The sequence below is a fragment of the Lagopus leucura genome, unplaced genomic scaffold (assembly GCF_019238085.1).
Source record: "Lagopus leucura isolate 7727_CA_CO unplaced genomic scaffold, USGS_WTPT01 Super-Scaffold_100034, whole genome shotgun sequence".
NCBI classification, from domain to species: Eukaryota; Metazoa; Chordata; class Aves; order Galliformes; family Phasianidae; genus Lagopus; species Lagopus leucura.
Window position 1 is genome coordinate 4,192,083 of NW_024962283.1, and position 122,202 is coordinate 4,314,284.

The 122,202-nt window shown below is 51.9% G+C and overlaps 10 protein-coding genes across 19 annotated transcripts; 2 read left to right on the forward strand and 8 right to left on the reverse strand.

The window, feature by feature from the left end:
- Nucleotides 1-2,021: 2,021 nt before the first annotated feature.
- Nucleotides 2,022-36,181, reverse strand: CBL (Cbl proto-oncogene). The gene is made up of 16 exons (XM_042882429.1): nucleotides 35,987-36,181; nucleotides 31,156-31,403; nucleotides 19,693-19,839; nucleotides 18,277-18,433; nucleotides 16,736-16,857; nucleotides 15,907-16,044; nucleotides 15,092-15,179; nucleotides 14,584-14,715; nucleotides 13,988-14,191; nucleotides 12,728-12,859; nucleotides 11,362-11,739; nucleotides 10,231-10,325; nucleotides 9,533-9,688; nucleotides 9,239-9,342; nucleotides 8,563-8,745; nucleotides 2,022-6,534 (listed from the first exon to the last, which is right to left on the reverse strand). Exons 1-16 carry the CDS (start codon nucleotides 36,131-36,133, stop codon nucleotides 6,254-6,256), a joined length of 2,712 nt encoding a protein of 903 aa, XP_042738363.1. The 5' UTR covers nucleotides 36,134-36,181; the 3' UTR covers nucleotides 2,022-6,253.
- A 2,531-nt stretch (nucleotides 36,182-38,712) lies between these two features.
- On the forward strand, nucleotides 38,713-41,471 carry CCDC153 (coiled-coil domain containing 153). Its single transcript, XM_042882549.1, has 6 exons — nucleotides 38,713-38,805; nucleotides 39,383-39,451; nucleotides 39,650-39,769; nucleotides 40,309-40,401; nucleotides 40,684-40,814; nucleotides 40,889-41,471. The coding sequence occupies exons 1-6, from the start codon at nucleotides 38,739-38,741 to the stop codon at nucleotides 41,015-41,017; spliced, it is 609 nt and encodes a 202-aa protein (XP_042738483.1). The 5' UTR covers nucleotides 38,713-38,738; the 3' UTR covers nucleotides 41,018-41,471.
- On the reverse strand, nucleotides 41,150-44,796 carry PDZD3 (PDZ domain containing 3). 2 transcript variants are annotated; one of them, XM_042882547.1, is made up of 10 exons: nucleotides 44,716-44,796; nucleotides 43,936-43,963; nucleotides 43,610-43,674; nucleotides 43,243-43,454; nucleotides 42,929-43,115; nucleotides 42,707-42,843; nucleotides 42,421-42,625; nucleotides 42,117-42,313; nucleotides 41,812-41,982; nucleotides 41,150-41,684 (listed from the first exon to the last, which is right to left on the reverse strand). In XM_042882547.1, exons 1-10 carry the CDS (start codon nucleotides 44,756-44,758, stop codon nucleotides 41,643-41,645), a joined length of 1,287 nt encoding a protein of 428 aa, XP_042738481.1. In that variant the 5' UTR covers nucleotides 44,759-44,796; the 3' UTR covers nucleotides 41,150-41,642. The 2 variants fall into 2 exon arrangements, with proteins under 2 accessions (XP_042738481.1, XP_042738482.1); XM_042882548.1 differs by lacking the exon at nucleotides 44,716-44,796 and adding an exon at nucleotides 44,347-44,517.
- On the reverse strand, nucleotides 44,596-50,149 carry NLRX1 (NLR family member X1). 4 transcript variants are annotated; one of them, XM_042882544.1, is made up of 10 exons: nucleotides 50,118-50,149; nucleotides 49,715-49,785; nucleotides 49,461-49,588; nucleotides 49,260-49,320; nucleotides 48,950-49,050; nucleotides 48,175-48,791; nucleotides 46,378-47,792; nucleotides 45,573-45,659; nucleotides 45,247-45,498; nucleotides 44,596-45,124 (listed from the first exon to the last, which is right to left on the reverse strand). In XM_042882544.1, exons 3-10 carry the CDS (start codon nucleotides 49,579-49,581, stop codon nucleotides 44,806-44,808), a joined length of 2,973 nt encoding a protein of 990 aa, XP_042738478.1. In that variant the 5' UTR covers nucleotides 49,582-49,588; nucleotides 49,715-49,785; nucleotides 50,118-50,149; the 3' UTR covers nucleotides 44,596-44,805. The 4 variants fall into 4 exon arrangements, with proteins under 4 accessions (XP_042738478.1, XP_042738477.1, XP_042738480.1 ...); XM_042882543.1 differs by having other exon boundaries at nucleotides 49,715-50,001; nucleotides 50,118-50,135; XM_042882546.1 differs by lacking the exon at nucleotides 50,118-50,149 and having other exon boundaries at nucleotides 48,950-49,047; nucleotides 49,715-50,105.
- Nucleotides 50,150-50,821: 672 nt separating this feature from the next.
- Nucleotides 50,822-59,591, reverse strand: ABCG4 (ATP binding cassette subfamily G member 4). 3 transcript variants are annotated; one of them, XM_042882456.1, is made up of 15 exons: nucleotides 59,428-59,591; nucleotides 58,946-59,183; nucleotides 57,083-57,200; nucleotides 56,884-57,016; nucleotides 56,513-56,563; nucleotides 56,197-56,342; nucleotides 55,829-55,952; nucleotides 55,528-55,642; nucleotides 55,159-55,298; nucleotides 54,978-55,076; nucleotides 54,677-54,845; nucleotides 54,076-54,176; nucleotides 53,772-53,930; nucleotides 53,546-53,664; nucleotides 50,822-53,471 (listed from the first exon to the last, which is right to left on the reverse strand). In XM_042882456.1, exons 2-15 carry the CDS (start codon nucleotides 59,172-59,174, stop codon nucleotides 53,246-53,248), a joined length of 1,929 nt encoding a protein of 642 aa, XP_042738390.1. In that variant the 5' UTR covers nucleotides 59,175-59,183; nucleotides 59,428-59,591; the 3' UTR covers nucleotides 50,822-53,245. The 3 variants fall into 3 exon arrangements, with proteins under 3 accessions (XP_042738390.1, XP_042738391.1, XP_042738389.1); XM_042882457.1 differs by having other exon boundaries at nucleotides 59,424-59,591; XM_042882455.1 differs by lacking the exon at nucleotides 59,428-59,591 and having other exon boundaries at nucleotides 58,946-59,303.
- A 1,158-nt stretch (nucleotides 59,592-60,749) lies between these two features.
- LOC122186153 (complement receptor type 1-like) lies at nucleotides 60,750-64,374 on the reverse strand. 4 transcript variants are annotated; one of them, XM_042882576.1, is made up of 5 exons: nucleotides 63,039-64,374; nucleotides 62,661-62,795; nucleotides 62,385-62,552; nucleotides 62,047-62,279; nucleotides 60,750-61,961 (listed from the first exon to the last, which is right to left on the reverse strand). In XM_042882576.1, the coding sequence occupies exons 1-4, from the start codon at nucleotides 63,100-63,102 to the stop codon at nucleotides 62,062-62,064; spliced, it is 585 nt and encodes a 194-aa protein (XP_042738510.1). In that variant the 5' UTR covers nucleotides 63,103-64,374; the 3' UTR covers nucleotides 60,750-61,961; nucleotides 62,047-62,061. The 4 variants fall into 4 exon arrangements, with proteins under 4 accessions (XP_042738510.1, XP_042738509.1, XP_042738506.1 ...); XM_042882575.1 differs by having other exon boundaries at nucleotides 62,047-62,552; nucleotides 63,704-64,374; XM_042882572.1 differs by having other exon boundaries at nucleotides 62,047-62,552.
- A 76-nt stretch (nucleotides 64,375-64,450) lies between these two features.
- Nucleotides 64,451-68,578, reverse strand: LOC122186152 (histone H4 transcription factor). The gene is made up of 9 exons (XM_042882571.1): nucleotides 68,195-68,578; nucleotides 67,815-68,041; nucleotides 67,557-67,668; nucleotides 67,262-67,414; nucleotides 66,879-66,956; nucleotides 66,668-66,788; nucleotides 66,435-66,573; nucleotides 66,026-66,150; nucleotides 64,451-65,381 (listed from the first exon to the last, which is right to left on the reverse strand). Exons 1-9 carry the CDS (start codon nucleotides 68,355-68,357, stop codon nucleotides 64,871-64,873), a joined length of 1,629 nt encoding a protein of 542 aa, XP_042738505.1. The 5' UTR covers nucleotides 68,358-68,578; the 3' UTR covers nucleotides 64,451-64,870.
- Nucleotides 68,579-77,425: 8,847 nt separating this feature from the next.
- COLCA2 (colorectal cancer associated 2) lies at nucleotides 77,426-80,814 on the forward strand (the record flags this gene model as incomplete). The annotated part of the gene is made up of 4 exons (XM_042882241.1): nucleotides 77,426-77,475; nucleotides 78,133-78,227; nucleotides 79,881-79,938; nucleotides 80,672-80,814. Coding segments are annotated over exons 1-4 (309 nt in total), but the record flags the coding sequence as incomplete, so codon positions are not given.
- A 3,081-nt stretch (nucleotides 80,815-83,895) lies between these two features.
- POU2AF1 (POU class 2 homeobox associating factor 1) lies at nucleotides 83,896-112,336 on the reverse strand. Its single transcript, XM_042882630.1, has 13 exons — nucleotides 112,310-112,336; nucleotides 109,213-109,334; nucleotides 95,922-96,049; nucleotides 95,477-95,519; nucleotides 95,115-95,386; nucleotides 93,694-93,965; nucleotides 90,874-90,979; nucleotides 90,362-90,508; nucleotides 88,893-88,944; nucleotides 88,277-88,443; nucleotides 88,039-88,155; nucleotides 85,891-86,055; nucleotides 83,896-85,203 (listed from the first exon to the last, which is right to left on the reverse strand). Exons 1-13 carry the CDS (start codon nucleotides 112,333-112,335, stop codon nucleotides 85,132-85,134), a joined length of 1,689 nt encoding a protein of 562 aa, XP_042738564.1. The 5' UTR covers nucleotide 112,336; the 3' UTR covers nucleotides 83,896-85,131.
- Nucleotides 112,337-120,945: 8,609 nt separating this feature from the next.
- On the reverse strand, nucleotides 120,946-121,967 carry TTC36 (tetratricopeptide repeat domain 36). The gene is made up of 3 exons (XM_042882507.1): nucleotides 121,813-121,967; nucleotides 121,479-121,670; nucleotides 120,946-121,401 (listed from the first exon to the last, which is right to left on the reverse strand). Exons 1-3 carry the CDS (start codon nucleotides 121,916-121,918, stop codon nucleotides 121,133-121,135), a joined length of 567 nt encoding a protein of 188 aa, XP_042738441.1. The 5' UTR covers nucleotides 121,919-121,967; the 3' UTR covers nucleotides 120,946-121,132.
- Nucleotides 121,968-122,202: the final 235 nt, after the last annotated feature.

The following is a 122,202-nucleotide window of genomic DNA, read 5'->3' on the forward strand; positions in this document are numbered from 1 at the left end:
CTCCCCTTCCCTTTTTCTTCCCCCTATTTCTTTTCTCTTTTTCTCTCCTTTCCTTTCCCTTCCTCCCTTTTCCCCCCTTCCTTCTTCCTCTCCTGCCCTTATTTTTACTCTTTGCCTGTCATCAGCCCCAGGGAAAACTCCTTCATTACTTTCTTCCCCCCTCCTCAGTCCCACAGGAGTGATCAGGACAAGCAAAGCCCCTTTCCAGCCCTTCCTCTGCCCCTCATTGCCCTGCCCAACCCAGCTCCCCTCTGCCCCCCCTGCGCTGCAGCAGGACCTCAGGTCACCAGGAGGAGGGACAGATTCCCCCCACCCACCTCCGGAGCTGTAATCGTGAGCTGCAAAGAGTTGTCCAAACAGAAGCTTTGGTTTATATATATTTTTGTTGGATGGTGTGTACATTTCCAGAAGTTTTTGTCTGATATTTGCGAGGTTTTTTTTATATATGTGAAAATAAAGTACCGAGTTCAAAGCTTGGTTGCTGGCTTTGTTCCTGGGGGTGGTGATGCTCTGCTTCGTTCCGTGGGGTTCCCAGTGCTGGGAATGACTGAGATCCCATTATTTCTGGCCCCTGTAGATACTAATAACTATTACTAATTAATAAGTAACAGTTTTATTAGAGACCAGCAAATTGTAACCTGATTGGCTTCACAGGAGCCCACTGGAACTGTGAGCATCTCCTTGGGCCTGAGTTACACAGTGGGAGCCAAACCCCAGTGTCTGTTAGACCAGAATTAACCCACGTGGACAATTCAAGCCACTTATTTCATGTCCAGTTGACCCTCTGTGTCCTCATTTGCCCTCTGTGACCTCATCTGACCTCTGTGACCTCATTTGACCCCAGTTAACCTCATTTGACCTTTAGGACCACTTACTTTCCTTGAGTTGACCTCGCTTGACCTCTGTGTCCTCATTTGACCTCTGTGACCTCATTTGACCTTTAGGATCACTTATTTTCTGTGATTTCACCTCATCTGACCTCTCTGACCTCTGTGACCTCATTTGACCCCAATTAACCTCATTTGACCCTTAGGCCCACTTATTTTCTGTGATTTGACCTCATTGGACCTCCCATTTTCCTTGAGTTGACCTCACCTGACCTCTGTGACCTCGTTTGACCCCAGTTAACCTCGTTTGACCTTTAGGACCACTTATTTTCCGTGATTTGACCTTGCTTGACCTCTGTGACCTCATCTGACCTCTGTGTCCTCGTTCAACCCCAATTACCCTCTTTTGCCCCTTTCTGCCCACTTATTTCCTGTGACTTGACCCCACGTGAGCTCATCTGAGCCCTGTGTCTTCACCTGACCCCCAATTAACTGGTCACCTTCATTTGGCCACATGGCAAAGGCCCTTTGCCCATCAGTGCATTACAGTGTAGCAGAGATCAGGCAACTCTTCCCAACCCTGCTGGACCCCACAGTCCCTCATGCTTCCATCTAAGCTCACCACACACAATTCAGGGCAGGCAGTGTTTGAGGAGCATCTCTGCCCACCAGTGGCTCACAGGCCCAGCAGGGTTCATTGGGCACAGCCTCACCAAGTGCATTCATTCGGCCTCAGGAGAGCCCTAGATGTGCTGTACTGTGCATGCATACACATCACCTTCAGTTCTTCTCATCCCTCCATCCAATCTTCTGCATTTCCCAGCTGTGTGGGAGACATAAAAACGAGATGTGGTAACTGTAAGAAGAGATCAATGCCTGCTGTGACAGAGCAGTGGAATCTGTGAGAGGCAGACGGGCTCCACAGAGTGGGGCTGATGCTTCAGCATCTCCCAGACTCCAACCAGCACTGCAGAGCCCTTTTGTACTCCTTTAATAGGAACAAACCTGTTGCTGGGCCTCTCAGACTCGCAGCTCCTTATGGATTCTGTAACCTGTTAACTGGGATCAGTACGACATGTGCTCTATTAGCACTTATCAGCATTAACTCCCCAGCCCAGGCTTGGGGCCTCTGATCAGGCAGACTCCAGCTGCATGTTCCCCCCTCACAGAACCAACACAACGCAGCCCATCTGCTACAACAAAGGAAATTTTATTTAAAAATAAAACTTTGTTTCGTTTCCTTTTCTTTTTTTTTTCTTTTTTACTGACACAGGTGAACGAAATCCCAAAGAAGCTCTTAGTGGGCAGCATACGAGAATGGAAACAATTAATAAATAACATTAGTATAACCTCTAAACATTAACAATGCATTTGCAAACAAAATGAGGACTTTAAACCAAGTGAACCTTAAAGCTCAGCTACTCTCTGTAAGAATATTTACCTTCTGTTTTTCCTTATTCTTTACAGATCTGAAAGGATTAAATACTGCTATTATATTTTATATTAATGACACTATTATACTTCTTTTTAAAATATTTTTTTTTTTCGTGAAAATCTCAACATTTTTTAACACTGATATCATACAAATGGGTATTTGCCATTCAAGAGAAACAACAACCGTTCCTCCCCCACCAGGAGTTTCAAAGAAAGAAAACAAGCTTTCTAGGAGGAACTTTAAGGATAAGCTTCCTTATTTCCCCTCTGATTTCCAATGTGGCACCTTGAAAGAAGTGCCCAGGGAGTTGCATTTGTAATTGCTCAACTGGAAAACAAAAAGCCAGGTACAGCAAACGACCCTGCCTCAGGATGAGCTGCAGCAACGCAGGGAGCAGCAGGCTGCTCTCCTGGGGCAGGGCTCAGCAAAGGGCGAGCTCAAAGGCCTTCTGCACAAAGCAGGGCTGCTGGGAGGCTGCGAGCCTAAACCTGCATGTGGTGCAGGGACTTGCAGGGCAGGGCAGTGCAGCAGACACACTCCTGCCAGGATCTGTCTCCCTGCAGAGCCCCGTTCAGCTGTGGTGGCATCCAACTCACCAAGTCTGCAGGGCAGGCGGACGACGCGTGCTGCCTTCCTGCTGCTCCCACACGCTCTGTGCCCCAGCCCTCACTGCACAAAGGGTTTTCTGCTTGCTTTGTGTCCTGCCTTGGCAGGTGGGGTGGGGGGAAAAACAGTATTTGTTATTGTGAGCAGAACTCGTATTTTGTTACAAGCAAAACCAATCTTGTTGCTACAATTCTACCACCTTCACGCTGAGCTCGGAGCAGCACCGAGTCACTGTTAGTAACAGGTAGAGCAGGAAACCTCCACAGCTGAAATGCTACACAACACAGTGTTGGAAGTGACAACTGCCCTCCTTTTCACACCTTTTAAAGTGATCCCAAAGGCAGCATGGGGCTCTTTCTTTCCACAGAGGGATACCCAGCCCAGTGACACAGCATTCCCTTAAGAAAGGCACGAGACATTTGGGTTTCTCTTGCTCAAGTAGCGTCACAAAGTGATAGGATAAAGGATCTCAAGGATAAAGAACAAGGAGGTGAAGGGAAAGAAAGAGAAAATAGCATCAGGCTCACCTTTCTGAAAGAAAAACAGTAAGAAAAATACACTGTACAGTGCCTGGGTGGACTTCACAGAGCACAGCCATAGAACACAGGCAGGACTCTGCTGCACGTCAGTGGTGCCAGCAAACGCTTACACATCTAAGGAAGAAAAGCCAAGGCTTAAGTTTCTTAACTCAGTCGGAGACACAAACAGTGCACAGAAAGGACACATGCAGAAAAATTAGTGATACATGCCACAAAGATTGCTCTCTCTAACCTCTAATACCTGGAACAACATCCGCAGGAACGTCCCCTGGCACACAGCTCCAGAGACAGGCCTGCATAAAGCTCTGCTAGGTGTGGGTTGTTCAGCATCACGGCCAGCCTGGAACCAAGGGCTAGCAGGGGATGGGGCATCACTGCTCCAGTGGCACATGCTGTGCAAGACAAGAGTTAAGGCTTTCCAGCAAGGTTGCACTCAGCTCCTTGCAGCCCTGGCAGCAGCTGCTCTGCCTGCATGCTGCAGCTTCACGCCACACTTGAGCACACTTAGGCTGAGTTTACACAGCAAGGCAGAACTGAAGTGGCTCCAACACCAACACGGAGTGAGTGGCAGCACTGGAGAGGAGGGAAATAAAGAGCAGTGCTCCCTCGCAACACGTTTTTTATGTGGGTCTCCAGGGCAAAGCCAGAAAATAACTCCCAAGCACCAGGGCTGGATGGTCAGGCTCACAACTGCAACGTGCAGATGGGCAGCGAGAGCACGCAGGGCTGCCCAGGTACCTGCTGAGCAGGGCTGGTGCTGGGCTCGCTTCCCAAGAATCTGCTGCAGCCACAAGAACTGCAGGGCATCACTGAGCACGGGGAGAGCAGGGCTGGGTCAGGGCTCTGCTGCCTGCTGCACCTGCGGGCACAGGAGAGGGAACAGCCCTGCTTCCCCGAGCACAGCACGAACAGACATGGCCCCTCTGCCAGGCCAGACCCTGCTCTTGGCTGCCTGACCTCCCTGCAGCACTGCAGAGCTCACTGCTGGCTGACAGCAATCTCAGCAGCATGCTGCATTTGCAATTTCAGCCCCGGCTCCAAAATAGCAACAGCAGTGATGGCATTAAGCGTTGCACTTAAGAGATCTCCTTACAGCTTCAGAGAAATACAGAAAGGAGGGGAGTTAGGAGAGACTGCTCATGCTTTTAAACTGCCTGGACCCCGCATTATCAATTTACAAAGCTGCAGATTTAGAGAAATACCAATACTCCACACAGAACAAACATTTGATGCTTAGTTTCCTATGCTAACATTAGTTAAGTCCCCTCTGCAAACGGCAAGCTGCTTCGCTCAGATCTGCAAGCAGCAACCAGATCCTTCAAAAGCTTCAACTGCATCCAACAGCCACCAGCACTCCAGCAATATTTCACGTTGTAACCCTTTGCCCAGTGACTGCTGCTGCCCTCCCAGTGATGCAAGTAATGCAGGACATGCTGTGCAAGGCAAGCAGCCCCTCGGTGTGCACACAGCAACGTTCACGTGTGACCTGCAGATCCTGCTCCATTTAAATCCCCTCCAGAGGAACTATGCTTCTCACACAGCAGGCATATTATGCACAGAGTTAAGGAGCTGAGTATGCAAGTCAGGTTTTTGCACAGTAACTGCCCGAGTACTGACTTGTAAAGCCCAGTGTGATTGTTTTACAAATGCAGAGGTTTCCCAGATCTGCTTCAACACAAGCTCTGGCAATTCCTTGGAGTAAGGGCAGTGCAAAGAAGAGCCCCTGTGTTGTTCTGATAGCCATGCAGAGAACCGCTGCGTTTACTGTACTGCAAAGCAGGTAAGATACCAACAAATACATCAGCTGCATCTACCAATCCCACAAAACAGCCTGGCACAAAGACAACTGGCTCCCAAGGAAGCTGTCTGAAGGAGACGATGGAATGTGCGTGAAGGCCACTGGTCTGCAACAGCCACCATGCAGTTAAGATAAATAAAACATCATTCCCAGGTGCAACACTCCTAGAGAAAGAGCACCCGGTGGTGCTGCTCGAGCCCAGCAGGGCTGCAATCAAGCTGGAGCACCGAAAGCACAAAAGGCTCAAGGCTACAAAAGGAGCAGCACAGCCAGTTCTCTGCTCTCAGCTCAGCTTCTTCCCACCTCTCCAAAATATGCAGAACTCTCAGCACATCTTGCTCCCTGGAATCTGGTGCTGCCAGCACAGCTGGCATGAGGACACTTACGACAGAAATCCAACTCCAAGATCCAAAATGCCTGGCAGATGCTGGTCAGGCTATCTCCAAGCAGAAAAGGACAACTCAAATCATAAGCAATAAATGCTACTGTTACAGGTAAGAGGGAAACGCCGTGGCAAACAGGAAGCAATCAGGCGATTTCTTCCAAGGTCTCCTATTAATTCCCAGCAGAAAGTGACCTCTCAACTGCTCTAAAAAGCCTGAGCCAGATACACAGCAGCGAACAGGTCCAAACCTAAGTACCATGAACCACAGGACACACCACACCGACCCGGAGACTTTGTTTCTCAGAGCACTCACTTAGAATTCACAGCACAACACACTCCCCCCAGCCTCCAGGGCATCAGCTCCGGGATCCCTCAGTACGAAACCTTCCTCTACTGACACCCTGGAAATAAATCTGTTCTCTCAAACAAGAGGTAGGGGTAAAGGACTCCAAGACACACACTGTATAAAACACCATTCCGCTCCATTCCGTTTCACTGCTTTGAAATCTGGAACCACAAAAACCTGATAACTGATTCTCTTAAGAGGCAGGGCTGACCTCCGCACGAAGTCTCTAAAGGAACCCCCTTCCCCTTTGGTGAGTAGCCGGGCTACGGCTGCCCAGGCAGCTGGTCCACAGAAGCTCTAGGTGTGGAGGTAATGTGCTATGTGGCCACGTGTGCAGGGGAGGAAATGGAAACAAACTCACGGAGAATATTCTTGGCCATTTCAATATTGTTATGTGCAATGACCAGAGCTTTCTGAATGTCCTGATATGAGTAGCCTTGGCTCATGAGGTTCTCAATCTCGCTGGAGAGCTGCAGCGATGCCCCGGTGCTGCTGCTGGCTGCTCCTGGCTGGCAGCTCCCTGCTTTGCGCTCAGAATTGATTCTCCGTGGCAGCGGCTTCGGAGGCCTTTCTGGAACTTGAGAGCCATCCGAAAAACCTGGAAGGGGAAACAAAGGAGTCAGTTTGGGAAAGGGCACGTGATTCTTGCTTGGAACACAGAATGACGTCAGACTGGTAAGTGGCACTTAAACATGGCACTGGTGCTGCTCTCTCCACTCAGCCCATCGACCCACTCAGCGTCACAGATCAGATCAGCTTCCCTCGCTGTACGCAAAGGCAGCCACAGGGATTCATTATTTGGTGGGCACATCAGGCTCATTTATTAAACTAAAACTAAAGAAAAATTTGGCAGGGGGGGGGCATGCATCCATGTAAGCAGAGCTCAGGCATCAGGCTTGGTGTGAGACAGAGTGCTGCTGTGATAAAACAGCACAGGGAATCCACAACAGACTGCACCAAACCTACTTTGCAAATGATGAATACTTGACATCACCTTAAAGAACGCTGTATTTACCTTCCTCAAGGTGCTCAGCATGGAGTTCTCTAACAGCTGAACTTGCACACAGCACACAAACCTGGAAGGCTAAGAACGCTCACACAACCCCTCTTTAGGAGTGGGCAGTGCTGGTTAGGGATGAAGCAGCCATTGTGGAGCTTTTCTAAAAGACTTCTACCAAAAGCACTACGACAGAGGAAACAAATTCACTGAGGCTTCCTCACCAACCACAACGCAGGTCATCCCCTGATCCTCAGAGCACAAGCTTCTTACTCATAAAAAGCTTTTTGTACGTTGGAGAGAAAGGACTACCCTCTCCTCTCCCCCAAACTGTCTTTTGAAATAGCTGTTTCAGCTTGAGCTGGTTCAAATTTCAGACACCACGGGTCAATTTCAAAGGGCGACAACCAGCTCAGCTTTTTTGGTAAATGATTAAGAAACTAAATTGTAGAGCACAAAGCATGAGAACATCCATCTGCCAAAATGTATCCCATAGAAGTCAGGCTTGCTTAGCACCAGGCTTCAGCAGCAGCCAATACCCAATTTTTCAGACAAGGGCAGATGCTTCCCAGAGCACAAACATCAGCGTTTTTCATGCGCAGATCTCCTACCACTACAAAGCAGAACAGCAGCACTATCATTTCAGGGTTGTATAAACAAGGAAGGGTCAATGATTAAGCTCAGTCGTTCATCTGGGAGCAGCATGTGAGCTTCCACTGCACTTCTTCTCCCTGCCAGCCATATTCTACAGACACAGTGACAAAGGCAGGGAGCAGGGAGGAGTGGCAGCAGCTGAACATTTATCTGAACTAATGAACTCTTCTCCGAGCCGAAGAAGAGAAAGCTCCAAAAAAGGGAGCTCGTGAAACAGGTGAATAGAAAACGCACTGGGACAAGCAGCCTTGGGTACGGGAGGCTCAAGGAACAAGAAACTCGTTCCTCTTACTTGGCAGATGGCCAGAGTTCAGACGTGCTGAAGCCCAGAGCACCCAACAGGAAGTTTCAGAGCTTCCTTTTGCGCTGCAGGGCAGTCGTAGGGAAGAAGCCAAGCATTATTCACAAATGCTCTTGGACACACGAGGCTTTGGTTTCCCCTTGGTGGACGTGTCTCATAGCCAGAAGGACAAGATGTCCCCTGCTTTTTCTTTGGGGACAAAAAGCTGACCTTGCTGAGCCACTGCCTGCTCGCTTTAAGACACAGAGAGCATCGAGCAGTACACTTGTGCCATCTGCTGGCAACCACCCCCTTGGAGCCAGGCAGAAGCCAGGCCAGCCATCCAATCTGCTGCCTGAACAGCTAGAAGTAATGCTCTGAAGTTCTGCTTCATGTCCTAGTACGAAATAGATGCCATGTCCTGTAGGACTGAGTGGTTTCAGGATATCCCTCAAGCCGAGAAAAGGTTTTGCTAACTGAGATTTAATCATGATTTGCTAGCTCAGTGATTTAAATGAGTCAGGAAGAGCATTTCGAGTCGTAAACCAAACGGAACAATCAAGGTCCAGTGTAATTCTGCTTCGTAACGCTGATTTTACAGCCTGCACACAAAGCCTTGAGTCAGTGACAGACATTTCAAGCACACCAAGCCACCAGTACCCACAAGAACATCCAGAATACAGCTGTTCTCTAACCTGTCACTGGGTCATTTTCCAAAGACATTCGGCTGAAGGCAGGTGTGGCATTGGAGATATCAGACAGTGTGCGACGAGCAATGGCAACTGGCAGTGGTGGCTTGGGGATATCGTAGCCATCCTCCTCATTTTCTGACTCCTCAGGGCCATTGCTGGCAGTGGCTGCTGCCAGATCCCCTTCATCTGGAACAAGAGAGGCAGTCTGAGCTCTGGGGCCAAGCAGAGCCTCTGGCTCTCAAGGCAGACTCTGTTCCCGTGTCCGCAAACACTGACAGGACACAGAACTCAGGCTCTGCTGCCAAGAACCCATATTCAATGGGAGCTCTTTCCAGAAGGTAATACACGATGAAAAATGTTTACCATACATGTGGGCTGTCAACTGCTGCAGCTGCCTACAGCAACTGAGCCCAGAAAACAAAGTCTTCAAAACAGCAATTCTGTTTAACAACTGCTGGATGTTTTTACAGTACATTCCAGCTATGCTTCTCACTAACATCTCCACACACAATTCGTAGTGCACAGATACAAATGCTTCCAACATCATGGCTATTATAACAGCAAAAGCACGTAACATTTAGCACAAAGAGCTAAATGCTCTTCCAGCTGGTACTGGGGTCAATTCATTGCATCCCAGCAGTTTGGTTTTGATGGGGTTTTTCTTAGCACACCCACTCACCAGAAGTGTTGATGGTCTCAAAAGCAGAGGGCACTGCTTGGGAATGGATGTTGTACATTGCTTCATACATACAGCCATCCGCCTGCCGGTCGCACTCCAGAACTCTGGGGGAGAGAAAACACATTCTGCAAAAGAGCAGCAGCCACATTTCATTTCCAGTTCGCTGTGCTACTCTCGATCTGGTGAATGTCACCAGGGAAAGTCAGCTAACGGAGAAGGCAAAACCTCCACCCTGCTAAACAAATACCCCAGAGCAGCGAGGAGGAAGGACAGCACGTGCAAAAAGAATCTCACCGCAAACTCTGAGTCATTTCCAAAGGCATTTTGATCTCTGGTTTTTGTACAGCAGGACCCGGAGGCACCACCGGCAGAGAGGAGGGTGACATGTATTCAGTGTCTTCATCGCTCTCAGACTGTTCCCCAGGAGGCAGTTTTGGTACAGGCAGTGGTCTGGAGGCAGAATAAACAAGATATCAACACCAGAAAAAAAAACAAACCAACATTTACACTAAACCCAATTAATATCAACGCGTCCTTTCAAGGCCAGAGCTGAAGGAACAAGCAGTCACGTTACATTAAGACTGTCTAGAGAAATAATCTGGCTTTTGGTAATTCTCAGCAGCCCAGCTGCAAAGTCACTCTGACACAAGGTCATTAAGCAAAAAGCAGCTGACAGCACATCGTACATCACCTGCTTTGCAATGTGCATTTAAAAAGGCCAACTCAGAAGGGAATTTATGAGAGAGCTAGTGGCAACCGTAGCCTGTTTCCTACTGCCACAGCCAAAGGCAACCACTCAGCCACAAACCTCTGGATGCTGATTTCATCTCCTTTCTCTAGGTTGTGTGTTTTGAATAGTCCATCTTCGCAGACTGAAACTAAGGCTGGACAGAGCTGTGTCAGACTCTGCCTCTGCCACCAGCATGCAGAGAGACCTACAATCACCTTTCTGTAATCTATGAAAGAACGTGGTTTGCAAGAAAACAGCATACCTGGCAGCTAAGGAGTAGATAGCATTGGCAGACGAGGAGGGTTTAATTTTGGGATGCTCACATTCTGAGGTTGCTGGTGGACCCGTGTTCAAGCTCTGAAAGAAGAAATGGCAACCCAGGAATTAGAAATGCCAGGTCTACCAATGTAGCTGCAAAGCTGTCAGCCAGCCACACAACGTGCCCTCCTGGGGAATGAAACACCCCCATTTACCCAAAAGCATTTACTGACACTTTAGAAATTCAGCAGTTCTGTGTTAGTTTTCCCTTCCTGAGAAGCACAAGCAGAGTTTTTCTCCTCTAGCCAACTGCCTGTTTACACAAGAACCAAAGGAACTCTTATCTTTGAGACTCCAATGACTCTGTCAAACTCAAATTGGCCCAAAGGCCAAAATGTTAATAAGGGAAAAGAGGAAAAGGATGTAGAGAAGCATATACACACAGAGACAGAATCACAGATCACAGAATCACCAAGGTTGGAAAAGACCTCCATGATCATCGAGTCCAATCGAGTGCAACAGAGTGACAGCTGCACTGGTGTCAGCTTCTTAGCCAACATGGCTAAAAATGTATTTGTTTCAGTTCCTATTTTTCAAGAAAGCTGGAGATTTTTAAAGGAAAAAGTAGGCAAATGGAATCAAAGGAAGCCAAACTGCTTCAGGTTTCTCTTAGAGTGCAGTATGTTGGACCACCAAGTTCTAGATCATGACATTATTAATAGCAGCAGACCCAAATTTAACTCCGATTTTACTTTGTTAATCATTGCTACTGTGTGCAGGTTTTACAGGACTGAAGTCTGACATGTGTGAACTGTACTTTTTCAGCAGACCAGCTCCTAAAGGAAAACAGCCTCTGGTTTTCAAAATCCAAAGGTGAACAGGAATCGTGAAATTGTGGCTCACGACTGCTCAAAGGTGACTGCAGGACACGCTGAGACTTCAGCCCTGCTCCCAAGAGGCAGGAAAGCACATCCCTAAGAAGTCCTCTGGTTGTTCTCTCTTGCCTGGCAATCACCAGCTCCCTTCTGCCTCTCCCTTGGCACAAGAACGCCCTGTTCTGATGCAAATGAGAAAAGGGCCCCTTGGCTGACTCAGTTCCCCACAATCTGCCTTCACCTCCACTAGATCCACTCACCACTGGGTTGTCCAGGCTGAGCGTGCTCCCAAGCCGATGGCTTTCAGGCCTGGAATCCATTTGAGAGGGCAAGGAGAAAGGAAGCGAGTGCCTGTTTGACAGTTCTCTCCCAGGCCAATGGTCAGCGGGGCTGTGAGCCACAGATGGGGCTTTTGGAATGGGTCGGGAGGGCCAAGGATCCCCCTGACGGTTGGAGGGCACAGGGGGTGGTTTGTCCCTTGCAGGGCAGTCTGCTGGGGTGCAGGGCAGGGGCCTCCTCTGCGGCCGAGCGTCGGTGCCGATGGAATGCGGTCTGTCTGGAGGTGGTGGTGGAGGGAGATCTCGGAGCGTGGGTGGGATGGGCAGAGGCTTGTCTTTGTGAAGGGTACCAGGAACAGCCTGGAAGGCAGAGGAATGTAAAAACATCGCTGAGCAAAGGTAGTTCTGATACGAAACAGAAAAAGGTGGGCAGAAGGTTTGGGTTTGTTTCTTTTCTACGAGAGGTTATCTCAATGGATAAGGAATAATGCCAAGTGAACCCTCCAGAAACACTTCTCTGCAAGCTTGAGAACACAGTACAACTACATGCAGCTACAACAGCTTGGCACTGAACACACCAGTCATCTTTCTTGCAGGAAAAAACACTCTCAAGGCAGCCCTGGATTGGATTCCAAACAAAGGACACCCATCATTTCAAAAAAACTTCAGCTGCAGCTTATTTACAGCTGCCATTCATCAGTCAGCAAGTCACATAAATGCTTATTTTTTTCTGTCTGGACTTTCAACTCGATCACCCAAACCAGCTGTATCTCAGCAGCCAACGAATGAATACCACCAAGATCACAGTGCTGCCTTCTGCTCATCTATCATAGAACAGCTGATCTCTCCCAGTCACACACATTTCATTCCATTCTTACTTCTCTATCAGTGGAAAAGTTTGGAAGAGAAGAAAAACTGGGACAGGCTTGTGACACCTTTCCACATCTAGCCACTAGCTAGAGCAAGATACAACTGCAGCTTCCAGGGCCACAGGCAGCAGTGATTGGAGGCTGAAAATCAGTTTACTGATAATAATCATCACTTGGTCGTTCACCCAAAGTGATCGAGCACTTCAGGTTAGGATAATCTTCCTTCTATCAACTGTTTGGATGAGTGAGATAGGAAATAGAAACTCTCCAGCAATGAACTCCAGAAGGAAGCATTCACCTTCAGCACAGACTAAGCTCTTGTGGGGAACTAGGAGGAAAGTGGCCTGACAGAAAGAATATAAAGCCTGGTGTGAAAGCACTTAGGGACGGCACAGAGAACACACAGCATTCAGCAAAATGCTTTCCTTCCCATCTGCCCTACCAAAATTACACCTGAAAGGGCAAGAAGTGTGCTTTACCTTTGAAGAAGTGCTGGGGCTGGAAGCCCCAGGTGGATTGGACACTCGCTGCTGCAGAAGATCCAGTCGTGGTGGCACAGGAGGAAGGGTGGCCTGTGGAGCTACTGAGAACGGGGAAGGAGGACGCTCGACCTGAAAGAGAAGACTGGGAAAATCAACAACAAAATCCAGCAGAACTGTTTTCTAGAGAGGCTTTCAAGCTCTGTGACTTTTATTGGCTTTGGTAATAGATGACTATAATAACAACAACCATACAATAGCAAATTAAGGTAATTTCACAGCACAACAGCATTTGACTTGCAGCAAACAACCATAAATGCATGCTTAGCAGGGGCACAATAAAACACAAGCTGTTTTGCTGGAGTGCCAAACCCTCCTTGCTGAGCCCTGAGCAGCAGCAAGCTTGCTTCCTTTTCAACACAAGAGGGCACATCTGCTGCAGAACCTCCTTATCACTGCAGGCACTGCTGTGCAAGCTGCCTCAACTACAGCGTCGTGGCTGTTGCAGCAATCATTACTGTGCACCAAAATGTCCATTTTTGTCCCTGCAAAGCTGTTTTTTTTTTACCTAACAGAACAGTGCCTCTTCTCCTCTTTTTAGAAAATGTTTATTTTGTGAGAAAGGTTAGTGCTTGGTAACTGCAAATCTTTATACATGTTTGAACTCACTAATGCTAACAAATGTGGAATACTAGCCTGCTGCAAACCGCAACAGGATGTCACATCAAGGAAACTCTGCTTTGCTTCCCCAACCTATGTATACAAAAACAATCTCCAGGAATACAGTTTACAGAATTTCACAGGGTAGAGGCTGAAGAGAAATGTGACCATAGGTTAGCATTGTAGAGCAGGAAAAGCAGCTTGTTTTAATGGGTCAGACTATGGAAAATTAGCCAAATTCAAAACCACCTTCCAATGAAGCAAAACAATGCTTCAAAACTGTAGACGTGCAGGAGCAGCAATATGCACTGAGAAAAGAATGTTCAGAGACCCATGAAGTATCCCTGCCCTGCACACAGATCCTGGAATGAAGGTGCTCTAATGGCAGGGAGCTATCAGACCTTTATTATACGGTTTTATCAGACACCATATAAAAAGATGACAGTCAAATAGTCTTCCTCAGCAAAACAGCCTGCCCTCTACCCTGTTAGTCATCATGACCTTGGGAAGACTGTGACTGGTTGGCTGCAGTGATCACTGAACAAAACAGACAAACTTTTGCTGATATGAGCGAACCAACGCACACCGAGGCAACCTTACTTTGGTACCAGCGAGTTCTTTCATCATGAAGAGGGAATCATCAGCTCTGTCATCGTCATCATCATCGTAGTTGGGTGAGGGAGTCCCTTCTGCACCTTGCCGTGACAATCCTCCTCCTCCTCTGGGGTCGAATGGGTCTACAACAATTGGCTCCGTGCCTTTGATTTCACAGCGGCAAAAAGGACAACCCTGGCCCTCTGATTCCTTCAGGGCAGAGGAGAGATCTGTTACAACCACCATTAAGATGCACAGATTAAATACACGGTTAATATACAGGCAGGTTGAAACCTGCTTTTTGGCAGGTACAGAGAGGATGAGAGAAAAGCAAACTGTGCTAGGAATATGGAGGATTTTCTCTCTGGAGTAGAAAAACAACTTTTTAGCAAGTCCTTGCACTTCTTGGCCATATACTGAGATAGAGCATCTGAGCAGCTCCTCCCTGGGCAAGAGAAGCTAGCACTGACATTTCTGAACTACGAGCTCATGTCCCCTCATCTCCATACCTGAAGGAAACAGAACAGGAGGACAGGAAACAGCGTTTCTGTAGGAAAGCAATTAGTCTCACCCAGGGAGACAAACAAGAGGCAACGCCTCACCTGCCATGCAGTGAGACAGGATGTGCACATCAGATGGCCACATGGTTCAATCTTCACATCCTTGTCGTTTTCAGCACATATTTTACACAGCTGGAATGTGGAGCCCATCTCACAGTACAGTTCGTATTGTTCCTTGGAGAAAACATGGACAGATGTTGTGGATACTGTAAAACAAGCTGCAGGATTTATCTCAGCTACAAGAAATCCAAGACAAAATGGGCACAGTAGAAACAGAAGAAAGTGGACTTCAGGTTTTCCCAGATTTTCATTCAGGTGTCCCAACACTGGGAATGGAGGGTTTGAGGGTGGATAACACCAAAGAATCAATCTGTTGCAGAACATTCTAAATAAGTAATCTAAAGTCTGTGAGCAGAAAGCTTTGCAACCTCTCTGCCCAGCCCTACCTTTCATTGACTTCTGCAACTCCTTCAAGATACAATAGAGCAGCCTTAAGAACAAGCCTTTAGGATACTGAGCGTGACAGGGCAGGACAGAAGACTTCGCTCACCTGTGTGACTTTAATGTGGTCCTGAGGTGTGGGCTCACACAAGCCAGTCAAGTCAGGGTTCTGATTCCGGCCATCAGGAAATAAATAACTGCAAACAGTTGAGGAAAAATAATATCTCACTCTGTATGTACATACATGCACACATGCACATGGACATAAGGTTTCTTTTTAGGGAGGGAGAGGAAAGGAAGAATGAGGGTGAGAACAAAGGGGTGGGAATTCAAGGTACTCTTAATTCAAAAGAAGTTTTGCAAGAATTTCCTTATCAGACAGAAAACAAACATGCCATTCTTTACTGCAGAAAGAAGCTTGTTTTCCTTCCTGGGAGCAATTATACTCTTCTTAAATCATTCCACGGTGAAATTGTAATTATCCAGAGTGAGAAAACCGAGGTCATAGTATCACTTCAGCACAAGTTAGGGAGCCAATTACAAAAGAGTCTGTGATGAGGAAAACACTGACACACACTTATTGTCTGCTCTTGCAAAGGACAATACAGCTCCCAGTACGAATGATAGCTGTCTGAGTATTCTCAAGTGCCAAAGCATACAAATTGTTCCACTGACATCAATTCACTTGCTGGAAGTGTTTTCCTGAATCAAGGTCTAAATAAAAAGGAAGAGCTGAGAGATGTTCAGCAGGGGCTGAGTGATGTCAACAGCGATTGCTTGACCTCTGCAACACGCCGTGTCTCCCAAGAAGAGATGATGTGGGACGAGCCCTGCAGGTGCACTTCACCATTCAGCTGACTTTGTGGCAGCAGGATGAAGGAGTATAACACAAATTCACAGTAAGAAACAGCAGAAGTTACTTACAAGCCTTCCCTGAAGCCATCAATCAATGCTTGAAAAAGAGGTTTGTTGTGAGGGATGGTCTGAAGAATGTTCCCATCTGCAGTGACATATCCAATGGCCCACTGACCAAGTCGGGTGCAACTCAATCGAAAAATGTAACTGAAAACACAAAGGAAAAGGAACTTCAGTTTGGACTGGAACAGGCAGAAAGCATGAGATGCCAAGTTGGCCTTTGCCTATCTCAAGACAGCAAATAAAAGCTAGTAGGAATGACCGGATGATTTATACCAGCTTTCCTCACTTTACCCCCAGGCAGATCAAAGGAGAACTTTGCAATCTGATACGAGGTGAGAAAAGCATCCAAGCAATGGCCTCCATGTGAAATTAAACACAGGATCCACAGCAAGAAACTTTGGCATCTTCATAATCATTTGCTTCAAATTAATTTTGGGAAAGAATAAAAAAACCATCAGACTACACAAGGTTTCCATTTTTAAAACTTGCACAGAACTAAAAGCACACTAACAACCTCCAGAAGGGAGCACTTGACCCTTCCTCTGCATAAAGAGAAATCTGTCAGCTCTGTTGCACGGGGCCACATTCGACCCAGGACACTGGGCAGCCCAAATTTACTCATTCTACAGATCTCTGTGTCATGCTCATGCCTGAGTGAGCTGCTATGAAACTTGTGCAGGTAAGCCACGACACAGAGGAGAACTGCTGAACCCAGGCCAAGCTAGAGCTTTGCATAATTAACAGAGGAGGACAAAGACAAAACCAAACCCATCTCCTCAGCCAGTGCTGTAATCAGCAGTGTCAGAAGTAGCTACCAGAAAGGCCAAGCACCAACCTGCCAGGTTTGTGAATGAATTTCTGAAGCCGGGCTTTCACCTCATCATACGTTAGGAATGCCATATAACCAGGATGAGTCACTGCTAGGCTATTCCAGTTCCTGAGCAAAGAGGACCATGGCTAGAGAAACAACAAAGAAATATATTAACCTAAAAGGCATCAAGACATACAATACTCCTTAATCAAAGGGCTCAGAGCTTCACTTAGAACAGTAGGTCTCCTATCCCGCCATCAATCCCACAGATGACCAAAAGCCTACGCCCTCGTGCAGCACCTCAGCGTTGGATTTTCTCTGGTCAGCAATAAAGATATTAGCTCAGAAGGACCTTCATCAAAACTCCTTTAAAAACGAGGGAGAGGTCAGTGACATCACAAAAAGCTCGAGAAGGACTGCTTCTCATTTCTGAGACAGGGATAGAGATGGGAACTTGGGAAGATTACGCAGAAACCACGGCCAGCCTGATCCCATCCCTGACTTCCTCATGGCCTCAGGAACGTGACCTCCCTCCTCTGTCATGGTTTCACTGTGTGTAAGAAGCTTGTGACTCGAGCCACCTAACCTCACTCGGCTGCGGCATGGACTTCTGCCCAGTCCAAGACCTGAATCAATGAACCAGCACACACACATCAGGTTTCCCCCAAGAAGTGATGCGTGACGACAGATTGAAAACTTTCCGTTCTGAAAAGTGCTGGGACATCTAAATCTCATCCCATTTTCCCAAACTTCTCAACTTACCCAAAACGACACCTCTCCCTAACGACTCTGTATCTCTTGGTACAATACTCTTTTATGTACCATAGCTGGAAAAAGTGCAGAACGAAATCAGATACACTGCAACACCAAACATGGGGATTTTTCATCTAGACGTTTCTTAATTACAACCCACTCTATCACATGGGAAAAAGCAAGCCAGAGCCAAAGAAGTAAGTGTTTGTTCCTGTAAATACCCATTTGCACCATCAAAAGCTGTATTTCAGAGCTCAGAACTATTAAAGACCACGGGCTAGAATTTTACTTGCTATTAATATCCCTTCAGCAACACAAATACTTCTTGCACACAGAGCACAGAACACGACTGCAACATCCTGGCTGTGTCAGTTCAAAAGCTAGGAAACCTAAATCTCCATGCTATGATCCATCCTGAACATCCCCCTACGGAAAATAAATCTGACAAGAACGAAATGGATATGAGGAAAGATGGACCGATAAACTGAGCTTCACATTTCCTGAAGCTGTGTCAGAACTTTGGTCTAAAAATGACTTCTGAAAGGGGAAAAACTGATTCATGGGAGGATACAAAATGTGCCTTACATTTGGTTAGAATCTAAATTTAGAAAACTTTTTCTTCTCCAACCAAAAATATCAAATGCTCCTATGTGATTTAACTACCAAGTGTTTTAAGAACTGCTCAGGGGATGAGGGGCAAGAAGACAAAATCCTTTGCAATATAAATACCACTTCAGCGTGCACAATACGGTTTATCTTTGGAGAAGTCTAAGCTGAAGCACTAAGACAGATTTCAAGTGATTTACACTCACCTGAAAGAGCCGTGTGAAGATATCAAACTCAAACACCGAAATGTAGTCATTGCACGTCAAGTCAATCGTTGACTTCAGGGCCATGGCTTCCAGCCCCGAACTGATGGGATGCACCTCGTGCAGGGCTTGGCGGAAGCTCTTCCAAGGAACAATGGTCCTGGGGGAAAGCAAGCCATCTGAGACTGGATGTGTCCACAGAGCACAACCGCGTGCCTACCGCCTCATACATCTTACCTGTGGAGCGTACGGGTCATCATAATGGAAGAGGGAAAACCAAAAGTGGCCACAAGAGATTGAATCGTGTTGTGTGAGCAAAAGATTCCTTGGTACTGAAGGAAATCAACAGCCAAGCAGGCTTTAGCCAATTTTCCCTGCAAATACATCTGAAGTCCATCTCTGCTTTCTCTGTTCTCTTTTTCTGCTGCCCTGTCATGTCAGCTGCACATATTACAACCATTTAGTAAGAGTTCAACAGCTTTCTAGCTGGCAGAGAAGGAGTTAACAATAAGTAGAGGTGCAGACAGTTAGAAAAAAAAACCACACAAAAAAAGCTGCAAGCAATTCTCCAAACAGGCATTAACAGGAGAAGGAAGATAATCAGCAACCCAAACACAGGCTCCTCTTTAAAGGAATATATTCCTTCCTTTAAAATATCAAGTGGAATAGAAACATGAAAAGAATGTGTCTAGCCTCAGACAACTGAATACGTGAGTAAATACACTACAGCTTTCTGTTCTGACAGCTACTAATTAAACTCTTTATGTGAAACACCTTACTTAAAAGCCGTGCCTAATTCCATTAACTTTAATCCCTACACACTGCTGCGGAGGCCTCTGAGGTTCATTTACACAGAGTTTCATTAGACACCAAAATTAAAGCTGACATTTCAACTGTTTGCACCTAAATACATGTCGTGCTTAACTTTCTCCTTCATTCTGTCTTATCAAAGCCATCGTGGAAACTGACAAAAGTTCAGAGAATGCAGAAGAAGGGTGTCTTAAGTGACTGGAAAGACTAATTGGAGGGAAGATGAAAGAGTTTAATATGAGGACAGCTAAGATTGGGGGCACAGCAGCTTTGGAAGAAGAAAGGTGATTCTGCATTGTTTGTGGAGCTCACTCAGAAGTGAAGGAATTAAATTAAGGAGAGGAAAATTTAAGCTGAATAATCCAGAGAAACCTTGTGACAGTGCAACAGTCTGCTGGGGAAAGGGGGAAGGACCATCACTTAACACATCTAAAAAAGGACAGGACCAAGAACTGGAAAATATATTGTAAGAACAACTCTGCACCCCATCGGGACAGCGTACCAAAGGACCTAACAGGTCTCTCCCATCACTCATTCCACTGATGAAGCTTAAATTCTGTGCACACTGTGTGGTCACACCTCTGATGTTAAGCACAGCCAGAAACTTACTTCTCCCCAAAGGCTTTTCTCCAAAATTCTGCAGCATCAGCTTTGGTGATCCGGAAAGTGTCTCCTTGGAAAAGGCCACTTGGGAAAATACCTTTGAGCTCTGCCAGCATGTGGCTGAATATCAGGGATAACTTCGTCAGGTTGCGCCTAGAAAGGATCACAGAAATAAAAGTTTCTTTTAGGAAAGAAAGATGTGGTTTTGCACGATTAATGCCTGTAAGAAACAAGGCTTTTTTTAATTATTATTATTTTTTAATATTAAAACATAAAGAAGAGGGAAACAAATGCACAGAACCAGTGGGTTGGAGACTGATGCTCCTCTTCTCCCTCCCTGGTAACACCCTCTAGAAGCTAGGAAAATGGAGATGCAGAAAAAAGAGCTGGGTATTTCTAGGCCAGAGGCCTTTTTTATGCCCCACATCACATGCTGGGAGAAGAAAGAAGGAACCAGTATCACGTGGGGAAGGACAGCTTCTCCTCTGGTCACATCCTACACACTGGGTCTGGTCAGGAGACCTCACTGACAGCCACAGGCACAGGCTGGTTGGACACCAAGCAGGCTGACACAACAGTCTGCAGGCTGCAAAGCTCAGCTGCTTCTTTGGCAGCAGTTTTCACCCTTATGTTTTCATGTGTACATTGTGCCTCAGCACTGCTTACACCACAAGGGATTCTGGTTTCTGCTATTTTATCCATGCCCAATTCCACCAGGTGCTGAAAACCGACTGAAGTAAAACCACCCAGAAGCTCTTCTGGAGGCTGCTCAGCTCAGCAGCCCTCCCCTGGATGCATTACCCATCCAAAATGTGAGTATTCTAAAGCAAACATTTGATTTGATCCTACCAACACTGAGCTAAAAGCTGCCTTTGTTGCTCACCTTCATCAGCTTCCAGGAGAGGTGATGTGGGAAGCCCCCCAGCCCATTGCTGTCCCAATTCCCAGTCACACTGCTTCCTCTGTTTCACCCCTTCAAGTGCTAAAGCCATTCCCCACCCCCTGCTTTAGGAAAGCTTACGTATCACTAAAAGACAACACAGGATCCAGTGTGTAAGAGAAACCAACTCAGTGAACTGCACCCAAACAGCCAGGTAAGAGATCCCCACGTGATCAGAATCACGCCTGTAGATATCAGTGTAAACTCATTTCAAACGGTGCCTTCCTCTTTCCAGGAGCAGACGAGCGCCTCTGTGTTACCAAAGGCAGGGCTCAGATGAGGGGGCACATCCCTCATCCTACAGGGGAGATGATTTAATGGTGAGCTCACCCCTTTGGAAGCACACAGGTTGTGCTCCTTCTATCCTTCCGCTGTGTTTGATTAGCAAACATTCAAACAATTGCAACCAGAAGGTTCCAGCTGCACAGCCTGCTCCTGCAGCCCCCTCCCAAAACTTCACTTTTTCACAAAACAAGATAAGACCACAGTTTATGGCAGAGCACAGAGAAAAAGCAAAGACCACACTATTGTGAGCCATTTATTCCCAACTCAGCAACAAAGGAGAAGTGGAAACTTGCATCCACTGCACTTAGGAAAACAGAGGTGTGAGCTGACGTGGAAGCAGCCTGTAGAAAATGCTGAAGGGTTTCCTGAATGGGTTAGGGAGCAATGTCTGCATGCATCCTCAGCAGGTCAAGCAGCATCAGCGCATGGCTGTGAGATCCCAGGTCCCACAGCATCAGCAGCCTGAAGGCACCGAGGTCCTCCAGCACTCCAACGTGTGAAAAAGGGCTGATCTGTGCAAAGTTCCCAATCCTGCTGGGAGTGAGCACCTACAGCACTCAGCAGTAGGAAGGAGCATCATTTCAGGTGTTTACTCCCACATGCTGTGGTATGATGGGGTGAGAAACAAGCTACAGGAACAAGGGCACGGTCTGACAAAAAGCAAGTGGGTGCACTGCAAGGAGACAAATTGCATTGCTGTGTGTGCTCACTCAGTCCTGGGAGAGCTCTCTCCTCTCGTTGTGCTTCAGGAAGTGCCTGCACTGAGCTGAGCCCAGCAGGCAGACAGAGGAACAACTTCCTTCAGCAGCCTTCGGTGTGGATAAACAAATGATGACTTTACAGCACACACACACACACGGAGGGACACGGGGTTTGCAGAAAGGCCTGAACACTTTCAGGTCTTAGGTTGAAGTTGCCATCATTTTGTACAAATATGGAGTCATATCTTCTGCAAACAAAAACAGGAAAAGCACAGGCCGTAAACAAAGAAGAGCAGATTACAGAAGGCTCTAGGTTAGAAACCAGCTTGCATACAGCAACCAGTTACCAATCCTGTGCTAAATCACATTCCCTGTAAAAAGCTGCTTTATTTGAACAAGCCAAGTTATACGTTTGTAAATGAATACAGACCAAGTGAATGCTTGCAGCTACAGCGAGGCTTACAGCCTGTTATCTTGTTTTCATTGGCATTTCAGTGCTTGGTGATTGTGATGGTATTTTATTGTAGTAACATCAGCAACTGTCCTTATCTCTGTAGCTGAACAGAAACAAGCGTTCACCCACAAAACGTGGCAATGCTTTCAAAGAACATTTAAGCAATTTAGGTCATAACATCTCAAATCTTTTTGGCCGCAGACCTGCAGGGTTCCTTCCATGTTTCTTAGAGACTAGCAGGGCCCCTACCAAGCTGCTGGGAGGACACAAAGGCTGCTACCAAGTGCTGTCCCAGAGCTCCACCACAGCTTGGCACCTAAATCCCACAGGCCATCAGAGGAACTTCAGCACCTGCCACAGGCATCTGTCAAAACCTCACCCAGGGAGCACAGGCCACATCAATGGGCTCTCCTGGCTGCTTGCAACGAGCTGAAGGCAACACCTGCATCAGCTTCTAAAGAACTGCAGCACATCTCTGTGCAGCAGTTGGCTGTCCTCTTTCCTTGAAGAATCTTTGCTAAAAGGTCTGGAGGCAGAGCAGCAGCTCCATTGGGGTGGGATCTCCTGTTCCTCGTCGAGCAGCTTCACACACACGTGCAAAGCTTGCAAGCACAGAATCAACCACACACACAAACAACGAAAGCATGGAAACCCAACACACTTTTCCACTCGATGCAGTGACCAAACACATTGCTGAGAAACACCTGCAGCTTTAGCACGGGGCCATTAGCAGGCAGCAACAAAGCAGCAACACCAACAGGGCTTCCTCAGCTGCGGTTACACCCTGAGCATCGTGCCGCCTTCACAGCAACAAGGGCTGCAGCAATGTCGGTGTGCAGCAGTGCCTTTGGGGAGGCTGTGACTGCCCTGCAGGCTGCTGGCTGTGCAGGCTCCATCCCTGCGTCCCCCGGCGCTGCGGTCGCTGCTTCCTTCCTGCTCAGCTCCACGCATTGCAGCGGAAGCCCGGAGGTCAGCCGGGCACTTCCAGGCACACCAGGGCTGCTCCCTCCCCCAGAGCCCGAGCAGAGCTCTCTCCTCCAGTTTCCTGTTTGCTGGACAAAGCGTTTTTCCTCCCTACAGGCTCGGTCTTGCAAAGCCATTAACAGCAGAGGACCGCTCTAATCTCAGCGCTGCCTCTTGCTGCTGCAGCGATGCAATTAGTTCAATTAATCCACGTTACAATCGCGCAGCACCTCGTGGGCTCGGGACTACATCAGCCTTACCTCAAGGCAACGTGAAGGCAGCGCTGCCTCTTCCACCGGCGCCAGCCAGAGGTTTGTCATTGCCTTCCAACATCTCTCAGCTACTTCTCAGCAAACCGACGGGCATGGGATGATCCTGCTCCTCCTCCACTGGCTCAGTACTGCACCAACATGCCCTGATGCAGCACTAGGGCTGCAAAGCTGCTCCGTGCAAAGCGTGCTGCACGCAGCGCTGTGCAGAGCTGCCGTGAGACAGGCAACTACAAAACGCTCCAACTGTTTGGAAGTTATGGTGTGCATTTCTTATCTAAGGCAATTTCCAGAGGGATTTTCTATTTGCACTCCTGCTGATGTGAGCAGGGGGTCTGCACGAGCAATGCTCAGCATTTTTAGGTACAGGCTGCTTTTAGCAAAGATTCTTCAAGGGAAGAGGACAGCCACCCCTTCACCTCAGCCCTGAAACAAAATTCAATGCTGTTATTTCATAAAGAACAGCAGCAAGCTGAGCTCAGTTATAAATCAATGATGAAAACCATGAGGGTAATAAGCTCAAATCAGAGCACCTAAGTCTCAGTAAAACCATCCTACTCAAAACTGAAGATAAGGCTCTCTATATGCAAACTTGGCTGTTTGAAGGGGCACGACCCGAAACACAAAATGCAATCTCAGTCCAAGGAAAAATGACAAATGTCTGGTGAGTGTTTTTTAAGAAAGCAAAGCACGCTTATTTAGTCTGATGGAAAGTTAAGGAAAGAAAGCATCAGAGAGGATGTGGGAGTGTCTGACAGCTAACACTAATCCATTGACTGCAAGTCAGGGCTCCTAAGGGAGATGATGCACTTTCTGATTGTGTTTCCCCAGAACTAACACACGCACCTAGGGCAGCTCCCACACACAGCTCCCTTTCTTTAGAAATTCTGCATCATTGTGGTTGCCTGGAAAGGAGATGATTGCTCAAAGTGAAGTAAAGCACTCTGATGGCTGCACTGTTCCTTGCTGCTGCTGCTGGAAAAACACAAAGTACATTTTTACAATCAACTCAAGGTCCGATTTGACCCATAGCACTGCAGCTGTAGGGCTGCACCCCAAGGGAGAGGCCACACAGAGCTGCCAGCAGACTGTGATTATTTCAGTAATAGAGCAATTAATGGTTGTTTTTCTGTAATTACGTGCTACTGACCCTGCTGCTGATGGACAAGGCTTCCTTCAGGACTTGGATATGCTTCAGGTTGCCCAAGGAGGCTGTGGATGCCCCATCCCTGCAGGCATTCAAGGCCAGGCTGGATGTGGCTCTGGGCAGCCTGGGCTGCTGGTTGGTGACCTGCACACAGCAGGGGGTTGGAACTGGAGGAGCATTGTGGTCCTTTGCAACCCAGGACATTCTATGATTCTTCTGTGATTCTGAATATGAGATCATATTGGACTTTCTAGAGGCAAAAAATCCCAGTGATTTACCTTATTTTACAGGCAAGGCAGCTGAAGCACAGGCAGTGCTGGAAACTAGAATGGAGGATCTAAAATCCTTCATCACATGCTCATTATGGAAGAATACTGTCCACTAAGTGCTGCTGCAAGGAATTACAGCTATGGAAATCCAAGTTTCCTACTCTCTCATTCCTGAAGTCAGTGTGTAGTTACATGCAGGATGACACTCATCAGACAGGGTTTGTACCCATGTGGATAAATGGAAGCACAAGCTTCAGGCCTTAGGAAAATAATGAAACCACAGCTCTCAGGGTCCTGCAAACAGCCAGATAGGAAAAAACAAACTACAACTACTTTATATATGTAAGAGTTTGAATAAGTCAGCCTGTTTTAACTCACCAATAAGTCAAACTCACATTTCAGAAACCACAAAGGCACGAGGTTATCGTGTAACAGATGCATTTCAGCTGTTAGCAGCTATGCACCAGCCAGCAGCAGCTCCAGCCCATTTGGGCAGCTAGGTGGCTGCACCTGGTCCCAGAAGGAACAACTGCACCAGGTTCTCATCTTCGTGTCAGCACAAAGCACCATGCACAACCAGCAGCAAGTGGGAATGCTGGAGGTGCTCCCGAGCTGACTTTCATAACTCAAACAGCTTCAGAGCCCTTTATGCACAGTGATCAGCTTTAAAAATAGCTACAACGGAACTACTTTCAACAAAACTTGCAACACAGGAAGTGAATGAAATTCCACTTAACTATTGCTAGTTCAACAGAAGTCACCTTCTGCAGCAGCACTGAGCCCTGACCTGCAAAACACACAGCCAGCAGCGTGCAGGCATCTCCCAGCAGGGAATTCACTGCTTTTTTCACACTCTGCTAAAACCACCTCGGTTTTGTGGAGGTGCTTGTCTGGGAAAAAGGAAGCAAGCAACACGCTTATCGTGACTTGTTTGTACAGGTTTCACTTCCAACTCGCTTTTTGGTTTAAATGGGTGCAGGCTTTGCTGTTTCGTTCTTTATAGAGCTACAAAAACAGCTGATCCATCCTGCAGTTCTGAGGCTTCCCTCACTAAACCCACGGTGCTGAAGGTGCTGTGACCTGAGCAAGCGGAGCTGTTGTCACTGCTGCCCTTCAGCCCTGCAAAGCTCCGTGCAATGCAATGCTGCTTGCAGCACAGCCCCAACTACGGCCCTCTTCAAAGCCATTGAGACCCCAAACACAAAAGCCTGGCCCTGTGCATGCAAGCTGAGCACCCAACCAACACAGCCCAGTTGCCAAGAAGCAGAATCACACTTGGCCAGCATCAGAACCCTCCACATTTTAGGTGGTCACCCCTCCTGACTAAACTGCAGGACCACCATCCACCAAGGGAGCGCACAGAGCTGGCCTTGCATAAAGCTCTACACTTTCACAGACTCTAAGAATAAAAGTTTACTTCCCCATTGTGCAATAAGCTGGAAGGTTATTGCAGACCATTATTATACCTTGGCCCATAAACAGATTTTCAAGACAGTGGTACAAATTCTGACCAAAAGAAAATGAAAATGAATGCAAGCTTATGCCAGTGATATGAAGCCTGATCTGAGTTCCATAATTATCACCTCAACTAGCAGTTTAAAGCAGAGTTAAAGAGAAATAATTCACATTCCTCTCCCCAACAACATTTAAATGATAATGAATTTCTCCTTGGGTAATAAGCAGTTAGTTAGCGCTCATATGCTGGAGCCTGGCAAGGAAACCTTTCTTGTGGGCAGCTTTGGAGCCTGCTCTTTTCTTTAAGATGTTCTAATTTAAATGCAGATGTAGGCTTCACACTAGTGGGTTTTGTTCAAGAAAAAATAAAAAATACAAGTCTTTGCTGTGTTGGAAGGAAGCAGCAGCAGGAGGAGCAGCTCGCAGTGTGTGCGTGTGGGTGTGCAAGCACTCCCAAATACGTGATCAGAGCAGAACCTCCTCCGGAGGGCTCTCCTGGGTCATGGCATTGCACCAATGCTTTCCGAATTGTTACATTCCAATCCTTTTTCCAAGTCATTCTTCACGCATTTCCTTCCCCTTGAGGGACACACACACACACACACACACACACACACACACGGTCGTTTTGAGTACACATTAAATCCCCGGTAGCTTTTTCCTGTGTAAATCAGTCTCCAGGACTGGAGCTGGAGAAGAATACGAAATCCTGCTGAGCCAGCATCCCTTCTGTCAGGAAGACAACAGTTAAACACAGACAGCTTCCCAAAACTTCCCTTGTTACAGGCAGGGTTTGTGCCACTCCCTGTCCAAGTTCATTTTCTCTTCTACAAACGCATTAATTTTGCTAACTGCTTACTGGAGCGTGCAAGCCCAGCTTGCAAAATCATTCGTGCTATTTCCTAAATAATCAGTCGATATCCCGAGTAATTACTTCTCCCTTCACCTGCCCCCATGCACTGACTCAATTCTCACGTGGAAACGTTCACAATGGTCTCATTTTCTTCAGGAAACAACTTATCTGAGTTTCCCCTTAGGGCAGACACTCTCACATATTCAGTAAAGCTGATTCATGACTGAAAATGGGACTCTTTGCCCTAATTTCTCCTCTCCCAAGTAAGAGAGGCTTCCCACTACAGGTCCTTTGTGTGTCGACTTGTTGGGTATCCTGTGCAGATACTGCTTTGGCTGTATAGCAGACAAGCTTCACTTCTGGGTGGTTTGCTTCCTCATTTTTACCAAGTCTTAAATACCTTCTGTGTCACGAAGCACTGGGATCTATGAAGAATACAAGCCAGCAGTTTCAGAAATGCTTGCATCCTCAACGGCGCTGCTGGTTCCACACACCTCCAGCACACCAAATAATATCAAGAATGATAGATCAGCTCCCGAAATACTATTTGACCCCAATACCAAACCCTGCAATGTTAACTTTGTAGCCCAGCAGATTCTCACATACCAATTTTAGGGCCCATTTAGCAAGGGCAACCACAACGAGCAGCCAAATTCAGTGCTCAGAGTAACACTGCACCTCTGCTAAATAAGAAAACCTACTTAGAAGTCACCACACTGAAGCATATCTACGTGCCTACTCAGTCTATAAGCAGAAACAAGAAGTTACCACGCATACTCAGTTAGTCAGGAAGTGCAACACAGCACCCTTAACAGTGCTGATTTTTAAATAGAAATGCAAGTGACCTAAAGCAGAATTTAAATAGTTATCTTCCAAGCTCTACTAATAAAATAAACAAGCAAGTTCCCCTTGCACCAACTGCAGGATGGGTTTGTGGAAGTTGGTACCAGCATCAGCTGAATGACTACAGCCAACCACGCTGCCCAAGGACAGAAAGGAAGCCTTGAGGGCTGACAGCAGTGCGTGAACCACGAGGACCGTTGAGATATGACACAGGAGAGCGTTTAACAGCTCCACCATTGCAGCTGGACTAAAACTGAAGGAACAAAGACTCACCCACATCCGTAGTACAGCGGGTGAGCATGCGAGGCTGTCCCAGCCCTGCTCTTGGTGTGTTATTCTGACTTTCAAACAAGGCTTGTGTTGTGCTGTGCAGAAACACACCTTCCGACGTCCAAACACAACCTTATTTCTGCTTGTGGATTTTAAACTAAGCCTGCCTTACAGCAAACCCCAGCAGCATCCGTGCTGTGCTCCCCTGCAGCTTGCTCAGAACACGCACACACTGCAGTGCTGCAGAGCACTGGCATTGCCTGCCACACATCTTGCAGCTCTGAGAGGCGTGTAATGCAGCACAGGCAGCCACAAGACACGATGGTCCTTGCAGCTCTGCCCCGGTTCTGCCTCGGCCCAGTGCAGAAGAGTCTGTGAAAAGCATGAGCAAAGGCACAAAGGGATTTAGAAATAAGAAAAACAGCTTTGGTTGCTTTGATGCTCAAGTCTGAAGACAAATCTGCTCCCACAGCCTCAGACACTTTGGGCATTTCTAATGGCTGACACGTTTGCTAGCAGCAAACACCTGCAAGGTTTGCACGCTACTTATGCAAATGTCACAACAGTGCATTTGCTTTACATCAAGAGATTCTGGGGGGAGGAAAACAACGGCTACACAACAGGAAACAAACCGAATGCTAAATCTGGAAGACAGGAAGAAAGAAGCTTCAAGGACAACAGAAAAAAAAAAAAAGCTAGAAAAAGTCAAGAAAAAGTGATTATTCGGTACACCAAATTAGATTTCTAAAGGCATGTTTTCAAAACACTGTAGACAAACATTAGCTTACATAAGATCAAGACAGATTTTTTATATATACATACATATGCACACACGCACTGCCATGAGTGTGCTTGCAATGAATACCAGATTCGAGTTATATTTGTTTGCTCTGCAGGATGCTGACAAGCTTCCAGAAAGTTTCTCCCACGCTTTGGATATTTGAACTCATTCATGCTTACAGACATAAAAAAAAAAACAAAACCAGAAAAAAAACCACACCACTTTTGTCTTCAACTCCTAACAAGGTAAGAACATCTTACCTTCTAAATCAAAAGGTGCATCGATGGCAACGTTTCTTTTAAGTCAATTGAAGAAGAAACAAATGAACAGCATTCAGTTATCAGCTTCCCAAAGGCTGCACAGATGCTGGAAGTGCAGCAATTAGCAGATTCCCTATAGCTGAACCAGCAGCAGCATGCTTTGGGCAGAGCTATCTCTTGAACTGGTACATGGTTTACATGCACACCCTCTTTCTTCTCTACAACAAATTAGAGAATTGAGAAGGTTACCACTCTTGTTACCAGCCCCAGGATAAGCGTATTTTGCCCTCTGTGCCAAAACAGTAATTGCTGCTTCCTGGGCTGAGCACAAAGCAGGAGATGCCACGACACCAGCTGGGATGTGATTCTGCTTTCTAGGTCTATAAGTCTCACTGCAGTTGCTTCTCTGGTAAATTGCTTATTTATGAATGGCACAATTAGCAAATCACCAGAGACTCCTGTCACCTCTGCTGGAATCCTCTTTGAGTTCATTCATTCGCATCCTCCTGCTCCTTTTACCAATTTGTTTGAGCGCAGATGGAACGAGGAGCTTTTCCAGGATGCTTAACACTGCAAAAACATTTCTCTGCTTCCCTCTGAAATACCAAGGGACAGGAAGGGAGAGGTTGAACCTACTATTGACACGGCTATCCTCCATTTGCTCATCAGATGTTCCACACTGACGACAGGCGGATCACAACACACGCACAGCTAACCAGAACAAGCATCAGATAAACCCTGAAGGGTTTCACATACCCTCAGGTGTTTCTGGAGGCAACTGTGAACGTTCTAGAAAACAACATCACCCATATTACGTGGCAGCAACATACAAACCATAAGCAATAACTTCTACTTTAGATATTTCAGGAGCAACCTGTTGCACTGTAAAGTCACCATCTCCAATGGTCATCCATCTGTCACCATGTCAAAGAACAATCCCATCAAATAAGCAGGAGACTCAGAGCTCAGTTGCTGTGGGTTTACACAGAAAACTAAACTTCTTCTAAAGGAGACAATCAGACCACATGAAGATGCCATATTCACACTCTCAAGCCCCATCTCCAGCAAGGTAACTGCAAGTCTCATCTGATAAAGCAATGCTAAAGAGCAACTCTAAAAGAGATCTTTATTTCTTAATTCATTCTTCATCACTGGCAATGATCAGCATGATCAGCAGCTTCTGCAGCCACTCCAACAGACTTGCTGGAGTTCAGCGTTATAGAATATGCTACAGAGAGTTCAATATATACCAGAAACATGTGCCAGCACTTCTCTTTTTTCTTCACCCCAAAGTAATTCAAGCAAGTAGTTGCCAGGGCGTTAACCACATATTCTCCCCAGAGCAATTACGTTCAGCTACTGGGTTGTTTCACTTTTTTTTTTTTCCCCACTGTTTCTTAATTCAGTGCCTGCTGCAAAAAGCTGAAATGACTTTTAAATGGCAAGTGCACGCTTTGTATGCCTCCGCCCATTACATCTTGCTGCCAGCAGTTGGACAAATGCATAAGATCAATGTTTCCCAAAGCTGTATTCTTCCCTTAAGTCACCCTAGCTCCCCTTAAAGCCAAATTGAGATGCAGCCTTTCAAGTACAGCACAGCGCTCCTCAGGATCCAGACAAAGCCCAAAGAGAACTGCTTTGCTACAGAACACAAAACATTCTTCTGTTTCCTAAAACTGCCAGAAAGGTTATTCTGAATCTTATCATCCTTTACGAAGGGAATAAGACCTTTTCACAGCACGCTTTATTGCTCACACGCACCGAACGAATCCGAACTGCACAACGAGGGCCACGCAGGCTCTGAACACACACCCTGCACTCTGATTTCATTAGAACCAAGTGTATTTTGCTTGAAACTCTACACTTAGCCTTAAATTTCATCAGTCTGTTCTCGTGTACAGACACGTCACCCAGCAGACATCACTTCACTAAAGCACATTAGGATCACGAATATCGGAATGCTTTTTTCCCCCCGTTACCTAGGCTGAGAGTTCTCCTCATACATCCGCTCTTTCCCCTCCTTGAAGAGGCTGATGGTCTGCTTGGTTTTCTTCATCAGGTTCTCCATGAACACACGGAAGTACTCGTTTTCTCCCAAGGTCTCCATCTTCCCCTCGTAACGTGACAGGATGGTCCGGAGGTGCTGGTAGGTGTCGGGCAGCAGGTCCAGGATGTAGGGTGGGCTGTTCTTCAGGGCCAGCTTGGGGTTCTGGCACAGGCGTACCACCTGTGGATCATCAACAACAGCCATTTTTAGAACTTAAAACTAGCAAGCAAGCCATCAGTCACTTCCAGACCATCCCGTGTTACTTACAAACCACATCTCTTCTGTTCAGACAGGGAGCCCAGCCACTGGGCAAGCCTAGAGACCAAAGCACAGCAGGATGCAAGCTGAACTTACTACAGGTTTTCACTATATACACCAATGTCTTGTGATAATAAGTTTGTGATGGGGGAGAATAAAAGAAGGCTCTCTGCCACCTACTGCTGCCAACGTTATCTGCTGTCTAGAATGAGAGAAGGGAAGGGAGAAAGAATGGCAAAATGGCAATTGGAAAAATTACCGGTGTGCTGTCAGTTGTAAGAAGAACCAAAACTGCTATTCTGTTCCACTGTTTTGAGCCCACTTTCAGAACCTGGAGAACTGAGAAAGCAGCTCGTACAGCCTTACTCCTGCCCTGCTAGATAACCGCTTCCAGCTTCAGCCTCTTCCATCAGATGCAAGCAGAAAAGCAGCACAAAATAAAGCTATTTAAAGCTCTTTATGCTAAAGTGCAAGTTATCTGACAGCCTAATACCAATGCACACTAATGAGGTCTATTAATGACAGCCACGTGCATGATGTCCTCATGCAGACAACACCTCCACAAAGCCTTGAGAAATCACAATGGCTTGAGTTGGAAGGGACCTTAAAGATCACCTAGAAAGCTTCCTGAGCAATCTGCTGGTTCCCTGCTTCCCTTAAGCACCTCAGCACTGCTGTAAAACAAATAAATTCAGGCTGAAACAAAGCTTTAGCTTTTCACTTTGCCATTGAGGGCTGTAAAAAGGAACCCTGAAGGGTTAAGAGCCATCTCCACTGCCAGCTGACTTACAGTAGAGCCTCCAATGCGAGCTGACTGAGAAGGACTGTGTCACTGAAGAGATGGCCACCCTGTATATTAACAAACAAACAGAAAAATCCGACTGACATTTAGAGAACTGCTTGCCTAGAAAACCTTCCCTGAGAGGAGATGGAAATTAAAGCACCAAAATGGCCCCTGTGTGTGTTAGGAATCCTCAACCAGCGACGGGTGGTCACGCAGCTGACTTAGCCAATTGATTTGGATGCTTCAATTGCTGCTTCCTTGGAGCCTGTGAACACTACAATGAACCACATCAACAAACTGAGTCAACACATTTGTCCCCTGGATAAAACCAGCTTCACTGCAGAGCACGGGCAGATCCTAAATATACTCCAAAATCGCAGCAAAATCGCTTCCTCCATAGAAACTGTTTTCTTACACAGTGGCTTAAAAACTTAACAAAAGCAGTTCTTATGAGGAAGCCACATTAAATAGGCACACAGGTCTGAGTATGCCCTTCTCTCAGTCATCTATAATAGAGAACAGTTGGAAAACACCCAGCCACAGAAGCAGACCCTGTGAGTCAGTACTGCACCAACTTCAGCAGCAATTCCAACACGTCCATGCAGAAAGTCCTGCAAAGCACAGTTCCCACAGGATGCCCCACAAAACATCTCTCTCACTTCACTGTGCCCTCCATTTTGCCATCCCATGTCCTATCCACATGGAAGCTGGAGCCAGCCCATCTGCTAGGGCCACCGACCTGCTGCCTGATGGCAGAAAGGCTCCAGCACAGACACCTCTGCTCTGTGCCGTGGGCTGGGGATGCACTGCAGAGCTGCCCAGCCCCTGGAACCACTGCACCATGGCACAGTTCACCAGCACTGCTCAGAAACACTACGACTCTTTCCTTAAGAGCAAGTTCTGTTGAAATGACATCTCACCTTGAGACAGCAGTACAAGAAAAGCTACTCAGACTCTTCTTATCTCCTGCTGTGTTTGTACCCGGCTCTGCTACTTGCAGGGAAGGTGACCTACAGAGGCATTTCTCAGTATCAGCTTCAGAAGCTCAGTAACATCAGCAGGCTGTTCTGAGTTACCTCTAAGCTCATCTTCCTCTGCCAGGTTTCACTGCACCACACTGCACCCCTTAAACCTTGCCTCAGGACCACAACAGCAATCCCTGAAGTGCATCCAGGTGGTCTGCATCAGCTGCTGCCCCTCCACATCTGGAAGAAGCCATTCCCAATTACAGCTGTTCATGTAAAAAACCAAGAGCTGATTTCACCAGCCAACACACTGTATGTTTTCTTACACAGAGCACTGCTTTATTTGCTGAAGACAGTGATAAGATGAGCAAGCCTGATAAAAACAAATGAAAAGCAGTTCCTCCCACTTGAACCAATCTATACACCAGTTTCGAGATGCTGCAAGGAAGTGACTGCACTGCTTACTGTGCTGTTTGTGCAGGCTCACAAGATGCCTGACAACATACCCATCCTCAGAAGGGCGCTGATATTTCAGAGATAAATGCACAGATATCACCCAGCTGAGTGCAGGTGTGCATCCTTCTGCACGGCCACGACAGCGACGCAGAGGGCTGTGCTGTGTGTTAAGAGTGCAATCAGGGCAACAATTAGAACTTCAAGTTAAAGAATCTGAAAGGCAGGAATACATCAGGCAGCTTATGGAGAACATTACGGGGAAAGTATTTGGACAAGAATCAACTTGCATAGGAAATTCATCAGTCACATCCAGAAGCAGAGATGCACGATTGCTTTGACAACCCCTGTTCATTATGCAGGCTGAGGAATCAGGCCATGAACGCACTGTATGTACAGCACACATCTCTGCAAGGAAAACATCATCTATTAAACATGCACACAAGTTGTTTTTTCTTCATTTGCACCTGTACCTTCATTTAATTGGCCCAGAAAACTAACCCACTTTCAATAGCTCCCACGCACCCCTTCTCACCACTGGATCCACAACCACTGTATGAAGGCCTGGCAATTTCATACACAGATTTGCAACTCTCAGTGTGCATTTACACAACTAAAGCTAATTGAAATCAGAGAGGCTTTTCAATGTCAGATCTCCCTCCTGCTCCCATCACACTGCACAACAAGCTGTCTAAGACTCAAAAAAATTAAGCCTAGAGCCAGAGCTTTCAGGTGTTGCTTAGGAGCAAAATTGGGAAGCTGGTGCTTTCAGCATTTCCTTTGACTTGGGGCAAACAACTGTACCTTTATCTTGGCTTTTCTGTTGGTGATTTCATGGTGGAGATGGGGGATAGCCAAGGATGGCTCTCATAGACCTGTAGTGAATGCATACCCGAAACAGCCCACAACAATCCAAAACACCTAAGTGTCTGCAGGCCAGCCTTTTCCTTAGAGCAGCCCACCTCATCAGGGCAAACACAGACTGACATTCACCTCTATATCACAGGAGCAAGGAGGAAGATTTGCATTCCTCCAAGTTGTGCCTGCAAGTTGAATTTATTCCCAACAGAATCACATTTCTGTGCCCATCTTCAAACCAGTCTTCCCACCTTAGCCCTTATACTTATGCCCTCAGTGTGCGTCAGAGGCAGCCACTGGCACTTCTCAAAAGACTTCACACTGGATCCCAGTCCCTCTGCAGAAGGTGATCAAAGCTCATCACAAACCCAGCAGGGTGCAACCATAAACCGTGCCTTTTGTGGAGCCAGCCAACGCAAAGTGATTTCCTGGCATGAGCATCATTTAATACGTCTTGAGGAAAGTCATCTACCCTGCCTTCCACAGCACCGACTGCAGGAGATTCAGACACTGTGTGCATCAACGCAATGGAAAAGAGAGAAAAGAGGTGAAATGCATAAACCCAGGGGGTAATGGGGTGAGGGAGGGAGATACACTGTGCTCCTGGGGAGGGTGACACTCTCCAGGGACCGCTGGGATCTTTGCATCGAGGCTGTGCTGCTCCTCAGGGCTGTCCTCCTGCCTTGAATCCAGCACAATCCACCACACACTGCAGTCTGCAGCACACCAAGCCTAACCTCAGCTCTCGACAGCAACAAGAATTATCACAATCGCAGGGAAAAACACATCAGATGTTTTTATTTCCTGCCCAACCACGATACCTATGTTTTTCACCCAGAGAGTGGTGATGTACTGGCACAGGTTGCCCAAGGAGGCTGTGGATGCCCCATCCTTGGAGGCATTCAAGGCCAGGCTGGATGTGGCTCTGGGCAGCCTGGTCTGCTGGTTGGTGACCCTGCACACAGCAGGGGTTGGAGTTGGATGATCATTTTCAACCCTGGCTGTTCTATGATTCTACGTTTGCTTACTGGGCCACCCTATACACACCACGAGAACCCACGATGTGCTGCTCACCAGGACCTCTCCCAGCGGCACACAGGGCCACAGATCCAGGCCAGGAGCTGCCGCCCTGCTGTGCCAATGGCCATTTCCTGCCGGCACGAAGGCCACACGAGGGGAATGCCCGACCCCAGCACCGAAACCTGGGACTGGGAGAAGTCCCCGTCCATTCCCACACCGCGAGGTTTGGGTGCTTATCGTTAGATCTGATTCTATTTTTGCAAAGGATTTTACACAGCATTTCGTGCTGTTCCAGCAGTGCAGCCCCAATCCCATCACATAGCAGCACAGCGCCGTACAGCCTCGCCCCATCGCGTCCCACAGCCCCCCCCCGAGCCCGGCCCCCCCCTCGAGTCCCCCCCGTGCCACCCCCCGTGCAGGCCCACCTTATCCATCAGCTTCCAGCACTTCTCCACCATCTTTTTATCCACGGCGCCGGGCTGATGCGGCCCGAGGTGGTGGTGATGCGGCTGGAAGGCGTCCTTCATCAGCCCGATCAGCCCGCCGGGGCCCTTCTTCAACGGAGCCGACATGAGGGCAGCGCGGGGGCGGCCGACCGAGAGCCCACAGCCGCCCCCACCCTGAGCGGCACCGGGCCGCGGCCCTGCGGGGCTGACGGCCGTGAGAAGCTCCGGGCCGGGCAGGGCCGGGCGGGCGGCGACAGAGCGAGCCGCGGGCGGCGGCAGCGGCGGCGGCGGCGGCGGGGGGCGCCCGGCTCCAGCGCCGCTCCGCCCTCCGCCCCGGCCACGCCGCGCTCTGATTGGCGGGCCGTCCCCTCCGCGCGCCACGCTCCGCCCCCCCCCTCCGGGGAGGAGCCGCTGCCCATTGGCTGGCGTCAGCGCCCAGTAGGAAGGAGGCGAGCGGAGGGCCGAGCGGCAGGACACGCCTCGTCCATTTGGAGCATGCGCAGAGCGGCAGGAGGGCGGTGCGGCGGCCATGTTTAGTGCGGGCGGGGTGGGGCGGTGTTGCCATGGGAACGGGTCCCGCTGGCGGCGCGTTGCCCTCGGGCCGTTCTGCGCTGTTCTGCGGGTCTTGCACAGCAGACGATTTCCCCTTTCTAAAAACCAGCTTCCCTTTTCCCCAAATAAAGAACTGACAAGCGTTGAAAGCGGGAAGCAGGGCTGTCCTGTTCCGGCACAGAGCTTCCCCATGTCTGTGTGCCCCCAGAACCTGCTGTACCATCACCTTATAATTGCTTGTGTCTTTGTGCCGGCCAGACCTCAGCACAGCGACCGTAAGTGGGAAGGCTGCTGGCACAGGGCACAGAAGGCCGTGGCCTCTGCTCCTTCCGTGGAAGCAGAACCAAAGTGAAGCAGATCTCTGGTGCCATCCTAAGGCATCCTAAGGTGGTGTTTGGTGGCATGGTGGCATCTCCCTCTGTAACAGGGCAAGCATTGCACCAGAGCGTGGGAGCAGGGAGAGCAGGGAGAGGAAAGCAGGCCATGCCGTGTGCATGTCTGTATTTTGACACAGCTGACAGCAGCAGGCCTTTGGAAATTACAGCGTGAGCCCGAAAGTGACCTCAGTTCTATTTCCGTGCCACCTTCAGATCCTCTTTTCAGCTCCCTTTCCAGCCAGAACGCTTCCTCTGTGACAAGCAGGGCTGCTGCAAACCTGCGTCAGCATCACGGTGTGGGCTGCAAGGGGAAGAGAGACTGCAGCAATGCTTTGACACCCCTGGCCTGCAGGCTGCCAACCAGCTTGTGCAGGGCCCTGGATGAGCAGGGCGGTGTGAAGCAGCACGCAGCACCGGCTGGGAGCCCTGTGTCGAATGGTTCTAAAGCTCTCTGTCTTGATTTTACTGCCTTTCGTAGAGCTCAGTATATATTTCTGGGACAGGCAGCTCCTTGTCTGGCTTTAATTACCTGGGCAAATTTTCTTAAGGATTATATTGACCTCAAATATGTCAACGTTTATTGAGGCCGTGTTCCTGAGGCTTTTCCCATTAGATGTTAATGGATTCTGGCTAATAGTCAAGCCGGATTGACCACCGGAGGGTGCCCTGGCCAGCTCCAGGATACCACAAGTACCTGGGGAAAGGGATGGGGAGGGTTCCACTGGCTTTGCGGAGCCAAAGAGAAAAATCACCATGGCCTCGATCCAAAGAGATCAGAGAGCGTGCTGGAGCAATTGCACTCCTGACCATCTGCTGCTGCTCTGGGCATGCCTCACCCCTAGTCATGGCTGTGTTCATGTGCAAGGCTTCAAGGAAAGGTTGCTGTCCCCTCCCTGCAGAAGGGGCTGTGGCATTCAAGTTGGATTTTAGAAAACAATTATGCTCAGAAAGAGCGGTCAGGCATTGGAACAGGCTGCCCAGGGAAGTGGTGGGGTCACCATCCCTAGAGGTGTCCCAGAACGGTGGAGATGCAGCACTTGGGTACACGGCTCAGTGGGCACAGTGGAGATGGGCTTATGGTTAGATCTGCTGAGCTTACTGGTCTTTTCCAACACTAATGACTCTGTGATTCTATCCCTATGCAGAGCCTCTGCCAGCTCACTGCTCCTGCTGCCCTGCCCATACAGCAAGGTTTAGGTTCCACTGAGCAAATCTCACCTATATGCTCCCAGGTGTTTCGGGTGAATCACATCCTGAGCAGAAATAACTGTTTGAAATCCCCTCCCTTCCTCCCCGGCCTGTTTTATAAAGAGGCTCCAAATCCAGCCACAGTCCCCAGGGCAAAAATCACTGCAGCAAGCAGGAGAGCAAGCAGGAGGGTGTGCCAGAGAGGAGAGGCAGGGCAGGAAGGGAGGAAGATGCTGGGCTTGTCTCAGGCTGTGACCTGGGGGCATCATCTTTCCCACTCCATCCCTGCAGTGGCAGGGCTGCTGCAGGACCACAGCTCACATAGGGCAGAATCCACCCAAACTTGTGGGAGCCACATCCTGCAGCCAAACCCAGCCAGCTGAGTTCTGACAGTGGGGCTGGCTTTAGACCACTCCAGCACTGCTGTGCTGGGTGTGTGTGGCCCATGCCTGTGTCACAGGAGAGAAATGCTCAGCTGCTGCAAAGCGGAGGCGGGTGCGGGGCCAGGCAACCTGCCCTCGCTGTGCACACAGTTGCTACAACAACAGCTTGGCTCGGAGGCAGCTGCTGTGTCCTGAGGGATTGAGCTCTGTGCTCCCAGCTTTGCCAGAAGGATGCCTCCAAAGGGCAAAGGGAAGAGGAAAAAAGGAGCGAAGCAACACAAAAAGGGAAATGCAGCAGGTGAGTCTGGGGACTTGCAGACTAACGCCAGCTGGGACGTGCCCCTCTTCTCTGTCCCCTGATACCTCCCTATGTGCCTGATTAGAAACAGGAGGCAGCGGGGTCTGGGCTCTGCTCAAGCATCCTGCATCCTACCGCACCCTGCAGCTCAGTGGGACCTGGGTGGGGGGTCAAACACAGTGGCTCCTCCAGGCCCCAGCTCCTCCTACAGAGCTCCAACTGGAGGTGTGTACTGGAGGAACACAGGTAGGGGTTTGGAAGGATCCCCGAACCTCTGTGTGCTAAGGACCCCAGCTACTTCCCAATCTTCACCGTGAAATCTCCGCTTTCAATCCCAACCTGACATGCACCTCTCCAGGAAGCTGCTTCAAGTAAAACTGGCTACATCCCGATCCTTTGCACAGATACAGCCCTGGCATTAGTGTTTCAGCTGGAGGCATGTCCCAGCCAAGTTTTCCTGGGTTGAACATCTCCAGGCAGGCTGCCCCCAGGCCATCTGACAGCTCCCAGTATCCCTGGGCCAAGCCCCACCAACCAGCTAATTCTGACTCCGTCCCTTCTTCCTCCCCTCTGGCAGCAGAAAGCCAAGCTGCAGCCACATCCAGGAGAGCAGTGCTGGAGGCTGACAGGCTGCAAGAGCACCCAGGTAAGATGGGGAGGAGCCAGGAGCATGCTTGCAAGCAAGGAAAAGCTAGGAAAGATGCAGTGTTGGACCAAAGCGCTGGGCAGGGCATCTCGCCCTATGGTTTGAATACAGCCACGGGCTCCAGTGTGCTCCAAGGGCTGGATCCCAGTGGGTCACCCCAGCAGCACGCTGCCCCCACAGCAGCCCTCTGTCTCGCAGCTCACTGGAGGGATGTGGCCTGGCAGATGAGGGCTGACACTGAAGGGCTCCGGCGGAGGCTGTGGGAGCTGGAGCAGGCACTGGAACGGGCGCAGGATGACAAGCGAGACATGCACGAAGGTAATGGACGGGGTGGGAAGGGGCAGGTGCAGGAATCCCACATCTCAATGCCAGCCAGGGATGCCAGCCAAGCTCACCCCACCTCTCCCATCATCCTGTTCTGCTCAGCCCCAAAGCACCCATGCCACTGGCATGCTGAGGCTGTGCACTCGCTGCACCCCAACTGCTGTCCTTAGACCAGACCACAGCCTGCAGAAGTCACTGCCTCACCGCTTCCTTCAGCGTTTGAGAAGGAGATGGTTTTAGCAGAGGTAAAACCTCAGCCAGAGGTTTGCGGTCTTTGCCACATGCAAAACTCCGTGCTCATTTTCACTCTCCCACGCTCAGCAGAGGTTGAACTAACTTTCTACCCCCCTCCCCAGGGCTCCCTCCTGCCCCTACCACAGCCCAGCAGGACAAGGAGAGGGGGCATGGCCACTCCAGGTGCACAGCCTGCAAGAGAAACCTTGGCCACAGGTTCTGGGCTCCTAGCACAGGGATTGCCTGCTTGTCCCTCCTATTGTCATCACTTGTCCCTTTCTCCTCTCCTTGGTTCCCAGAAATGACCCGGCAATACCAGGAGCTGCAGAAGCAGACAGCAGCACACAGCCAGCGCCTGGAAGCAAAAGTGAAAAGCCTGCAGGAACAGCTGGGTATGGCCTTGCCTGCGTGGGATGGGAGTGGGTTTGTTCACTCCAGGGCAGGAAAGCATTCATTTGGGGGAGCAAGGGGAAACAGGAGATATTCACCTTGTGCTGCTGTCTGCCAAACAGCAGCTGAAGGCAAAGCTCAGTCCCAGCGCATCCCTGAGCTTGGGATACTGAAAGCAAAGGGGATGCTGTGCTCCCACCCCATCCCAAACCCTGGGGTGGGGGCTGTGCCGCACTCTCCATGCCCACACAGTGTCCCCTGCCTTTGTCCACAACACCCCACAGCCACCAGGCTGCAGGAAACCCAGCACACCCAGCAGGCTGCCACCAAAGCACTTGCAGAGAGGGACAGGACCATCGCCCAGCTGCAGGGCAGAATGGACATCATGCAGAGGGAGTATGAGAAGATCTTCCACGTGAGCAGGGATGCGGCTGCGGGTGGCTCCCTTCAGCACAGTCCCCCCTCCTCACCGCCCTCTCCCCCAACTAGGACAGCCTGGACCTTGTGCTGGCCAAGATGGCAGAGACCAGGCAGCACTGGGAGGAGGAAGGCACAACCATCTGCCTGGAGCACAAGCAGCACCTGCAGGAGTTCGGCCTCAACCCCCTGGAGATGTAGCACTCAGGGACCCCCCACAGGAGAGGACAGGCTCTCAGCCTCTATCAGCACAGCTGCCCCGGGGTTCTGTCTGTCCCTGGGATATGCTGCTGGATGACAGACCCCCAGCACACCACTCACGTGAACGGCAGCGTGGATTTGTCCTTTAATCACTCTCCAAAGCAGCGACATGGGAACAGTGCTGTGATGAGGGCAGGTACCACCCAGCAGTTTGCAGAGGAGGAGCACGAGGGAGCACGAGTCCATGCAGGGCAGACCTGAGCCCAGATGAGAGCTGGGGGGTTCCTTCAGCACCCTTTTCCCCTTAGCCCAAAGTCCAGCCCCCTGGGTCATGGCACGGAGGGCAGTGCCTTGGCTCTCCTGGGGGCAATCCAGAGCCTGGAGCTGAGCATTATGTCCCCAGATATCCCTGGAGGTGTGGGAGTGTCTTCAGATTACTGCTACATTCAATAAAAGCTTGAGGCCAACCTTGGCCAGTAGAAATGAGTCTCTGGTAGGTGTGATGCTGGAAGTTCTACCCCAGGAACACAGATGCAGTGCTGTTCATAATGACAATCATTGTGTTCTCTGGGTATATCAGCAGTGCTGCATGGGATCCTGGCTGGAAGCAGGGTGCTCCAGGCTGCTAGAATGCATGGCGCAGCTGCCTCTGCTCTCTGCATGGGCTCTGCAGGGACACAGCAGGGACAGGTAGGCAGCACACTGCCACCAGCCCCGTGGTGCCAGGAGTTCAGCACAGAGGGCACAGGGTAGGAGGATGCCAGACTCAGAGCAACGCAGTGAAAATTTTTTACCTGTGTGATGGTTATGCTGTTGGCAGCAGTCATCAGCCAGGAGCCAGGTCCCTTTGGTCCCACATCGATGTGACAGAGCCCAGGGGAGTCGCTGGGAGAGGGCAGGGAGGACGTGCAGGAGCCCAAGGCAGGGTCACCGTCATCGAGGAACAACAGAGGAGACAGCCCTATCTGCAAGAGCATCACGGTTGAGCCATGCAAACCCTGGAGCTCCTTGGCAAGCTGGAGGTCTTGGAGAGGACCTCACTATGCAGGTCTGGGGGTGAGGAATCCACCTTGCAGGCTGTGCGATCCGCAGCACGTACCGAGCGGTAGAACGCATCGCTGGCAGGGTCGATGACCAGCAGTGTCACCTGCTCCTTGTGGGCACGGATCCTCAGCACCGTCTCCTGGTGGTCCAAGCCCTCGATGCTCTCACCATTCACAGCCAGGACCCGGTCCCCTTCCTTCATCCCTGCCTGCTCAGCCGGCAGCCCCGCGTCTATGTCCCATAGGAACTGGCCTGCGGGGATGAGGGAGGAGGGATGCTCACCAAGGCATTCAGAGGGCATCCCAGCACTGCTGCCCCTGAGCGCGGGTGGGATCAGCTCCCTTAATCAGCTCCCTTACCTACGGCCCCCGAGCCGTAGTCATCCTCCTTGAGCAAGAACCCATAGCCAGCGTCCCCTTTCACCATGTGCAGCTCCCGAGCCTTGAAGGGCAGCCAGGAGGTGTCTGCCAGGGCAGCTGTCACCTGCAGCCCCCGCAGGCGGTAGAACTCCTCCACCGGGCCGGATGCCACCAGCAGTGTCACCTTGCTGCCGCTTTGCTTCAGCTGGAGGAAACACGCATGATGCTCAGCACCACGACCAGCCTCAGCCCTGTGCCCAGCACCAGAGCACACACACACACACACCTTTCGGGCCAGCTGGGTGTGCGAGCAGCTCCTGACGCTGTGCCCATTCAGCTCCAGGAGCCAGGAGCCTGATGGCACTCCAGCTCTCTCCGCCGGCCCATCCTGCCGCACTGACAGCTGGAACGTGCCCTTGACGCCTACAAGAGGAGCAGGCTGCAGCATGCGAGGCGATGCTCCAAGTGGGGTGATGCTGCAGGCTGCCAGTGCCAGCTGCTTCCCTACCTTCTGGCCCCGACACGCTGAAACCAAAACCGCTTTTGTCCCGTGTGATGTGGCAAAGGCGCGGGCGGATGTCAGCGGGCAGCATTTGGGACAGATCTCTGCCCAACGCTTTGGCTGCTTCGTAGGAGTCGCCATCCAGCACTGCCAGCAGGACCTGGTTCCCGCTGGCCTTGATCTTCTGCACCACCTGCAAGGGACCAGGCTGCAGACCCCGAGCATGGTTCTCCTCCAGTGAGGCCAGCATCCTGCACTCCCTCTGTGCCCAGCTGGGGGTACCTGGGTGTTCCCACATTGCCAGGATGCTCGTGGCTTACCCGGTGGTGCTCCATGTGGTCCACGAAGAGGCCGTTGACCTGGAGGAGCCGATCCCCATCCTGCAGCCCCCGGCGCTGGGCCAGCCCCCCCAGCTCGACCTGCCGGATGACGTGGCCCTGGCAGCCCAGCTCCTCATGCAGGCAGAAGCCGAAGGTCTCTGTGCTGCCCTTGCTCAGCAAGTAGAAGCGGGGTTCCCCCATGGCCTCGCCATCTGCGTGGGGACACGGCCCATGAACAGGACAGCAGAGATGCTAACAGGGCCATGGTCTCCCTGTTCCTCTGTTGTAGGCATTCACCTCCCTGCAATGCCCACAGGTGACCAGAGCTGCCTGACCCCACGCTGATGGGGGAAACCCACATATTTACCCATGTCCTCAGCCAGTGACAAGGCGGGGTTGTCAATCCCATCTTTGGGGTTAAATTCAAATTTTCTGCAATGATAAAGGGTAGGAGAGGCCACATTAGAGCAGCAGCCTCATCATGTTCCCCTGCCCCCCCCACAGCAGCCTAATTCCTGCTGGGGCCACAGCTGCAGTGCCTCCTCTTCCCTAGGGGAAACCACGGAGGGATGTCACTTTGGGATTGCCCCTATAACTCTCTTGTTGTGAAAAACATTCCTGGGACTGACAGCCACAGCCCACACCACCCCTGCACTGCCCAGCTGTAGGGCCGGGGGGGAGCACAGCACTTACATGATGGATGCTTTGTCGCCCTCGAGCCCTGCAGAGGGAGAGGAGAGGTCAGCGCAGAGGATAGCGAGCTGGGAGCAGAGTTGGGTGCTCAGGGCTCATCTGTTCACATGCCCTGCAGGGTCTGCGCAGCCCCTCAGGACTTTCGGGTGGAGGTGAGAAAAGTAACCAGGGCCCCAGAGACAGACAAAGCAGCATTCCCCTGCACACCTCCCTCAAAAACCCTCCAACTGCACCAAACCCTTGGAGATGGGATTCCTGCCAATGCCCCCCTTCAGCCCATCGGCATTTTCCCGGGTGCCCGCAGCTTTCTGTGGCTCTGACACTGTTTTGCCCCATGAAGAAGCAGAGCCTGGAGACATGCACACGAGGAAGGGTCTCTGTGGGATGAAGCCCTGCAGCCCCAGCACATACCTTCCGTTTGCTTCATGGCTGCAGCGAATTCGAGAGGGAGCAAGGTACAGGGTGAAGTGGCAGGGAAGCACGGCGTCCCCGCCTTCTCCAAGACGCCCCATGTTTAATGGTTAAACAGCTCCGAGTTTCCCCTGCCCTCCCAGCCCTGGCAGTGCCAGCCCTCACCCAGCAGTGCTGGGAGCTCAACCAGCACCTGGGGCTCAGGAACAGCCCCTGGGTGTCCCACGGTGGGGAAGACGGACACCAGGAAACAAAGCGGTGCACTTTAATGCCACCAAGGGTTTCACAAGCGAACTTCAGTCCAAGCCCAGCAGACAAGTCCCTTTCACACCTGGGCTTTGTGCCATATTTCAGCCTGGCCCCACATACCCAGCACCTTCAACAGCTTCGGCAGCACCCAACCGCTGGGCATCTCCGCTGTGATAAGGGTGCTGGTGAGGCGCTGCACACTCCAGCAGCTCAAAGGGTCCCATGCTGGAGCTTCCCCAGCATCTTCTTCACCTCACTCTCCACCCGTAGGAACTTGGCTTTCCTCCAGGGGTTGACCGTCTGCCTCCGGCTGCTTTCCAGGTCCTGCAGGATGATGGTCAGGTGCTGACAAACCCTTTCGCGGTCCCAGAAAGGCAGATTCTTGTGCACCACGTTCAGGATGCTGGACCAGTAATCAGAGACGTCAGTGCCTGCTGTGAGGAAGACCAGTGCCCTGACGCCGTCCCGGTCCATGCGCAGGCTGTCGAGTGCCTTCTTGCCGTCCTCACTGATGTCGTTGAAATATAAACTATGGGGTAAAAGGAGATGCTGAGGGCTGGGAGGAGGGATGTGGGGCTTTCTGCTGCAAGGAGGGATGCTGGCTCACAGCGTCCCCTGCGAGAGTGAAGGAAAGGGATGTGTCAAACTCACTGCACTTTGTCCAGCGTCGCGTGCTTTTTGGCCACCTCCACCACACGCAGGGCAGCCGTGTCCGTCAGGGAGTTGTAGCCCAGGTTGAGCTCCTGGAGCTGCTGGTTCTCAGCCAGGTGCTGGGCGATCAGCTCCACACCACGGTCTCCCAGCGCAGTGTGCAGCAGGGACAGGTGGGTCAGTGAGCGGTTGCCTGCCAGCGCCTCGGCCAGGTACTGCGCCCCCTGCTCGCCTATGGGGTTGTTCCCCAGCCTGCAGGGATGTGAGCTCAGGGTGCTGCCTGCAGCATGCAGCGGGGTTTGGGGTGAGGATGGGGCAGTACTCACCGCAGGTTGCTCACTGCACACTTGTCGTGCAGGAGCAGGTCGCGGATCTCCTTGCAGTCATCAGGGCCCAGGCTGTTGAGCTGCAGACTGGTGCAGAGCAAAGGAAAGGGATGGTGGCAGGACCGAAGCGTCAGCCGTGGGGCCGTTCACCCCATCCATCCCACCACCGTCCTACGCAGGTTCCCCATACAAGGTCACCCAAGGCTCCCTCTCCACAAGCGAGCTCACAGCAGCCACCCCAGTGAACGGGTAGCATCAGCCAGCAGAGCCAGCACCAGCAAAAGTGAGGGAGAGGAGGGGGATCCGGGTGCCGCCGGGGGGGCTGAGGGTCTCAGGAGGGAGCAGGACCCCACTGAGCCCTCCAGAGCATCCGCAGGAAGGAAGCACCGCACAGCCCAGCCGCAAAGCTGCGTCCATCTCTGCCGAGCACGGCTCGCCACCCCCTGGGCAATGAGCAGACTGCAGGTCTACAAATCGGACCAAGACAATCTGGGCTGCGTATCTCCTGCCCCGAGCGAGCCACGAAGCGATGCTATGCGGCTCCGGGTGCTGAGCAAGGGCAGGGAGCCGCATTCCAGCCTGCTGTGCCAGGCGCAGACCGCTGCCCTACGGAGGGGGCGGAGGGACTACAAGTCCCAGCGTGCAGTGCCTGAGCAGAGCTGCTGGTGGAGCACCGCATGTCGCATGTCGGAAGCTGTAGTCCCTCCCCGTGATACGCTCTGAATGTAAACAAAGGCATGGCCTGCCTTAAAGGTGGCTCCTTGCATGGGCACAGCGCCCGGGGGCAGCAGCAGGCGGTACTCACTGGAGAAACTTGCACCGCAGCAGGACGGGGAAAAGAGTCCTCAAGCTGCCGGTGTCAAGGTTGCAGGAGGTCAGATTCAGCTCCTCCACCTCGTGGTTCGTGCTGCCCATGACAGAAGCCAGAACGGAGCACTTGAGAGGAGTCATCTTGACGGAGGAGAGGTTGACGGTCCGGAGGGAGCGGATGGCCTCAGCTGTGAAGGGTTCATTCTGGAACTCGTGCAGGAAGAAGAGGTAGTCCATGAGCTCGGAGGGGGGCAGCCCTTTGCGGCTGTTCCTGATGACAGTCTTCTTCATGGCCTTGGCGATCTCAAAGGCCGCCAGGTTCTTGATGGAGCAGCCCAGCTGCTCCAGGATGGCGCGGTTCCGGCGGGACAGGATCCCACCCATGAAGATGGGGAAGAGCTCAAAGACTTCATCGTCGGCGGCCTCATCAGGGTGCCGCATGGGACCCTCCACACCCAAGATGCTGGAATTGATTTGATCCAAGACGTCATCGTTGTAGTAATCCTCCTCTTTGAACAGCTCCTCTGCCATGGTGCGGGCGATGGTGTCCCGGCCTTTCCCGCTCAGCCGCGAGAAGAAGCGAGGGAACATTTTGAGCAGGTTGAAGAGCACCGGCAGGAAGCGCAGGGGAAGAACTTTGGAGATGATGCTCAGCACCACAGCGGCATCTTCGCTCACCTTCCCGATGATCTCCGACACCTCCTTGCCCACTTTCTGCACCAGGGTCTTCTTCTCGCCCAGCACCACATACAGGGCCGCCAGGTACTCCTGCATTGCAGGGATGGTGAAGACGAAGGTGTGCTCCTTGCCTGGCTGCACACACGGCGTGAGGAAGAAGCGGAAGACATCACTGCGGAAGACCTCCAGCTGGTTGAGCTCGCTTTCGGTCTTCATCTCCACCTCAAAGCACTGCCGCAGGTCCTCCTCTGTGAAGCTGGTTTTGCGGGACATCACCCCTTCGTGGGCCAGCTTGCCCACAGTCTTGGCCACGTATTTCATCATGGAGATTTTGGTGGGGTCAGTGCTATCCAGCACCTCCCCGCTGAAGTTGAGCCGCAGGAAGCTGGTGTAGATGCCACTCAGGGTCTGGCTGGGAGGCACCGTCCTGGTGAAGTAGAGGAAGTGCAGCGTGGTGCACACCAGCCAGCAGTAAGAGGGCAGGAAGCAAGCGGCGGCGATTTGGTTTTGGCGCTCCAGGTTCCTCGACAGCATCTCCACCAAGTTCTCCTGCTCGCCAGAGCGGCTGGCCACGTCGTTCTCTCCGTCACAGCCAGGCTGGCTGAGGCGCAGTTGGAAGTACAGCTTCTGCAGGTTGGTGTCTGAGAAGCCGCAGATCTCTGCGTAGCGGCCCACGTACTTACCAGGGATCCGGTGCACCGCAGATGGGCGTGTTGTGACGATGATGCTGGCCTGGAAGCAGAGGGCTGGGTGAGTTTGGAGGTGCCTTTGATCTAACCTCAGCAGGATCCCAATCCTACAACTCGTATACAGGAGCACCCAGGAGCTGGGGTCTGAGAAGCTGCTGCCCAAAGGTTTAAACCTGGCCCAAAGGGGACAGAGGAGCTTTCCACATCCCTTTCTAGACATAAGCTGAGCCTGGAAGGCAACAACCCCACAGACTGATTCTCAGGTACTATTTTCTTTGCCTTACCAGGCCTCCCAAATATTCCCCAGCAACAAACCAGCATGGAGAGTTCTGCCAGGGGTAGAAGTTACAAGTTGACTAGCAGCCAAGCTGTGCGACAAAAACTAGCACAAGGCTTTAATCTGCAATACCCCAGCAGCCACTGACCTCTGGCAGGAGGTATTTCCGCAGCAGGTTTACCACGATAGCAGAGGGAGGCAGAGGCTCATTGGCATCACAGCACAGCTCGGTGCCAGCCAGTCGGAAATCCAAGTTGAGGCGCTCCAGCCCATTGAGGATGAAAAGCACCTTGAGGTTGGAAGAGCCCAGGAGCGGCACCACGTCCCGGAGGTGCTGGTACTTCTTGGTGATGAGACGTCTCAGGGAGATGGGGACGTGACTGTAGGACAGGTCCTCACAGGAGAAGGGAATGACCAGCTCAAAGCGGGGTAGGAGACCGTGGCACCAGTCCACCACCATCTTTTTGATGAGGGTGCTCTTCCCTGTGCCCACGGTGCCGTACAGCACCACGTTCTTCACCTGCCGCCCGCAGGCATCCACGTCAAAGAGATTCTGGAGGCTGATGACCTGCCTGCAGGGCTGCTGGAGCTGGTGCTGGATGGTCAGGTCAGGTGAGGGCTTTAGGATCTGCTCCAGGGAGCTCTCCCGGATCACTGGGTCCACGTGGACGGCATCTAGTGAGAACGAAGGGCCAAACTGCCTCTCTTCGTTGGGCTGGTTGCTGAACCACGCAGACAGGCTCTTCTGGTGTTTCTTAATAGCATCTAGGAGGAAAAAGGTGTTTAGCAATACAATGTCTTCTTGCTGCCACGAGTTTGGGAAACTCTTGGGAAAGCACAGGCAGGAGGCAGAACCCTGCACTGCCCTGGGCAGCAGCTGTGCAGGACACTCCATCCTCCTCAGCACAAGGTGGCAAGCTTACCAGATGAGGCCACGTTCCTGAGATGGTCCAGGCCATGGTGGGAGGAGCTGCGCTGGGCTCGGTTCTCCTGAGACCTTCCCTTGTACCGAACACAGCTCCTGCTAGAGGAAAGAAAGCATCGGGAGGTGGGCAGGGGCCAGCAGCCCCGAGGGCAGGGTGGGACAACACGAGGCAGTGCCAGGTAAGGGCTGAATCAGAGTGGCAGGGAGTTGGCTCTGTGTGGTTTGCTAGTGCAGGCAAAGCAGCATCTCTGCCTACAGAGCCCCAGTGGTCCTGAGGCAGCAGCTCAGCCACCCGCATCCCACTGTACCTGGGGATGGAGATGCCACCCATGTGGAGGATCTTCCTGTGGAAGCAACTGCCTGCAGCACCTGTGGGGATGAAGCATTCCTGCACTGATCATGGCTCAGCACCCCACAGAGATGGACACACAGACTGTAGAGCTGAGGATGGACTTCCAGCAGGGACACCTCAACCCCAGGAACAGGGTGGGTTTGGGGTCACAGCTCACCTGGCCCCGAAGCAGCACAGAGGTACACACACCGTGCTGCCCTGCACCCGGGCTGGGACCCACACAGCCGTGTCCAGCTGCCCCAGGGCAGCCAGCCGTGGTACTGCATGGCCCAGGACATCTTCTGCCTGAAAGAGAGGGGACAGCTGAGAAGGAGCAGGGCGCTGAGGATGTCCTCACCTGTAGGGTGAGCCTACCTGCTCCCCAAAAATCCACAGAACTCAATGGGGGCACGAGGGGCAGAGGAACGTTACCTCCTGGTGCACAGCCAAAACTCATCGGCCTGGATTCAGCTATTAGCACCGCATCCCGGAGAGAAAAAGCGCTGGAGAGGAAGGAGCTCGACTTTTTAAAAGCTTTATAGCAAAACAGCGCCAAGCCCAGCTCTCCCCCCGTCCTCCTGCAGCTGCATAAGAGGGGCTGAGCAGCTCGGGAGGATCCCGAGGGCGGCCGGAGGACGCGCTGTCCTCCCAGTCTCCCACCGCAGGACGGGACCGAACCGCCGCCGACTCATGCGCTGCACGCCCGGCTTGAAGGGAAACTGAGGCACGGGAGGGGGGAGGAGGGGGTGAGAAAACTGCAGAAAACGCGCAGGAAACGATGAGCCAAGCAGAGGCCGAGCTGGGCTCGCACCGCGCTGCTTTCTGCCATCCTTACCCGGCTCCCAGCCCTCCCTCTGCTCCGCCACCACCTTCCGCCGCCTTCCCCGGGGTTCCGGTTGGGGGCAGCGCGGCCCCGTTTCGCTTCCCTGAGTCGGGAAGGGCTCCGAGGCGGCGGTGACTTCCTGCAGCACCGGCACGGCACGGCACGGCACGGCCGGGAGCAGCGCCGCACCCGTGCGTCCAGCCACGTATCCGCGGGCCCGAGGGCAGAGCTGCTTTTGTAACAGCGGGAGGTGGTGCCGAAAGCTGGGCTGCTGCCTGGGGAGAACAGCCCGTGCTCACAGCGTCGCGTATCCCTCTGCATCCCGGCACCCAGCAGCACGCAGCCATCCCAGCATCCCGACACACGCGGACCCCGCGCCCACTCGGGAGGAAGCGAAGGGTGCGCTATAAATATAAGTTTTATTGATGTGTGAAATCCACCAAGTACAGCTGGCAGCTCGGAAACGCCGGTACGAGTTGCGACCCCTCCACCTGTATGGCAACCCTCCGGCCACCATGAGTGCTGCTCACAAGCCAGGAACCCCCCCTCCCCACACACAGGGCACTCACCTGCAGACAGCACTGCTCCCCAAACAGCCCAGGTCCCTCCCCCAGGCCTGGCCACACCTCTGCAGGGCAGCGATGCATCCCCATTGCAAGGCAGCAGGTCCCACCGCTGGCAAAGCCCTCGCACAGCAGAGCCGTAGCCCCGTGAGCAATCTCCGTCGTGCTCTGAGCTGCTGTCTGCATGTTATTTTGGTAACGGCTCACCCCGACCCCACATGCACACCCCAGCACAGCACAACCACACACAGCACATGGCGGCAGGGAGGCAGCAGGAGACCCCCAGCAGGACAGGATGGATGGTGTCCACACACAGCGAGAATGAAACACTGCTTTATTGCCTGCTTGGGGTGGGTGAGACCCCGCAGGCATATCTTTACCCCCTGTGCTGCCCTGCTGTCCCTTCCAGGGCGAGGATGCTTTTGCTTCACTTGTGAATGTGACAAAGGTGACCCAGACATGCGTGGAGGGGAGAGGCTGAGTCCCTGTGTGCCTGGCAGCATGCTGGTGTTCACAGCACACCTACGCCAGCAGCACCCACCCCAGCTGAGCCTTTGGGCCTGAATCAGTTCAAGATGGGCTGAGGTTCAGCTGCTGCCCTCAGAGAGCTGCAAGCCACAGCTCAAACCTCATCCTAATGCACTCAAAGTGCATTGCATCAGAAGGGAGGGGGTGGGAAAGGAGAGGAGGTGGAGGGGAAGAAGCCTGCTCTCCTCCGTCACACTCCTCGTGATTATCCAGACGCGTTCCCTGGAGGGGTGCCTGCAGCCAGAAGCACCCAGAGTTCCACTCCCCCGCTCCAATAAAGTGCATCCTCACTGCACACATCCTGGACAGGGCAAAAATCGGCACGGATCTCCCTTGACCTCACGCTGCAATCCAAGAGCAGCAGAAGTGGGGCACTGAAGTAGCCCAACAGCCCCACAGACTGATGAGATGGAGATGGGGGACAGCCAGCAGCTCTGCCATTCCCTGGTGGCACAGCAGATGTGGGGCCTGCTCCCCGTGTCTCCCTGGCTGGAGGTGGCAGCAGTGTTCCCATCCTCTGCCCAGCACAGCACAGGGATAGTGAAGGTGGATCTGGGAGCAGAGGGGAATTTTGTCAGTAAGTCAGCCGAGATCCCCTGGGGAAACCCCAATGCTCAGCACTGGAAGAGCATCAGGGCACGTCCTGCTTCCAGAGCCTTTATGCACGAGCTCTTCACATCCATGCAGAGGAAACCCAGCCCCGCTGCAGCAGTACCTCCATCTCTGCCCTCCAGCCAGCCCCTGCAGTGCAGAGCAAACCAGGAAAAGTGAAGAAGAGTTCAGAGGACGTTGCAGCAACCTGTCCTTCTCTCTGCAGTCCAATCCCCTGCCGTGTCCATGCTCACCAGCAAGCAGTGGGCTCCGGTAGCACCCATGCAGCCCCATGACAGCAGTGCCAGCGTGCTGTCCCCACCAGCTCCACTCCTTTGAAAAGCCAACAAGGTGCTAAAATGCCCCTGAGGGGTGCAGAGCTTTGGAGGAACCACCAAAAGATGCTTTCTCCTGGTACTGGACATCAGGGCGGCTCAATGCAAACCAACTGCTGCCAGATCTCACCTGCCTTCCAGCTCTGGCACCACTGGGACCCACTTGTCCATGCTCTTACCCACCAGTCCTGCTGCAGTGGGTGGGTGCCCACAGCCTTCATCTCCTCCCTGCAGGCAGCACACGGCTGTTGCTGAGGGAGGGTCATTCCCATCCTGCGTGGTTGTGCTGGGGAAAGGGAACAAGAGGCCAGCAGAGCTCCACTGACAGCACAGTGCTCCACGCTGGGTTTGATGGGACGGTCGCTTCTCTTCGTATCGATCGCTTTTATCCTCTTGGCTCAGATCCCAAAGACTGAACGTGACACCCCCTGAGGTCTGAGAGCACTGTCCCACTCCCACAGACACTGCTGTGTCCCCAGGTAGCAGAGGCCAGCCCTGAGGATGGCACTGAGCAGCAGCACAGGAGAGCCCCGAGTCCTCTGCCCGCTGCTCCCATTCCTCTCCTTGCAGACTGAAAGCAGCGGGGTTTCAAAATTAAATTCAAAATTAAAAAGGAGGAAAAAGAAATAAAAAGAAGAAGAAGGAAAAAAAAAAAAAAGAAGTAAAGTGAGGATTGAAGCAGAAGGGAAAAGGGGAGGCAGCAATCTGTGGCTGCAGCACAGGAAATGCAGAAGCCTTGTGCGACTTGGTGGCTTGGGGCTCTTCTCTATGCGATGGCTCTGTGTGTGTCCCCACGGGGCTCGGACCCCTGGCGCCTCTCCTTCTGCCTGGAGCTCCCCACAGCCTCACTCTGCCTCCTTGGGACCATCCCTGCTATCCCCCATAGGCAGGCAGGTTGAGTGAAGGGATGCAGCTCCGTGGGGGTGAGGCAGAACCGGGGGACGCGTGGTGGGGCTGTACAAAACGTTTGCCATGAAGAGTGCGTGGAAAGGTTAAAACAGTTCCGAGATGTCTCAAAACCCTTCTCGACTGAGCCAGGCCTGGCTGGCACCTACCAACATGGTCCATGGCTGCCATGCAGCAGCTCAGGCCCGGGGGGCAGCTCTGGGGTCCCGTGGCCCCTTTATCTCTCCGACTTGACCTTGTACCTGAGCACCAGGTACGCCAGGAGCCGCAGGATGACGAAGAAGATGCCCAGGATGAGGAAGTCCAGGTAGAGCTTGGCCTCCTCCACGTCCAGTTCCTGCAGGATCTTGATGGGTTTTTGGAAAGGGCAGAAGTCCTCGAGGCACTCCAGGTCCTCGCGCTCCATGGCGTAGATGGTGAGGATGACGCCTTCAAAACCATACCTATGGCAAAGCAGAGTCACTGCGTGCCCCACACGGCCCCACTCCCACCCCACAGACAGAGTGCGCAGTCCCACCTGACGTAGGAGACATAGGAGCTCCACTGCAGGTAGGTGGGAATGGTCTTGAAGCTGACAAAGAAGCCCGAGAAGAGCAGGACGGGGATGGCGGTAACGGGTCCCACAAAGGTGGCTACCTATGGAGCAGAGGTCATTGGGTGCCACATCCCCCTTTGTGCCCCATGGCACTCCCCATATGTGGTTCTTTGGGACACCCACGTCCACACCACGGGCAAAGCCTGACCTGCAGGGAGGTGGAAGCAGCTCCAATGAGAAGCCCGAGGGATTGGGCCACCAAAGCAGTGGCGGTGGCCAGGGCAGAGAAGAGGAGGAAGCGCGTGGCCTCGGGCGGCTGGCCTGTCATCCAGTACACGATGCTGCAGTAGGCAATGGGGCAGATCACCTGGGGAGGGGGGAGCAGAGTTACACACTGGACCCGTGGCTGCTCTGGTCCCATAGACCCTCCCCAGGGGTGGAGAGTTCGAGGAATGCCATCCAATGCCATCCAGGGCATTGGAAATTGGCTGTGCCAAGGGGCCAACGCTCACCTGGAAGGGCACATCTGCCATGGTCTTGGCCAGGTAATAGGCTTTCAGGCTGTACCAATAGTTCAGGTGCTCTCGCAGGAATACAGACATCTCCTGGGGGACTGTGGGGAAGCAAGGAAGGAGTCAGCAGTGCCCCAGGCCAATGCACCCTGCAGCCTCCTGCCCACGGGTGGGAGCTTCACCAGGGACAGAAACTGAGAAGGGAACCTTCACATGGACAAGTCAGCTCAGCCAGGGGGGTTTTGCTCAGGCTTTTTAAGGAAGTGAAAGGGAGATCCGAAGCAGCTGAAAACGCAGCTGTGCAGACAGTTTCTCAGCAAAATAAGTAAATAGATAAATTCCAGTGCACTGCTTAGAGCCATTCGGTGAACAATGGCAATAACTGAACCAGACAGTAAACAAATGGCAACTGGGGGGGACTTACTGCATGTGATGGAAACACTTCCACCCTTCTCTTTGTATCCTTTCTTTCTCTATCCTACTGCCCCACTTTGGACCAACTCAGCTGCCTCCACCATACAGCACCCATTGGAGCCCTCCCACAGACACAACCCCCCCTGCACACCCAGGGGTGGGAGCAATGGGGCAAGGAGCTCCTTACAGGTGAGGATGGTGGGCATCAGTGCAGCAAACATGAGGAAGAGCATGGAGAAGAAGAGGAAGCCAGTGTTGTTGAAGACTTTGCCGGCGTCGTTGCCGATGTGCAGGTAGAGCAGCCCGATCAGCACCCCGATGCAGATGTGGGACATGAAGCGCAGGTGGGTCAGCACCTATGGGTGGGCAGAGGGGATCATGAGGCAGGACCACGTCCCTTGAGCATCCCGGAGAAGGGTGAGCCCCACTCAGCTCTGCTTGCCCCCAGCAAATGGCTCCCATCCCTTTAGCGTTGGCTCAGCCCTCACCGTGTCCCTCAGGATGCAGATAAAGGTTCTCTTGAAGAGGATGCAGAACTGGGTGGAGGTACTGGTGGCGAATGTGTGGCTCTCGATGTGGTCCACGTCCTGCAAAGGGATGTTTAAAGTCAAAGATGCAGGTGAGGGACAGGGATCACCTCCCATGTAGTGTCCCCTCTTGGGCTCTCACTGTCACACAGTGTGCCGGGCACGATGAGTCCGCCTTGTTGGGGCTGCTCTTCTTCTCTGCCATGGTGCACATGCCGTTCTGCACAGCACGGAACAGGACAGGGTTGAGGTCCCCATACTCTCCTGAGGCCACCTCAATAACTGCGGAGCACAAGAGCAGCACTGAGCCAGCCCTCACCATCACACAGCTCAGGTCACCCAGGTTCCCCAAGGTCGGGGGGGGGGAGCCCAGTGCAGCCCTCACCCCACAGTGCCACACACCCACAGCACAGCACCCAATGGGGGGACATGAGTTTGGACCTCGCCACGTGGGTATGGACCTCGCCACCCTCCTTCCCCAACACTGCTGAGCTGAGGAGGGGCCACTCACTGAAGTCAGCGGGGTTGTGGTATGTGGGGCAATGGAGCCCAAGGCCCTTCAGGTAAGGGATGAGGTTGGTCACAACGCCTTTGAAGATGCACTGGCCCTGGCTAAGGATGTAGAGCTGTAAGAGAAACCAGCGATAGGGCAGGTGCAGAGCAGCCAGGGTGCCACTGCTTGCTCCAGATCCCGTCGTCAGGGCTGTGAACCACACGAGCCCAGGCCAGCTGCCTGCACCAGCCCTTCCCACGGCCTCTCTGCATGGTCAGAATGACCTGCCCCCCAGAGAGCCCTGTGCTCCAGCCCAAACCTTGTCAAACATCTCGAAGAGCTTGGCGCTGGGCTGGTGGATGGTGCAGATGATGGTGCGGCCGCCCTGAGCCAGGGAACGCATCAGGGAGACGACCTGGAAGCAGGAGGCACTGTCCAGACCACTGCAGGATGGGGCAGAGGAGAAAGAGATGGCAAAGAGAGAAGGAGAGAGTTGAGAAAAGGAGAAGAAAATCTCCAAGACACCTCCACCACCACGTGGGCACCTTCGTGACGGAGGAGAGCATCCCTTTGCAGCCCCAGCCCTGTTGTCCTCCAGTCCCCTCGGTGTCCCACAGCCCCTCTTGGATCCAAAGGGCTCTGGTCCCCCTGGTGTCCCCCAGTGGTGGGGAGCTCCTGCAGTCTCACCTGGTGGGCTCATCGAAGAACATGACTGGAGGATTGTTCACCAGCTCCAAGGCGATGGCCAGGCGCTTGCGCTGCCCACCCGACAGCGAGATGGTGCGGGTGTAGGAGCACTCCAGCAGCCCCAGGGCTGTCAGGATCTCATTGACCTGAGGGATGGAGCCTCGTTCACCATGAGCTCCCATGGACCCTCACCTTTTCCCCCCCATCACCTGCTGCCACGTCCCCATCACTGAGGGTCCATAGTTCCTTCCCTTCTCCACTGTTTCCACCTAAGAACAAGACAAGGGGCCCTGAACTCACATTCCTCTTCACTTACCAGCTCTTTCTTCACCTCCTGCTTCTCGCTCAGCTTCAGGTTAGCAGAGACCTGCAGGGAGAAGATGAACAGGGAGATCAAAGCATCATAAAGTGGCTTGGGTCGAAAGGGACTTCAAGGATCATCAAGCTCCAACCTCCCTGCTGCATGCAGGGCCACCAACCTTCATATCTATCTAGACCAGGCTGCCCAGGGCCCCATCCAACCTGGGCTTGAACACCTCCAATAGGAACATCGTATTAGATACCATACTCATCCCCAGCTTTGTGATACAAGAGCAAGGGCAGGACTTCATCCCCACATCCCACAGCTCTTGGGAAGCTCCCGCTTGAGGATGCAGCCGCCCCAGGAAACCCTGCAGCCCCGCTCACCATCATGGCCTCCAGCACGGTGAGGTGTGGCAGCAGCATGTCATCCTGCATGATGTAACAGGACATCTTGCGAAAGGTGCGCAGGTCCCTCGGCCGCCCGTTCACCAGGATCTGACCCTTCATACCCGTCTCCCTACAGGACAGAGAGGATAGAACACAGCCCCCAGCCCCGCTCCCCCAACTCCTCCTCCAGCCCCACCTGTAGCCAGCCAGGATGTTCATCAGCGTGGATTTGCCAGCACCCGATGGCCCCATGATGCCAATGAGCTCTCGCTGGCAGAACTTCCCTGACAGGCATTTGAGGAGGGTCTTGTAGCCTGGAGGGAGAGAGCAGAATGGTGGGATTGCAATGGGACCCCGGCACCTGGGGGGCTGTGGGACCACCATGTGCTGTGCCAAGGGACCACCTCTGCCAGCATCATCATGGCCGTCACCCCCCAGTACAACCTTTGTCCCTGCTTCCCCATTAGCTCACCCATTTCCAATGCAGACAAGATCAGAAAACCCCTAGGACACAGCATAAGGAAGGCCACCAGGCTGTGGCACTGCCCTGGTCCCCAGACAGCAAGGAGCAGGGTGCCATGGGGCAGAAGATGCCTGGCTGCTGCCTTCATTGGTATTCATGCCGTGACACTCGGCAGCAGCCACTGCTAATCAGACCTGGAATTATCTCTGCTTTAAAGGCAGCTGATTAGCATTTTCTGGCAGCAGGAACGCAATGTGTCGGGAGCATGGAACAGGCACAGCCTCAGGCTGTCAGAAACTGCCCCGAAACACAGCCCTGCCTGGGGAGCTGTGGTTTGCAGGGTACCACAGATCTGAGCATCTCCCTGCTAGAAATATATCCTCTTGCCCCACAGCATCAGCTGGCATCGGGTGAGGACAACGCATCCATCCATACCCACAAACTGGGGCGAGCCTAAGGATCAGGGCAGCGAAAGAAGCAGGAGGAGATAGGAGGGGATACGAGGGGAAGGGGTCCAGCACCCTGATCTTCCTGTGCCCCAGCAGCACCCATTGGGATCAGGCACCCCCAGGAGAAGGGCCCTGGGGGTTGGGAGTTGCGAGCAGGATGCTGTGTGACGGCAGCAGGGTGAGCGCGGCGCACAGCCCGGCAGCGCATGCTGCTCACGTCGGTGCCACTGCAGCTTGCGCAGCGGTTACTCGCGTTCATTGACTGCCAGTAACCTCCTGCTTCAGCAACGCGCGGCAGCACGGCCGGATCCTGCACAAAGGCACCTGGAGCTCCACACCAGCTCCTGTGTGCCGTCCAGGGGAGAAAAGAGTTCCCGCTGTGCAACCCCACAGTCCCAGCTCCAGCTGCCCCAAGTCTGTCCCCACCACAGTGCATGCAAACACTCCTTAGTGCCAGCCTCCATCTTTTGCTTCCCAGCATCTAAGGAGGCAGAGCTCAACCTGGGGGCTTTGGGCTGGTCCTGCTGTCCGTTGGTGCCACAGCTTCCCCAGCTGCAGAGCTTAGCTGGGAGCAGCAGGGACCCCACACCCTCAACCAGCTCACCCCAGGACCCTGCTCATTCCCCCCCCTCCTCACAGGGCCAACCTGATTGGCATCCCATTAACTAACAGGGCTAATTAAAGCTGATTACCATCCATCAGCTACCATCTGCCTCCCCTCCCTAAGCTGTTGGCCGCAGTTGCACACAGGGAGCTGCTAAAGAGGAAACCCCCTGCAAGCCCAGCACCCCCCTGCACACCAGGGCACCCCTTGGGGCCTCCTACTGCCAGCACAGCAGCACTAAGAAAACCCATCCATCTTGTCAGCCCCAAGCCAAGCAACAGCCCTGCCTGCCCCATACGACCTCTGGGATGGGATCTGCTTTTGGGGATCACAGGGCTGGGTGGCCACAGGGGACAGCAGGGTGAGCAGCTCTGGAATTTCCCACTACTGTGCACTCAGACAAAATCCTGCAGAGCTGAGAGATGGCTGCCTGCATCAGCAAAGAGGGATGGACCCAGGGCAGGGGGTGTGGGAGAGATGAGAGAAGACTGGAGGGGAGATGTGGCAGCCTCAGGGGTCCCCAGTCCTACAGGCATCTCCTACCTCTCTTCCTCCACCAGGAGCCCTCGCGCACAGAGTAGGACAGGTCAATGAACTCAATGTTGACAGCAGAGCGTTTCGGGAGGTGGGAAAACCTCTGGGCCTCTGTGATGTGGTTCTCCACCTTCTTCAAGTGGGTGGTGAGGAGCGGGGCGTCCGGGGGGCCGGCGTGGCAAACTGTGTCCTCCAGAGCAATGGAGACGCACGCAGGATCCATGCCTTTCTCTGCCATTGTGCTGCTCTGGAAGGAATATACAGGGATGGATCCACTCAATCTTTGGCACGACGGCTCTGCAGAGCTGGGGGAACGCTGAGCCAGGCGGGGTGGGAAACACGCTGCACCCCAAAGCCTCTGCAGCATCCCAGATGAGGTTGGGGCTAGTGGTCCCTCATTGTGCTGAGGACAGGAGGCTGAGCCGTGCCCTGCTGAGCTCAGCACCCCTCCTCCCCTGCAGGGCCGGGGTCCTAATGCCGTGCTAACCTACATTTTGCTGAGCCGCAGGCTGCAGGCAGCTCCTCGCCGCAGCTGCAATGCACACACACAATCCCCTGGAAGGGGAGGATGGCCTCGCGAGGAGCTGCGCCGAGATCTTCCCAGCCCTCTCCCCGATGCAGACAGATCTCTTTCAGGGCTGGAAAACAGCCAGCCTCGGCCCTGGGGGGAGAAAAGGGGCGAGCGAGGGCTGCGTGATCCCATCACCCCCATTCCCTCCGAACGCTTTAGGTTCCCCCTTCCTACAGACACAGGGCACAGGGCCAGCAGGACGGGGGGCTGCGGGAGCCACAGACCGCCCTCGGGCTCACCTTGACTCCTTGAGCCGCTCCCCATCCCCTCCCACCCCACCCCACCGGCGAGGGCATCTCCTCCGGAGCCGCTCCTCCTCCATCCCCTCTCCCTCCATCCGCCGGACCCCAACCCCTCGGACCCTCCCCACGCTCACCTGTACGAGATCGGGCTCCGCTCCCCGCCGCCTCCGCCGCTCCGCGCACTGCCGCAGCGCCGCCGCCGCTCCCTCCACCCCCCTGCGGACAAAGGGGCGATGCCCGCGGCGGGGCCGAGCGCCCGCAGCCCCCGGTGCGCACCGATGGACCGCAGGGGAGGAGAACGGGCGGCGGCCGCTGCTCAGTGCCGCTCCCCGGGCTTAGCGCTGCCCCCGCGGGTCCCCAGCCGGGATGCGCTCCCCATCCCTCTGTAGGGCTGGGCTGGGCAGGGCCGGGCGGCGAGGTGGGAGGACCGGTTCCGCGCAGTTATCCGCTCCCGTATTGGTGCCCCGGACCCGTCCGTGCCCCCCACCGCCGGCGCTGTCTCGGCTGCCGCCGTGTGTCGGGACGGTGGGAATTGGCTGCCCGGGCGGCGCTGCCAGGCGGCGAAAAACCCTCTTAAAGGAACCGGCTTTATTTCCTTTCCCCGCTCTGCTCTGCGTGTCATGCAGAAGGCCCCGAGCATCTCCCGGCTGCCAAGCTTGGGATTTGGCAGCCCCCGTTCTTCCGTCCCCACCGCTGCACCTCTGACACAGCAGAGAGCCCACGGCCCCTCACCCCACAGCCCACTCCCAGGGCTCACCTAGCCCTGCACTGAGCTACCTTTGCATTGCATTGCATTGCATTGCACCCAACAGCCTCCACCACAGGGCACAAGCAGGATGCAACAATGGCAGAGCGCTGCTCAGAAAGGTCACAGCAAGCATCAAGGGCCAGAGGGCACAGCTGCCCACCCCAGGGTCCTGGTGGAATGGTGCCAACCCCACAGCTTGCCCCCAGCACACACTCCCCTGCACGCTGTCACTGTGCTACACCTGGCTCCCTCCTCGCTGTCGCTCACACCTCTCACCCACCACAGCACTTAAACATGAAAGCCATATGGAAATGAGTGACACTAACAACAGTATTAATTAAAATACCCATCTGGTGAGCTAAGGAAATCTTTCCTCTCTCACAGCCGGATCGGGGGGGCTGGGACAGAGCTGGGGGCAGAGATCCAGCCCTTTAGGAATGGGATTCAGACAGAGGGTGCAACATCAGAGTCAGCCCCACAGCGAGGCCTGCAGTCAGTTCCTCGTGGAGCAGGAGAGGTGCTGGGCTCATCCCAAAGCCATTTCAGCATGCTGCCTCCTGACCCAGGGCGCTTACAGCTGGAGCTGAGAGAGCAGCTGCCCTCTCTGTGTGGGGCTGTGGGGACGGAGCAGGCAGCAGAACCTCCATGCATAACTGCAAATCTGTGTCATTGCCTGTAAACAATTTTTTTAGTTACCCACAGTGGTGGTGGTGCTGGGCCCGTTTCCCCTGCTGATCCCATTACACATGCTCCTGCCCCTCTTCCTCCCCAGGGAATAACAATTTTGGTTCTTCCATTGCTGCTTCAGAGGGATCCAGGGTGTCCCTGCGGAGCAGGTGGCACCCAGAGACCATCATGACAGTGGGACACGAGGGCACATGGGACAGAATGAAGGGCTCAGGGCTGGGATCCCAGGGAACCCAGGACCAAGGAGGGGTCTTGTGTCCTTACCTGTTCTGGCTGCAAGGCATCAGCTACCCAGAGATGTCCCTGGGGAGGATTGGGGGGGGTGTCAGAGCAAATCACACACTGCAGGAAGGAGCAGCCCCAGCCTGCAGGCACCATGCACAGCAGCCCCCACACCCTGCCTGCACAGATGGAGCAGCAGGACAGCCCTGCTGACTGCACACAGGGGCAGGAAATAACTAGCAGAGAGAAATGGCAGCCTGCAGGACAGGCAAAGTGCTGCCTGCCTGCTAGAAGAGGATGTGAGCCTTCTCTAGGGAGCAGCCAGCAGGAGACGCGGAGGTCTCCAAGTCCTCAATGCAGCTGCCCTGCTCCTGCTGCCCACAGCATTCCCTGCATGCCATGTGATGGGGCCACGCAGAAAGGCAGCAAGTCCCAAAACTCTTCTCCCAGATGACAGCTTCAGGATGGATAGAAATTATGGAAAGGAAGAGCCCAGCACCGGAGATGCGTGGCCAGCAGACCTCAGTGCAGAAGGCTCAGCTCTGCCAGGAGAATCTGTAAGGAGAGCAGAGATGCTGAGCTGCTCAGCAGCCCCCAGCTTGCAGCCACCCCTTCCCTAAGGGCAGCATCAACCCCTCACCGGAGGTGGGCGCTGCTACTGGGTCTCCCCGCAGGGCACGTGGCAGTCGCACTCGCAGACGTCGCAGCGCAGGAACCAGCGCACCCAGCCCGAGCGTTTGGTGCTGCAGGAGGAGATCTTGATGCAGCCGTGGCGCAGGGAGGCTCCCAGGTGGTTCTGGGTGCTGCAGGATGACGAGCAGCTCCCGCTGATGTCCCGCTCGCTGATCTCGATCCGGCCTCGCAGGCAGATCCCTGCAGGAGCAGGTCTGGAGCACGTCCCCAGTGTAGCCACCAGCCCCTTTTTCCCCACGGTGGGCTGCTGGGACAGCAACAGCCATCCCACCCCACTGTACTCACGGAGGCAGGTGGGCTTGGGCGTCCAGTGGCCGTCAGACTGGCAGGCGCTGGCCGGGTCCCCCAGCAGCATGAAGCCGGGCCGGCAGCTGTAGCGCACCACAGAGCCCACCCACCAGTCATTGCCATGCACCACTGAGTTGAAGTCTGCCTCGGGCCTCCCGCAGTTCACTGGGGATGGGGAGGTTCCCGTGGGCAGGCAGCTCGATGGGACACGCGTGGAGGGGAATGGGAACCAAACCTGCCCCGTGCACTCCCAGAGCCCCTGAGTGGCCGTACCTCGGCAGAAGGATTTGTAGCCCAGCCAGCAGCAGCTGCCGTTCCCACACTGGCTCCTCTTCAGCTCCTTATGCTTCCCCTTGCAGCCCCCCATGCAGATGGGTGCAGTGCCGGACCAGTAGGTATCCAGGTCTCCTGGTGCCATGGGAGCAAGGCTTGGGGCTGAGGACCACTCGTTCCAACAGCTCCTCAGCCCTGAGCCCTGCTGTGGGTGGTGCCCAAAGGCTCAGCCACAAGCCCTGCTGCAGCGAGGAGCACATCCACATCCCCCAGCTCCGGCTTCTCCAGCACCAAGCTCCGGCACGGGGCCTTACTCCTTGCTGTGTCAGCAGCCCTAGGGCACCCCATAAGCAACCCTTCTCCCAAACACCCTGTTACCTTCTGGGTGCTCAGAGGAGACCAGCGTGGCCAGCATGGTGAGGAAGAGGAGACCCAGCCCCATAGTGCAAGCACTGCTCTCCTCCCCTCACCCCCAAACACTGCCAAGGAGAAAGTGAACTTGGTTTCCATACACAGCACAACATGCTGTAGGGCCCAGGAGAGGGAGGAGACTCCTCTTGATGCCAATCCTCTCCCCATGAGATAATCCCTGGCAGATTACCCTCTCTGGACCCAGTGTTTAAAGGGACAACTCTTCTCAGCCACCACTCCACTCCCAACACCAAACACTTGGGTAGCACAGGAATGCTGCAGCTTCAGAGCAGCGGCTTTGGCAGCAGAGCTCGTGTGTTGGAAAGGGAGCCAAGATGGAAGTGCTGCGAATGCAAACTTGGCACGAGTTCCTTCTCTCCAAGGTATCTGCAGCCCAGCTCAGCCAAGCAACAGTGAGCAGGCGCCGAGCAGGGAAGGCTGGGCAAGGCCAGGGCACACTGCATGCTGGTAGCCCAGGGATGCTCTCATAAAAGAAAGCAGCATCTTCTGACAGTGCATGCCATCAGAGCTGCTGGAGCAACAGCTGCTTCCTGCCCTGCCTCAGTCTAAGCACAAGTGGCCTGGCTCCATATGCATTTCACCGATCCAAGGAAGGCATCTTGCTTACAAACCTGTGTGTAGCCCCAGGCTTTCCTATTCAGTCTGGGGCAGGGAGCTCTCCCCACTTCAACTCTGCTCCTCATCTCAACCAGGGCACAGGCCCGAGGGGCTGCTCTCATCACTCCTGGCCAAGGGCACTAACACGGATCACACCCACAGTGCTTGTAATTAGAAAGTGAGCAGATGGCCAAGGCTTCAGCATAAAGTGATTTTCTCCATTAACCTGGAATTCCAGCAGCTTTTGCCAAACTGCTCGAGGATGAGAGGGGAAAAGTCAACCATTTTGCCTTCCTGCCTCCATCAGGGCACATCACCTCCACACGCAGCTTCGTGAGGATCCAAGGGTCACTCCAGCTTTGCACTGTCCATATCATGTACAAAAGAGGAAGCTGGCTCAGCTCATTAGATCAGGCTACTCTTTAGATTCAGAAGAAATAAACAAACAAACAAACCACAATCACTGCAGGCAGCTGACACTGATGGCCAGAAGGAGGCAGCAAAAAATCAAATCCATGCCAGCACAGCAACCAGCCTAAGCAAAACCTGGCCTTCCAGTGACACCGCTGGGGACATGGAACTGCACGCCCCAAGCAGGAAGCAGCTGCACCAAGCAGCAGCACACAGCATGTGCCAATAGATCCTGGCAGCTCTGCAGTGCTCGCCCCATGTTGCAGGCCCTCGGCAACTTGGCCTCACCATGGCACCACAGCATCCCTCAGCTGGCAGGAACGTGGCTGAAACAGACACCAGATGCTGGCTGGCCTGGCAGTCTGACCTTTATTTCGCTCTCCAAAGTACACTCTGCCCAACCAGGAGCCCAAACCCCAGCGTGGGGAGCAAACTCAAGGAAAAACAAAAGCAGAAAGGCCCTAAGCCCCCCACGCTGCAAGGTCCAGTGCCTTCCTGCAGTCCTCTCCTCCCTTTGAGATCAATGCAGTGAAATGGCAGTGCAAACGCCTCTGACAGCACTGGCTGATCATCAGGGAAGATGATGTTCAGGAAAGCACTGAAGGCAGAAGAGGAACATGCCATCCCACGGAGAACAAGTTATGGGGGAGGCAGAGGAGAAAGCTAGCCATCTGCATGCAGAAGACACACTGGACCCTTCCCCTCTACACATCTCCCAGCCTCTCCCTGCACCACGTCCCACAGAAGCCCACGGTTTTCAGGTTAGCACATCACACAATATGGATACCCAGCTCTTCAGCTGTCTTCTGCAGACGGTCCATGACATTCTCCTCCAGCTCCATAGCCAGCCCGCTGGCTGCTGCTGCCCGCTCCTCTGACAGCGTGCTGGCCATGATGTAATACACAGTCTCACTCTCCCCGTGCTCGTTGGTCCGGTTCACCACACGGATGATGGGGCTGGCCGGGGTGCTGGGCTCCTGCTCTGAGGGCTGCACTGCTCCTGAGAAGGTACTGGGCTGTGCTTGCTCAGAGCTGGCTGCAGGATGCAGCAGGGCCGCGTGTGGCTCGGACACGTTGCTCTCCACAGAGGGAACCTCTGTTGGAGCCTCCAGAATGATGCCCTGCAGGTTGCCCTCACCTTCAGACAGCACCACACCGTCAGTGGAGCCATCCAGAGCCTCCTCCTGTTTCTCTCCATCCTTCAATAGCTGCTCCGTCAGCTCCATGCTCTCATAGCGCACCAGCTGCAGCCTCATGTAGCCATCCTCGTGTTCCTTGTACCTAAACACAGGCCCAAAGAAAAGGGCAACAACCTGAAGCAGCAGCCAAGGAAAAGGCACTGTATTCTGGGCTCCAAAGCCCAGCACTACAAACCCAACACCAGACATGTAAAGTAAAACCCTAAAAAGCACACCCATCGAGCAGCTTCTGAGAATGCAGCCAAGCCTTTAACACCTTTCAACTCCATCTCCTTTCCCCATTCTGTTTCACTAGGAGCATTTGGAGATTCACCCTCTCCCCCTCCCTGCTTTTAGGTTCTGGAAACTCTTTGGGTATTTCCTAGAGATGATGCAGAAAAACATCTGTCAGGAGACTGATCTGCAGCAGCTCTTTCTAAGCAGTACACCTGGACCCAGCCCCTGCCAAACTCTGAGGTGTATCACGAGATGCAGCTGCGAAGGCACCGCTGCCTGATCTCTGACCCACTGCTGGAGCTGTTGTGCAGCACTGCTCCGTGGCTGAGTCAGATCCCAACAAATGGTTGTTTCCAAGTGCTTCCCAGCCACTGGGAGATGAGCCTTGAGCACACTGCAGGCAAACACCAGGGCCCAAGCACTGCCATGTTTCTACTGGCTCCAGCAAGAAGCAGGATGTGGTTCCAGCTGCTACAACAGAGGGTGTGAGGAGCTAAGGATGAGCAGTACCTGAAGCGAGGATGCCCCGAGGGCCATTTGAACTGGTGCTTCTTCCTGAGGTGGACAGTAAGGTTGTTTCCACGTGTGAAGCTCTTGTCACAGACATGGCACTTATAGCGGGGCTCTGAGTCACCCTGAAAGGCAGAGAGGGATATGAACACCTATTGCAGACTGATCAGAAGGGCTGGCACCATGTAACAGAGGAAAGAACTGGGTTCTCCAAGACTAACACAAGCTGTCATTGCAGCAAGAAGAAAGGAATACAATCCGAGCTCACATTCCTACAGCCTTGGCCAGCCTGGGGCTCTACGTGCAACTTCATTTTTCTTCCTCATGCTTCTGCAGACCATGCTGCATTTAGAGCTTCTCAGCCTCGCCAGAAGAGATTACACACAGTCACCCTCTGCTGCCTTCCTACCTCGTGGACTTTCCGGTAGTGCAGTTTGATGGAGCAGAGGGAACGTGCAGTGAAGCTGCAAGCCTCAAACTCGCAGCGGTAGGCTGGCTCTTTGCTGTGTGTATCCAGATGTTTCCTCAAGTCAATGAGATTCTTGCACCTAAGAGGAAAGAGGTGAACAAAGCCGAATGCTGTGCACCACACACGTGCTTCTCTGCCAACAGCAAGGGAAATCAGAAAGCCCCATTCCTCACCTGTAGTCACAGTAGTCACATTTGAATGGCCGCTCCTCACTGTGCCGAAAACGGATGTGATTGCGCAGGGAGGAGGGCAGTGGGCAGGTCATGTCACACAGAGGGCACTTATAATGGTTCACTGTGGGAAACAGTTGGGAGAAAACATCACCACAGAGCGGGGGGAACGCAGACTTGAGAGCTTCAGCTGGGACAGTGGGCCTTTACTCACCGTGGTTCCTCATGTGGTCACGAAGCAGCCTCTCTGTAGCAAACCTCTTGGAACAGTGAGAACACTGAAACCTCTGCTCTGCAGTAATGGCACCAGGAAGAGAGGGGAGGGAGAAGTGAGAAAGGGACCAAAGCAGAGAGCAGAACACACAGAGCAACAAATGAGAAAAAAAGGATGCAGTTACAGTGGAGCTAGGAACCCTCCCCTCCAGTCAGGGGTAGAAGACACTAACTACAAAGCCAAAAGACACAAACAAGCAGAAAAAAAAACCCAGCAGCACTTGCAAGGACTGCTCTGCCTTCTGTCTGCGCACCCTCTTTTTGCTGCCAGCCTAGAATCTAGGGAGCAACAACCATGCACACCCCCTGCCCCCAGGAGCTTACGGTCCAGCGCGGTCTGACGGCGGATGTGGTCAAAGAACTTGGTGTTGTTGGCAAACATCCCACCACAGGTAGGGCAGGCCACCACCTTCTCCTGTGTGTGGCTGCGCAGGTGCTCCCGCAGCTTGCAGCGCCCTTTGAAGGTGCAGTCACAGTCTGAACAGGAAGAACAGGACGCCATTAAGATCCTCTGCTCAAGGGCTCGATAGGCCGAGCATCTACAGCCTGACTGTGTGGTAGGCTGCCCACACAGACCCATGCAACATTTGTTGCAGATGCCCTGTGTTGCACCCGATACCTTTCCAGCCACAGAGGACCACGTGGTTCTCCTTCCCAGCAGCCTTGTATTCCGAACAGAAGCTGTGATCCTCCACGTGCCGATAGAACCACTCGGGATTATCAAATGATCTCTGTTGGGGAGGAGGAACAGACAGAACAGAGCCAAGAGATCAGCATGCGCCAGAGCACAGCAGGCAGAGCAAAAGCGACTCCCCTTCCCTCAGCTCCCACCTTACAGACAACACTCAGGAAAGCAGAACTAGGGCTCTGTTCTCACCTCACAGTATTCCCATAGGCACTGAAAGTTCTCCTGGATTTCAGGGACGATGTTGCGGCTCTGGAAGTCCAGCTGGCAGTGGCTCACCTCTGACTGGCCCTGCAGGGCCTGCAGTCCCCACTGCTTTAGCTTGGTGTGGTAGCAGTGGAAGTAGACGTGGCGGATGAGGTCGGCAGGGCTCTCCGGGGAACAGAAACCACATTCCTGCCACAGACACGTGTATTCCTCTGCAACACACACAGGAGACGAACAGATCCGTGAGGATCTGAGGCAAACACCGAAGATAAACCTACAAAGGCCTCCACGGGACCTGAGCCCCGCAGCAGGCAGAGCCGCTCTCCCCAGGGTAATCCCAGCCCCTCGCGGCAGACGTTCCTTACCGAGCGGATCCAGCTCGTCCCGCTGCTCGCCGGGCAGGTGCAGCCGCAGGTGCTGGGCCACATGCCCGCAGAACTCCTCCATGGCGGAGGCCACATAGCTGCACGCCTCCCACTCGCACTGCAGCACCAGGGCTTCCTTACCGCCGGCCTTCGCGGGCGGCATGGCCGGAGCCGCCGAGGTCTCTCCTCACCCTTCCGCTCGCGTTCGCACAGAGGCTGCCGGTGCCCGAGCACCGCAGCGAGGCCGCGGGCACAGCCGGGACAGACCGGAAGCGCCTCACTGGGGGACACCGGAAGTCAAAGGACAGCAGCCCGCTCAGCCAATAGCAGCCGTCTCCTCCGAGCCGCCGACCAATCAACACGCAGGAGAACCAAGCGCGTCCGCCTGCGCAGAGGAGGAGTACAAAGGTTCCGGGCACATTTCTGCCCCCCGGGAGCCACAGCGGGATCGAGGGTGCCGTCCTTTCGGACAGCGGTGGGACCGGCGTGCGTTGGGGCTTGGCAACCTCCTGTCCTTGCAGACAGGCTCCATACACAGGCTTGACACAGGCTCCAGCTACTACAGTAGCAGAATGTGAGCTGTTGTACACAACTCCTCCCGTCTGCAATCAGAACACGCACACCTGGGCTGGACACCAAACACAGCCCCAGCCATCCACCAGTACTGTGGTTCCCGCTGTGAGACAATGCAATATCCTCTCTGTAAGGACAAGATGGACTGAAACGGCGGTTGGAAACAAACAAACACCCATGGAGTGTTGCATCTGCTGCACCGAGCTTTTGTAGATAGGATAGGAGAGCAGAACAGAGATAGGATTCCCAGGAAAGTTTGCTTTGGCACAGGGAGATAACATGCTAAAAGTAAATGGCTATAAAAGCTGCCATAAAACATGCCTTATCAACACATAAGTGCTTCCCTAATTCCTACTGTATACATGGTACATGTCCTAACTCACTGAATTACATAGAACAGTTGGATCTGATGCTTTGTCAAATGAAAACGGAACTCCAGGGTTGAGTCTCACTTAACAGAAGGCAAGCTGAGTTTTTGTTTTATCTCTGTTCAATTCTTTTCTATAGGATCTGCTGTCGTTTTCCATGCGGGACAGAAAACACCTGGACTGGCCAGACTGTGCAAAGCTAATAGCCGAGACAGTGCAGGGATTTAATTTCTGTCTCCTATCCAAACCAAAGTACATAAATATCTGGCACAAGAGACCAAACTGGATGGACAGCCTGCCAGGAGGCAGGTGGCAAGCTAAGCCTGCTGCTGATCAACCAGAGACAGCTCCCTGCTATTGGGACCTCACATCTGCCTGCACCTCACCAAGCTGCCTGGAGCTTACTGCCCTTCTGGCACCTCTCAGCCAGATCTGAGGCACTGCAGATAGCACGGTGGCCAGGGACATTCCCTCCCAACAGACAGATCCTTCCCAGTGCAAGAGGTGATACCCATTTCTGTCTGTGTCCTGGCTTGTGCACAGATGCTGACTGGTCAGTATGCAGACCACACTCACCTCTATTCTGACTATTTTGATCACAAGCTTTTTGGGAGCAGTGTCTCCTGCAAAGTGTTTGCTTTGTGCCCAGACTTGATTGAAAATCTCCCTCTGGTCAGCATCCAAACGCCAAATGCAATGAGCAGTTGCCCCAAAACTGCAATCTCTGCACCCAGCAGAAAACATTTGGGGTAACCACAAGCCAGCACTGAGATTCTGCATTACTGCTCATCCCTTCCTAGCTCTCCATGTATCTGTGCTCCTGGGGATACAGTGCCATATGAATTTCAGTGGTAAACGGAACCAAACAGCACATCCTGAAAATCAGTCAGGCAAAATGGTAAATCCCACTTTTAGACATCAAACGTGTCAGCTGTGGAATGGCTGTTTGTGTTCTCCCTGGAGAACACAGCTGGGTGTTATCCAGGGGATTATCTTCAAAGTTCAGTTTTTCTCTGGAAGACCTCAACAAAAGCCCATCTGCACATTCCTCCCTGGTCCCGCAGGTGCAAGCTGCATGGCACAGCCCATCAGCCAGGATAAAGGAGACAAAAAAAAAAGCCCATAAGGGACTCAGAGCCATCTTTCATCTCCACAAAGCTTGCACCGGCCTGTTGCATATAACAGCAGCTACTTGCACTCACAGCTCCAGCTGTAAGGAACATGTACCTGCTCATCGAGCTTGCTGTATGGCACAGGCCCAACCCCACAGGGCAGAGGGCCTCAGTAAAAAGCTTGCTGCCCAGAGCATCCCACAGCCTTCAGGTGAGGCTGCTGGAAGATTCAGCTCTGTTGCTGTTAGATGGGAGTTATGTGCCATGGGGATTTCAGTGTCCAACCTTTGCAGAGTTTGGATGTGCTCCTCTCCAGCTTGCCAGTGTCCAAAACCTTTGAAAAAATGATATGCTAATGTTAAGCAGAAATGAAATCACAGGCTTTTCTCCCAAAACTATGGGCAACCTTCATTCCATCCCTGCGACCACGTTCTGCACAGCCAGACATCTGTGGCCATCTGGGCTTGCAGTAGGGGAGTACCCATGGGGACATCCTGGTCTGAGAGGGCCAAGCCTCATTGGAAAGGTTTGGAGATGTCTGTCTGTGCCAACTCTAAAGGGGCTCAGCTGTGCTAACGAAGCAACGACCCCCACCTGCTTTGGGGCTGAACACTGAGCTGCTCAGGGGGGGTGGGCAGCACCAGGCTGAAGGGTGCTTTGATCCTCATGGATGCGGTGGTTCCCCTCTGTGGGAACCTGGAAAGGCAGAGGTCAGGACAGGAAGGTCACAGCAGAGCAGGAATGGCACAGGAGGGTTCAGGGGACACCCACAGATCCCTTGCAGTAATGCATGGGGCGATGACCCTCCCCAGCAACTCCAGCAGAGAAAAAGAGCAAGGGAGGCATCTTGCAGCCAAGAGTGCATCCCCACCCTGAATGCATTGTGCTTTCCAGTTTGGGGTGCACGAAATAAACCAGAGGCTAAACCACGAGCTTTAAGTTAATAAACACACTGTGCTGACACTTCCATCTGCACACAACCTCCCCATTGCACAAGGCTTTCTCCAGGCAAGCAGAAACCTGAACTATGGGCAACAGAAGGCTCTGGGAGTTGTGATGCTCTTTACCCCCATCCCCCAAGGGCGTTTGTGTCGGGCTTTTTGCCTTTAGCAAAACAAAGGGACAAACCTCGGAGGGACTCTCAAGCGCTTTTCCTTTCATGCACATTGATTGCGACAAAACAGGCAGGAAAGCAGCACAGACCCAACCAAACAATGCAAGACCTGCCTTCAAGCAGCACAGACAGGCAGGAGAACCCCTGAGCCACAGACAGGCACTGGGACAAACTGCTCCCACAGCAGGCTGGCGTTCAGGAAGACTTTGGCGAGCACTGGGAAGGAATGGCTGTGTTTGCACTCCCACCCTCCTCCCTGAGGACTATCAGCTTTACTCACTGCCTTTCTGGAGGCAGCTTTTCCGTTCAGCACTTCAACAAGCACAGTGGAAAGCCCAAGGAGCTATAAAACAGGCACTGCTTCCTCTATTGACCTCTGCTTTATACCCCAAAGCTCAGTAGTCCTGTGTATCTCATGCAAAAAAATCAGCCTTATTGCTAATTCCCTCTGATAGACAAAAGACATCGCTGCGCACGGCACATGCACTGCAACACATCATGGAACAAACAGCTGTAAGAGCAGCTCTTTATCTGACAGATAACACAATCCAGGCTCAAAGCAAACAGCAGATAACCAAGCAACCCTTTGTATATTTATCACGCCGCCTAATTGAGCGGCATCTTTTATTTGAGCGCGATCTTGCCTCCAAACACAGTACATCTTTGTTGTGCAAGGAAAGATCTATGGCACAGCCCAAGCGCGTGTGGGGCCGGGGCTTCTGACAGCTGAACACGTGTGGGCTGCACTGATGCTAAGCAGATGTGCTGCAGAAGCCCAGCCAGCCCAGTCCCACTGCGCTGAGAGGAAGTCATGCAGGAGGAAATGGACTAATGGGCTTAAATTAAGCTGCACCATTCATCACCCGATAAGGAGCCAGGAGGCAATGGAAATCAAGCTCCCTGCAACACAAGTGTGCTTGCTGCAGGGAAAGCCAAGGGAGGGCAGCTGCAGAGCACTGCGGTTGAATGAAGGCAGGAGAAGCCCTCCCTAAAGGAGGATTGTTGCACAGCAGTGCTGCTTCCTACTAAGACTGGAGCCCAAATCCTCGTGCAGAGGGCTGCAACATTACCTTCAGTCAAAGGTTCAGAAGAGAATACAGACAAGATGGCAGCAAGATGCTGTAGCCATGAGCAGGCAGAAGCTCATGCAGCAAGAAGGGCGTCTGCTGAGCCCCGATTTGCATGTGGCAGCTCAAGCTCTGGAGCAATGGTCCCACTGAGGGCCATGCCACGCAGACACCCAGCCCTGGGCAGGTGCAGCCCCAACCCTGAGGGGTGAATCCCATCTGCCCGCAGGCCACAGGGCTCCTTCCTGCCACCTCCTGCGACTTGTGTGGGCTCAGGACTCATTTCCATGCTGGAACAGGGAGCAGCTGCAAGCCTCCCTCAGCACCAAAAGGAAGTCTTAGCGCTGGCAAATTTAATTCAAATCTAAACCTCTGAATTTGGTTGCTTGCTGCGGCAGGAACCTCCTGTTTGCGCTATGCAAACTGAACACAGCATGGAATCACCACCAGCCATGGAATCACCACCAGCCATGGAATCACCACCAGCCATGGAATCACCACCAGCCATGGAATCACCACCAGCCAGCCAACGTCCAGACGCAGAGCTCAACGCAGCCCCACAGATGAGCTCTGCCCCCAAGGAGCAGATGTCTTTGCCACAGAGCACATAGGGGCACGCAGGGCTAATTAAGTACGTTGGGGTCAAGAGGAGATTGTTATTATTATTGCTCTCAGCATTGCTGTACCACCCAGCCAGGAGCTACAGACCGCTGCCTCCACACACAGCTCACCAGGAGCCAGCACAAGAGGCTCTGCAGCAGGGAAATGCAGCACGACAGAGCTGGGCTGTGCAGATTCAGTCTGTTTTGATGAGCCAAGGACTTATATATCGACTCTTACTGTGACCTGTTTTGTGCTGATGCCGAAATAACTGCTCAGCATTGTGGCTGTGCTGAGGGACCTTGAAATATATGGGAAAGAAACCAGTTATCTTGATAGTTCTGCCACCGGCTCTCCTTTGAAATCTCTTCTTAGCCTACATCTGCTAAACCTCAGAGGCCCCAGGCTTGAAATCTCGAAGATAATCTCCCCATAGCGATGGCACCAAGGCTCAGGCAGCGCATTGCAGCCACGCCAACACCTTCCTGAGCTCCGTGCTCAGTGAACTACCTTGCTTTGAAGAGACATTTGGTATCATGCCTTTATCTTTTGTGGGTCAGTGGCAACACAACCCAGTCATCCTTTTGCCCCTTCCCTACCCACCAATAAATAAATGCCTTCTGTGCTGTTTGGACAAAAAGACACAGCCCCAGAGGAAAGCATTCAAAAGAGTTAACACAAAAGCAGTGATAACAAAGGGAAGACCCCTATGGCTTGTTGCAGGTGCAGATGTGGTGGCTTCAGGTGCTGCAAGCTCTGGGCTGACTCTCCTGGTTAAGCCACACTGACTCCTGCCTGGGGAGGGGGCTCTGCTTGGCCCCTGCAGAGGGGCTCTGTGGTTCCCCAGGTGTGATTTTCCCCTCTTCCATCCCTTTCTCCTGCCCACAGCAGGTTTGTTCCTCCCAGCTTGCTACTGCAAGCAGAAACTTTAACAGAATCGCAGAATGGCCTGGGTTGCAAAGGAGCACAGTGCTCATCCAGCTCCAACCCCCTGCTCTGTGCAGGGTCACCAACCAGCAGCCCAGGCTGCCCAGAGCCACATCCAGCCCGGCCTTGAATGCCTGCAGGGATGGGGCATCCACAGCCTCCTTGGGCAACCTGTTCCAGTGCATCACCACTTTCTGTTTGTTTCCATCTCATCCTTTCCCTGATCAAGATCTAAACAAATAGCTTTCCCTATTCCCAGACAACTGCTCCATTAAGCCTGCTGAAGTCTCTAGAAACATCCTTTGCTGTCTGGGCAGCTCCCCATCCCTGCTGCTCCCTACAACCCAACTCCACTCACCCCATAACAAACTTTCAGCCCTTCACCACACCTTTGTCTGGGCAAAGGAAGATGGAAGGTCCATCTAGTGCCTCTGAGAGCTGGAGAAGAAGGAAAACACTTCATTACTGAAGCAAATGAGTTACTTGTGTGCTTTTCCCTAGCTGAAGGTAGGGAAGCAGAAGGTGCGAACAGAGGCACTGATACATCACATCTAGCTTATGAAAGCAATTCCCAGGGACGCCCCCCCACCCCCTTGCTCTCCATTCCACCGGCAGCGCCCGGTACCGGAGCGAACATCTGGCCCGATCCCGGGGCGCAGCGGCGGCCGCTAGAGGTAGCTCTGCTCACACGAACACGCGAGTCCTGCGCTGCCCCTTCCCTCGGATACCCACGGAATCGGCAGCGAAACCCTCCGGGAGGAATCCCAGCGTCCGCGGGTGCGCAGGGATGCGGCAGGAGATCCTTTATGAGCCACAGCCCGGCGCGTTCCCGCAGTCCACCAAGATTTCTCACGCTCCACGGGCTCCACGCGAGCCCCCGTACCTCACAACGCCCCCAAACCAGAGATCGGGGCGAACTCCGCTGCTTTCAGGTGTCCCGGTACCGCCCAGCCCCACAGCCTCACCCCGGTACCCCCCAGCAGAGCCTCGCTGTGCGGCTGCTGCCGGCCGGGAGCGCCCGGCTCCGGTCATGTCCTGGCTTCCCGCCCCGCTGTCGCTTCCTGATTCCCCAGCCCTGTTCAGACCTGTTGGGAAATGCAAACCCTCGCGGCTCTGCGTGCCCCGAAGCCCTCGGACCGCACCTTTCTGTTTGCCCGGGGGGAGAAACAGACTCGGCCCATGGAGGGTGCCAGGAGAGCTCTTTTGGATGTGTTTGACCCGTTCCAGCACTCAGCTCTTCACTGAGGCAGGGCCTCTGGAAACTCTCCTTATCCAAGAATAGGCTCCTCTCTGCATCTCCAGCTCCACAGGCAACCACCACCGTGGCTTCTGGGAAGCATCCCCAGCAATGCAAGGGCATCAGGACACTTAGCATCATCAGGTGCTGCAGGACGTCCCTGTGCCACATCACAGCATGGGGAGAGGGCTCCTCACTGGGGCAGCGTCCCTGAACCCGGCACGAGTGGAGAGCAAAGGAAGGGATCACCACCTTCCCCCTCCTCCCCTAAATTGAGTGCATTTGTTCTACTTCAAGAAAAGATTCAGCTGCAACAACAACCCCAACTGAGCAGCTGGTAGATGATTAACAGCCCGGCCTGCTTTCTGGCATCAGCCAGCTATTCCCGAGGCCCGACACTGCTATGTAAAGATTAAACATGACTTAAAACAAAACCAAAAACCCCAAATACATTGATGTTAAGCAGGAGTTGCCCTAAATCTGCATCGTCCCTCCAGGCTGCAGCCCCTCTCCTTGCAGCACAGGGGGCAGGCCAGTGCTGCAGCACCCGAGAGAGGGGCTGCCTCGTGCAGGGAGAGTACACAGCCTGCATTTAGGGGAACGTGAATGTAAACTCCAGCACCAGGCCAGCATGCGGGGAGAGAGAAAGGAGTGCTTTGGGAAGAAGCAGGGTCTGGGTGGTTTCCACCAGCATGCTCAGTGTGGCCTTTCTGCTCGGCCACATCCTCCCAGTGCCATTTTGGTCCAAAATCCGGAGTATTTCCCCTTAAAAAGGGACAAATTGTGCAAAAAGCCACTCGGTCCCTTGTGGAGTCCTCTGTGCAGGTAGCACATGAAATATGAGAGGGCTGGAGCCCAGCCTGCACGTCTGAGGGGAAAACGCTGAGCTGGGTTCGAGGCATCTGCTTCGTTTGGGGAACGATGGAGAAAACCCTGAAAATGTCAGAAAAGCACAGGGTGAGGAGGGCAGCCCCACTGGATCTTATTCCCCCAGACCCTCTGCTAGATGGGGATGTGCTCGGTTTCACAAAAAGATAGCCCATTTTGTGGAGCCTTTGAATATTCAAATTGAAAGTATCGCGCAATCATTGATTGTCAAATCATTGGTTTCTAGAGGTTTTAAATACTTGGCATAAGGGGAGAAAAACTCAAACTTATACCCGTAGGTATAAAACAATAATATTTGAGCGGGCACCACCTGGCATCGCCACCAGGCCGGCGGGTCCCTCGGCCCCCCAATTCCCGGCTCGCCGCTTCCAGCCCCCATCCCCCGCCGCGGGGCCGGGGCCGCCGCCGCTTGCACTGGGGCCGCCGGGCGAGCCGCTGCCACCGCCGCTCAGGATGTCCGGTAAGCCCCCGGCCCACGGCATCAGCCCGGTTTGGGACCGTTTCGGAGTTCCGCGGGGTCATTCGGCGTGCGATGAGGCAGCGTCGCCTCCCCGGGCGAGGAGGAAACGGGAGGGCGGGGAGCGGGGAGGAGGCAGCGCGGCTCTCGCCCGACGGGGCCGGGGCGCGACGGAGCGCAGCGGGCAGAGCTGCTCGACGGATCCCCCCCCAGCCCCGGCCACGCAGCCGGGACCCTCCGCTCCCCCACCCGCCGCTCTGCTATCGCTCTGCCCCAGCCTGCCCTCGCTCTGCCCGGCCCCGCATCCCTTGCCCCTTCCGTGCTCAGCCCAGAGGAGCTGGCAGCCTTACCCACCAGTCTTCTCGGGGCGAAGCCTCCCTCCCTTCCCCCCCAGCCAGTCCACAGCTTAGAGATAAGACCGTTCCTCAGCTGGTGTGTTGTCCTGAGAGCACTCGTGGTGCAGCTGGCAGCCCTGCCTGCCTCCCTGTGCAGACGTGCTGCATGCATCCCAAACTTACAGGAGGCTGGGTGCCCTTCCTGACTATAGGGCCTGCTAAAGGGACTTCTTAAATTCAGCTGAGGGTGCAGCTCAGCAAAGTCTCCTGGAAGAAGCCCCAGCTGAGCTTCTGAGTCGCTTCCAGGGGGACCCAGCACCTCTGGCAGCATCCCTTCAACCAGGGGAGGTCAGATGGGATGGAGAGATGCTGCACATCCATCAGCAGCAGGGAGAGGTCACAGCAGGGGGAGCAGAGTGCCTGCAGTGGGGTTTCATCGATGTGTGAGCACAGGCTGCTATGGGACAGGGAGCCTGCAAGCAGCTGTGGGCTGGGACCATGCTGGTGTGCGTAGGATTGGCTGTGGGATGGAAATAACAGCAGAAAGTCAGGACGGAAACTGAACTGCCAGAGGCTTTAAGGATTTCAGCATGAGTACAACAGGTGAAAGTGGTTCTTCAGATGAGATAAATTCTTTGCCATTTCCTGTACTAAAAATCCCTGCTCAGGTAGTGACTGATGATTGATGGTTGTTTGGGGCTGGATTAAAGGCATCCTAAAGGTTTGTTTGAAGGCAGTGGGAGTTGCACAGAATGCGTGAATCAAAGAGACAACCCAGGCTTTGCCAAAAAAAAAAAAAAAGGCATGAAAGCAGGCATTTTATTTGTGTTTTATTTAACCCTCTGAATAACCACCCATGTATTTGTATTGTTTGATTCCTGCCCTTCATCTGTCAGACAAAGCAGTCCCCACTTCTATTTTCAGGTCCTGGGAGCAGCAAACACGAGGGGGTTTAAAGGGATGCAGCAGCAGTACCAGATGGGGCTGGGTGTTAGGACACCTGGAGGGAAAAATAGAAGGAGATACCAAAGAATAAAACCTACATGATTAATATGTATGATCAACAACTGTTGGTTTGTTTTTCCCTCATAAATACCTGCTTGTCACAAGCTTGATTAGCAGGTGTGAAAGAATTGCCACTGCAAGTCGCTTACAGAGAGCAACGAACTGTTAGCTGTAATCAGGGGGTGCCTGGAAACACGCCATGTGCTCCCAAAAAGTCTCCTGTCCTGAGGAGAGTTTTTCCATCCTGTCTTTCAGGAAAGCCCAAAGTGTACCAAGGTGTCAGGGTAAAGATCACTGTTAAGGAGTTGCTGCAGCAGAGAAGGGCACGGCAAGCAGCAACCGGCGCGGCGGTGAGTGAAACCACTTGGTGTCTGCTGTGCGCCTTCTCCCTTCATCATTTATGTAATGTTTTTGCCAAGGTTGTGATCTATGTGAAGTGGGATTTGAGCACGGCGGGGTGATAGGGAAGAAGGAAACTCGGTCAGGACCACAGCAGTGGTGCAAAGCGGTGCTGGGCAGAGCCTGGTGCAGGTGGAGGATGTGTCCATGGCAGCCAGGGCAAAGGTGTGCTGTGCTGAAACCACGCAGGGTTTGGGAATATGGGAATCCAGGTCTCTTGTGTTATCCAGCACAACCTGAGCTCCGTCCCCTCTCGGAGAGGGGAAGGAAGGAGGTGGGTTCACCTGTGTGCAAAGCGCATGCACGCCAACGCTCCGCATCGACGTGGGAGCCCTCCAGCTCCAGCCGCGCTGGGGATTTGCATGAAAAGGTCAATAAATCATTCCTGCTTCCCGGTTCGTGACACCACACCTTGGCATGGCTCTCAGATCTCATCTCCCTGCACCTGATGGCAGCTGACTGCACAAGGCTGGAAGCCAGGTGGAGCCGTCGGGGCCAGCAGAGCACAGAGCTGCTGGGCTTTGGGAACAGGGGGGTCTCTGCTCCCACGCAGCCTCAGCGCAGTGTGCAATTGGTTTCCTTCCTTCCTGGAGCCAGCTGGCACCGTGCTGATCTGACCCATAAAGGAAAAAGCCAAATGGAGGCCATAGGGCAGGAGGTTCCCATTGTGGATTCCTGGTTGTCCTAGAGGGATTGGCTGCTGCCTGAGCTGGACCTGAAGTCTTCTGCTGTGGTGCACATCTGCAGCCAAAGCCAGGAGGGGCAGGCCTACCAGCTCCCAGAGCAGCCACTGTTTAATGATTTAAACACGTGGGGAGAGGAAGCTGTTAGCAGGAAAATGAGCTATCAGCATTTTGAATAGAGGAAAAGAAGTGGAAGCCTGTGTAAGTTACAGCTGGGGGGGGGAGAGGGGAGAGAGGATTTGCATTTGCAGAGTAAAATGCTAGTCCCAGGGCACAAGCATCAATATTCCCATTGCTTTTGGGGCACAGATTTCCCTCCAGTCAAGCTCCTGGAACAAACACAGACCCATCAACTCCAGATTGCAGCATCCTTTGGGAATCCCAGCCCTTCCCGTGGGGGCACAGAGGTGTGTTAGGGGGAGATGTGCTGTATCTCAAACAGCTTTGGCATCAGCCCCGGTGATCCAGAGATGCCTGGCCGTGGGGACAACTGGAATGCCTTTAGTCACACTTCAAGGCAGTTATTGCTGCACTTATAAATGGCTTGCTCTTACTCATACCCATCCCTACAAGTTCCTGGTGATCCACAATGCTGGGAATGAAGAGATGTCCACATGGGGAGGTTTGCAAGGCAGCCCCATCTCTGCTGCAGTGACAGCAGCAAGGCAGCAGGCAGAGCGTGCTGACGATGCTATACTGAAAGCTTTGCACCAGGTGCTGTGCTCCTCCAGCCCCGTTATCTGCACAAGCTCAGGTTGAGAATGTTGCTCTGTCGGTTCCAGAGAAGCTTACAGTGCCTCAGCCCTGAGAGAAATGAGGTTTATGTGAATAGCCTGAAGCAAAATGACTTACCTCAGAGTGCAGAAAAACACTCCTGCATTACAGCACCTCCAGACCCTCCTCTCCCCTTCTCTTTGCCAGGTTTCCTGGGGCAGCAACAGCATCCAGTTTGCAGAGTCTGTGTCTCCTCCTCACCCAGGTTGGTACAAAGCCCACCCGAGCGTCCCTTCCCAACCATTCCCACAGCCCAGCGTCCTTCCAGCCCTTGGTTAAGGCAGAGAGCCAGCAGTGCAGCCAGTCGGCACCTGAATGGAGCCCATGGAATGCAGACGTGGATGCCGAGAGGCCAATGGGGGACATAATCCCCCCTGCAGGAGCACCATCCAACGCTCTGCTTGGGCAGCTTCCCACTGCAGGAAGGCAGAGCCCCTTCCCCAAGGGATGCTCAGCCCCAGAGAGCACTGCTGTCCCTGGGCTGCAGCCCATGGGTTGGGAGCACTGTGCACTGTTGGCTGTTCCTGCTCTGCTGGCAGCCCCTGCAGCAGTGAGAGGAGTGTCAGATTTTCAGTTCCTTCCCCATCTCAGTGGATATCCAAGGAAAGGGGGAAGGGCATTCGGGGCTTTCAGGTCCTTCGAGCGTTCTGCAGCCAAAGCAAAGAGACCTCAAGGGTTGGGCATGTGTGAATATATACATTGTGTGGACAAGGAAATGATTAAATCATCAATATTTAGGAATCAATTTGCTTATGTTAATACAGAAACATGAGATGTACTCAAGGTCTTTCAGGGTGGTAAATCTCCATCTGTTAATGTACTGTGGGTACTTCTCACTCCTTCCCCCGTCCAGCTACACGCTTCTACTTGCACCTGCACACCTTTGGGAGAACAGATACTGAATAACGCACTGCTTCTTGCTTTACCTTCTCCCCCAGCACCTTTTGATGCAGAACCCATCTCTTCAGCTCCCAACTATTGCCCGTCAAGGCAGTTCTCAAACTGCCTCTCCTGTGAGGAGAGCCCCGGCCACCTGGAGCAGCTGGTGGACTCCTACCTGCAGGCGGAGGCAGCCTTTGAGCCATCCCTGGGCACTCTGCAGACACCATCACATTACATCCCTGATTCCTTCCAGCCAGTCCCTCTTTGCTTCAACCAGGGCTTGGTAAGCACTGTGCGCTCCGAGGGATGCTGGGGATGGGGTCACAGCATGGGGCAAAGCAGCAGCGAGCTATTTGGGGACGGGGGTGCTTCAGGAGTGCAGACATCACAACGCAGGTGGTGCTCTGCATGGAGATCCCACAGAGCTCAGAGGAGGTCTCTGTCAGTGCTCGGAGAACTGGAACAGGGTTTAGTCTGCTGTTGTGATGATGCCACATGGGATGGAATATCCATATGGCCAGCTTAGGTTGTCTGTCTTGGTTCTGTCCTCTCCCAAATCCTTGTGCCCCTCAGCCACCTCGCTAGCAGGGCAGCATGAGAAGCTGAAATGTCCTTGGCTCTGTGCATCAATACTGAGGAGCAGCTAGAAACGTTGGTGTGTTATCAGTGTTTTTCTCCTAAAGCCAAAACATAGCATCACACAAGGCAATATGGAGAATATCCCAGCTGAAACCAGGCCATCCTCCAAGGGCCAGCCCACCTTCTGTGCAGCCAGACCCTCTGAGTGGGCAGCACTGCAGCAATCCCAGCTGTCCTGCTGCATCCCCAAGACGACACTCCAAACCAAAACCCACTTTTCTCATTTCTCTCCCTTGCAGGCTGCAGCATCCCCAAGCCCAGCTGATCTGCCCAACGCGCTGCCCCACGGCTGCCCCGCTCCCCAGCTGCCCCCATTCACCCCCCTGACCCACAGCCCACCTCCTGCCCTGGACCCCATGCCCTACGGCTGCCCAGCAGAGGGCTGGCCCTGCCACCCCCCATCCCCCTACACGCCCCTCGCCTGCTGCTGTGCTGCCTGCAGCCCCCCACACACCGACCCCAAGGTCCCACAACGTTTCCCCTGCCCTGGCACGGATTGCTCGGGCTGCCTGCCACCCACTGACGACTTCTTCAGGAGGGACAGGAGCTGGGACATCTGTTACAGCTAATGGGGAGGGGCTGCACGCTGCCTTCATGTTGGCATCGTTGCCTGGGAACTGCATACGGTTGCACTGCCTCCAACTCATCACTACTCGCACATGGTGTTGCCACTACATTCATCCTCCTGTTTTCTGTGGTAGCTTTTTATTTGGTCTTTATTTTATTCCCTGGTTTTGTTTTTTTTAAGAACTCCCCCCCAGCTGCCTTACCAAACCCGTGTCACCAACACCAGCTCTTTGTGTCACAAATAAATCATTTGGTACTCACAGTGCCCATTGCTTGTGTGCTGAATGCCAGCAACTTTCTCTTTGGCTAATGATGGAGGCTCACAAAGATGAGGAAGAAGTCCTCAACCCCCAGCACACCTCCAGCTCTTCAGCTTCCACAGTAATGTTCTCTGGTGGCTCTTGCAACTGAACACCTTCCCTCTGCCCAGAGCTGGAGGCACTCAAACACGTGTACTGCTGGCAGATAGGGAACTTCCTCCATTCTACCAAAAAAAACAACCAACAAACCCAACCAATATTGCTCCACCTTCACCACAACCTTCAGTGATGCTTTCCTCTCTTCCCTGTTTTCACCTGGACAGAATCATAGAATGGCCTGGGTTGCAAAGGAGCACAGTGCTCATCCAGTTCCAGCCCCCTGCTGTGTGCAGGTCACCAACCAGCAGCCCAGGCTGCCCAGAGCCACATCCAGCCTGGCCTTGAATGCCTGCAGGGATGGGGCATCCACAGCCTCCTTGGGCAACCTGTGCCAGTGCTCAGAGCCAGCCTGAGCACTAAACCTGCTATAAATAGGAGTCAGCAGCTGTGCTGCTGCTGCAGATAAAAGTGCCATCACCTCTGTGATGCTCCAACATGTGTCATTTAGTGGTGCTGGAGGTGCTTTGTTCTCTGTGGGGTTATGGTCACCTCCTGGCCCAACGCTGCTGAGCTCCTCGATGCCTCACACTTTGAAGTCCCTCCTCACCAACATTAAACAGCCACGGGAGGATAAGGCAGAGGCGAGATGTTTGAGGCTGCTGGTGGAAATGGGATGACCACATCCTCCCCGTGGGCTGGCTGCATTAGCAAGAACTGCCAGAGTGTGTTCGTGTGCAGCAAAGGAAACAACACGCGCCAATGGGTTGCAAGCATACAAGGAGAGCGCCCACGTTAGCACAGCAGGGCTGACACTGTCCCCATCTGTTAACTAAGTCACTCTCCATCCCTGGCTGCCATTTCCCATTTCCCTGCTGCACTTCTTTATGCTGTTTTGCAGTTCCCCATAGCAAGGGGGCTGCAGTCACCAATCCCCAGTGCTGTGTCAACAGCTGCACACGTGCAGTGCAAGCTGAAGCTCGCCCCTTGTTGACAGAAGGATTCCTGGGCTGATTGTGGTCTGGGAGGAAAAAACAACAGAGGGGGAAACAATTGAAAGGCTGACGGTGGATTTTCTGGCCGTGAGGAGCACGTTATTTCCCTGCTTTCCTCCCTTGTAAAAGCTGATTACACGACAGTGGCTCATGCCGTAGCTCTAACAGAACTGGCACAGCGCTACCAAGCGCCGGTCCCCGCCAGGTGGGATAAACACGTGGGCACTCAGAAATGAGGATCTCCCCACTCTGAGCACGAATAGCTCCGGCAGCAGCCTGCAGTTACAGAGAAAATAAAGGGCTCTTATTGTAACCGGTTGCTCAGAGGATCTGATCAAAAAGCTTTCCCTGCCAGCCGCCCAATGGCTTTTCCATGGTGCCACTTGGAAGCGTTTGTTCAGCGTTAACGAGCCTTTGTTCTCTTCTTATCTGAAGCCACGGGTAGGAAGAGATAAAGTGTGCAAACAAGGGGTATTAGCGCTGCCAGCGCTGCTGATGTTATAAAAGGGACGTTCCTCCTCAAAACAGCTGCAAGAAGTGGAGATCCTGCGATCAGACCCAAAGGGATGAAATTCATTTTGGCACAGAACGGCGCGGGGATCGTTGCTGAGCCGCGGGAGGGATCGCCTCAAGGTCGAGAAAGAGAATTTATTCCCCACTTTTCCTCGTCAATGCAGTTCTCACTCATTTGGGTCTCGTTACAGCATCCCATCAAAGCAAGGAAGCACATGCTTGAGCCGGCCCGTGCCCAGATACATGCAAATTTATGCAAACACATGCAAATAGGCGCCCGCTTTTTTTTGTCAGAGGGCGCCGGCAGGTTTGTAGGCATGATGTAGTGAGAAGCGGTAGCCAGCCAGCAAAGAGGAGGGATGAGGAAGTCAGGAGGTCTCTAATCGGGATTCCTGCATTTCTTAAGAGCTTTTGTTTGGATCTGCAAAACAGTCGTTGAAGGGTTTGCAGGGCTCGCAAGTGCCTAACAAAGCCCTGCTGCATTGAGTTAATGGGCGATGGAGGAAGTCGCGGGGGTGATTTAAGAGATTTGCCCTTCAACTTAATCAGTTCAGCCCCAGTGGAAGAAAACAACTCTGCAAGGCTGAGAGAACAGCAACATGCAGAGCGTGCGCTGGGGATGAGAACCTCTGTGTTGGCTGCCCCAGCAGAGCTCTCACCCCCTGCAGGCACCTGCCTTCACTCCTCCTGCACACCGCCAGCTGATTGCACAGCAATTCACAAATCATTTCACAGAAAGGATAAGAACTTCTTAACGTGGGACGAGGACAGGAGAGAAGCCGCGCCACGCGCTTGCTCCCACAAGCATCTGCTCTCCTTTCAAGGGTTGGGGTGAGCGATGGGGCAATGGAGAGCTGATTCAGCTCCCTTCCTCAAAGTGCTAAGAGCAGGGAGAGCAGCAGCTTGCAGGAACAAGCTGCTCCTCCTCCCTTGGAGGTCTTCAGTTCAGCCGTGGCCCTGGAAACTGCAGTCTTGGTGCCGACCTCTTCAGTCCAGTCTTTCTCCCCCTCCCCCCCAGGTTTGTGCATCCCAAGGACAGTGGAGCTCATTGCACACATCACAGAGGCTTCAGCGTTTCACCCAGTGCCCTCGCACAGGATGCGAGCAGGGCTTGGAGCAGTATTTCTCAACCATTGCTACCAAGGACCATCTTGTGTCCTGCCTGCCCTTTGCCACCAAATCAAAACTTGGCTGCATGTCAAATGTTTGCTAATTTGTGTCACGGGATTACTAGCATTCCCTGTTGACAAAATAAGCTTCTCTGCCATCTCAGAGCTTATCTCTTGATATCTCCCATGCTACTCGTGGTCCAAAGGCCACAGGTTGAGAAACACTGCCATCCCACCTCAGCGTATAGATTCTGGGGGCAGAGACACGCTGGTTAACCATCCTCATGGTTGTTCTATGGGGCTTCGTGCCACAGGCTGGAGCTGAAGCCATTCCAACCTAGGATCTGGCATTTCGGCAGCAAGAAATGAATGTTGATGTGACTTTCCCTCTCTTCAGCAAATGCCTGACCTGACAAAAAAAAAAATATGCAAAGGTATTATTGTATTATTGTATTATATGATATATATATGGTGTATTACAATGCACCACGTGAAGCTGTGGGGAGTGACAGTCACAAGCTGCATGTGGACACTGAGATGCATACACACACACTCACACCCCCCTCATTATATACTCCCAGAGGTGTAACTAAATGTACATTCTAGCTCACTGAGACTAAAATAAGCTCCAGGAGCCCTTTCATACCCATAGACATGAAACCTCATCTTCCCTTGAGTCATGCTGCCATGAGGGAACAGCTGTAGATTGGTATAGCACAGCTGTGGTTCAGTAGGCATGGTGGTGGTGGGCTGATGGTTGGACTTGATGATCTTAGAAGTCTTTTCCAACCTTAACGATCCATTGGTTCTAAAGCCTGCTTTGTGCTCCTTCAATTTGGATTTGCTGAAGTAGGGATCCCCCACCGAGCTCAGCCCCATGCCACACAACTTGGCCAGCACTGTTGGCACACAGCGTCCTCACAGAATCACAGAATGGCCAGGGTTGGGATGGACCTCTGAGCATGATGAATCTCCAACCCCCTGCCACATGCAGGGCCACCAACCTCTACATTTAATACCAGACCAGGCTGCCCAGGCTGTCCTCCCTGTTTCCTCTGTTAAAGGCAGAGGGCACTGGTGCAGCAGGAACACTCACCTGGTCCCCAGCTTTCCCAGAAGGAGCCATGTGGATCGGCTGGTCGTTGTCTAAGTTTCGGATGCTCGGGTCTGCCCCGTGGTCAAGGAGCAATTGAATGATTTCCTTCTGGTTCTTGTCACCATGCAGCGCAGCTGCCATGTGCAGAGCTGTGTTTCCATGAGCCTAAAAATAAAGAAAAACCCTCTGAAGGGTTGTGCCCCTTTTTTAGAACTGCCCTTGTAATGGACATCAAGAAATCTCACGCCATTTCTTATCTAGAGCCGAGAGAGTATCCCTACCCCTTGTTCCCCATTCATGGCTTCAGCAAGAGGTGCTCCGGAAGGCACTGCAGAAGGGTGCAGAGAGCCAGAGCTCCAGCAGCTCACATCCCTCCATGCACCGCAGGCTGAGCAGGGGAGCTCAGCACGAAGCATGGCACCTGCCCATGCAACCCTAACGCTGCCCACTGGGGTATGACCCGTAACGGTTTGACACGGCGAGCAGCAAGCATGCAGATGCACAAAGAGAGGTATTTTTAGTCGGCACCAAGTCTCGCTGTGGCAGCTGTATCTGTTTGTTCCTCACTGAAACAGTCAGACGTTTCTGATGAGTTTGGGAAAGATGGGCACAGATGGCACCAACTGCGAAAAGGGACGTGTGTGATTTTCACCTCCTTTTTACCAGCCAGACATCAGAGACTTGGAAGCACGAAACAAAACAGCGAATTAGAATGGAAATCTCAATAGCTATTCGCAGGCAAGGCATTTTTACAAGCACTGAACAAGCAGACACTTGTCAATTTTACCATCCCATAAACTCAAGAGAAAGTTTATAAGGTCTTTATACGAATGCTCATTAAAAAGGAAACATCTGCATTTGTTTGCTGCATCTTGGTGGCAGAGGCACTCGATAGCTTCCAAGCCCAGGCACAAGGCCATGAGGGCCAGGCCAGCTGGCAGGGCTTGATCTTGAAGCCCCTCCATTGACTTTAGTGGGACTTGTGTGAGCCACAATTTCAGAGCACATCTGGGCTCTCGAAAGGGGTGAGATGAAAAATGCCTCAGAACCTTCAATGGTTTTCTCATCGTGAGATCCACAGTCGATTGAATTTGGAATGAGACAACTTGCAGCAAGGAAAGGGTGAGCCAGGAAAGCCGAAACACAGAATCTCTATTTTCTTCTCTTTGTCGTGCTTGGAAGAGGTAGGAAGCCCAGATAGGAGCAGCCAACCCTGCCACTGCAGTTCTCCCTGTCCCAGGCATCCCACCAACAAAGCTCCAAGCGATCCTATCGCGGTAAGAAGCTCTCCCAGCATTGTGATCAAGAGACAACAGCAGACTCCCCTGGACAAGATAGCACGTGCCTGATGGCTCTTAAAAGATACAGAAAGAATGCAATAAAAGAAAAATAAAAACCCAGTGTAATTGCGTACACACTAAACCAAACATGTTTTCCCATCCTCCAGCCCAAAAGGTTGGGTTTTGTGCCCTAGCAAACAGCTCAGCTCTGCAGGAGCACCCAAATCTTTCCCCAGAGCTGCACAGAGGTGGCAGCTGCTGGGATCTCTGGCTGACAGTGCAGGGCAATTGCTCAGCACACACAGGAATGTCAGGATCTCTGCTCAGGAGGATGGGTGCAGCTGATGGAGCTGCAAGATAGTGTCACTGCTTTGTGTCTGCTCAGAGGTGAAGCATGGGGCAGGCAGGGGGTGGGTGACAGCAGCAGGGCTGGGAAGCTCCCAGCTCATCCAGGATGACCGTGCCCATAGAAACACCACACTGAGGCAACATCTCAGCTCTGTAAGCAGTGCCCGACTCCATGCATTTAGTACTGGAGCTTTGTCCCTTGCTGTGCAGGGCACTGCTGGAGCAGGTTACCAACACACAGTTGCCCCAAACACTGCCAACAGCAAAGCATCACATCACTGCTCAGCTATTTTCTTAACCTTAACCCTAACCCTAACGCTAACCTTCAGCCCAGTGTCACAAAGTTCCCATCCCTCCCCAAGAAATCATTTCCCACATCCCTCTCCCCCCCATTATCTGTCTTGCTGCCAGGGCTCAGCCCAAGCCCTGCACTAAGTCCCATGTGAGTGCCTCTTTGCTGCTCAAAAACATGTCTGGGAGGGGAGCCAGTGCTTTCTGCGCTGCCTCTGTCTGGGCTCACCTTGCTGTTGATGAAGTCCTTGGATTTGAAAGCATTCAGCTCCAGGAAGTAGCGGAGCAGGGAGACGTTCCCATCCTGGACGGTGTAATGAAGAACTGTCTTGTTGCTTTTCACATCCTATTTCAGTGCAGACAAACACAACCAAATGAGAATCTTTCCGCAGAGCATCTTAAGGCAGAATCCCCGTACCAACAAAAGGCAGGGGGACGAATGAGGGATGGGGAGAAGCAGTTCCTACCCGGCTGTAGATGGAAGCTCCCGCCTGCACCAGCTGCTGCACACAGGTCTCCAGCTCCCAGCTCTGGTGCTGCAGCTCTTCACTCTGCTGCTCTGGCAGTGCCAGGCGGCCCCGGTCCCGCAGCAGTGTGTTGTGGGCCAGGACAGCACAGTGCAGAGGGGTATGGCCTGGGGAGGGAGTGACGATGGTCCCCATCAGAGCAGCACCATAAGGGGAGGATGTGAGCTCTTGATGGAGCTGTGGGTGTCTCTGCTCACTGAAGGTGAGTTGGACCAGGTAGCCTTTAAGGGTCCTTTCCACTCCAAAGATACTATGCACATATCTTGGCAAGGGTGTCTTTAAGCCCCGAGACCTTTCTCTAATTCCAGAAGTCCCACTCTGGCTGCACAGACAATCTGGGGGCATTTTGGTGTGTACTCAGCTCCATGTGTGCACTGAGGCACCACTGAGCTCTGTGACATTTGAGCTTCCAGCAGAGATGCCTCTGAGCCCACCACCCCACACATCAGCAGACCCCAGTGCACATCAGCATCAGCCACTGACATCAATGGCATCACTTCTTTCTTTCTTTCTTTCTTTTAGGACCACGATAAAATGCTTGTGCATAAGGTCTCACCTTCAAAATCCTTCATTTCTAAATCGAGAGGGAGGCCTTGTGAAAGAATCACCTGGGAGTGACAGAGAATTGGGACAATTTTAGCTCAGCAGAACGTTGTCCGAATCACAACAGTTGGAGCTAACAAAAGATGGGAAAAGACCACCAACCAACCCCCCCAGAAGAGGCAATTAGACAAGAGGTGATTATAATTTAACTGTAGGCTAAGCAGATTGGCACTAGATTTTGGCACGCTGAGTCCTATTTCCTAGCAGGGATGTCACTCAGGTTCGCACAAGGTGATCACGTTCCCTAAGTCCCCTAAAACGAACCCAAGAATATCCCATTGGGTTCTACTAGATTCTCAGTTCCTAAAATTGAGCTCAAGGGTGTTAACTTCCTCACACTTCCCCTGCACTGAGCACAGGCATATCTTGATCACACTGCTTCACTTTTGTTCCAAGTTACTCTTAGCAAGGATAAGCACGCAGGAGTGACACAGTGGTCTGTAGGTGAGCATTGCTTGGGTTTAGAAGGGAGCAAAAGAAGTGCCTTAAAGAACAGATCTGATGTGATGCTGCCAAATAGCTCCTTGTCTGAACTACCACAGATTGTGTATATTTTGCTCTGGACTGAAGGCAGCATGTTGTTCATTACAGCATCTTGCATGGGGATTTGGCTGTGCGGTGACTCATCCCAACGCCATTGTGTTGGACAAGGAGAAGGATTACTCAGAAACGTTAGGGCTTGTGCTCTCTTATCATAACAAGAATAAAATATACCCAAAGCAAACACTGACAAGAGGCTTTGAGCTGATGTGTAGAGATTAGACGTCTCAGGTGTTAAGAAGAAGAACAAAACCAAAAAATGCCGTTGCATGTCATGCCTGTGACCTGGGCGAGGAGCAAACCCACGTGCACTATTCCTTGCTCCCTCTGATTCCTCTTTTTATGTTTAAAAAATAAACACTGAGAAGAACAAAACAGATTCATTTCCACCACTCCAGTTGGCACTGATGGAATTATCTGAATGCACGGTGCTTTAAATGAAACACCTGCTTTCCAAAGAACTGCCCGCGTTATACATTAACCATTGCTGCTGGCCCTCTCAGGACGTGTGCCAAGCAGGACTGATGGCTGCTGGAGCTGTATATCCCATAGCTTTGGGTTTATCCAACACCCTGCAGTCTTGTTCAACCCAAGTGAGCCCACCTCGTCCAGCCCACCATCAGCTCTGCAAGAAGAATTTATTCTCTCCTACAGATAAGCTGGGGAGATTCCTTCTGTGATGGTGTTGGCTGCAAATCCTAAATTAGGAAAAAAAACCCTGGGAAGATCCTAACATGAATGGAAAGATACGCTTTTTTCTCCTCTTAAAATCTTAATTGCTTACAGACATCTTCCCTTCTGAAAGTTCCTTAAAGATGGCGATAATGAGACGATAACATAGGCTTACATTGCTAGCAATCAAACCATAAAAGCTTTTCCTACCTGCAGAACCTGGGCATACCCATACGTTGCAGCAAGGTGCAGAGCTGACTGCCCTTTGTTGTCTACAGCATTGACATCTGCTCCTGCCTGGATCAAATCGTGGACGATCGCTGACTGCCGGGCAGTGACGGCCACCAGGAGCGGGGTCTGGAATGGCAGCACAGCAGAGAGCCCTGAGAGTCTGGAAGGAGATGTGATCATAAAAAAAGAAAGGGAGAGGCAGGCTGGGTCAGATGGGATCTAGAAGGCCAAGGGTTGTGGTGCACAAGCCAAGGGGAGCTCACAGGCAGATTTAGAGCCCATGGCACCGTGAGTGAGGGGCACTTCCAGCTCCTGCTGAGCTCTCCTGCCCTAATTCAGATGGCAAATCAAGTGCGGCGCTTTCAGAGTGCCAGAGCAAGGCATAGCAACTGCTCAGAGCTACTCCTGCAGTAACAGGGAGGCTGAAGGGGATTTTCACGCAGCCTGCGCCATCCCCAATGCTGCTGTTTGCAGGAGGTGCTCAGCATTACCTTTCCTCTGTGTTCCTTGGCATCGAGTCTCCGCAGCTCCTTCATGCGCTCTGCAGCTGCCAACGTAAACGCCCTCATACCTTTAGCTGCATAAATATGTAGAATTCTAAGACAGTAAATAAAGACATCGATCACTGCTTGGCCATGGATCACCCTGGAAGCAAACAGTTTTACAGGGTAACAGCGCTGCTTTGGGGGTTTTATACCCAGAGTTCCCCCAAACTATGCCATAACCCCAAGGACTTGAGGTTCAGATAACCCCATTTCCAGGAACTGGGTTTCCTACCTCAATATAACTGCTGCTTTCCCAATCCCTCAGCACCCTGGGTTTTGCCCTGCTGGCTCCTTTCCACATCAGCACTTTCCCTCGGGTGAGCTTGACACTTGTGCCACGATGTACCAAAGGCCCCCACAAACTCAGCGTTGGGGCTCCCATTGGTTTGGGGTCACAGAGCCCTGCGTGCCATGGTAGCATAAAACCTTGGCACAAGGAACCCTAGCAGCCCAATTTGCTCCTCTCCAGACAGCAACATTCAACACTTCTTAGTCATATAAACCAGCGGGCAGTCACTTCTTCCCCCAGGTGATTTTGTACCCCAGAGCCACAGCTTGCAATTTTAGGAAGTAGAAATGCAACTTCACGGCTGGTCTGGTTTGCAGTCAAGCTCAGCATGAGCTGTGAGTGCACACCATGCATCCACATGGTTACCAATAGCAGGTAACACCCAAGCAGCAGCAGTGCAGTGCAAGCAGTGCTCCCAGCCCACATTTGGACCACAGAGATCCTCTTTAGCCTGCCTCAACGTGCTAAACTAGCAGAAAGCCCAACAGCTCCTTGGGCTCTGGGCTGTACTCACGGGCTGACTGCTAACCCAGAGCTGGGTTATACTTCTGTATAGGAAATAAAACACTCCAGGCGTATGGAAGTTACTGTAGATCTTTATTAGAGAATAATTTGTTTTTTTTTCTAACCAGAACAACCCAGAAAGAAATTCTGAAGTAGTTCGTCTTTGGTATCCACACACAGAATTTACATACATTGAAGTGAAAGGAATTAAAATGCAATCTTAGCAACCACAGGTTTGGTTCTCACACCTGTTATCCCAGTTTTACTGAATGATTCTGTACTCATAAAACTGGAGTAAGCAGCGGTGAACCAAACTCTTTCTAATTAATTTCTTTGCTGGGTTTTTCTGCAAATGTAAGCCACTAATTTCGGTGCGCCTGGACTGCTGCTATTTTCAAGTGATTTATGATCACTTACATGATCTGTTGCTCGTGTTTCTAGATTTGTGAGTATTAAACAATGAAATACGCTTTGAAAGTCCTCAAGACTTTTGCTCTGATCTTGCAAACCTCACTCAGGCATAAAACATTACTTGAAATATTGCCTGGGTGGCAACTGGAGTGCTGGGCACCAGGCAGTCAGCAGTGCAATAAATTACTTTGCATGATCTCACAAGTACTGAATTCAGCTAAGGATCCTGGGCTTCAGAAAGCAGAAAAACCCAGAGAAATTGTGTTCACCAGCCAAGAGCCCCCAGATTTTTTTAAGGAAATGATAAACAAAAATCAGAAGGGGGTTTCATCTCCTGCAAGTATTGTTTGTGGCATGGCACTCCTGAACATCAACAACAAGATTTACAGCGACATCAGAGGAAAAGGTAAAGCTACTCGTTGTCTGGGAAAGAAAACCAGAAAGCCATAAGAGAGAATGTGTGCACCTGTGAGCTTGGGAAACTACAACGCAGAGGAACTTTCCATAACAGTAAGGCACAAGAGAGGTCACTAAGGTTCCCTGGCTCAGCACACCGACAACTTCGTACTCAAATGCTACAGAAGAAATGAAAGTATTGCCAGCTAATAGTAATGTCACAAATTTCTTGTTAGGCTGAAGTCCAGGTTTTGGAAGACCCTGTCTTCTCAATGATTTGCTGATATGGGGCCATGCTGTGCAATCCTGACTCAGGCAAAACTCTCGGTGGCGTCAGTGGGACCAGGATCTGTCCATTGGTAGAACACGCAGCATTACCAGCCAGCCACAGAACCAGCCCCCCACCTCCGAGATGAAAATTCAGAGTCCAAAAAGCACTCTGTAGATGAAAGACCACGACTGCAAAGCACTGTCCTTCAATGCCTACACATCTGTCTTACAGGGACAGAGAAGGTGAGAGCTTTGAGTTTCACCTTCACGTGAAATCAGAGGTTTCACCCAGGCCACTTTGCATTGCTTTGCGCACAGGGAAACCCTACTGCACTGTCATGTAGTTCAACTGCATTGACTTTTCATCTTTGGACTGATGCACCCATTTGCACCAGTAGAACAAATGGACCTTCTACATTTTCTTGTTTTCCAAAGGGGTGGTTCAATTTTGAAAAGTACCAATGCAGGCCCCCAAACATTTTCAAGCGGCATAAACAGCTCTACAGACAGAGCAAAGACATACACAAGGCATTAGCTCTAGAAAGCAGTCCTACTGGAAAGGTCTTGCCAACACCTAGAGGCGAGGGCACTCTCACCCAACACTGCAGTTGGCCACGGCTACACTACGGTTTGTCCATTTCAGGCTGTGAGATGAAAGTCACCTCGTGCTGAGGCTGTAACAGCACAGACATTGGGTGCTGGGCCCCAGGACAAAGCAAGTTTCACTCAGCACTCAGCCACGGTGTGCTGGAGGCGGACAATAAAACCCCAAGTCAACTTTGGGCCGGGTTTCCTCTGTACTCAGTGCTCGTGGTGGAGCATTGAGTATACGAGGACCGGACCCAAATCGTGCAGCTTAAAGCCCTTCAACAGAGAGAGCGTGGTTTAACACATACGTATCATTGTCTTCATCTTCTAGCAGCAGCTTCTCTAGGGGCAGTGTGCCGATGACCCTGCGGGCGTCCTCCAGCTCCTGCGGGGCCGGCTCAGGGATGGAGATGGGCAGGGGCACAAATTGCGGCGTGGGGAGCGTGGAAGAGGCCGGCTGGTACTGCAGGGTGGGGGCTGGCAGTGCTGAGAGGGGCTGCGCCCACGGGAAGTAGGTGATGGGTGGCTGCTGCTCCGTCACCTCCAGCTGGGGCACCACGGCCGGGGTGCTGCTTCGGGGCTGGTGGGAAGGAGAGACATTGGACAGAATAAAACCATTGGCCATAGGGTGGGGCGCGGGGAGGACGGGAAACGAGGGGAAGGATGCTCAGTCTCACTTTGAACATCCCTTTTCCTGTCTCTCTGGGGAAGCTTTACACCCAAGGTGACAGTTTTCCCACGCTGGCTCCCATGAGAGCAGTGGCTGTGGGTGTCCCAGGTGCTCGCGGGCAGTAGCTTGTGCTCATGACGAGTTCCCTTCAGCTTTCTGTTCCCAGTCCCACCCTCGCTGCAAGGCCACGAGACAGCTTCGCTCTGCGCTGAATGCTGCCTTCTTTGGCAGCATTTTCTTACCAAGCCATTTTCCTGGCATGTCCAGTGGGTGTTTCCCAGAATTCCCTTCACTTCTGTTTGTTTTTGTTTTGTTTTGTTTTTTTTCCAAATATTTGGAATTAAATAGTGAAGAATCCCATGAAGACTGCACAGACCTCTGGAGGGACAGCTTCCTTCCCATCCCTGAAGGCACTCAGGGCCAGGTGGGATGGGGCTCTGGGCAGCCTGAACCAATGGGTGGCAGCCCTGCCTGTGGCAGAGGGTTGGAACTGGGTGATCTTTGAGTGCCAACCTGAGCCATTCTATGATTCTAAGTACTTGATTTGACAACAGTGTTTATGGGCCATAGAGTAAATCCACTCAGAACTACAGCTTTCTCAGCTACTGCAAATCCAAGATGAAGAACCCCTACTCCAGCTGGAACCGATGACAACAGTAAGCTGAACACTCCCCATTAACATTCCTGAGCTGCAAACAATACTCCCTGACAATAAATAACGTCCACAGAGCCAAACAAACTCAAGGCAATGGCAGCCCTGTTGCTGACATGGTGGGAGATGACTCATTTCTCAGGACAGCAGCAAGAACAGGCTGTATCAGCAACATGAAAAGTGCTAAAGGAGTGTAGAGAGCTGGAGAAATGGCAGAGGAGTCTCCAATTTCAAAGCAACTTCATAGCTCTCCAATGCCCAAGAAGGGGCTACACTATGAGAATACATGCAAGAATGAGCTGCATGACAATAATTAAATCATATGAGTTCCATCCTGCACTCCCCATTGAGGCTTTTTGGAAGGTGGGGAATTTGCCATCATTTATAGTCAGGTGCCTTTGACTTACCGCGAAATTGGTGATCAGTGGCTGAGAAGCATAAGTCAGTACAGACGAAGGCCCAACCAACGTGTAACTGGGACACATAGGCTGGATGTACATGTCTGCAGTGTAAGGACAGCTGGCTGCTTCGTGGGACACGTAGTCGGGGTAAGTGGTCCACTGAGTCAGAGGCTGCAGGGATGAGGGAGAGGGCTGGGAGAGCCAGCTGGAACACAGTGCTCCTTCCTCTGCGCCGGGCAGTGGAGGGGCAGCAGCATCCACATCGATACACGGCTGGCCTGGAAGACAGGAGGGGATTACAGCTCAGTTCTGTGCGGCTTTCCCTGCAGCGGGGCTGAGAAACAGGTAGAAAATCAAGGAAGTATTACCCATTGGTGTGTAGGAAGGGAGGGGCTGGTGGGGCAAAACGACCTAGAAAAGAGAAGAAAAATATCCAAGGATTAATACCATAAGCAGCTCCCTGTCTCCATTCAGCCAAATCAATGGCGGCTGAAGCTGCCCAGAACTGTAAAGGTGAAAATGTATTTATTCCATAGAAGGCATTGGGTTGGAAGGGACCTTTAAGATCATATACTTCCAACCCAATTGCTATAGGCAGGGACAACTCCCAGGTCGCTCAAAACATGGTCTTCATTTACATCTAACTTATATATTGCATTTAAAACATATTTCATAGTATCCCCAGGTAACGAGAGGTTCCGCTATCTCTGAACACTCTGGTGATACAAAGATTTCTCTCATTGCACAAAGCGATGCCAGGGCCTCCCAGCCACCCAACCAAGCTTTGCTCCCGCATTTCTTTCTCCCTCCTACCGTTGTGGCTGCTGCTGCAGTGGCATTATGAACACTTCCCCGCTTCCTTTTCAATAGCTCCTTCACTGGCTCTTTGACGCGGACCCCTTGGTAGGGGCGAGGCTGCGGCTGTTGTTCTGAAGCAGAAGCTGTAAAAAAGAAAAGGAAACAAAGAGACAGGTGGTGTTTATTGTCTTTTCTTGCCCCCGTTTTCCTGCAGAACACTCCTACATGATGCACTTTCCCTTTGGTCTGTCTGCTTCCTGTTGCTCCTGTGCCACAGGTGTGCAGCGCAGTGATTTACAAAACCTGGAGGGCAAACGGGTCCGAGTGAACCTGCAGGCTGGTTGATGAGAGATTTGGGAGAAATATGCTATGGTTTAAACGTGTTATTTAAAAGCAAACAGAACCAAACGTGAAGAGCATCCCCATTTGGACAGCCATTGCTGCCATCTCTCATTGGACATGTGTACCCCAGGGCTTTTGGAAGCAGGCAGGGAGGGCTCAGCAAGCTAAATGATGAGACAACAAGAGCAGAGCAAATACCATTCTTCATCAGCAGATATTATACCCAACTGCCATTGGAGGCAGTTTAGAGCAGGAGACCACAGGATAGCAAAGCTCAGGAAGGCCCTGTGTTTTCAGAAGCACTGATAGCAAGACTTGCTGCTGCCCCTTCGATCTGTAAGCATGTCAGTTGGTAAGTTTCCATTTCTGAGGATTGCAGTTGGCTTTATGAAGAAGCCCAGCTGGATATCCAGCTCAAATCGTCCATGAAAAGCACCATCCCAGTAGGAAGCGTTGATTCAGATTTACGATCTGTGCTTTGCACTGCAGAACAAAATGAAAAACTGAGTCTAAAATTACGGGAGAACCTCAAAAATGTTTGACAGAGTTAACTTTTCTGCTTGGACTCCTTTTAAAAACGAAATCCTTACTTTCCCTCAGCTTTGCAACACCACCAGTTTGCTCTTTCAGCCCCACCACATACCATTTAATCACAAAATCTTCAGAGGCCATTATAAATACTTCTGGCAGCAGATAACACCACAGTTATGCGTGGAACTGCTCTCTTTGTTTGTTACCCTTATGCACATAGGGAAAATTCCATGCTTTGGAGCAATAGCTGAAGCAGAGCTGATTTCTCAGCCTTTGCTTAATGTGCACTTGCCCTCTCTGACCATTCCTTGTGGAACTTCAAAGCAGGTTGCCTGCATTCTCATAGCTCCTGTGGCTTTGGAGATGCAGTCAGCACAGGGAATGAAAGTCACTTTGTTTAATACAGCTCTGCTTTTACAATGTTAATTGGCATTAATTTCTCTGAACACTAATTAAAGGCAGTGTCACACAGCACTGTGCTGCGGGTTGCACTGATAACTCTGAAAACGAGCTGAATACAGGACAGGTCTGAAATGAAACCCATCCCAAAGGTGCTTCTTGCTCTTGCATGACACTGATTTGGAAGCGATGCATTGCTACCTTACCAAGAATGTCTCACAACTGGGTGTTGCTGCTGTTCATGGCGAGCAAAACCATCAGCTCTGCCAAAGCCAGCATGCTGTAGGGTGCACGAGGGGCAGAACGTCCCCCTGGCAAAGCCCTGTCCACACTGCCCTCACAGCTCCTCCCTGCAGGGCTGGGTGGGGAAGGATGGCGGTTTCTGGCTCCAGGTTTGGGGGATGGGAGAGAAGAAATTTACTGTAAAAGCTGACAAATATACCTATTCACAGTTTCCGGTGTAAGCAGAGTAACCAAAAAAAAAAAAAAAAAAAAAAAAGATAAGAAATAAAACCAAAGTCTGCATGACATATTTCGGTTCCCCCCAAGCTGACCTCCAGAAATAAAAATAATGCTAGCACAGCTGCTTTTCCACTGCTCAAGTGTGCACCATGTCTGAGCAGCACAGAAAAAATAGAGCAAACTGAGCTTGGCCTTCAGTGTGCAATTCCTCCTAAAGCAAAATAACTTGATCTACAAGTATTTTGGGAGGTGATGACCACTGAGCATCCTTGTGAGAATGCAGCTGGACTGAGTGCTCTCCAGCCTCTTCTATCAGGGTTGCCTTAATGAACCATCAAGCCTACCTTGAACTCATGCTTAATCAAGACTGTTACACTGAGCTGCAATGCACCAACAAACCCAAAACAAATAAAGAACAGCATCATGTAGTTTGGTGCTCAAGCGTGCACAGCACAACAGCCATACGTCCTCCTTACCAGGCACTGGGTCCAATTCGCAGCTGGTTGCTGGAGCTGGAGCACTGTACAAAGCATTGGAAGCGTAGAGAGAAGAGAGGGAACCCGACCCAGCCAGTAGGATTGGCCATAGTTTCTGTGTGCAAACTTATTTGAGCTCATTGCAACGCTTTGGTCAGGCCGCCTCACAAAACCAAGCTCCTTTCATCAATGTTATCACTTGCTGCATTTGCTGATTGCTGAGAAAAGCCTGGCATGAACCCCAAACCCTTTGGAGCGATCTCTCCAAGTGGATGGAGAGCACCAAACGGTACCAAACACAGCACTCCCTGCAGTGCTATGCATCAGAGACAACAGCAAAAAGCCCATAGAGGTGTTGGGCTGAAAGCTGCTCTGCCATTCAGCTTGTTGAGATTGCAGAGAAGCAAGCAACACGCTTCACAAGGTTCCCTTTCTCTGTGCTCGTGCTCTATGTTTGATAAGCTATCAACCAGTCAGTGCAACCAGAGCAAACATTTTGCTCTTTCCTTCCAATGTAATAAAAGAAAACTGAAAAGAAATACAACAGAAATCTTTTTCTTATTTACATTAACGCCAAAAAGCAAATGGTTCTTCTTGGATAACAAGAAAAAACTGCATTTTAGTTAACAAACCACTGACATTTGGCCTTCGGTCTTGAAAATTCCATAGAGCAGCTGCTGACACCACTGTGGTGTGCAGTGAACTTTGGTGAATAAAAAGTTCAAAAGAAAGGGGAGAAAAATAAGGTGTAGCTTTGGATACATTGCTTGCATGCTTCGACTCTAATTCAGATCTTTTTACATTAAAAAAACAACGTCCACTGAGGAATATTGAAGCAAGAGACCGAACGTTGCATTACATTTGTCTGCATTTTGTATTCAATTCAGACTCAGCATTCTTCAAAATGCTTTTTAGAAGTATTCAATCTGGTAGCATTGGTTTGCAGCTGTTGCTGCTTGGAAACGAGTCACGATCAAAGCAGACAGACTTATTTCTAGCAAAATTTTAGGGAGTTGTGTTGATAGCAACAGGTTGGGCTGGCTGGTAGGCACTGGGACTCACCACCAACAGACCATTCTTTGGCTGACAAACAGAGCACACAGCATTTTTTGTGTGGATAAACCATGAAGAAACTCCAAATGTAGCATTTCCCCATATTGCCTTTGGTCATTACCAACTTTGTCATCTCATCAGTGGTCTCTCCACTTGAAATGATGACCAGAGGCCATGGTGTTGGCGTGGTGTGTCCATTTGGAGGCCAGAAGTCACTCCGTGCTTCTGACACATCCCAAATCTCCTGTGAGGTGTTGCCATTCTTTTATAAGACAGCTCTGAGTAAGAGAACTGGACCAGAGCAGGTTATTTCCTACACTGCTTGTCACGCTGAGGGTGTGTATCTCAATAAGGATTTAGTTAAATGCAAAGTGCTAAGCAAACATCTTGGGCAGAGAATCTGCTGTACAATAAACAGAGAAACTCAGAGCAAGAGCAAAGGAGACAAGCGATGGTTCATTGCTCAGCATAAGGAAATGAACTCGGGAGGCTCCTTAGTGTAATTAAATCAATAGACTAAATATTTCACTTGCTTACCAACAACTCAGTGCGGTGTTTGGTCTCTTTCTGCTCAGTTGCTTAGCGCTACAGCTACCCAACGGAGTGAAACAGATCAGTGCCACAGGACTTTATTGCACAATTATGCCCAGTCCCTTCGTTTTTGGGTGTTTATCTACAAGTGGAAGATGTCCAAGCACCAACGCAGCCTTGGGTTCCGGCAGATCCATGTGCCATCATACCCTGCCTGTGTCCTTCCTGCATGCTTCTGCACACCGCCCTTGTAGGAAAGGTCTCCTCCACACCTCCAGGAGATGTAAAGGAGTGGAAGCCATGGGAGCACTGTGCAGAACCTGTGTTCTGCTCCAGCACGGGGAGATGGCTGCATTGGCCATTGGCCATATTGGTGGTGAGGGCTGCCAAAAATGATCTGTTTCAGAATAAGAGAACTCCTGCTACAAAGGGGAAGCTGAGATAGACAGAAAGTGGCTTAACCATAAGTCTCACCCGCATGTCCCAATTCCTCCCAGCCCAGAATACTCTTTCCATTTTAGTAATTCAAGCCTTCCATTTAATTGCTGATGTGGTCATTCATAGAGCCCAACACCTGCTTCGTAAAGCATGGATGGGCTCGACTTTCGTGCTATCCATCTTTCCCAGTGGGGTTTTACCAAAATTAAGACTCACAAGATGTGACATATTGCAGTTTCACCTCTCGGTCTCATTATCTGATACTTTCAGAAAGGCGGTACAGAGCCCACATCTGTTGAGGGCAGAAAAGGCTTCAGGGGCTTAAAAAGCATTTGGGAAGAGGTTTGCAAAGGGGAAGATTCACATCTCTCTGTTGCACGGGAATCCTGCCTTACCTGCACCGGTCCCACAGGACTTGAGTAGGAGTTGTGTCCAAAGCTTTTTGACCTCACCAAAAACACCACGTCAATGTGAAACACTTGCCGAATTGCAACCTGCTCGCATGCCCTCTCATAACAGAAGTAATTTGCATGAGAAGTATGCTCATTTTGTCATCAAAATACAACATGGAGTTGCTATCTGCATACGGACACGTAAGAGGGAAGGTGCTGCGCAATAGAAATTTCCCATCCCGCTGAGCGGCCGGCTCCCATCCAGCAGAATCCTGCCAAAAGCTGGGAAGCCCCTACAGTCACTTTGCTCCTGCCGTGGGAGGGGATGCTTTCAGGCTGTGCCTTTTGCTCAGCGGAAGCTCTGGGCCCCATTCCTGCACTGAAGCTCCCGCAGCATCACGACACAGTGCGCATCTCCAGCCATGCGAGAATCCCCAGAGGACGAGGGCCTCTGGTCACCGCAGGGCTGAGGGCTGTCCTGTTCCTGTAGGGCTTTCTGCTGAAAGGTCCTCTGCACAAGCAGGAAACTGCCCTTCAGAAGTGCCCACGAGAAATGCCCTCCGGTGAGGTGACACCTATTCAAATCACCGCGTCTTCGATTTTCAGTTTGTTTGTTTTGATCTTCGCTTGTTTTGGTTTTGTTTATTTCATGGCTAGGGCAGAATATGGGGATGATACCATTCCTTTTGAAACCTCCGTTGTGCTAAAAACCATTTAAATCCATGCTGAGGCATCCTGATGGAGGAGGCTGCCAGGAGTTCTGTGCAGCCTCCTTTCATCCAGGTACGGATGGAGCAAACATTTCTGCCTCTACCTTTGCATTCCAGCTGGCACTGCCCTGAGCTCAATTGCAAATGTAGCTGTGAAAAGCCAATATTAGACTGGATGTAAGGAAGAAGGTTTGGCAGTGAGGGCGGTGAGGCGCTGGCACAGGTTGCCCAGAGAGGCGGTGGTGCCCCGTCCCTGCAGACAGCCAAGGTCAGGCTGGACGGGGCTGTGAGCACTGCTGAGCTGTGGGTGTCCCTGTGCGCTGCAGGGAGCGGCACCAGGCGGCCTTCAGCTCCCTTCCAACCCAAACCATTCTGTTAGTCTAACTCTGAATAGTGCTTGAAGCTGCTTTCTAATTTGAGAACCATCAGGAAAGGACAACAGGTGGTGAATGGATCCAGGAGTGGGACAGAGCAACAGCCCACAGAAAGCTGCTGTACAGCAGCTTTACAGCACACAGAGCTGGACTTACTAATGGCTTTGTGACTTGCACAAGGACATCCATTTGTGCATCACAGGTGCTTTGAACCAGATGGTGCAGGAAACACGAGCCCACAGCTGGTCACAGTGGCAGAGGACAGTGGGACTAAATGGGGACTCACAGAACTGTCACAAAGTCTGACTTCCACTGAAATCATTGAGACCCAACACCACGCTCAGCAATGTGTGGAGAGTCAGCACAGAGAAGGTAAATGCACCCCAGCTGCCATCAGAGCACTGCTCGTGGCTACACCTGAAGCCAAGGTGATTCATTGCTGCAGTGCAACAGGAAAGAAGCAGGATAACAGCATAACATTGAAAAAATGATCCTATATTTAGGTTTAGCAAAAAACCCAAAGGCCTCTGAGACTGAGGAACCCCAACCATGCCATAACACAACCAACACCAACAGCAACCAGGCAGCAACCTGCTCTCAACTCCTTCCATGTTTCAACTAACACAATGCCAGGCTGATCCAGTGACCAGCCCACGGGCAGAGGGAAGCCTGGCTGCTCCATCTGCAGCAAGAGAAGCCAAATGCAGGCAGTTGCTGTCTTTCAGAACAGCAGGGAGCATTGCAATGGTGGTAGAGTCCAGTCCTTGGGAGCTCAGAGGCAGGGGGGGACACAGGGGTGGGCAGAAATGGTGTTGGCTGGAATCTCCCAGTGGGGAGATGGGTGACTTAGAAACATGTGTTTTGATCTCCTCTGCTGCAGGCTTGCAATTCCTGCTTACCTGTGAAAGCATTGCATGTGTCAAAGAAACAACGTATGGGGAAAACACCTTATCAGTTGCCAGTTTGGTTCTACCTACAACACAGCTTGTTAGTATTGCTTTGTCATTGCAGTAAAAAAAAAAAAAAAAAAAGAAGTAATAATAAAAAGAAGATTGATAGGCTTCTCAGATGGAAGATAACATCTGACCCTTGCAGCATGTTTCACATCATATACCTACTGGTTCTGAAAACAGCACGAGATCATCGGAAACAAGGTGTGTTACCATAGAGCTCCCGCTTGCTGCTGACTACTCATCACACAAACTGAAACACCACAGTGTAAGCAGCCTGGGCTTCTTACTTCAGGACTTAAAGTTTGCACAATGTAATTTCACAAATACACATCTGAGCTTCCAATGTTCCTGAGTGAAGAGAGTAACAGAAGCTCTTAGCAGGGAGAAGAGAATTAAATGTTAATAAGTTCAGAAAGACGCGGGCATCGTAAACCCATCTCTGCATAACCTACAGGCTGCAATGTCAGAGAGAATAAGATTGGTCTTAGTTCCATGTCAAGTAAGACATTAAGAAAGAAGCCTCTTCCAGTCAGACACATTATATTATTCCAGGCTAAAGGACGGCATTGTGCAGTGCTAAGGATGGAGAAATGAACACAGTCATGGCATCACAGAACGGCTTACAGGACCTCAAAGCCCACCACATCCCAGCCCTCTGCCATGGGCCACTAGGTCAGGCTGCCCAGGGCCCCATCCAGCCTACAGATCCGCACAGTGAGAATGAAAGAGCTGCAGAAGCAGAGCAAACACCTACCTGCATTGGGATCGGCAAATTATCTGAGCAAAGGTGGGCCAAGAGTAGTGAAATTATCTTGAAAACAAGAAAACTGATTTCCTGTAAACTCATAACCGTATTGCCTTCGCTCCTTATCTTTATTATTAGATGTAGAAAAAAAAAGTACATATCAAAAAAGACACAGAAATAAGCTTTCTCACAGGTTTCACTTTTAAAAAGGAAAATTCTCTGGTATGTAACCACCGTAACCTTTGATATAATACCTGCATCCTGTTATTGTTTTTATGAATCATAGTCTTCCACTTGATTCATAGTGATGAATGCCAACAAAGCAGCAATGCTGTCTTGATATCCCTGCTGGAAAATCAGCATCACGTTCTCATTTGTCTCTCCTGAGCACCTCTCCCATGCTATGCTAACCCTCACTTATCCATCACACCTCTTGTATCAGACACGAAAACAAAGGCAACCGGAGCTCACTTACATTTTTGCCAGTGCATGTTGAGTGGTGGGATGGAGCCTTTTGTGTCTTGGCTGAAGACAGTCGGGCTCTTTAAGAGCCAACGTGGGTTTGACTCCCTTTCGGGGGACGCGATCACTGAGTGCCAGGATGTTTCTTTCAGCTTTTTAAAAGCCCCGTGTTCCCGCTGAACTCTGTGATGTCATCACATCCTCCAACCACAACTACTTCTATATTTTCCCTTGCTCTGTGTTGTTCTTCATGACGCTAAAAAGTTCCTCCAAGACCAAATGCGCTCTGGAAGATATTAAGCATCGAGCAGCGCGTGAGATCACCGAGATCCATTTAAACAAACCACCGAGCCTGGAACCTGCCTTCATGGGGCTTTTGACGGAGATTTGCAAAAATGGGGTCACGCAGCAGAAAAACAAATGGGGTTTTTAACAAGGCGTTGACCATCTGTGGCACTGTGGATGACCTCAGCTCATGTCCAGTGACCGCCCTGTTGCAATCCTGGGCTCCAGGCACTCAACCAGACCAAACCAACACACGCTCCGTGTCTGTGGGGCCCTTTAAATGCTCACAGCTTTTAAACACAAAACTGGAGCGTTCGCCCCTGCCTTATGAGAATCTCAACTCCCTGGGGCCGCTAAATTTGAACGGGTGAGGAAACACCTGTAAACACTTCAAGCCTCATTAAACGAGGACGTCCTTCATTTAAAAAAGAAACCTCTCCTTTTTCTGTTTTGTTTTTATCAAAATACAGCATTTCCTACAAAGGAAGAGCTGGCCCTTCCAAAGAGCCTTGCAGAGAGATGAAGGAAGGCTGATAGACTGCCGTAGGAGTTCAGGTACGTTCTGAACATTAATCTTAACAACACTGTTGTATCTGACCTATTCACACCACTGCATGAATAGGTCCTCTTTCACGACTTGGCATCCCCATTAAAAGAACAAGACGGGATCTGGTCTTTGTTTTTGGCCATGAGTATATCAAAGGGATTTCACCCCTCCCAATATGCCCAATGTGTCTTGGGAGAGGGTTCATACTGCAAACCATTTTGCAGTGTAACACTGGTACGTGTTTCATGAAACAAAACCAACAAGCAAACAGAAAAAAACCCAATGGACTGACAGAACAGAGATCACAGAATCATAGAATCACCAAGCTGGAAAAGACCACCAAGACCAACCAGCCCAACCATCCACCTACCACCAATATGACCCCCCAACCCATGTCTGTTAGTGCCACATCTGAACGTTTCTTGAACACAAGAGCTCTGCCCAAGAAACCCCACAAAGAAACAACCTCCAAACCAAGCAGTGACACAAAGGAGACCACACAGCTCCACGCTGCTGCTCTCAGCAATAGGCCCCCACCTCCTCAGCATTGCTCTGCCACGCTTTGCATATCTGCATATATTCTTACTACCAGCTGCACGCTGCCATATCCTCTCTGCTGTCAAAGTGCTTAGTAATAGCAGGCATGTTGTGAGCTAACACCACGCAGACGGACAGGGGAGGGCCCAGCTCACAGCCCTGTGCTGCTGGATGAGTGGAGGGACGACGCTGGAACCTCCTTCAGTGCCATTCCATTTGCACCAGTGCTGGAGGAATACCTGGACTCTCCTATCTCTGGCACAGTAACTATTGGATTTCTCCCCAAAATAATGCAATTACAGGATTTCATTACAAAAATAAAAACAAACCCCTTCAATGTGTAGAATGAAACTGCTATTTTTCTAGCAATGCAAAACCTCTACCTCACAAACGATGGTCTTCAAATATCACTGCTTTGGTCAGGCATTCAGATTTACTTCAAGCTCACGGTGCAGGAAGCAATATCAGGAAGCAATGGTAGAAGCTAAGGGCATTTGGCTTGAGTCAGTGCATGAGAAAACAGCGATCACAATCAGGAGATGGACTCAGCGATCCTCACAGGTCTCTTCCAACATGAGATGTTCTGCGACTCCATAACTGTGCTCTGCTGCAGTTTTCTTCCGGAAACATCAGACTTCTGCCAGCACAAAGCTGCTTGGAAGCAGCACGGCCAGTGAAGGCCTCCAGCAGGTCTCTGCCACCAATGGCCCTCTATTTTTAAATGTGAGAACACACCCTGCCTACATCTGCAGAAGCGCTGCCTGAGGCTCGTACACAGCAGGCTGCCAGGGCATGCAGAGGCGGCTCACGGCGTGGTGCTGTGCTGACACCCAGATGCAGCATCTCACATTAAACCATGCCGTAGTTGTACTTAGGAATGCCGAGGGTGACATGGAATTGCTCAGGATTCAGCTGTTTCTAAGGTCTTTGCATCGGTACTTTACGAACGTGAAACCAGATAAAGTCTGGTGATAAATATCTAAAATGAGGAAGTTGCAAAAAAGGGCACGGATATCCACAGATGAAACAAGTGGCGGTGCTTTGGTGGCTGACAATCGCCCATCTCCATTTATACCCACAGTCAGTAAACTTACGATGTTCGTTTCCACGCCTCCCAGTCCTGCCTTGACCAGTTCACCACCAAAGCAATAAGCTCAATGTCTTGGAGCCAGTGAGACCCCTGCTAGCATGGAGCATCTCTGCCCCAAGTCTGGGTGAGATTTCTCTTCTTCCTGGTGGCTACGCATTGAGTCGTGTCCACAGACCAAAAGGTTCAAAGACAACACAGTTCTGCCACAGTTCTGGGAGTACAAACAAAATAGAGTCATAGAATCATCACAGAATGGCTTTGGTTGGAGGAGACTTACATCTCCTGGCCGTGGACACGGCTGCCCCCCCCCCCAGCTCAGGCTGCCCAGAGCCCCATCCCACCTGGCCTCGAGTGCCTGCGGGGATGGGGATGCTGCTGGGGATGCCTCCATAAGAGTAAGTTGTGTTTGACAATCTGATCCCGAGCTTTACCTTGCAGGTTATGAATTAGGCACTCCTTCCCCTTATCTCCTTATTATTGTCTCATTCCCAAGACAGCAGTTGAGCTCATAAATAATTTTCTTCCAAAAAGAGGATTAATGCTGTCGACAGATACCCTTTTATATATATATATTTTAACATGTGTCAATATTAGTGCTTTAATCCTGCCATACAAAGTCAGAAGTATGAATACACAAACAGCAGTCTGGTATTTCAGAAAGCTCTGTGGTCTGCAAGCACAAACATTTATCTTTGAGGATGCAATAATGAACTTAATAAGAGGATCTCTATCTCATAGCTCTGAATGAGTTTAAAAGACAACCACACTTAAGCCAAGGTTCCTTCTGAAATTTCCTCCATCATCCATCAGGAGAGGGAACAGAGATTGAGAAGCTGAGTCTCATTGGAGGCAATAACGTCTGCTTGAACCAGGGTAGGTATTTCAGACTGCAAATTCTCTATCTCACATCTTTGTTCTATTGCATGACATTGGATGTGAGAATACAGAAAGGCAATCCAGGACAGAAGTGCACAGAGCACGAGGTCAGGATCCATCCCAGTAAACTGGTGTAAGTTGTATCACCCAGCCTGGGAGCACCTCTACCTCTGGGAGCTCCTGCAAAGAACACCTGCAAATCCTCAAAACCTGTGTTTGGAATGCAAAGGGTGACTTCAGTCAGTGAGCCCCCAAAAAAGTCAAAAATGAAAAATAAAAGAAAGTTTCCCATTTTCAGCAGAAACTCTGAGGGTTACCAGGACGGCGTGAGTCACAGCAGGAGGGAGATCACAAACAACCCAAGCAGGGCCAGAGAGACCTGGGGTGAATTCTGTGTTAAATCTCATCAAAACTCTCTGGGAAATGCCAGAATTTACTCTATGCCCCACAGTGGGAAGACTTAAAAGAAAAGACAGACGTGATTTCTGATGTCCTGATCCCAGTCAGCATTACCAACATTACCAATTACAACAACATTACCAATTACAGCCTGCTCCAACATCTCCGTGTGTCACGGATCCAGAGAAACAAACACAAAGATGCACTTATTTTGCAGAAGCCTGCTGTCAGTACTCATACGTTTGGTTGGTTTTCCTTGGGAGTGCTGCACTGCCATGCACAATGTCACCCCCCCTCTGTAAGTGCATCCTTCCAACAGCCTCTGAGCACCCCTGGAGCTGCTGTGTCTCTGTTCATTGCCAGGGAGTTGGACTAAGTGATATTCGAGGGTCCCTTCCAACTCAAATGATCCTATGAACATCACCCATTTTTTATAGTGCTATAAATAACAGTAAAGCAGCTATAGTACAATGAGCTCCACTTGAAGAAGTTCCGTAATATTTTTATTTGTCTACGTGAGCCCCACACCTCCCACTTGGCCCTCTGAAACGAGCTCTGATTCATACCTCAGTTTTAATAAGGAACAAATGAGGCATCCTCCATACACAGTTGGCAGCAGCATTAAGCCCTTGGGCAGTGTAAAGCACCGTCACCCTCATGACCTCTCACACAAGCTGAGGATCTGAACCTGGGACATTCCACCTCCACCCCACGGTTGCTGCCTGTATTTTTTCACATTCAGAAATCGTAGAATGGTTTGAGTTGGAAGGGAGCCTCAAAGGTGCAGTGCACAGGGACACCCACAGCTCAGCAGTGCTCACAGCCCCGTCCAGCCTGACCTTGGCTGTCTGCAGGGACGGGGCACCACCGCCTCTCTGGGCAACCTGTGCCAGCGCCTCACCGCCCTCACTGCCAAACCTTCCTTACATCCGCTCTAAATCTCCCCTCTTTGAGTCTGAAATCATTTCTCAGTGTTCCTGCTGAGCGCCCCATACTGCTCACACCCAACATCAGACACAGAGGATGAAAGCCCTCAGAACCTCTGCACGCAGGTGACCCTATTCCCCAGTGTCCTCAAGAGCATTCTGACTTCAAGGCTACGAATCATACTGAAAATTAATTTAGAAGTCGAGCCAACACAAATTTGCTATCAGACTTCTCCGAGCTTGACTTGTAAGCTGCTTGCAGCAGGCACAGAACTCGCCTGTCCCTGCCTCTCCCTTCCTGCTCCTCACTCACACGTTCAGGTGTTTGTCTGCAGATGAGTTGCAGTCACGTTGAGCTGAAAAGTTTCCGGCGCTGAGTCAGGCAGTGGGAACAGCAGCAGCCAACACTCTGAGCTCGTATGATGCAAGCCAACTGTGGTCAGAGTTTGTCCTCTTGGTAGAGGACAAAGAGCAGCAATGGTCCTATGGGCACTGTGCACTGATGCATGTAGAAATGCTCGCTTTGCAGCAAGAAAAGGGAAGGAGCAAGGCGCCTTTTAACTTTCCCACCTACAGTAAGTAGCACCAGCCCTGGGTCTTGATGGCTTTCAGGGTTTGTGCACCAACATGAAGAAAACCACCTGTCCGATCTATCTGCTGAGAAAGTACACGCAGATTGACCCCCCAAAATCAACCTGAAAATGGGCAGAAATCTGAAGATCTCAAATGATTCACCAAGGGAAAAGCACAAGCAAGAATATCGTTGCATGTTACTCACATGGGTCGCATGACTGGCTCTGGAAGCTGCAGGGTGAGGCTGCGAGGAAGGACGGGGTTTGTGCAGCTCTGAAGGCAGTGCAGCAGAAGGGCTCATTCCATTGGAGTCCCAGCACAGTGGTCCTGCATAACAGCCAGAAACAGGCTACAGTGAGGGCTTGGGTCCCTTTTCTGAGTCTCCTGCAACAGCATTTCTTTACAGGAACATGTAATTAACAGCCTCACTTTCCTCTCACTGAAGCAAAACTGAAGCTCTGCAGATGAACAAGGAAGGCTTTGTGTAATGTGAAAACAGTGATACTTCTTATGACCAATACTCGCCATTTGTAAAGCTGTTCTCAAAATTTGCCTAACTGTCGACACGGATTTCAGATGAAACTCGCTTTCTGAGAGCCTCTCATTTGACTGGATTGCAAATCCTAGAAAGGCATCATGCTTTGGGCTCACATGGTGCAAGTAACTCCCAAACACAGCTACCAATGGCTCAAAAAGCCGTATCCAACCAAGGCACGAGCCCGAACTCAGTAGAGCAAACCAGAGGCTTCACCACCTCTTTTGCCATTGAGATGTTGGCCCAGGCTTGCACAGTTGCTGGTGGTAGATATTCTGCCACTGCAGATCAGACCTTGTGCCAGAAACCACACCGTGGGGCTGCCTCTAGCTGGTTCACTCCAAGCCTGAGCCCTGCCCCTGTTACCAAGGCAAAAACTTGAGCCCAAATTGTCACAAGGAAAGTCAAACCGCCGGCATGTGGTCCTGTCTGGAAACCTTCACACTGAGAGCTCTCTGAGAGCACATTTGGCCCTGGAGTTTCATCGAGAAACAGGACTCAGCAGCTCCACAGCATCCTCAGCCCGAAACCTGCAGTGTTCAGCTGCAGAGGAGTGGGCAGAGAGCTGCAGAGAGCAGCGGGATCATGGCGAGATGTGAATCTGCACAGAAGTTCCCACCACATCATTCAGCACATGCTATTCTGTGGCCTCCTTGGAACACCTGGGAAAGCCCAGGCAAGGTGCAAACCACCTGCAGATCCCACCCCAGCTGGCCACTAAGGAGACTGAGCCAGCCTGGTTTAGGGGAGCCATTAGGAAGTCTAAGGAAAAATAACTGGAGAAGTTTTCTAGGGGGGGAGGGTGGTTCCTATCCATGTCCCCCATAGATTGGCATCTGGCTCAGTTGCATACTGGGCTCTTGAACAGGACTTTTTTCCATCTTATTCAGCCTTTGGCTACGCTGTTTCCCTTGGGAGCTCCCATCAGGGCTTAATTACACCTTTAATAATCGAGTTAATAATTCATTGGCAAAATTTCCCCCTCTTCTTTGATGGCTGCTGGTTTTGTAGAAGGCCTTTCAAGCCTGTCTCCACTTGACTAACTGAAAGCAGCACTTATCAGCCTGTTCTCATCATCAAAGCACAGATGGAGCTGTGCCACCTGCCTCCAGAGACACCGATGGGCGTTGGGATAGAATCATAGAATGGCTCAGGCTGGAAACATTGACCCCACTCCGTGAGCACTGAACCCAGTTTAGACAAGGAGATGGGTTACATCGTCCTTTGGCCCTCGTGCTTAAGAGAGGCTGCAAGCTTTACAAACTGATTTTATATCCACATTAAGGAAAAAAAAAACTAAACACATGCCCAGCTCTGGTTCCTGGTCAGGCCACGCTGGGGGTCAGTTTGCAAAGCAGCACTGTGGGGTTCAGAGGGAGAATCTGTGCTGCTTCTGATCAGAAAGAATGGGAAAACCAAAAACAAACTCAAAAGAAAAGATAAACCACCCAACCAAAACAGCACCTGGACTAAAAGGCAGAATTAAAAGCTTGGTAAAGTGGAAGCAGCGTTGTCTGCCATGAAGACATGCATACTGCTGACAGCTCTGCGCTGGGAGGGAAGGATGAACGCCGACTGTGGTCAGCAGGAACAGAAGAAATGGCACTTTCTGGTTGGAACCAGCCTGTAGCAGGCTGGCACTAGGTGATGTTAAAGGTCCCTTCCAACTCAAACCATCCTGTGATTCTATGATCTGAGTGGCCCCTTCCAACTCAAGCCATTCTATGTCTCTGTGGTGGCTGCCACTGGAGCAACAAGCAGGGTCTGTTCTAAAGCGAAATGGTGCTCTGGGATTGGCAGCTGGAATTCTTCCTGCACCCTGCAAGACCTGTGTTTGGGTGAGAAAGGAGAATCCCACTGCCACAGCCGATAGTGGCACACGCTGTGTCCCCTCTGTCACCCATCCGCTGGGCGAAGCTGCCACCTGCCGGCCCTCACCCACACCCTTCATCCAACCCTCATCAAAATGGACATCTGGAAGCACAGCGATGTCCAAACACATCAGCACGAGCCGTGGGAGCAACACGCCAGCAGCACCCGATGGCAGGTTGAAGGAGAAATGCTCAATCCAGACGTTGCCATGTAAGACACAGCGCTGACAGCTGTCTAAACATCAGTGCTACGTAATTCTGAGTGCAGAATTATGGGATGCTTCCTTCCATTCCAGATGCACAAAATGTGTTTCATTAGTGCTGTCTGCTCCCTGGAAACGGAGGAACTTTCCTTAGTCCCTCCACCAGCCTTATCTTCCAGTGAGCGAAGTTCTCACTGTTCAATGTTCTACTGAATGAAATGCAGGTGCAGAAACCAGCCCTCACTGTACCCCATGGTTCTCATGAAATACCCACAGCTGCACTTGAGTTTCCAGTTGATCCTCTCCATCATTTCTCTTTCGCTTACCAGTCATCGGTTTTGCACTCACTGCTTATACAGCTTATATCCCACACTATTTCACTTCCACGTGCCCTGAGCTAGGCACAGATCTGTGCTGAACGTTGGCCATGAGAGCAACTCAGCCCTCAGGAACCCTCACCCAAAACAGCAGGATTCACACGGAGCAGAGCAGCACCAATTGTGGGATTCTCCCCCTTCTGTCTCCCTGTGCTCTGCAGTACATCAGACTTCATGGCAAGAACACAAGAAAAGGCAAAACATGCTCTCACAAGTGGAAATGACATCTGCATTCACTAAAACTCTTGATTTTTTTCTTCGAAACTCCACGCATTTGGGTCACTGTAGAGTTCCACGTCCAATACAAATACCTGACCTCAACCAGCACGCAGATGCCCTCATTCCTCGTTGGATTATGTCCACTTCTGCGCCTAAAGCCAAACATTACACACCAAATATGAAGAAGTCCGTTGTGGTTTTGTTGCTTTTTTTTTTCCTCCAGACTAGAGCAGGCCAGGTGATTTCCAAAGAAAGAATTTTAAGTCTCCTTCATGTTTACAGAAGGGTCGAATTTTCATACCGCGCGGGTTGGATTACACATTAAACTGTTATAATCATTTATCCCCTTACAATCGCAGCGCTGAGAGCACACAGCCTGGGTCCCTTGGAGTTTAAGTGCATCGCCCAGCAGCGTGCCAAGCCAGGTGAATAAATTCAGAGCTTTCAGGACAGGGCTGCCAATGGCAGACATGAAGGCTATGGGAAACACTCAGCCATAGATCACGTTTTCCACGCCTGTCTTCCTCCCCCCTCCTGGCCAAAACCTCGAGCAGCGACAAGAGGTGAAAATTTGGCTCTCCTTCCAACACCCCATTTTCCCATTTATCTCCACCAAAACTCCCGACGAGAAGAAGCACAATTTGCTGGAATCAGACTGAAGTCTGAACTTCCTACACTTGGAATGGAATGAATTTTCTCTGCCTTTTGAAGTCACTGCCTCAGCACAGGGCACAAACCTGCACCGTGCCGGAGGTCCTTAAGGTTCCCCAGTACTTGCCTAATATTTTCTGTTTTATCTGATAACATCAGAGAAAAATGAAACAAATCGGATCATACTGTTCCAATTATGAGTCGCTACAGTGAGGCAAAGCTGGACTTTCCCAGCTAAACATCTCAATATTGTGAAAATATTCTGACTCAATTATTCTAATTTGTTCCTTCTAACATCTGAAAGACAACATCTGAAACAAAAGAAGAAAAGCTCATAAAATTAACCGAGAGGCTCAATGTTTTTATGAAGGGAAAAGCATTGCTTTCAGTTTCGCTTGCCAGCCGTGTCGATGCTCAGTTAGTCAGAATTCAAGCGTTGTCTGAAGAAATGGGGCATTGCAGCCCGGCAAGGGAGGTGCAAAGGCTCAGAGCACAGCACTGAATCCTGCCCTGTCGTTCAGTCACTGGATACTCAGAAGCTACACCAACTTTTTGATCGCATATATCATAAAACACCACCACCACCTCACAGCCAACCACAGGTAGGATGCCCAGGGATGGGACCTTACACCTCCCTGGCTGGGGCAGATGATCTTTTGCACCATTTGTTGCCTCTTCCCTCCAGTGTGAAGCTTCTCTTGGGCATCAGCTGTGAAACGAGTGGAGACTTTCACTGTTTTTGCTGGGGAATAGAGCTCAATCTCCAGTAATACCAATGCTGGCCCCAGGGCCACATGAAGTCGTTTATTCCAGAGCTTTTGCTATAGCATGCATCACCTCAGCAGATGAGAACCTCACCGGTTAATTAACGCAAATTAACAAGGTGTACTCGTGCCCTGTGCTTTCCAGGAAATCTGTCCACTGGGAGACTTTTCAGGAATGACCAAAGCACAAATGGCTGCAGCAAAGCATGCAGAGCGCTCTGTGTAATCTGTGGGCACTGAAAGCCAAAACAAACCCAACTGCTGACAACAGAAAATAAGAAGTGGGAAGGAGAGGAGGCCAGGAAGGGCCGAGCTCACAGCAGAGTGCAGCACAGTTCCTCCTTCTCCACCTGGCTATACTTGTGGGGAGCAGCTCACCTCCGTCCCCATCCCCGATGTCTTCAAGGCTTGGTGAAGATGGATCCCAATGCCACCGCCTGATGCTTCTGGGACAACTCCTCTTGCATTCCACCTGGACAGAAGGCAGCTGGGATGGGACTCAGCATGTTTTATGGGGAGCATTGCCTTTTTCTGACCCTGAAATCACAGCTCTCTGTTGTTGACCCGTGCTGAAATGGCCTCTCGTCCAGCAGGAAGAGTAAGGTTGGCAGATTTGCTCCTGAGAGGTTGAGCAACTCGCTGAGAAGTGGGTCAAAGCAGGAGCAAGGGAAAGGCCTCTGGCGGTGCTTCATCACCAGCTCACAGGTATTGAGATTTGTTGTTGTTTTTCCTTCCTGACTCTTCTGGTTTATTTGGAAATTTGTGACGTTTAAAGATCCCACACCTGCAAGCAAGTAGTTGAGCACGTCTTCATTTAATTAAAGAAGGCCAATCCCTGAGACCTCAAGTGTGAAGAACGTGCAAACGTGAGCTGAGCACATTTACCATTCAGAAACAGACTACAAGGGGAATAAAGTTTTCTAAGAAAGAGCTTTCAGCAGCACGCAGAACTTCAGGTGGCATCATCCCTCCTCTGCTGGGTTTCTCTCAGGACTGAGGTATGAGCTCACCCACTGCCCTGAAGCACAGCGAGGTCCAACCAGCATCCCCAGGAATGCAAAGGTTCAGAGCTCAGAGTAGAGTCTGAAGGTTACAGCCTTGACGTTTGAAGGAGCAGCAGGCTTTGGAATGAAGCAGTTTGATGGTATCGTATATACTTTGTTTTCAGACTTGTAAACTGAGAGCAGAAGTTGTCCTATTGAGCAATAGGTACGGAATGGTCCATGCTTTTGTTAAGGGCTTCACTCCCTGGGAAGAACAAACACGGCAGCCCATGTGAGTTGCAGCCCTGAGGAATTGTTGCTCCCAGTGCTCCTGATCATATCAGCTGCCATTCAGCTGGCTGTAAAAATACAGTTTGTCCCAGGGGAAAGCAGAACATACAAAAGCTATGGAGTGCAATGGGGTGTCAGATGAAGCCCTCTGTTACTGAGGGTTGTAGTGTCACTCCAGTGCCTCACTGACCCGAACAGCTCAAGTGTTAGCAGAAAAACATCTGCCTTTTGAGGTCTGCATGCCAGCACTCTATTTGCATCCTCAACAGAGAGGGCACGAGCCACACAAGCATCAATTCAAAGTACCTCCAAGTGGTCACTGCCCCTTAGGACTCAGGTTATGCTGCTTTCGAGGGAGAAAGAGTTGTTCTGCCATCAGAACATCAAGGGTCCATCGAAACTGGAGCGTTGTTTCCACGTCACTCTTCAAAACTCAGTCCTGCAGTGAAATGAGACAGTGGTCACTGGCCAAACCTTGGGTAGCTCCCATTGCACAGCAATGTTATCAGGGCTGGGGAAAGCCACTTCTCACTGTGCGTACAGGAGCCAAATCCAAAGCTCATCTGTCCCTCTCAAACAGTCTCTGCATGCTAACACAAAGGTTTGTTGCTAATAGTTTAGATCTTAATAAGCCCCACGGAGAGCACTAGCCTTGTGTGACTGGGTGCTCTGTGTGCACACCAAGAAAATGGATTTCTGTGCCAAACAATTTACAGCCTAAGCCAAGAAATGGGTGACAAAAAGGCACAGCTCTCATCTCCACTTTACAGGCAGGGGGTCAGGGAAATTAAGACACGAACCCACACGGCAGCCTGTAAAAGCCATCAAAGGGACCCAGCTGTGACTTGGTGCAAACCATCCCAGCTCTGCACAGAGCTTCTACCTCAACTCGTAGCCCATCACAAGCATGATGCCCTCAGTACATCCAACGGCAGGGAGGAGAAAGGGCACCTGAGCTGGAAAAGGATGTGGAGAATCAATGGCAGTGCTCTCAGGGCTGCTGCCCCCCCTGCCCCAGGCAGCACGCCTCCCCTCCTGCTTTGCACAGCTGTGAGGTTTGCACCATAGCTTCGGTTCCCCATTTGGCTTCTGACTTTTTTGTTCTGGAATTATTGGAATGATAACAAAGGGGCTGCGTATTTAATCTGCCAATTGGCATTTCTTTCACCCAGTAAATATTTAATTCCTTTTTTCTTTCTTTTTTTTTTTTTTGTAAGACCGCCTCACTCGAGCTGTGCTTCCATTAACCTCTTGACCCTGGATAAAGAGGCCCAAGCTCCAAGCAACACCTGCATTTTTGCATTTCCCCATTTCCCTACACAAACTCACCCCCAGGCAGCTCCATACCCCAAAGAGCTGCACCATCTTCCCCCCCTCCCCTGACATCAGGTGCATTTCTGGGCAACGTGAGATGGCTGCACCACAGCAAAGCACTCATAGAATCACAAAACCAAAGAATGGCCTGGGTTGCAAAGGAGCACAGTGCTCATCCAGTTCCAACCCCCTGCTGTGTGCAGGTCACCAACCAGCAGCCCAGGCTGCCCAGAGCCACATCCAGCCTGGCCTTGAATGCCTGCAGGGATGGGGCATCCACAGCCTCCTTGGGCAGCCTGTTCCAGTGCTTCACCACCCTTTGAATGAAAAACTCCCTCCTCATATCCAACCTAAACCTCCCCGTCTCGGTTTAAAACCATTCCCCCTTGGCCTATCACTATCCACCCTCATAAACAGCCGTTCCCCCTCCTATTTATATGCTCCATTCAAGTATACACAAGACCACAGCGAGGTCTCCCTGGATCTTCTCTTTTCTAAGCTCAACAAGCCCCATTCCCTCAACCTTTCCTCATAGGAGAGGTGCTCCAGCCCTCCGCTCATCTTCGTGGCCCTCCTCTGGACCATGCTGTGTGTTGGCTCAGTAGCAGACCTTCCCAGCTCAGTGTGGTCTGATGGGAGATGCACAATTCATAAAGAAAGATTAGCTCGATCAAAGGGAAGACAGCAGTGCTTTCATGGGAACTTACCACCCGGGAATGAAAAATCAACGTGGCAATAAACCAACCCAAACAATTCCTGCATTAAACTGGTTCGATCTGAGAGTCCCATCCTCTGCAGCAGGCACAACTCTCACATACTGATTCATGACTCAAGAACAAACAGAGCAAGAACAATCCGAAGCAATTATCACCTGCCACTAATTAATATATATCTGTAGATGAGACCTGCACAAGCATAGCACTCTTCCCATTTGCCTTCTTCAACAAATTCTCCCTTACACTTTCCCATTTCTTGTGGGGTTTCTCTTCTACAGCCCCATTTCTTGCAGTTTAGTGCCTGAGCTCAAGAGGAAATGAAGGTCTGGTTATCAGAGCTGCTCGCACACCACTTGTCACCTATCCTGCTGCAGTGGAACCCAACGCAGCTGGATGTGTCTCTCAGACCTGTTGGCTCATAAGGTGCACTTCCTTATTTTCAGATAAATACCAGATGTCACAATTATTAAAGCAAAGCCAAGAGTAAATACTACACACAACCCTGAGCAAATAAAGCAGCGCAATCACCTCCGTGCAGTTTCACAGACCTGTTTTTCAGGGTTCTGCTCTTATTCATTGTGTTGTTGTCCAGAGATTAGCACAGCAGTGTCTGGGTCACATTTCACCACGAGGTTGTTGACTTTGGGCATCCCGAGCTCAGTTCTACAGAACCTTTTCTGCTGCAGCCACGTTGGGGCAGCATTACCTGCCAACAGTGCTGAACAGATTGGGTGAAGCCCATTGGGAACGAAATGTGACCTCTGTGTATGGGAAAGGGACCGGGAAACCTGACCCCAATTTACCACCTATTGTTGTCTACCACTCTCACCAGTTTTGTTCAGAAGGGAAAAATGGACTGCAGGCCTTCATTGGCTTATCTCCACTTGGGGCATTCCTTTTAATGATTAACCTTAAAGAAGTCAATTGTGACGGAGCTAATTTGCAGTTCATAGGAGAGCATTCACTGTTTGGGCCATCTTAGTTCTGGTTTGGTTCAGCTGCTCTACTGCAGAATGACAAATGGGCAAAGCATTATGGAACACAGTTAATGGGGAGTTCTGGGGTGGGTTTGTTCACCCACACACGCCCTGTATTAAATATATATTGATAGGACAAGGGGAAATGGCTTCCAATTAGAACAGGGGGATTTATTTAGAGTGGATATAAGGAAGAAGGTTTGGCAGTGAGGGCGGTGAGGCGCTGGCACAGGTTGCCCAGAGAGGCGGTGGTGCCCCGTCCCTGCAGACAGCCAAGGTCAGGCTGGACGGGGCTGTGAGCACTGCTGAGCTGTGGGTGTCCCTGTGCGCTGCAGGGAGCAGCAACATACAGCCCTTGATGTTCCCTTGCAACCCAAACCATCCTATGGTTGTACATGCATGAAAATCTCACAGGTAACAAATATTTCCATTCTAACACTTTCTTGCATCACCAGTGGAGAATCACATCACTGCCTTCGGAACCGGCTCCGTGCATTCAGTCCCTGAGGTTTTGCACATCTCAAAGAGCCAACGCAGAGATGAGATGCTGAGATCATTGAGATGAGTTTGATGTGAAAGCTGATGCATCGAGGAACTTCATGGAGGAACATTCAATTGCCACAAAGAAAGAAGTGTGAAGGCCCCAGTACAAATAGCACTCTGTGCTTCATGTCAAGCTTGCACTTAATTTAAGTGCTTTGCTGAATTCCTGCCAGAAAAGGCAGAGCAGAGATACTACAAGAGAAAACACGACAAGGAGCAGCCACGTATCCCAGAGTGACGTCCTGCTCTGGATCACCAACAAGCCTGACATGGAAAACAAGTCTTAAGCAGAAAGCAACCAACCAAACAGCCTATTATTGAGCATTTTAGAAGCACAGTAGGACAAGAAGAAAGGATTCTCAAACAGAAGAGATGAATGAATGAAAACCATCCGAAAAGCTTGTATGCGGGAGCTCAGTTTCATGTGCAGTAACTCAGCTCTCAACGCACGCAAGAAAGCACTTCAAGGAGCAACGCATGGCTGTGGCTGTCAGGGACAGGGCTGAGACAACAGGAGAGGCAGAGTTATGAAAGAGATGGAGAAACTGAGCCTTGTGCCTGGCTGCCAGCCACGGCGTCGTATTTTACCAGCTAAGCAAGTAAATGATCCTTTGAAAAGAAGGCTGTAAATAGAGAAGGTGGCTCGAGTACCCAGCGTCAAAAAGGTGTGTTTGCAGCTCTGGCTCGTGGACACAGAACGTTAACCCTGACTGTGCTCCATAAATGCAGTGAGTTTAAGCCAAGGGTTCTGCATGGGCCAAGTAAAACAGTGCTACTCTTGTCACATCCATAGAATCGTAGGATCATCTGAGTTGGAAGGGATCCTTAAAGCTCACCTTAAAGCTCACCTCTTCCAGCCGCCCTGCAACCAACAGGGACATCGCTGAGGCATAGCGTGAAACAAACTGGGGAACACAGGGAAGCCCTCAGACATCCAAATGGTTTCAGCAGGAGATCTGGAAACCGCGTTCCAGACACCCCCGTGTGCCTCGAGAGAAACACCGCTGCTCCTCACCCATCTCTTTGCTGTCCGGTTGATTTGGGGAGCTGACTTATTCTACTCGCGTTTCATAGGGAGGGTTTCCTTCGGTCTGATTCACAGCACCATCTCGTGGCACGAGTTGGGATGTCACAAACAGGATTTCCTATTTCTGACCATTATTTTTCCACCATCAGTTGGGTCTGAAGCAAAGAGTGTGCACATTTCTGGGGGTCTGAGCTGAAGGGGTACACAGTACTGCCAAGAATAAGTGTGTAAGAGCTCAGATCTCCCTAGAGGGGAAAATGGAAGAGTGCTCTGCTCTGACTCCATGCCCCACACTGTTCTAAGGTGTAAAAACCGCAGTGAATCCGACCAGCATGTGGGACTCAGAGCTACAAACCTGACCCCCAAATTCCTGGGAAAGAAATGGCTGAACCCACCCTGAGCTGCAGAGTGGCCTGAACAGAACAGAACATGGCAAATGCGGATATATGGCCTGTTGGCATCGCTGCCCAACGCACTCATTCGTGCCTGCAAACATGGATCAGTTATGGAGAGCTCCTTATCAGCCCATCACAGCCACCTGTGAGCTGGGACCATTGCTTTCCAGAGCCTGTATTAATTATCAGCTACACTTAATGGGCTTCAGAGTGCAGATCCACACCTTGTGGCTCCTGAAATCTTACCTTGGCAAAGAAAGCAGGAAGGAACAAACAGAAGAAAGATCTGTCTCTGCACCCAGCAACACCCACCTGAGTGGCAGAACTGACCCAGAAGATGGAGGCAGGCAGGGAGACGTTGGTGGGCATCCAGGTGTAAGAATTTGGAGGTGCTGTGGCTGCTATGTGCTCATCCTGGTCCACACATGTGATGCAGGTGGGCAACAGCACAGAGAGCATCAGGAGGAGCCCAGTGTCACCCGCTCCCTGGCAGCGGGCACCTGGCTTACCCGGGTAAAATGGAGGCACAGAGGTGTAATGGAGCACAGGAGCTGCTCTCTGGTCCATGCTCTTGTCCTCCTGCAGCATGCACACTGCCCATCAGTGGAAGAGACTGCATCCCCACCATGGTGCATCAGAGCCAGGGGCTCATCACCACACCGGGGTTTCACTTGGTGGGCCAGAGCCAAGCACCAAGCAGGCAACAGCAGCCTTTGGCAGCAGGTGGAGTGGAACATGGGGACATCCCCGATCCAGTCCCTGTCACCCCAGCATGCAGCCAGGCCATACCTTACCTGGAGCATCGCCCCTGCGTCCTACCCACCCCATGGGGCAGCTGTTCACAGAAGCCTGGCCCCAAGCACCCCTTCACTGTGGGTGCTGTCACCGAGCAGGTCCTGCCCTCAGAAGCACTTGCAGTCTTGGGGTCGGTCCTGCTGCACCCCGGCTGCAGCACAGCTCCCAGAGCGCTCAGGAAGAGGGCAGGCATCCTCGCACCCCCATTTCTCCCCTTCCATACGCAGTGTGGCTGGAAGCAACGCCACAACCACCCATAACACCAGGACCAGAGCCCTGCTGGGCCACCAGGGAGGTTTATTTGCCACGGAACAGAGCCACGACAAAGCTGAGGTGCAGGAAGCTTTCCCCACGACGGCCCTGGAGCAAGGAGCAGCTGCGTGCTGCCGCCTCCTCTAAACCCTCAGAGTCCTCCAAGCGCAGCTCTGCCCCTGAGCTTCGGTCAGCACGGCGGTCCGGCGGCCTCAGTCACTGCCGACCACGTCGGGGTTGCGCAGCCGCCCCAGCATCTCGCTCAGCATTTGGTTGCAGAGAGCCGAGTAGGGGTTGAGCAGCACCAGCTGCTGCCGTGCGAAGGCGCTGCCCAGCCGCGCCGCCTGCTGGAAGTCCCGCCGGGCGTCGTCGTCACGGCCCTGCAGCCGATGGATCAGCCCGCGCTGCACCAGGCTTTGGCACGCGGCTCGGCCGCAGCCCCGGCCCAGGCGGACGGCGGCATCCAGGTCCCGCAGAGCGCCTGGACGGGGCGAGAGGCGGCGGGGGAACGTGGGGCGGCCCGGGGCCGTGGCGCTCAGCCGGTGCCGCGGTCCTTACCTGCCACGTCGCCCTTGAGGCGCAGTGCCTGTGCGCGGTTGTTGTAGGCCGAGGCGCGCTGGGGCAGCAGGCGGATGGCCTCGCTGAAGCGCTCCAGGGCCGCGCTCACATCTCCGGATTCGGCAGCAGAAACGCCCTGCAGCTCCAGGTCCCTCACCTGCTCCAGCAGCTCCGGCTCGAAGGCCTCCTCCTCTGTGCGGGGAAGAGACGTCCCTCGTCCCAGCGCGTGGTGACACCGGGGCAGCAGCGGGAGCCCCGAGCGCTCAATGCAGGCGGAGCCCCTTCCAGCCCCGTGGGAAGGATCCAGCGGGACTCCGAGCCGCGTCTGCCTCACCTTCGTGCCGAACGTCCTCGTCCTCGTCCAGCCCGGGGATGTCACCAAAGGGAGTGCTGGGGTTGAAGATGGTCTGCAGCACGGCTCTGTCGTTGGCGGTGGCCATGGCGCAGTGAGGGGCAGCAGGGCGCCCGGCCGCCTGTTAACGTTCACCCACCGCCTCCTATCCCAGCCCGGCTGCGGCTCCTCCGCCCACCGACGCGGCCGACTCCCACGTCCCCCCCAGCACAGCGCCGCCGGGCTGCGACAAGGGATCCGCGCCGCCATCAGCGGCCCGTGGACGGGGAACGGCAGCCCGGCCTCGGAACAAACGAGCAGCAGCCCTCTGCAGCAATAAACTTGACATGTTTATTAATTAAACTATCACTTAAATAAAAAAAAGTGCATAGA

Bases quoted from the DNA above. Each gene is read 5' to 3' on its own strand.
- CBL (XM_042882429.1), bottom strand. From the start codon at position 36,133: ATGTCGGCTCCGTTGAAGAAGGGCCCCGGCGGGCTGATCGGGCTGATG. The intron at 18,434-19,692 runs GTAAGTTTCTGG...GCTTTCCCCCAG, and splicing joins AGAAAAGCCTTTGGGGAGAA to GACCATTGTTCCTTGGAAGA. The intron at 16,045-16,735 runs GTTGGTGCTTGG...TTGTGTTTTCAG, and splicing joins TTCATTCACAAACCTGGCAG to TTACATTTTTCGATTGAGTT.
- CCDC153 (XM_042882549.1), top strand. From the start codon at position 38,739: ATGCCTCCAAAGGGCAAAGGGAAGAGGAAAAAAGGAGCGAAGCAACAC. The intron at 39,452-39,649 runs GTAAGATGGGGA...TCTGTCTCGCAG, and splicing joins CAGGCTGCAAGAGCACCCAG to CTCACTGGAGGGATGTGGCC. The intron at 40,815-40,888 runs GTGAGCAGGGAT...TCCCCCAACTAG, and splicing joins AGTATGAGAAGATCTTCCAC to GACAGCCTGGACCTTGTGCT.
- PDZD3 (XM_042882547.1), bottom strand. From the start codon at position 44,758: ATGCCCAGCGGTTGGGTGCTGCCGAAGCTGTTGAAGGTGCTGG. The intron at 42,844-42,928 runs GTAGGGAAGCAG...CTCCTCTTGTAG, and splicing joins CAGCGTGTCGGGGCCAGAAG to GCGTCAAGGGCACGTTCCAG. The intron at 41,983-42,116 runs GTACGTGCTGCG...ATGCTCTTGCAG, and splicing joins GCGATGCGTTCTACCGCTCG to ATAGGGCTGTCTCCTCTGTT.
- NLRX1 (XM_042882544.1), bottom strand. From the start codon at position 49,581: ATGTCCTGGGCCATGCAGTACCACGGCTGGCTGCCCTGGGGCAGCTGG. The intron at 45,660-46,377 runs GTGAGTACCGCC...GCTCTGCACCAG, and splicing joins CTGCGGTGCAAGTTTCTCCA to TCTGCAGCTCAACAGCCTGG. The intron at 45,125-45,246 runs GTGAGTTTGACA...TTTACCCCATAG, and splicing joins GCGACGCTGGACAAAGTGCA to TTTATATTTCAACGACATCA.
- ABCG4 (XM_042882455.1), bottom strand. From the start codon at position 59,303: ATGCTGCAGAGGCTTTGGGGTGCAGCGTGTTTCCCACCCCGCCTGGCT. The intron at 55,077-55,158 runs GTGAGAGCCCAA...ATCCCTTTGCAG, and splicing joins GCCCGGCACACTGTGTGACA to GACGTGGACCACATCGAGAG. The intron at 53,665-53,771 runs GTCAGGCTTTGC...TCTGCTCCATAG, and splicing joins CTGCTTCCACCTCCCTGCAG to GTAGCCACCTTTGTGGGACC.
- LOC122186153 (XM_042882572.1), bottom strand. From the start codon at position 63,102: ATGGGGCTGGGTCTCCTCTTCCTCACCATGCTGGCCACGCTGGTCTCC. The intron at 62,796-63,038 runs GTAACAGGGTGT...CCATGGCACCAG, and splicing joins CTCCTCTGAGCACCCAGAAG to GAGACCTGGATACCTACTGG. The intron at 62,553-62,660 runs GTACGGCCACTC...CCCCATCCCCAG, and splicing joins CTACAAATCCTTCTGCCGAG to TGAACTGCGGGAGGCCCGAG.
- LOC122186152 (XM_042882571.1), bottom strand. From the start codon at position 68,357: ATGCCGCCCGCGAAGGCCGGCGGTAAGGAAGCCCTGGTGCTGCAGTGC. The intron at 67,415-67,556 runs GTATCGGGTGCA...CTTCCTGTTCAG, and splicing joins GGTCCTCTGTGGCTGGAAAG to ACTGTGACTGCACCTTCAAA. The intron at 66,574-66,667 runs GTGAGGAATGGG...CTTTCCTCTTAG, and splicing joins TGTGACTACTGTGACTACAG to GTGCAAGAATCTCATTGACT.
- POU2AF1 (XM_042882630.1), bottom strand. From the start codon at position 112,335: ATGAGGGCATCTGCGTGCTGGTTGAG. The intron at 95,520-95,921 runs GTAGGAGGGAGA...TCTCTTTTCTAG, and splicing joins CTGCAGCAGCAGCCACAACG to GTCGTTTTGCCCCACCAGCC. The intron at 85,204-85,890 runs GTGAGTGTTCCT...TTTTTTTGTCAG, and splicing joins CTGGGAAAGCTGGGGACCAG to GTCAGGCATTTGCTGAAGAG.
- TTC36 (XM_042882507.1), bottom strand. From the start codon at position 121,918: ATGGCCACCGCCAACGACAGAGCCGTGCTGCAGACCATCTTCAACCCC. The intron at 121,671-121,812 runs GTGAGGCAGACG...TTCCCCGCACAG, and splicing joins CGAGGACGTTCGGCACGAAG to AGGAGGAGGCCTTCGAGCCG. The intron at 121,402-121,478 runs GTAAGGACCGCG...CGCCCCGTCCAG, and splicing joins CCTCAAGGGCGACGTGGCAG to GCGCTCTGCGGGACCTGGAT.